Raw genomic sequence first — 135,232 nt, 5'->3', positions numbered from 1 at the left:
AAGAAACAGGCCAAACTCATAGTTTAATAGTGGCATATGCTACTGATTGTGTTGTTGTAGCCTACTAGTAATAATATACAGGGCTTAGCCTAACTATGGCCATTTAACATATTGTTTATATAATTATCCTAATGTAATATTCAATAGCACTCATTAGGACACATTTATGTTATTCATAGCCTATAGGTTATTCAGCATAATTTGTTAAATGTAATAGCACCCCCATGTGGTTGGGGGATACCAGCACTTGCAGATAATGTATTTGCTTGGACCTACGCAGGATAAAAAAAATGCCAGATACACAGAATATTTACACCAAAGATGGGCATCATGTGCCTTGGACTGCTGAGTCTGCAGACTCTACCTGCTGTCACCACATGCTGGCACTCCATACTTAAACAATCACATTATTTGGTTACCAAAGGCACAAGAGCAACCCTAAACTCCCCATCTATACAGGCTAACCCTAAACCCCATTTAAATGGTATCAAAAAGTGAATGGAATTGGGCGCCTGGTTAGCTCACCTGGTGGAGCGGGCACCCATGTGTAGAGATTTACTCCTCGACGTGGCGGCCGGGTTCGGACCTGCGGCCCTTTGCTGCATGTCATTCCTCCTCTCTCTCCCCTTTCATGTCTAAGCTGTCCTATAGAAATAAAGGCCTAAAATGCCAAAAAAAAAAAATAAAAAATAAAAAAGGGAATGGAATAAGTCTTTTTAGGGGTTAAAAAATATTGAAATGTTGTTTATTTTGTCCCAAATTCAAGCATTGATTTTGTCCAGACTGATTTAGTTTTGGAACCATCATTGCTGTAGAATGACATCATAGCCTGCCAGTTGTTGCCTTAAACAAAGTGCGTTCAGTGCTACAGTCATGCTGTGACCTTGGCGTTACAACCAGTCATTGCTTTATACCCGCAAGCAAGGTCCAACCACATACTTATAGCGATGATGTTTTTATTTCAACTCGGTATCAGAGGTACATATTTACTGATTTCACACAAATGATACCAGGCTACATGTATGTTCTTCACACGGTAGCACGACACGGAGAACACTTACATCAACATGACAAAAAGACATGCACAAACGAGGCAGCGGTGGTAAACACTGTTGGCAAACTGCACCGACTGACCGTTGGCCAGAACACAAGGAAGCAACCGATCACAATGGGTGATATCACTGACTTTGACAATGTGTAGGGGTGAGGAGAGGATGAGGGGAGACAGAGGAGGAGGAGGAGGAGGAGGAGGGAGAGGAGGAGGAGGAACAGATAAGGGACAGGAGAATAAGAAGAAAGGAGAAGGGCTAATACCTAAAATATTAAGACAAATCGTAACACTGAGTACCATAACAAACCTAAATAATATTTTCAGTATTGACAATAAATATCTCATAAGTTATCTCATAAATAACGTTATTATCCCTTTGTAATAACATATATCCTTAAATCTGATATGGCCTGCACACTTTCCCATCAAATAGTGTATAATTTACCTTACTGCAGTGGACACAGACACAAACACACACACACACACACACACACACACACACACACACACACACACACACACACACACACACACACACACACACACACACACACACACACACACACACCTTTTATTTCTTTCTCTTTAAGTACAATTCTGTCCAGTGTTACGGAAGCAATACTGTAAGACAAGGGACACAGGGTCATCTAAAGGGGGTTTAAAGGTAATGCTTAGATATTTTGGGGTCACATGCAAACTGATATGTACAAGTGTAAACTCCCTCAGTCCCACCCTCCCTCCCTTTTACCCCCCTTCGTATGTCCGTCTCTCTGCCTCTCTTGTTATAGACCTTTCTTCCACCAAAACACATCTTTACACTGCCCGTCATTCTCCCTTCCTTTCATTTAGTTACTAATTTCGTTACTATCCTGATAATTCTTCTCTCTTTAACCCCCTCCCTTTCCCTTGTCTCGCCCTGACTCCCCAATCTGTAAACATGTCTATTTCAGGTCCCCGGCGTCTCCCTGGATGGTCTTTTTGATGCGCAGCAGCATCGTGGTCAACCACTGGTCCAGACGAGACACAGAGTCAAACTCCTTAACGGCCTCCGTGAACGCCTCGCTGTTCTGCTCCTCGTGGGCATCTAGGAGTTTCTGTGGCAACACAACACGAGACTTTTCTAACACCGAGGGATAGTGAGCGATAGTGTGTGAACAGAAAAATGCAAATACTGAGTTTTAAACCCTCATGACTTAGCCATATTTTTGCAAATCACTTAGATGACCTCCAATTTAGCTATGACATGGAAGTTCTCAAATGTTTAATCGAATATAATTTACTTAGATTTTGTCAGACCAGTTGTCTATATCATTGTTAATGTATAACTAATAATTACAACTTTAATGAGCATGGGCTGCAGATACAATAGCAAACATGACCTTAAATACGATATTTATGGACACTCAGAAGGTCATGAGGAAAAAAATTTATCTTTTTAATGGCATAATAAAAACTCTTAATGAGTATTTGACTAATCAAAACCCTATTTTAATGAGAATTATGTACTCGGCATGTTTACTTTCATAAAATAACAGAAATGAAGAGAAAGAGATGAAAAAAAAGAAAATTAAAGAAATATACCTTTAAGAGTTTGAGCTCTCTGGAGTCTGAGAAGGCTGGAAACATCTCCTCATACTTTTCTATGGCCAACTGCAACACACACACAAATAAATCATTGTGTGCGTGTATGTGTGTGTGTGTGTGTGTGTGTGTGTGTGTGTGTGTGTGTGTGTGTGTGTGTGTGTGTGTGTGTGTGTGTGTGTGTGCGTGTTTGCATGTACAGGTGTGTGTTACCTTGGCGTTCAGTTCATCCACTATGAAGTGACAGAGTGAAGCCTTGAAGAAATACTCTTTAGCATTGTACTTCAACAGAGGATTGTCCATGGTGTTCATAGCCACCTGAAAAACACACACACACACACACAAACAGCAGAAACACACTAAAGTATTGACTTTTAAGGAAGAATGTGATCAGATGGAACGTTAAAAAAAATCCTATGGACTTTCACCTGTTTAAATTTTTGTATTGTTGTTTTCATTGTTGATGTTTTACTTATGATTGCTGCTACCGTCTGAAAGTTTGTTTGAATGTTTATTTTTCATATTATGGAAGTTTTAACTATCCCACTACACCTCACAGTTGAATGCAATCAAATAAACAACATCACAAACTACAGTCCCTGACAACAAAAAAGTAATAAAAAACAGAACATTTTATTATTTTCCTATGTAAAATGTCATTTTCAATTGTTTAGAGCCATTTCACTTATTTCCTGGTCCTTGCATTTGGCTTGTTTTGTGTTTTCTTGGTTCACTGATTGATATTTTAATTACCGGTAAATTGTTTTTTATTTTTTTGGGGACCCTAGAAGACTAGCGACCACTATGTGCAAGCTAATGGGTATTTAAATGAACAATTTCCATCACCATATACATGTGTGCTGATCATTTTTTTTATATAAAGACTTCAGAAACTGTGTGTACTCAGCGGTTACCTGTTCATAGATTTCAATAGCTTTCGGGTACAGCTCCAGCTGAGCGCTGTAGTGTCCCACCTTCAGAAGACATTTGTTGGCTGAGCTGAAACACACAAAAACCCAGAGGAGTTAACGGCTAATGTGTATCACCATGGTTTCCACCAGGGGTGTAGTCTATGTGATACGCAGGTACACGCAGTATACTCAGTAAGAAAGCTCCAGGATTTATATATACCCACTTAAAAATGCACAATGACCCACAACAACATACTTTCCATTATATTTTTGACATATTTTAAATTGTCATCTGTGTTTTTTTTTTCTTTTCATATGCTAAATAAATGTATTTTAGCCGTGAATTGCTGCATAAAAGTTTATCAAAATTCAGGAAATGAAGTCTTTGATACTGAAAATTTCCCTTGGGGAAGGGCACCCAGACCCCAACCCCCCAAACATATACATATACAGTACAGTATACCCACCACAATACATTAGACTACCCCACTGGTTTCCACCATTATGCTCACAGCAAGTGGAAGTATAAGGAGTGAGATTTTCCAGGCCGAGCTTTTGTAGAGAAGTCTCATCTAGATGATGGATGATGTGTTGCCCTACTGTAAAGGCCACCGGGCTTCCCTGTAATAACTCTGTAGGAGTGGGAGTCAGCATCGTTCAAGGACCACCTCATCATATTGTTACAGGGCTGCACCTTTTATTGTGACTCACTGCCACACTGTCAACAACATTTAGTGCACTGTCATCGGCAAATTTCAACGCAAGACTGTTCTACGTATTCTATGTATGAACAAAAGTAAGCTACATAGTGAAAGTATTTATTCTAACACTCAAACTCAAACTTTTGCAATGAATCAGTTCAGATGACAAAAAAAAAGAAATCAAACGTTTAGAGATTATGCTGTTCTGTTTGTTTTGTATTTATAATCATCACTATAATTTATGGATTTGTTTTTTGTTTAAATGTTGTTTAAAACAAGATGGTGCAATTTAAAGAAGTTTATCCTCAAATTAAATCGCAAAATAAATCAGTCAATACTGAAAATACTTGTTAGCAATATTCCAAAAAACTACTAATAAACATTTCTTTTAGAAACAACATTGAAGGTGGTTATGAAAGAGTTATTTTGAAGAATATGCTGTAAATTAGTTTTTTTGCATGAGCCTATATTGTAAATACACATGTGAACATATACTGACATGTCTAGGGCTACAACTAATGATTCTATTTTCATTATCAATCTATTTTGCACATTCCATTGTCTTTGTTTTAAATAATGTACAACTCTTTTTTAATTTTAATTTTAAAAAACAAATGTTTTTGATTCCTTTTTGAGATTTTCTTATCGCAAATCTTTCTATTTTATATCCATGATTCTTGACTTTTGTAGAAGGCTACTTCTTCTTTTCTTTTATAGTGATGCACTGACCTACCAATGTAAATTCCTTGGCAATAAACCTGATTCTGACAATTATTTTCTCAATTATACAAACTTTTCCCGGAAAATCGGGAAAGATGAACTACACAATTTCCCAGAGTCCAAAAGAAAATCTCAAAATAGCTTTTTGTGTTCAATGTTCAAATGTTTTGCTAACAAATTGACTCACAAATGATAGCCTATATTATCAAAATAGTTGCAGAATGATGTTCTGTTGACATTGATTAATCCACTAAATGTTCCCGCTCCAGTCATGTGCGTGTTAATTTCAGCACATATACTGTACCTGTTAGATTCTTCTCCCTTGTAGTAGTCTGCTGCCTGCTCATAGTGGGCAATGGCCTGAAAACAAAAAACAAGCAGTTTAGCACAGAATATCATATTCTTGTTGAATATCGTATATTCAACAAAAACATAATGACAAACCTAAAAGAAACTGAAAATCATTATCCACCGTCACATACCTTCTCAATATCAACCAGCTCCGCCTCATAAACCTCCGCTATAGTGATGTGATGTTTGGCTGCGATGGTAAAACGACCCTGTAACCAACACACACACACACACACACACACACACACACACACACACACACACACACACACACACACACACACACACACACACACACACACACACACACACACACACACACACACACACACACACACACACACAAGGTATTACTCAAAGATAAGAGTGATTGTCACAGGGAGCTGTTCAATGGTTGAGGCACAGCTTACCATGTCAGTGTAGATGTCAATGGCCTGGTTTAGACAGTTGATGGCCTCTGGAAGGAGACAGATTAGAGCGAAAGAAGATATGTTATAAATACAAGGAAACTAGAAAGCGTCTGCTGAAGCCTTCTGAGCCTACTCAGTCAAATTAAAACTCCTTCAGTTTCCTCCCCCTGTGACTACCAACCTGCTAACCCATAGCATTTATTAAACTTATCACAAGAGGGCTGTTGCAGCATAACCCAGATATCAATTTTCCTAGAGCAACCCAGGGACCCAGTTTAATCCTCCAACAATACCACCTCAGGGTCCTGACTCCGACTGTGATACAGAGGCTTCCCCTTTCATCATGGCAAGTAGTAATACCTCAGTGTAGAAATACTCTGCTACAAGTAAAAGTCCTCGTTCAAAGTGGTTTTAAGTTAAAGTACCAAAGTATTAGCATCAAATTATACTTAAAGGAGACAATTTTCAGGTCCATATTTGTATTTTCTACTATAACATGTTTACATGCTTTAATGTTCAAAAAACACTTTATTTTATTATTATTGCCCACGGCTGCTGCACCTGTGTTCACCCTCTGCCTGAGAGCGCCTGTCTTTTTAACTCTTGTGTTGTCCTCGGGTCAAATTTGACCCGTTTTCATAGTTTTTTTATATCAGAAATATGGGTTTCTTACAACCAAATTGGCCCCAAATAGCTTAGATGCATGCATGTACGTTGTATGGAACCTATACAATATTCATCGCAAGTAAAATAAATGAATACTTCGATTGTATTTTTTATTTTCTTTATTCATTTTCATAGCAGTATCCTGACTCAACTTTGACATAAACCAGTGTGTGATTCACTCAACATCCTCTGATCGTATCTATAAGTCAAAATAATTCATAATTTTAGCTTTAATTTTTAAACTCAAAAAGTAAGTAGTATGTCATAGAAATTAGGTTTATTGACAATGAATTAAAACTTTTTTTTTTTTAAAGTGCTAAAACAAATTTAAGTGTCAAAAGCAGTTAAAATAAATAGTGCCAAAAAAAGTTCATTTTCAAATTTGACCCAGAAGGACAACACGTTTGTGGTCGACAGGAAGACAACACAAGGATTAAGCCCCCCTCCTGAAAAAGCCCAGTCTGCTCTGATTGGTCAACGTTTCCGGGTCTACGCATCTGTGCTCTGCCCATGGATGTATATTAAAAACTCGATATCGGTTCCCAAAATGGCTCCTCTTTTATTCAATGAATTTGCTCGCCCAGCGCGTATGCAAAAAAAAAAATCCCCCTGGGTTTCTCTCTTTTACAAAGGAGCTTGGTGGAAAATCCTTTTTGGGCCGCAGGTGGGGAATTTACGTTGCAATACCACAAGTGGCCACTGGAAACATCACATTAGAAGTAAAAAGTGAAGAAATGCTAGCCTGGGTAAACGCTGACGAACTTCCGGCAAATTTGAGATTTGCTCTGCAAGTCAGTCTGGCGAAGAGCCCATTCAAACCCATTTCCAATGTCCAAAATCGAGGCAGTTACAACTGAGAAGTGTCTGGGTCTGGTGTCAACCAGGCTACAGAAATGCAGTAGAAGTAGAAGAAGAAGAAAATAAAAATACTCAAGTACCTCAAAATTGTACTTTAGTACAGCATGTTAAAGCCCTCTGCTTTAAAACAGATGGAACGGCAAAAATGTGGCTTGAAAAGTGGATTAACACACCATCTGAGAGAAGAATCCTGTTTGTTACTACATCTGAGATTACTGTAAACAAAGAATTAAAACTGACGTTAGAGAAAGTGAAACAAATACTCATTAAAACTAAATCCACAGTGACTATGATCAGCATCCTTGATATGTTCTGGCATATATCCCGTGTTCACTCCACACTTTTCAGCCAACAATAGTTCCAGACCACAGAGCTCAAACCTCTCATATTCCTCAAAAATTATATGAAAACAAGACTGCCAAAGAATTTACATCTGACTTTAAGCATCGCCAAAGTTGGGAACAGGCCTGAAGACCACTGACAATTGCAAAGACCAACACAGCACACATAAAGAGGTTTTAGACCACAATTAGAGATGTGCTGAACACCAAATCCAGCAGGAAGAAACTAATTATTGCATGTGCTTGTACCAAATCAGATATGGGCATCCATTGACAAACACTTTGCCTTGTTTATCTATTCCATAATTTGTGAGAAAATGATGAAGACACTGAAGAAAAGAAAGCAAATTTGGGTGAAATGGTGGACGGAGAATTTGTATAATAAAAATGATCCTCCAGGAACCACTGGTCTGGATCGGAAGGCAAACTAATAAAACAACACACAAACATATTATTTTTGCTCCCAGATGATATGAATCTGCCAAGAACTCACAAAGTCCAGGTCTGATAAAATGTATCAGAATAATAAGCCCAATTATCCACTGATTAATATGCTTTAACACAAACTATTTGGGAAGGAAGAGAAGCAATATAAGATATATAGACTTTTACATCATAGATGAGACACTGTGTGTGTGTGTGTGTGTGTGTGTGTGAAGGACAGCAGTGCTCACCCTGTGGGTCTGCCTTCTTATAGGCGTTGCCGGCGTCGACAAAGCTGGTGGCGGAGTCCAGTTTGTTCTGCAGCTGCATGTGGAGCCGAGCGGCCTGACAGAAAGCATTCCCCGCAGCTAGACGCAAACACACACATACACACACACACACACACACACACACACACACACACACACACACACACACACACACACACACACACACACACACACACACACACACACACACACACACAGTCACAGTTTGAATGGGACACAAGTTGAGTTAATGCAAATGTAATCCAAATTCAGTTTCTAGTTTCACTAAACGTGCCTTTGACCAAATACTCCTCATTTTTTTATTTGAACTATGTCACTGTGTTACCGATTCTGTTTGCTTTCTTATGAAGATAAAGGTTTAACAGTATCTCTCCTATCTCTGCTCCTTTCTGACAAGACTGGTTACTCAACTATGAATCAAATTGAAAAGTAAAAGACTAAATTGGCTTAAAGATTTTGTTTTTTTATATTTTTATTTTGTGTTGTGGTTATTTATATCTTAGGTTTTCTGTAATCAGAGCAGAGTCTTTTAGAATGGAGCTCTGTAATTTCCATGATTTTATGGATGATTTATTGGAAGATTATTTTCTCAATTAATTGTTTGCAATGTCAGAAAAAGGTTAGAAAATGTCCCAAGGTGAGAGCTTCAGATATCTTGTTTTATCCCCCAACAACCCAACACTGACATAATGACATTAAACAAAGAAAAGCAACACAATAAAAGCTGTAAATGGGTAATGAATGAATGCAATTAAATTCAGTTTCTAGTTGCACTAAACATGCCTTTGACACTCCTCATTTATTAACTTCCACTGCGTGACTGTTTTTATGATTCACTCTGTCGACCCACATCAGGCAGCAGAACCATCTAAACACACATCTAAACAGCTAAATACTGCATGAGCTATTATCGGCACATCAGCTGTTCTTTCTAGGACACACACTGGTTTCTGCAGCCTGAAACCTCTCACTCATTTGTCCAAACTGTCCGAAAATTTCATATATGAATCCAATGTTTGTATGAAAGCTCTTATGTGGTAATATAACTCTCTTTGCAGGCTGTAGAATCATTTATATCCTGTTAAAATGTGTGTGTGAGCTTGTGTGGGGGTGTTTGGTGTGGGAGGTGGTTATTCATGCACACATTCATGTGATTTTTTGTTTTGTTTATTATGCTGTATGAGTATGTGACGTATATATATATATATATATATATATATATATATATATATATATATATATATATATGTGTATGTGTGTGTGTGTGTGTGTGTGTGTGTGTGTGTGTCACCTACCACTCCAGTTCTTTGCCATCTTAAACATGTTGGCTGCTCTGGCGTATATTTCACAGGCATCCTCCACCTTATGGTTCCCCCTATAACACACGCACACACGCACACACACACACACACACACACACACACACACACACACACACACACACACACACACAGGAAAGGCAAAGACAAACAAAATTAATCATTTACTTTTCTTTTTTTCTAATTTTATTTCAACTCCATGACTTGACTTTGTGTTGCATTTTAAATTACAGTATTTACTTTAATGTTGCAAACTGTCACTCTGACTTAGTCCTCCGATATGAAAGAGTATTTTAAACTAGCATGCAACGCTGTCCAGTTGAATAATAATACATTTTATTAATACTAAACTTTATTTATACAGCACAATTTATAACACATAGTGCTTAGCATTAAAACAATCATAACATTTATATAATATAATAAATAATAAAAACATCAAATTAAAAGGCAGAAAATGAGAGCAGAGCAGAATGACGTCATTGTGGAGGTCATTCACGCTGGCTCTCAAACTCTCTTAAATTTAATATTTTCTGGCATGAATCTGATTTTTTTTTTTAATGCAGTATGAACAGAAATAAAACTTAAATGGATTATGTCAGAAAAGGTTAATAAATGCCCCAAGGTTACATCTTCAAATATCTTCTTTTGTCCACCAACAACCCAATATTATTCTGTTACTAATCACATTAGACAAAGGAAAGCAAAACATTAAAAAGCTGTAAATGGGTACAGCTTGTTATATAAATGACTTAGGTGCTTAATAGTTGCCACTAGACCTTTTTCAAGGCAGACATATAGGAAAAGCACAGGTGTATTCAAACCCATTAAAGATGGCTGCATCCCACTTAGTAGAGGCCCTGGTATTGTGCATGCTGACTCAGTGGAATAGCTTACTGGGACACTTGATGGAATTGAGCCATCGTTAAGGTTATCAATTTTAGCTGTGCTTTTCCTACTATGACAAGTCAACATGTCTGCTGTGAAAAAGGTCCATTCTTTTTCTATAGATCGAGTAATCAGTTAAACAACTAATCACTTCAACTCTAAGTTGAGTTTTGAATCTTGTACTTTGGTACAGTTTTTAGAAACTGAATATTCCCTTTGTTATATCTACATTGTGCAACTTTTACATCCTCTAAATTTATATAAAACTGCTCTACATGCAACATTCAAAACACACTGACAATGTATAATATAACTGGCTTTAGTATATTTGAAACTACTAGACAATGATCAAATAGATGCACTCTCAATTCAATAATGTATCTCCCTATCTATCTATCTATCTATCTATCTATCTATCTATCTATCTATCTATCTATCTATCTATCTATCTATCTATCTATCTATTACATCATTTATATTCCAGTGTTTCTATTTGACATGTAAACATCCGCCCCTCCCATCCGCGCGCACACTCGGGCGCGCAAACACACACACACACACACACACACACACACACACACACACACACACACACACACACACACACACACACACACACACACACACACACACACACACACACACACTAAACAACCCCCGCATCACCACCGACTGACTCCTCGCACACCGTCCTGACTGCGCTGCTCTCACCGCCCTCCTGCGTCTCTTGCCCGGCCTCACGCTCCGTGCGATCCCGCTCACATCCCGCTGTAGCAGCAGCATCAGCATCGATGTGACACATTTACATTTCTCTCGCGTGACAGGCCACGTCACGCAGGCCACATTAGCTGCGATGACAGCTCATATTTTCGGCATGCAACAGCTGATAAAAAAAAGGCGCTATGACAATCTTTGGATACATCTTTCAGAAGGACACAATGTCACAGTGAGCATTACCAGCTCCTATAGGGATGTAAAGAGTAGGCCTAGATTATAGGAATAGCCTATACAAAAAAAATCAACAATAATAGGCTACGACAATAGGGTTGATTACGCCGTTAAAGCTGAGATGCACAGAGAAGCACTGGGGCTATTCTTAGAATATTAGAAGGATTTCTCCGTCAAGAAAAGCAGAGGCAATTAACAGGCTTTGATAGGCCCCGCGTGCAGAGATCTCTCCCCCATACCAAAACGAGAGAGAGGTAAACAGAGAATGAGAGCCTTTTTACCCGAACATCCCCCCGAGGAAGGATCCGGACGCTTTGACCTTCTTGTCGGCTTCAGCCATCAGCTGCATGGCCTCCTTCTCTTTGCCGGAGTTGTCCATGGCGAGCTGGGTCTGCCGCTGGCGGAGGGTTTGGAGGAGAACAGGCCGATGTTCCGCAGTGGATGAAGAGGAGGAGAGCACAGATCGGAGGAGGGAGACGTCTGGTGCTGATGCTGAGAGGCTGCAGCTCTTCTTTTACGGCGAGAGATAAAGGCCATTCGCGGCTCAGTCTCGCCATCTGCTGGACACAGTATGAACTGCAACTGTCTGGTTCACGTAGAAGTAGAAAACAAACAAATTACATTTATATTTTCTCACTTAGCCTACCTTTTTTTAACACAAAGTAAAGCAATATCACACTGTAGAAATACTCAACTTAATGCAGGACTTTGACTTAAGTCAAACTTTTACAAGCCTAAAAGTACAATAGCCTAAAACATATTTAGCCTATCAAAAGTAAAAGTAGGCCTACTCATTAAGCAGCAGAATGGCCGCTGTCGTAATGCTACTCCATCATATAAAGAATAATCCTTTTAAACTAGTACTTTAACTTTAGGTTAGTATTTATGTTTAACAATATTTCATTTGAGAAACTCATTACAGGTTTTTAAATTTTAATCTGAATAGTAACCAATGCAGTCAGATAATATAATAGTAGAATATAAGAGCTAAAATGGAAATACTCCTAAAAATAGATCTACCTTGTATTTAAGTATAGCACTTGAGTAAATGTACCCTACTTATGGCGTTTTTCCACTACATGGTACCTGCTCGACTCGCCTCGCCTCTACTCGCCATTTCTTGGTTTTTCATTATGAAAAAAAGGCCCTGGTACCTGCCAACAGGTGCTTTTTAGTATCACCTCCGTCGAGGTTCCAAGCGAGCTGAGGCGATACCAAAAGGTGACGTGAAAACCTGCAGACTCCTGATTGGTCGAAGAGAATCGTCACTAGTCATTGCGTCATCGTTGCTAGCGACAGACGGGGAGTGTCCAAGGGGGTAAGCTTCGCTTCAGAACTCGAACCTCCGATGGCGCCATTTTGTTGCTACAAAGCGATCACCTCCTGTTAGCATTCCACTGACCGCCATTTTTTTTTTATGTCACTTGACTGCGAATAACTTTACATCTGAAGCGTTTAAAGACTCTATTTGTCCATTGTTTATTTCTAAAGAAACACGACAATGTATAAAAGGCTCCATTACCTTGTATCTCACGTTATGGCTCTGTAGCAGACGTTTTTTGTAAAAATAGGCTAACGATTGTGTCATAACCACACGACTTACTGTCGCATAGTAGAGGAATTACCGTATAGTACAGGAGAAGCTCGAAAGGCAGTTTCAACTTACATTAGCTGTTTAGGTTTAATTACGATTGTTAACTAGCATGTTAGTTAGCAATAATTAGCCTGTGCTTATGTTATCTCCTTACATATACCTACACTCTCCGTCTCTGTAAGATTGGGAATGATTGAGATTTCTCTCGGCACAGCTACCAGAAGACTTACAACTTTCAGACACGTTGCTCACGTCACATTTACGTTGTCTCTGTCAGTTGGAGGCTGCGCAGTAAAGGAAGAGATCACCGGAAAAGTGCTTCTAATAGCCTTCACTGGTCTCCGTCCAGAGCAACGGGGTCTATTGCTCCATTATATATACGTCAAAGAGGGTGTCCTGAACAAACCCGCCATTTTTAAATAGTTTAGCCAGCAGTTTTTGTTTTTTTTGCTGCCTCCAGCTTCTATTGACAACAGCCACATGCTGAGAATAAAAAAAAAACACACATTCAACGTTCTGTGTGTGTGTCGCGTTAGGTCACGGCAGTTTCCTGCGGCGGCGCTATGACGACCAACCACGCTCGACCTCACACATGAGGGGGCACCGTGGTCGAGGCGAACTGAGCCGACCAGGTACCATGTAGTGGAAAAATGCCATTAGTTACTTTACACCTCTGGTATCTCATGCAGATGTTGATGATGTTTGTTTTTCTAGTTTCTATCTTTCCAGCTTGTGAGATATCCGACTCTTAGATTTAGCCTCCACTGAATGTCACCAACACCTCTTTCCAAAAACATTGCTCCAGTTACTCTGGGTTATCACAGACCTCATTATCAACAGGTTTATAACATGAACAATTTCTTCTGCATAAAGTTCTAAAAGTTTTCAAATTTCCTAAACTAACCTTTAAAAGCAAATAAGCTTGAACGTTTAAGCATACAATTTTAATCTATAAAATACCACTACTTTTTTATTTATTTATAAATCTCTGACATATCATCTTAAAGTAGCAAAATAAATTAGTGACAATGGATAACATGATTACTTGCATGTGAAAGGGGACGCTTGCATTGTTTTGGTTTTCTGGCCCGCAACTTTAATCTTTTGGTTCACTCTCACTCCTCATCATCAGCATCATTTTTAGTCACAGCAGGCAGCTGTTTTCAGTGACAAAGCTCTAAAAAGCCCACTGTACACGACCTGCTCTTCACCAAGCAGAAGACAGACACAGTTAGAGACTAGCTGGTGAAGAAAGTGAAACATCTAGCAGCTAAAGAGCCATATATTCCCCTAGGATTTAGTCCAAAAGACCAAAAAATTGAGCTAAAAGAGAGTAAATATTGGATTGATAATATGTCAGTGTTGTGTTTACAGCTTGTCTCTGCTGCCCCCAAGTGGCTGTTTGGTAATTTCATCAACCCTGTTCAACTGAAGCAGTAAAACCAAAACAATGAGCTAAAAGAGGCTGCAGAGGTGATGATAACATTCTGTGGGGATGAGGGAACCCTTTCACAGAGTCATTGATCCGTTGTTAAAGGAGCACTATGCAGTTATGGCCATTTCTTTGCTGTTTTCTCGCTTTTTGCTCACAGGTTTCTCTATTGAGCCCCCCCTACAGCTTCAGAATAGATATTTGGCAGCAGCTCCTATGTTTACTTGTGTGTCTGACTTCTTGCTCGGTCAGTCTGCCGTTTCCTCTTTCTTTGTTCCTCCGACAATGCTTTCCTAGCTTTTTGCTTCTTTTTTGCCGGCTCAGCCATGACTATAGTGTGAAAAACTCCATCGCTACCTTGTTAGCCGGTTCCTGAATGGCCGTATGTGTGCAGTGCCGTAAAGCAATTCGTTACATGGCGAGACCTGATATCATGCGATACTTCCTGACGCCGGCCGAAAGTTGCAAGTGTGTTTTTTACCTCTCACAGGCGCTAGGGCGGGAAAGAGACGACCACCATTAAACCCAAAAAAAGTCATATAACCATTCCAATGACTCAGAAGCTGTTCAGTTACAGTAAATTAAGCTAAAAAAACTGCATAGTTCCCCTTTAATGAGAAAAATATTGATTCCCGGATGCAATTTTCTATTGGCTGTACCGTCACATTAGATTTACAAAATTGCACAAAAAAGAGTTAATATGCCTAATTGTATAGCTTAACTTAACATAACATATCTGGTACCTTTGGAAACCTTGTGACCATGAGTAGAAATGAGCAAGTAAAATGGACTGTTTATAGAAAATATGAAAGAAGAAAGCAAATACCATGACAAAACAAAGGTAACATTGTGCAAGATTGATTGTACTGGCAAGATAAATACAAAGAAATAAGCCACCCATAAAAAGAAAGAAAGAAAATCGTAGATGGCATATATACATATAACGATTCATTAAATTTCCATACTGTCAGTGACGTCGACAGGCAGAAACTTCATCATTAAACAAAATAATGACAGACCATATCTCAGCTTGAAAACCCTCCTCCACGTTCCTCCCCCATGACACCTACAGTTCACTGCTTCTCTGTGAAAGCCCACATCATCATGCTCAAACACAAAATGATGGCAGAGTTTTGTGCGTTGCAGGGGGTTTGTCTTGATGTGGTTGACAACAGTAATTATACCTCCTCTCATTCGCCTCATCAGTGCATCTTCTCCAAAAGGTTAATACAGCTGCGATGTTGGACTATAACATTCGGAATATAAACTGATAACACCTCAGTTTTAGATCAAATATTTTTAATTTTCCATTGATCTTAAAATAGCATTCAGTAAAACCAAGAAACTATTAATCTGGTGGAGAAATCCAAGACAATAAAGCATGCTCAGTTTAATCAATAAAGCAAGGGTGCGTTCAACAAGGCGTTTTGTTGGTGAACCACTTTACATACTTTAAACATGTTTTAAACACATACTTTTAAGTGGTAACAGAATTGTGAGGTACTTTAATGTTTGCAGCTGAGTCTAAAATATTGCCATTAAAATTGCAGTGTAGGCTACCTTTACAAAGTCAAGTATAGGCTGTGGCCAAGATTGTTTAACCTTAAAGCTATAGTGCGTAGTTTCTGTCGCCCCCATGAGGAATTCTAAGTAATGACAACAAAACTGTCAGCGCGTCCACATGATACAAGCCTTCCGTGATCGCGCACCGCCCCCACCCCTCCTCCACGCAGTTGCTAGTAGCCAAGGAGGACACGGAGGATTAAAAAACATGATGGACTCTTCAGAAGACCTCATTATCTTCACTTGAGTTTCTGCACGGGAAAGTCGCCGGACAACACAATCTTCTGAACATAGCCATACTGAGAGATCCAGAGAGAGTTGTGTGGAGCTGATAGTCTTAATTAGCTTTGTAGCAACTCATTTGGCAATGGCTTGAATGTAACAGACGTTCATTAATATCAAAAAGTTACGCACTAAAGCTTTAATCAACAGTGGCTTAAATTTGAAGAAACGGTTCCCTGCAAAAAGTTTGTTGAACACAGCTGAAGCCTTAGCGCAGAGGAAAAGCAAAACATGGAAAGTGTTCCAACAAATATTTTTTGGGAGGATCACTGTATAAAGAGAGACAAGCTCCATTCATTTTACATTTTTTACAAATGGTTTATGTTCTTGATCCCTAATTATAATGAAAATAACAATAAATAAAGAAATAGCATATCAGAATGATAACTGTGCTAACACCACTTTCACATCAAATCAAATAAATCATGCAGCGGCAGTAGACTTCCACCTCTAACAGGACATCCAACTGTCAGTCGATTTGGGTAGCAGTCGGAGGGAACTGATGGGACGTTGCTGCTACTGCTCAGAAAACTCAGAAAATTATGTTTTTAAAGAAATAAAAAAAAAGTACTTATCCCGAAATGTTTCTGTGCAAATCCTCTTCCTTCGATGAAACATTATTAAAATAAAAGTCCATTGGTTCATAAATGTCTCAGGCTAACAGTCATGCTATGAACAGAAATTGCTATTGTGATTAATTCTTCTCCCAAAATGTCATGAATAAATAAATAAATAAGTAAGTAAGTAAGTCAATATATGCATAATCAAAGTATTTGAGGACTCAATGAATGATTGAGTGGTTGTCTAGGCATAAATCTTGTAAAATACAAAGTACAGATAGTCAGAGAGTCTTTTTCTTTATCAAATTAAACTAGTTCAGATGATTTACTCACTCAAAATTAAGGGTCGACATACTCATTAAAGAGATAGTTCAGATTTTTTGAAGTGTGGTTGTATGAGCTACTTCTCCATAGTCAGTGTGTTAAGGCGCTTAACACACCAACCCGATTGTCGGCCGTCGGATAGTCTGGCGAGGTTGGTGACTCAAGTCTGTTTGGTGTGTTCCGTGCTGTCGTCCGTCGGAGGGGCCGTCGATTTGACTTGTTGAATCGGCCAGTGGGCAGTCGGACTCAATGACAAATCACCGGAAATGAGGAGCAGGATGAGCGTGACGAACGCCTCTCAAAATCTGACGAAAATCTTTTAAACTGACCTTTGTCGATCTGAAATGAAGACAGATTCAGCAACTGCACGGCCTATGTCTCGCTTAAAATGTTTTCAGAAACACGTTTCGGTGAACTATTTTTCGTAAAATACGAGGTTGTATTCCGAACGAGCCCCCATTGTGGTCGGCTTTGAAATTCGGGGGAAGCCAGACCCACGTGACGCATTCGTCCAATCAGCTGCCGGTCTGTTACGGAGACGTGTTACGTCTCACGCAAGCGCAGAACGTACGCTGAAGTCGGCGTAGCTTCGTTGTGTTCCGAGGCACTTTTTTGACCGACTCGGGGAGACTGATCAGTCCGACTGCCTTTCCTGCCGACGGTTGGCCATCGGGCGGTGTGTCAGAGCCTTGAGCTACAGTAGATGGCGGCCAGCGCGCCCCCAGTTTGGAGAAGCAGGCAGGAGTACCGACACGGAAGCTAAGCTATGTCCTGCTGTGGACGGAGGCAGCAGCTAAACGTATTTTAGGCACCTAAAAATAATCTATATCAGTTTAAGTGTTCTGCTATATTTATGATGTTTTTTACATCTTTACCTTGCTGTCAGATAGCCCTTTCAGACAAGGGAACTGAAGCCGTTGTCTCTCTCTTCTTCTGCTCTCTTCAAAGCCACCGGACTCCGGCAGTTACCGCTGCCTCATTCGGTTAGGCCGTTTGTGTTATTGTGTGACTTTGATGTTTTAAAATGGTTAAATCTAACTACTAACTAACGTTTAGATGCCGCTGTAGATAATACACTGACAATTATCTGTAATCATCTGTAAAATAATCTAACTATTTATTTGCTTGCTTTGTTTTTATTGTCTTTGGAATATAATTTCTTTTAAATTGGTATTATTATCTCAAACTATTTATTTGGTTGTTTTTTGTGTGCATTATTTTTCTTTTACTTGTAATTTTAATGTTGCTTTAATGTTATATTCTTTATGTATTTTTCACCCCTGTAAAGCACCATGAATTGCTTCATGTGTGAATGGTGCCAGATAAATAAAACTGCCTTGCCTTGGCTAAGGATAAGTACCCTTACTTCAAAATATCCAAACTATCCCTTTAATATTCTGAATATGGGCTTCATCCCTGTTAAGGTCTTACTTGTAATGTGGATGAACAATCATCAACCCCAAAAAACTGCCACATAAAATGCACTTGAAATATTACATGACATTAGATGCAGTGAGATTGATGTAACATAAAATAACATTAAAATCGCTGTGTGTTTATTTTCCCATATCCTGAAAAGTATACAGTATTCACATCACACGATGGTATGGGTGTGTTATCTTGTGCTGCTGTGCACATCATCCTGGGTTGTTATAATAATAATACATCATTTCTAATCGCACTTAATTTTCTTGATTTTCAAGATATATCTGCATGGGGAAAAGTGAAAGAGAAGCATGCGCATCTCACTCATTACTATCACCAAAGTGCTCTTGAGCAAAGTAAAATAACCTCCAGGTGCTGTTTATAAGTGCATTATTATTGCAGTTTTTGATTCTGACCATTGTAAAAGTTGTCATGGCCATAGCTGCTTGGAATTGACTAAAAACACTGCTGAAGTGATTGTGTTATATTGTAAAACATCTCTCCATGTGCATATAAAATAGTATGTTCAATGCACAAACCGTCAGATAGATAGATAGATAGATAGATAGATAGACAACGAAGTGCATGCTTGAATGGAATTAAAAAATAAACCAATAAAGCATTCTTCCATTAAAAAGAAAAGTAACAGTCTAAATAAGACTCACTATCCTTTCCTCAACGTTTCCCTCTTACTTCCTCTACTTCCACTGATTCATCGACTCTTCTTCTTCATCACTCCTGGTCACATGTTGTTCTTCCTCAGTCCTCCTCTGACAGCGTTTCGTGTGGGGTCGATGGTCGGGACTTGCTGTGTCCTCTAACCTCCGTCTTCCTGTCCTGCAGGTATGCTTGAATCTCTCCGGGCAAACACTGGAACTTATCCTGAAACTCTGCCTCCACGGCCCCTTGCAGCTGCAGAAACACAGGAGAATTATAATTCACGTTGATTAGAGATTGCGTTCGGATTGATTCCTTCACCATGATTAGCCACTGCTGCAAACCAAACTGAGATTATGTAAACACAGAATCAGTGGGCGTCTGGATAGCTCAGTTGGGGTGAGTGGGCGCCCATATATAGAGGTTTACTCCTTGACGCAGTGGGCCATGGTTCGACTACAACCTGCGGCCCTTTGCTGCAAGTCATTCCCCCTCTCTCTCCCATTTCATTTCTTCAACTGTCCTGTCAATAAAGGCCTAAAAATGCCCCAAAAGATAATCTTTAAAAAAAACACAATCAGTGAATTCAAAAACAACACAGAAATATTCCTTGTTTATTTCGTAGTGTTGAGACAGATACAGGGTTGTATGTTAAAAATATGCCAACAGCTGTTTTCAGCCATTGCTGCTTAAAGTTGAGTAGCTCCAATATGGCTGCCAAAGGGCACTTTACATCACTCAAACGCCCCGCGTTGACGTCAGTACTGTTCCTAAATTGTGTGGGTTTGGAGCCACAGACAGCAGCAGCAGCTTGGAGAGCTTGGAGTCCCGTGAAGAAGACGTTTCTTGCTGTGTGGCGCATTCAAGCGTGAAGTAAACGAAGGGGTAGGAGGTGCATTACACTGAGGCAAGACAGGGACCCAAAGGGAGCTTCATAAGGAACGGAGAAAGACAATTTACATATTGTATTTTACCTTTGGTTTCTGGTCTTGTATCCCCTGCAGGAGCTCAGTGTGCTGTTCCACCAGCTGATCATGGCGCTTTGTCTGAGTCTCCTCAAGCTGGAGACAGAAAGATAGACAGTCAAAGAGTCTTATGAATCGCTGCATGACTGCAGAGAGACTGAGCAACAGCCAAGCAGAGAGTTAGTGTTGCAAACATAACATTTTCATCATCATCTCTGCAGGTTTTTAGACTACAGAAAACATTTAAAAAAATCCTGTAACCCAAATTCTTCATCCTCTGCTCACCCGTTTTATATTCTGGACGACTTCATTGACGTAGGACTTATTGATCTCATTCTTCTCCCTGGAAACACACGATGATGTCAGATGAGTTGGAGCTAAACATTGTTTCTCTTCTGACAAAACCAGCTGCATGGATCAGTGTATGAAATAGCTGAGGGAGCTACTGTATTGAGGGGGGTACAATAGATTAAAATGTGTGTGTGTGTGTGTGTGTGTGTGTCTGTTTTATGGATCGTACTCTTCAGCCAGATGTTTCTCTTTGGTCTTTGCTTGGTTGATCTTCTCTGTTCTCCTTCGATCCATCTGTCTCTTCAACTCTTTTTTCTCCCTATGGCAGCAGGAAAAACATTAGAGCTAAAAGTGGGAGGGTTCGGTGAAAAAAAAAAAACTGAAAAAGTGGTTCAAAATATAATTGATTCAATTGCTGTTTATTCTGATGTAACTGATTTATTATCCAGGTTAACGTATATCATTATCTTGTATAACAGCTGGGAGTGTGGGAGAGAGAGGGTGAGCAGCAAGCAGTCTGTATCTGTGTAGTGTAGTGTAGCTTATGTTTGTTATGTAATGCTGCTCTGTTTGTATGCGTTTTATAATTTTGAATAGAACCACCTTGAAAATGAGATGCTACTTCTCAAGGGGCTATCCTTTCAATAAATTCAAATACAAACATTTGGGGTTGAAAATGGTTGTTTCTGCAGCAGGCAGTGGTCTTAAAAAGTGGTAAATGATGCTCACTGGCTAAGATGTTTTACCAGGGATCGCCCCAAAATATCAAACGTAAAGCATCGTATTGAGCCACCTTTTGTAGTTAAAGCATACCAGATTATAGAAATGAATATGAATAGAAACTGACTACATAAACAAACTTTGATGGGAAAGTGACATTTCTGAAATCCTTTTCAATTTTCAAACATAATGTATTTGATTTGTTTCAGCTTTTTTCAGTATCATGGCATGTAATGTCTTAGTTGTACATACTGTGAGATCAAACTTGCCTGGAACATCTCCTCAAGCTACGTCTTTTATGAAAGCAGCTCGTAACAATCTAATTCTTTGTGTAATTCCCCATAGAGAATAAACACCCTAATGTGTGTCATTTAAGTCCCAGATTCAAGGGCGTAACTTTGGGTTCTACAATCAGATCACTGAAATTTTACACTTAATTTTCCTGCATTCTGGTGAATTTTTCTGCAACAATTTGTGCCTTTTCTGCATCAATTTCTGGTGTAAATTTCTTTAATTATGTTAAGGAAATTATAATTAGATATTTGGGGGGGGGGAGGGGGGTTGTTGCACTGGCCAGTTTTGATTATTTGTAAATTACGCCTATGTCCAGATTTGTAACTCACTTGTCACAGATGTCTTTGAGTTTCTTCATCTGGCTGTTGTGACTCTCCTCAGCCAGACTGCTCAGTCGCTCTGTCAGCTGGAGAAAACAGAAACACTGGTTCACATTTAAATTGTTCAAAGCATGCCTGGCCAACGTAACACAGGGCCTGGCCAACGTAGATCTATTTACTGCAGAACCTGGACCGTTGGTTTGGAACTTGACTATAAATCCTAAATGTACAACATACCATATAACCTAATTTGAGAGCACATAATCCATTTTTCTTTTATTTTGTTATTTGTATTGTTATATTGTGTTACGTCCACCATTCAAAGACACTTATTGTCTTTTTTTATTTCCTGTCTGCAACAGAAAGGGAGCTTTAAATTAGTTCATCCAAATATAGATAGATAGATAGATAGATAGATAGAACGAAAACTTTAGAGACATTGACTAGGGTTAGGGTCAGCAGTAGCAGTAAGTTTACCGTTTTAATATGTTCTCTCTGTAGATATTTCTGGCTGTAGTACTGTTCCTGCCTCAGAGCCAGAAGCTGCTGCTCTTGCTCATCTCTCAGCTGCTGGAGGCGCTCGTCTTTCTCACCGTCCGAACACGAAGCCCTAATGAACGTATACACATTTTTAAATGAATACCGATGTGCATTATACAAAACACAGAAAACATTCTTGACTACTGATAAGTTCTAGACTTTGACGTTACAATAATTAAGTATATTTCACTTCACACAGAACAAGAGAGGGGTAATGATAATTTTAGTTAGGCGACAATGAAATGATATGTTTGGCTCGATATTAAAGTAGTAAGATGAGAAGAGGACTTTATGTGTGTGTACCTGCTCTTGCTGCACTGTCTGGCCACCTTCTTGTGCTTGTTGTTGAACTCTCGGAGGAGCTCGGAGGTTTTCTTCTGGTGCCTCCTCACTAACTCCTTCAGCTCTTTAAACTGACGCCTCTGCTCCTTCTGGTAAACCTTTGACTGCTGAAGACTCTCTATGGTGCACACTTGAACATCTGTTACCACAAGGGATCACACAACATTGTTTAATAAAGCTTATTCTTTCTCTGGTGTATTTCTCTCTCTCTTGTTTGGTTTTGGTTTGGTTTATTTATGGATATAGAAAGACAACAAGGTTAAAGCTTTAGTGCGTAAGTTTTTGATATTAATGAACGTCCATTACATTCAAGCCATTGCCAAATGAGTTGCTAGAAAGCTAATTAAGACTATCAGCTCCACACAACTCTCTCTGTATCTCTCAGTATTAGAGATGTTCCTCCGATACTGTGCCTCCGATACTGCCTAAAACGCTGGTATCGGGAAGTACTGGAGTTTATGCACCGATCTGATACCACGTAATAAAGCCCTAAAGAAAATCTACGTTGAAGTAGTTTATTTATGTTCTTTTTCCGTTATAACTGACTGTCAAACTGGATAATGAAAGAAAGTTCTGTGGCATTCATTGTTTGTTTGTTCATGTTTCACAAAGAGTTTAACCTGAGCCAGACTGACAACAGATAGAGATAATATCACATCCATACAGGGATAGTAGTATACAGCTGTCAAAACTAACTCTGTATCGGCCGATACGCAAGTTCAGGTATCAGAATCGGTATCGGGAATCAATAAATGGTATCGAACCATCTATACTCAGTATGGCTATGTTTAGAAATTGGTGTCATCGGGTGACTTTCGCGCGCAGAAACTCAAGTGAAGATAATGACCTCTTCTGAAGAGTCCATCATGTTTTTTAATCCTCCGTGTCCTCCTTTACTACTAGCAACTGCGTAGGGGAGGGTTGAGGGTGAAGCGCGTTCACGGAAGGCTTGTATCATGCTACAAGCAGAATACTTGGATTTTTGATTACATAAATGGATTGTAACACTAGAACATATTAACTGTGTCCCACCGAGTGGGGCCACCAAATTATTGTTTGATAATTTCTTGACAGTTTTTTCTTTCTTCCAAAAGTTAAAATATGTCTGAAAATATAAACAAACCTGAATCCAACATATTATTAGCAAAGATAAATCTGCCCATTTGTGATTTTTTTATTATCATTATTTACACAACACTGATGATAGGCTTACTGGCCTGTAGGTAAGATCCACAAGCTTAAGTAGTCACTGTGCCACATGTATGTTTAACATGAAAACATGATACATAAATATATTAATATGTCAATAATTATTAATTTAGTATTTGTATGCACCATAAAAAGGTATGTGGATAGTTTTTTCCAAAAATGATTAGAAAGGAAGATACTGACCTATCAAAACACTTAAAACCAGATCTTCACTCTTTGCTGCTGGTTTGACTGCTTCTAAAATGCAGAAAAGACATAATCAACATCAATAACAACAATTATTCACACATTCTCTGAATGAGTGCCTTTGTTTGTAGGTGGATGCTACCTGTGGTAGCTGCTTGCTGATTGGCTGCGGAGGCTTTGGGCGTCATGGGGGCGTGGCCTGCAGGGCCAGGGGCGGGGCTGAGCCCGTTCTCCAGAGGAGCTGATTTCACATCGTTCTTACGTTCTGCACAGCTGTCCGCCTCATCCTAAAAAAACCACATCAACCAGAATTAGAGTTCTGCTTTCAAGACAGAAACATAAAAACAGCGGAAAGAGGACAGACCTCAGTATGTGTGTCCTCCTCCACGTCCTCCAGAGTCAGAGCCGCCAGCTGTTTGGACCGCTGCTCCAGGAGGTTGACGTATCGAATAGGGTTGGACAAAGCCTCTATAACATCTACAGAGGAAATATATAGAAACAGATAAATACAGAGTTGCCAGTTGTGCTTCAGAGGGTCAGAAGACATAGCTAGTCTCGTGGACTTACTGACAAACAGTAGATAGATAGGCTAGGCTACATACATTTGTACAAGTTGTAGTGCATGCAGAAGTTGAACTGTTTGTAGATGGTAGCTAAAAAACTGAGAGACTGAAAGTATAAAGTCTGAAGTAGTGGTAAAAGGTAACTGAGTACCACACTTAAAGGTGCACTATGAGTTCCTGCATGACGTCACATCTGTTGACGTTCCAAGTTAATTCCAAACAAAACAGAGCAAGCTCAACCCTCCCCCCATGTTTCCGTAACTGTCATGACTAATGGCGCTTTTCCATTACATGGTACCTGCTCGCCTCGCCTCGACTCTACTCGACTTTTTTGGTTTTCCATTACGAAAAAAAGTACCTGGTACCTGCTAACAGATACTTTTTTTAGTACCTCCTCAGTCGAGGTTCCAAGCGAGCTGAGGCGAGCCGAGAAGGTGACGTGAAACCCTGCAGGCTGCTGATTGGTCGGAAAGAATCGTCACTGATCACTGCGTTGCTAGCGACAGACGACATTTTTAAATAGTTTAGCCAGCGGTGTTTTTTTGCTGCCGGCGGCTCCACGCGGAGCTTTCTCCGTAGCATACAAGTGGCCTGATGGTTATACTGGTGCGCTGGTGTGTGCATGTGTGATGTGTGTGTGTGTCGAGTCTCCGTATGTGTGTGTGTGGGGAGCTAGTGAGCGAGGGAGAAGTGAGAAAGTGACGGTGATTATCTCCGCAGCGAGTAGCGACTCTAGAGTCATATATATGTGACCACGGTGGGAAACCTGAAGCAGTAAACGTTAACTATCTCTTTGATATCATGTTGTTTACGGAGACGGAGAACCAGGAAATGAGTCGGGGATATGCGGGGATATGTCAATGGGAAAAGCAAGCTACTAAGCCACGCCCACGGCAGTCGCTATGACGACCAGTCACGCTGAGGCGATACTAAAATCTGCAATGGAAAACGGAAGCACAGCGAGTCGAGGCGAGTAGAGTCGAGTAGAGTTGAGGCGAGTCGAGCAGGTACCATGTAATGGAAAAACGCCATAACTGACTGTCACTAACCCCCACCCCTTTTTCACAGTGTATTCAGGGGACAGGCAGCTAGCAGATCAAGGAGAGATGGAGAGATTTCTACGATTTGAGACAAATATGAAATTGCGCTGAAACCATGCAGGAACTCATAGTGCACCTTAAAATGCAATTTTGAGGTACTTGTACTTTACTTAATTTTCTGCTACTTTATCCTTCTACTTCACTACATTTCAGAGGCAAATATTGTCCTTTTTACGCCACCACATTTATTTGATAACCTTAGTTACTTAGCAGATTGAATTAAAGTGATGGTTTGGAGTAATTTACCCTAGGGTCCTTTGCACCATGACCTCGAGCCAAACATCCCCCCAGAAGCTTTTTTCACCTGGGTCTAACATTGGGCGAGTTAGCGTAGAGTAGCGTTAGCTGCTGAATAGCTTAGCGCAGGGGCTAATGGACCCACATTTGTATCTCGTAAGTTACCCCACTAATAATGCCCGAAATGATACCAAAGGTCTACACTAGTACAAATAGGTTATGCACTCATAAAACGATGGATTGGAAAGTTTGTAAGTACACCAGAAGTTTATGAACACTTGCCTGCTCTCTTCTGCTCTCTGTTGCTGCAGCTGCTGCTGCTACCTGCAGTTAGACGAGTGCTTAGGGACGTCTACAAATTACTACACCGAAAAGAGATACAACAAAAATATTTATTAATTTAATGATTAAATAAGGTAATGTCTCCAAACTTACCTCAATTATTACTTGTCTCCTGCTAGTTATATTACAGCACTTACTTTAAAAAATAACTTCAATTAAAAAATATTTTTGTTGCATCTCTTTTCGGTGTTGTAATTTGTAGACAGCCCTAAGCACTCGTCTCACAGCAACAACAACAACAGCAGAGAGCAGAAGCCAGCAGGCAAGTGTTATTTACATACACTTCTGGTGTACTTACAAACTTTCCAATCCATCGTTTTATGAGTGCATAACCTATATATACTAGTGTAGACCTTTGGTATAATTTCGGGCATTATTAGTGGGGTCATTTAAGAGATACAAACGTGGGTCCATTAGCCCCTGCGCTAAGCTATTCAGCGGCTAACGCTACTCTACGCTAACTCGCCCAATGTTAGACCCAGGTGAAAAAAGCTTCTGGGGGGGTGTTTGGCTCGAGGTCATGGTGCAAAGGACCCTAGGGTAAATTACTCCGAACCATCACTTTAATAATACAGAATATAATCTACAAATAAATATAAAAGATAAGGTAAAACATTAAACTTCACAAGCCACCCAGCAGTATATAAAGTCATTAAATGATCTCCACCTTTACCAGCTGCAACATTAAAGTTATGAACACATTAACACATTATTATCCAGTAATATAACATATTTTTTTCTAAAATGGGCCATTCTGCATAACAACTACTTTTAGTTTTGGGACTTAATGTATATTTTGATGCTAATACTTTTGTACTTTTACTCAAGTAGAATGTTGAATGCAGGGCTTTTACTTGTAACAAAGATTTAAGTACTTCTTTCACCACGGGTCTAAAGTCTCCCTTGATGCTGATATCTAGGATAGAGTCATCAAAATCAGGAAAAGTGTGTTCTATTGAGATCATAAATGTGCCCAGGATACCTATTAGAATTCTGTGTATACGTCACGGTCCAAACAGGTGACCTAAACGCTCAGGAAACCTGTGAGAAGTCTATCTTCTGTGCATTGTTATTCCTCCTGTGGTGGGGGAGCTGGGGAGCATGAATGTGCTCAATACATTTCACAGCAACCTGCACATTTGACATTTAGATTTCTTTTGGCGATGCTGCAACATCATCCTGCAAAAAATCATACTTACATGAATCTGCAGCAAATCTCTTGGAGGCTTTAAATGTCCTTTTTTCACATTATTTAATGTCTTAACTGTTTACGTCGCACCATGTTTTGTTTTGTTTGAATAAAGACAATTTTAAATCACGGAAAGGGGCCATTAAAGACCGAAGTGTTGGGAGAAAGTGGGGAGAAGTGTGACTTGACAGAAAGTCGTACCGGCAAAGGTGTCTGGGACGTAATCTTTGACCTCGATGTAGACGAACACAGCTGGTAGAATCAGAGACTGGTTTTTCTCATTCCTCAAGCTGATGTAACGATAACCTAAAGGAAACATTTACCAACACAGAGTCGAATATTACATCATTTGAGTTATTTAGGGTGAACAATAATGTAGGAATCTGGCAAGAAAGTTAGAAAATAGAGAGATGTGCAGTTGAGTTCACACCAAACATCAGTCATGAACATTCATGTAAGGACAAAATCACAAGACAAAGAATATCATTCTAAGTGGTGAATGACATTTTTCAAACCAGCAGCATGTCTCTGCAAACTGTTTTAAATGGGTTTTAAAACAGTGGGAGCCAGAAGGTAAGGTAAGTAGGAAGGACCGGCAGTTTCTGAATAATGTTACAAATACATTAGTGGATTTACAGTCTACGCAGCCATTAAAGGCAAAAGAAAATGAAGTTTGCATGTAATAATCTTTCAAGTTGGAGGAATTTGCATTTAAAGACATTTCCATTGTGCTACTCAATACTTCTTTTTTGACATAATACAATAGTACTTTATCATAATTTCAGTTCAGGAAAGTTTTTAAACAATCATTTTCTGGCATAGTGCTGCATTTACACAAGAAAAGGCCAATTATTTTTAATAAATAGAGAAAAAATGAAGACACCACACTGACTGGATCTCCGGGATACGACAGCAGCAAGCCATTTGCACTAAAGATATCAAAAAAACCAAAACCAACATCTGACAGATGACCAATTCAAAGTTTCACAGTAGACAGAGAAAAAGTTAAGGATACACGTGACTAAAGTAACTACCTGGTCTTATGGCAGACACTGGAATAATCCGATGACCAATAAACTTCCCTCCTTCCTCAAAAGCAGCGATTCTCAGAGAGGCCAGAGTTGGAAGAATCACCTGTCAGAGATGAAGTCCCACCATTAACAGACAGCTTGGACAGAGGTGGTACAGGATTACAGTCCGTCCCTCCTGTCTCTCTGCCGCGTCTCACCTTTTTGAAGACAATCGGCTCTTCGTCCCACACTGGGTTGATGGCGTTGTTGTTCTGGGAGGTTTTGGTCTTCAGCGCTTTCCTCCTGGTGTCTGCAGGAAGTCCAAACATGTCCACCTCCACATACACACCCACCCGCCGCTCAGTCAGGAACTGGCCTGAAATCACCTACCGAGCGCGGAGACATAAACAGACAGATTCAAACATGTGTCAGGGAACATTGCTATAAAGCAATGCGTATCTACAGTACATATATATGTAGAGGCTTTAATAAAAAAGAAAGTACTGCAGTTGTACCTTCACAGAGAGGGTGTTGGCTACGATGCCATCCACCGTGTTTTCTGTGAAAGGGTCAAAGTGTTTGTCCGGCCGTCTCATGAACTCCGGCTTCAGTCTGTAGCCACTCCGACCGTTGTACTCGAACATGAAGAGATTCAGCTGCATGGACAAATCTGAAACAAACAGCTCATATTATGTTTAGGGCAACAAAGTACAAACATTTCAGTTTAGTTTATTTGCACATAGATATACAAAGTACATGTACACAAAAAAGTAATTTCAGTGCAGGAGAGGAATGCAGCCTAAAAGTCCTCCCAGGATTCTTGGTCCTCCCTGGAAGTCTTTTGCCATATCACCTTACAATCTATAGAGCTTTGAAGCTTTGAATTAATGACATATATTCTCAGCTTCAATCAATTAACTTTGAGATTTTGGATGCATTTTGGGTCTATCTAACTAACTATGTTAGCTTTGTTAACTACTATGTGTTTATAATATATTATAATATAAATATGTATAACCACTGGCCAGAATATAACACTTTTAGCATTGAATCATCCATGAGAGTCTTGTGTTCCTATTTTGAGGACAACAGAGGTAACATTAAAATGCCCCCTGCATTACTCTGTTAGGTGACACGTTGATAAGCTTTCTTTTAATATTACCGGTGATAGCGAAAATACTCACCACTATATCCTCTGGTATCTGTATAGCTTTAAAGCCCTGGTCGGAAAATTACCATCATATATTAAATCTGTGTTGCACTGGAACCATGGTCCACTTTTAACTCGCTCCAGTGACCGGCTGGTTCTTCAGGTGCCTCGTGCCAAGTCTGAACTTGGAAAGACTGCTTTTAGTAAGTGTAAGTGCAGCAGACTCATTAAATCTCTTGCAACTTGACCTAAAAGGGAATACTTTCATATCACTTGCACGCTTTAAGACAGTACTTAATAACGTCCACTATCGGCCTGTAACTGTTTACTGAGTGTATTTTTAATTGAACTGGTTTGCTTATTGATTGTTTGTCTGATGTCTTGGCATCATTGAAAATGATGTACTCCCTTGATTGATTACCCCAGTCTTAAATGAAGGTTTGAAATGAAATGCAAATGTGTCTTCTTTTCTTGTGAGTTAGTGGATCATTTTAGATATGTATCCCTCTACAACTGATCAAATAAACCAATCTGTGAAGGGAGAATCACACTGTGGTTACAATCTAGAGATACATGCAACCTTTAAGAAGCTTTGATTTAAAGGGTCACAAGCCAAAACAGGTTGAGCATCACGTCTCTGTTGCATAAAATGTTGACATTCCCACTCACCTATAGTTTGGTAGTTGAGAGCCACGAGTTGACAGCCAGCGTTCCAAAAGAGTTGAGGCATGAAGTTGGATGAGTCGACTCTGGTTCCTTTCGGATAGATACGACTCAACTGAGATTTATTATATCTGGTTAATGTAAGGTTAAGAACAATTATGTTGTGCTCAACATTTGCCGAAACACTGCTGTATTTCAAAGATAAAAAATACAGCAAGACATCTTCCAGTCGCACGTGTACAAAACCAAAAGACCATAACTCAAAAAAACAAAATATATAAAAATATGTTTTTGTATAGATATTACTGCAACTGCTACGACTACGGCGCCTCTAATTACAACTACTAATACACTTGTTACTACACTTATTACATCATCATATATTTTCAAGTAAAATGTATTATACCTAGGGTTGGGTATCGTTTGGGCTTTTTCCAATACTGGTGTTAAAATTATACTTTAAAAACAGTGCCTAAACGAACCGATACTTACAAAAAAGAAGAGCACCAGACGACAGTCGGTGACTAAAGAACGGCTTGTTAATTGCTAAGGCCAGTCAATTTTTTTTAAACAACAGAAAGAATAACCAATAGATGGCAGAATGGTATTTTAAAACAGCAGCTAGAGATTCTCGAGGTGCACTTAAATGCACCATGAGATTACAAGGTGCACTTAAATTCATCATTTCTGACAACAACAGTGGCCAAAGTGTCTCAAAAAGTGCAGCCAGTCTACTCTGTGTCTTTAGCTGCAGACTCTTAATCATCCCAGTGTTTGAATCTTTGTCAGTGAAATACAGCCACACGTTAGATCGTTTAATTTTCAGCATTTTAACCGTGTTTAAGCCAGCTACTAGCTAATGGTAGGCTAAAGTAACCTGCTGCCAAGTGTAGTGTTAACTTCCGTCACGTGCAGTGAGGCTTCTGTTGTCTGTAACGTCTGTTTCTGAGCACCAGGGAGCAGCACATGGCATTTAAGTGGCACCACTCAGGAAAACAAACCGCTATTCAAAGTCCTTTATTCCGTCTGTTATCCGACTTTTACATCTAGACAATAGTCTCTGGAACGAGCATCCTGTTTTGTTTTCCTGAGGTGTCTTCAACTTGTTTGGTCATTTCTCGCCTCAAACAGGGCGGTGTACACTCGCTGCTCGTCCCTTGTATTTTGTTTCTGACAATCTGCTGTCTGTTGTGTATGCGTTTATGTGTAGATGTTTTTGTTCTTGGGTTCTGAAGACTGCTGGAAATGGAATTTCCCTTTTGGGATAAATAAAGTAGTTTGAATTGAATTGAAATCTGCGTTTGTCATTCGGTCCGGTAGATACCGGTCATTTAGGAACCGGTGCCAATGTGGGCAGTATGGGTTTCGGAACCCAATTCTAATTAAACCTGGTGCACACTGGTTTATATAGAGAGATACAGGTAAGACAGTAACTTACTGTAGAGACTAAGACAGATGTTTGAAGGTTTATACAAACAAAGCATCAAAAAGAGGAAGTGGGACACAAAGAATAGATGCAGTTGCCATGGTGGGGGGTAGCTGCAGTAACTGTTGCCAAGGATACTCCACAAACTCCACTGGTGACTTTGTGAGATGCTCCAAAGCTTTGGTCTCCACAAAAGACGACATGTGGTAACAGCGGGCTGCCTCTACAAACAGACATTTTTCAGCAATTAAATTGGTTTCAACATGATTCTCACATCATCTTCAGATAATAATTCCGATAACTTTCTACATTTCAGTCTTTTTTATGCTTCTGTGGACCCAAACTTTGTGTTATAACATGATAAACGTCAAAATTACACTTCAGATTAGATCAGAGCGCATTTGTTATTTCAAGAAACAAAGAGATTCATCACAGAGAATTTTTTTATCAGAGATTATCCTCAAGACATGAAATGTTAATCCTTGTGCAGATAGAGCTGAGGCATGAAATGAAATTGAAGGATTTGGGGGAGTACTGTTCCAAGAACTGTCTTACAGAGAGAGAGAAATATATAAAACAATGAGAGTGTGTATCAGAATGTCAACGTGTTGGGTTTGGAGCTGCTTTTCTTACTCTTGGAGGCTTCAAAGGAGTTGAACTTGGTTGGCTGGACATAGTTGACCAGAGTTGACATTTCCTCTGTAGCCACTGCCTCTCGCTCTGCTGAGCCCTGAATGAAATGACAACGGGAATAAAGTTTTAGAGGAAAGATTCACATATTGAAATCAGTGGTGTTAAGGTCTGACGGCAGCATGAAATGGGGAAATGCTGGGAGGGAACAGGTTCAACGGATGCACAGTTGTTATTGTTCCAATCCTGTACTCTAAAGGCCTTTTTTCAGTAGCCGCAGCCGAGCTGGCGCGTGCAAATGTGACCTCATGAGAGCTCCATAACTGTTTATGCTCGTGCGCGGTGGTCGCAGTAAAACAAACGTAACAACAAGAGTAAACAGCAAACCAATTTCTACAAGACATCCATGTACACTTTTTTAAACAAATACACACACACACGTGCAAACACACTAACCTCTCATAACTGACCTCACAGCAGGCCTAGTTTTCTTGTTATTGTTTGCATTTTTTTTTGTTCATTCTTCTCTTCAGTTCTCTATAGCGAATTGTGTTTCAACATTTTTATCAGGAGTTTGCTTATTTGTTTTACCAGATTGTGTTTCTTCTTGTTCCCCCAAATGTTTGTGAAGATAAACGTAAAGGTCCAGTGTGTAACGTGTTTAGTTGTTCATTATCAAAATCTGTGTTGCCCGTTCACAAACTTGTCCTTTTTTGTGAATATTTACCACCAGCATCAATTCCAAGTATTCCTCTTGGCTTGAAATTTTACATTTGCATTTGCATGAACTGGGGTAGACGCTCCATATTCATATGCCATCTGGAAATAGGTTAGCCGGTAAGGGACATACAAGACATACTGCTCCGCCTTTCACGTTTTTGCTGTCACGTGATAAACTCACAGGTGCTGCTAATGCTGCTAATGGGTATCGTAGCTTCCCGGCCCCGGCAAGTTTGAAGAAGGAAAAAGAAAAATTATAAAAAGAGCAAGAGACCGGCGTCATCAGAAAAAAGCGTGAAGGCTACCGTAGCTGTAATACGTAGTTTGAACTGCGTGGCGTGAAAGAGTTGATTGTGATATATGATCTCAACGCTAGATGGGAGATATTCCCACACATTGGACCTTTAAAGGGGAACTCTGCCTGTTTTACACATGAAGATCTGTTTTTGTGGAGGTCTGTAGTTGGGAAAATAAATTGTATAAAGCCTTTTGTGTCTTCAGAGGCAGCTGCACATAATCTGATAAATTAAGACTGTCCTCCCCTGAAAAACACTCACATAAGTCGTTTGTTTAAGCAGCAATTACAGCTTCAGCGTGTAACTTTTTGATATTAATGGACGTCCGTTACATTCAAGCGATTGCCAAATAACTTGCTAATTAAGACTATCAGCTCCACAAAACTCTCTGTATTTCTCAGTATGGCTATGTTCAGAAACTGCTGTCGTTTGGCGACTTTAGAGCGCAGAAAATCGAGGAAAGATAATTACCTCTCCTGAAGAGTCCATCATGTATTTTTAATCCTCCGTGTCCTCCTTGGTTACTAGCAACTGTGTGGAGGAGGGGAAGGCTTGTATCATGTGGATGTGCCGACAGTGTTGTTGTCATTACTTAGAATTCCTCAAGGGGGAGACAGAAACTGTGCACTATAGCTTTAAGACTCATATTTACATGTATAGCGGCGCTAACCTCTAGTTGCCATAGTAATTATGACAGGAGCAAAGTAGGAAGTAAGGCGACAAAGTGTAAAGCCGCCTACACATGATCCGCGGTAAAACCGAAAGGTAGGGCGCAGAGCAGGTATACGTTCTGGAATTGGTTCTTTTTAATTGGTCTTGAAAGGTCAGCGGCAACGTCAAAGTTGGAATAATTTGAACTTTGAGCGCAGCGCTCAGTGGTAATTCCCCGTAGGAAAACTAATGGAACGGCCAGCGCAGAGAACACTACTGTGGTGTATTTCCTGCCACCGCTAGAGGCGGCAATTTATGAAATGCTCCTACTGGTCATTTTAGAGGGTAGGAATAAATGAGTTATATTGTTGTATGGAGGACTTGTTGGATAAATTGCCTCAGGTGTCACTTGAGCCAGCGTCGGTGGGGCTGGAGACTTTGAATAATGAAATAAATCTGGGGGTGTGGAGTTAGAAAGAAGTAAGCTTACCTCAGACCTCTGTGCCCGCTCATCAGCTTTAAATTGCTTGAAGGTACATTAGCCCCTACTAGCATAATAACGCAACCGAACCTCCGACCTAACTGTCTGCGGTCAAGTTGCATTGTGGGTAATGTAGGCTACAGGTATTGACAAGGAAGAAGAATGCACAGAATAAAAAAAGACGATATCTGCAGCAATTTATCACGAGTGTGACAATTATATAGGAGAGCAATGATTGCTGGAGTATTGTTTAATAAAACCAGTAAACAGTTAGCCTTCATTGCTTGTATGGCTACAGCCTCTGACCACTAAGGATAAGAAAACAGCAAAAGCAACAACAGTACACATTCAGAATAAACAATGACAGCACAAACGACAAAAAAAAGCAACGTTAACAACAGTAACATTTAGATTATGTAACAAGATAAACAAAGACAATGGCATAAATAATAAACAACAAAACAATGGGAAAAAACAACACTTGTAAACGTTAACAAATGGCGACAGCAGTGAGGGCGACCGCCCCTCAGCTTTGTGTGATGTCACCACTGACCTTTTTACCATCATCATCTTCATCATCATCATCTTCCTCACTCTCAGCCTCCATCTCTGTTAAAATTAAAGTTAAACAAGTCTTCATCCTCATCGTCTCTTCACTCCTTCTTCCTCTTTTTTCTTCCAAATATCAAACACCAGTATAAAACGTGACCCTGTGTGTTCAGCTGACACTGTGTACGCGACGTAACTGATTACACGTCGGATTACAAGGTTTGTATTCTCACGTCACATACAACACCGTCATACAAACACTTCAGTTTAATGAGAGTAACCTTAACGCTGGTGACAAGTCCTGAATCTGGGTTGGAAAAAAAAAAAACATTCTATGGGGGAAATGGACCAACAGATCCCGTTGCTCTGGACGGAGACCAGTGAAGGATATTAGAAGCAGTTTTCCGGTGAGCGCTGAGAGTTACTGCGCAGCCTCCAACAGAGAGAGACGATGTAGATGTGACGTTTGCAACCTGACTGAAAGTTGTAAGTCTTCTGGTAGCTGTGCCAAGAGAAATCTTGGCACAGCTACGATTTTCTGCGCTCTAAAGTCGCTACAGTCATTCCCAGTCTTACAGAGACGGAGAGCGTAGGTATATGTAAGGAGATAACATAAGCACAGGCTAATTATTGCTAACTAACATGCTAGTTAACATTAGTAATTAAACTTAAACAGCTCATGTAAGTCCAAACTGCCTGCGAGCTTCTCCTGTACTATACGGTAATTCCTCTACTATGCGACAGTTAGTCGTGTGGTTATGACACAATCGTTAGCCTATTTTTACAAAAACGTCTGCTACGGAGCCATAACGTGAGATACAAGGTAATGGAGCCTTTTATACATTATCGTGTTTCTTTAGAAATAAAAAATGGACAAATAGAGTCTTTAAACGCTTCAGATGTAACGTTATTCGCTGTCCAAGTGACATCAAAATGAATGGGAGTCAATGGAATGGAACGGTGGGTGAGTGCTTGTTAGCATCAAAATGGCGCCATAGGAGCTACGCTTGCCAGACGCTCGCTTACCCCCTTGGAAAATAACTGGTTGATCCCTTGTTTTCAAGTGTCCTTTGTAGAAATGTATGACACTTTCAATCTGTCAGTATGCAAGAATGACATAGTTTTGCTTTTGGCATACATTACAATCAAACCAAAAATAAATTACCCACCACAAATATTGGAGTAATGCACGACAAACTAGGCACAAAATCTGTGCTACGATTTCAAGTAGAAAACACACAAAATATCAGATTATAAACCAAACAGATGCCTGTAGATTTGTAAACAACTTCTCTGCAGGTGATTATTCAGCCCACTCAGGCATTCACTGACTAAAGGTTCACGGCCAGCGTATGAGTATGTACTTCAGCACGGCTACTTTCTTTGTGTACGTCTGGGCTCTCAGTCCCAGAGCTGTTTTCAGGATTTGCACATCAGACGTGTCAATACAGCTCTCTGATTTCCCCTTGCACTGGTGTTTAATTGCTGTTCTGAGCTTCTGAGCTCTTCTGGGATGTCCTGCTCATTACATCCCTGAGACATCCCTGATGAGGTGCAGAAAAAAAACCCAAAGACCCCAGTGTGAGGAGGAGCAGATTTGTCCCTTTGGCCAAAGTCGTGATGAAAATGTTTTTTTTTTTTTAAACAATGTGTAGTGTCCTCTGACGAAGGGGCTTTTAAGGAGACTCTGAATCCAGTAAATATGAACAGAATTTTGTGCGATAACTATCACGTTTTGACTTCAATTGAACACACATTTGTATAAGCTACAAGTCATATAAACTCTGTAACAGCCATGTTCATGCAAACTATTTAAAATAAACTTGTGATATTTGTCACATTTTGCCCTCTTTTCTCCAAATCCGTTTTGTCTTTTTCTCCTTGCGGTTTGTTCAATAAATATGTAAAAATAAACTTGGCTGTTTGAATCTCTATAAACCAATCATCGGTGGCAGCGCTGGAGCTACAGCGCCATCATTGTACCTTTTTTCAAACTGAAGCTAATTTGGTGGTGACTCATATTTGTGAGGACATATGTCTGCAGCATTTGGAAACAGTACCAACAAAAATCTTGACATCAGTGCTACTAAATTAAAGCCTGAATACTCTTTGGTATTAATATTCTCCAGCCATATGCAGATATTGTAGCCTGAGAAAGCAACGGTCATTACAGGCTGTTTTGTGTTTTGATAAAAAAAAAAAAAGACTGTCAGTGTGTCACAGCTGAACACATTTCACATGGATTTCTAGGCTGAAAAAAAGTCCTTTTGTCTTTGTGTCTTACCTCCTGTGTTGTTGCTAGGAGACACTGGGTCGTTGCTCTGATTGGCAGGTTGGTCTGCCAGTCTTTTGGTGTCTGTGTTATTGGAGGGTTTGTGGGATTTCTTGTTCTTGATGAGAATTTTTCCCATCAGCTCCTGAGGACTGGGCAGGGGGACACCCGCCTCCAGCTACAAACACACACACAATGGAGATCACAGCACAATTGTGGGGTGTGTGTGTGTGTGTGTGTGTGTGTGTGTGTGTGTGTGTGTGTGTGTGTGTGTGTGTGTGTGTGTGTGTGTGTGTGTGTGTGTGTGTGTGTGTGTGTGTGTGTGCGTTAGCCTACTTACAGGGTATTTTTCCAGAGGGTCAATCAACAGCGCTTCTCCAAAAATAGATTGACAATATTCAGCCATTTTCGCCTGCTGCTTCAAACTGATAGATAGAAAGATATATATACATATATATAGATAGATAGATAGATAGATAGATAGATAGATAGATAGATAGATAGATAGATAAACATCTACATTATAAACCATCCATACAGATCAATCAACACATAAATCAACAAATAAATAATGACAGAGGTTCTCACGAGTCAACGTGGTTTTCAAAGGAGAGTATGACGGGGAAAGGTGAGGTCTTGAAGGCGCACTCTGCAATAGCTTCAATCACTTCCTGGGAAATAAAAAAAAAAAAATGACATCGGTACCAAGAAAAGTAGTAAGCAAGGGAAAGCCAAGCAAAGCATATTCCACACACAAAAAAACCCCACAGAACTAATCAAATCTCCAGGAGAAAAGGAGTGTTTTCAGTCTGCCTTTAAACAATACTCATTTGTGAGCACATCCAATACAAAGTGGCCCTGGGAACAATTAGAAGACCTGTGCCAGATGCCCTACGAGGTTTGTAGACAATAAGTCATTTTTGTAATGTTTTGTTTAGGGCAGTTTATTAGAATTGACAGGAGAGACCAAGATCCCTGGAGCCTTAAATCCATAGGGCCCCAGAGTGCCCCTCTTAGCTCCCTTAGTACAACCACCGATCATATGACAAGTTTAGAGTAGAAATCACTCTTTGGTGGAACTGCTAACGAGTCATAGGCAACTGAAATGTGATAAATGGGTCCCAACTTCCCTGCTTTGTTGTGAGAGATTAAATAGGCAAAAAGGTTAGAAACCACTGGCTGTTGGTACACTGTCTAGCTACCCTATGACTACATATTAACAGGAAGCTTAACTACAACGTGCACACTCACCTTAAAAGGGATTTCCGATGTCATGGTGAACCCGTGTGTGATGACAGGTTCCTCCTCAGCAGTTCGTCCTTTCCACACATCTAACTCCACACAGCGGCATCCAGCCAGAAGAACCTGCCGGTACATCTCCACCGAGGAGCTCCCCGCCAGCTGGCCCGCTGAAACACAAGTTAGACATTATGTCAGATTCAACTACAGCGATTAAGCACTTTAATGCATCAGGATTTTTTGGGAATGATTGTATGCTTTTAGTTGATAGTAAAGAGAGGCAGGTGATGTGTGTGTGTGAAAAGAGAGTAGGGGAATGTCATGCAGCAAAGGGTCCGTCGAGCCAGGAATTGAACTGGGGACTCACTGCTCAGGACATCTGCGCCCTAAGCACTCAGCTATCAGGTCGCACCAGAAAGACTCCCTTTCTAACTGCTACAAATGCCCATCAGGTGTTTAGTGGAGGTGATTTTCTGAGATGTTGAGTTCAGTGTCACTCTGAAGAACTATAATGGCTGACAGAGTGGAGCCTTATGTTCCCTCTGCTTTAGGCCGCTTACACACTGCCTGCGTAGTGTGAGTGTGGCTTTTCAGTTGTGTGTCAGTTGCGTGGCGGCTGCGTGGATTTTTTGATCCTTTCACACCAGAAACGTGTCTGACGTGGCGCTGCTGCTGCTAGCCTTGTCTGTACACATGTATGTTTCCCATTGATAAACTGCACTCAAGCAGTAGTATACTTCTTGTTAAGCATAAATATATATTGATTTAATTACAGCAAAGACAACGTTGGCAGTATTGACGGCAAAATAGGCTACAGAATATTTCGTTCTGTTTTTGACAGGTGCAATATTTCAAAATCGATAGTTATTTATTATTACTTTTTTAAATTACATTTATATCTGCATTTATGTCAAAACCTAGAGACTTTCAAACATCAAAATGTCATTTATCAATACGTATTCATGTCAAAATGACATATAAACATCTTTTCCTATTCTATTTTGAATGGAAAAGCTTTCAACACGCTTGCGTGTTGCGTGAAAAATAGCCGTTGGTTCTATTTCTAGCAGGCACACGTTTTCACGCCTGAGACGTGCGTGTCAAGCAGGCAGTGTCCAAGCTCGGACCTGTTAACATGGGAGCCGAAATAAAAACGGACGCGCCACGCAGCCAGTGTGAAAGAGCTCTAGAATTCAATTCATCTTGTTTGGAGATTTTTAGATTTGTTGGTGTGAGTCACAACAAATAAAACATTCTAAACGTTTAAAATGTACTAAATTAATTAATAGCTAAGCACTAACATCACAATCCAGACTGCGTTTTTGTTGCCCAAAGTTCATTTTCTTGGATGGATGTCAACAACCATCCCCTCACACCTTTACATCCTTGAGTTTGTTGTTGTGTCCTGACAGCCATTGACTGCATCAATGTTTTAATGCACAGTAATGATTCACTACTGGTAGTGTGTGTGTGTGTATGTTTGTGCGTGCGTGTGTGCATGCGTACCTGTCAGGTATGTATTATGGGATGAGTTGATGATGTAGTGAGACAGGGGGAAGCTCATGTCTTCAGACTGATCCAGTTTTTCTGGTGGGATGATTCCGTTCTCGTCACTGGAGATATAACTGGAGAACGCCTGGAGAGAGATAACTCCTACGCAACACACACACACACACACACACACACACACACACACACACACACACACACACACACACACACACACAGATATATTTAAGGACATAAAAGTGAGAAACACATTTCTTCATTATAAATATTTGATGCACCCTGCAGTGTCTCTTTAAGACTCTATCTTAACATCTTCTTGGTTTCTAATATTTTAGATCTGAAAATGTAGCCTATTACGCTTGACAGAAAAGTTCAGCCATACCCAACATGTCCTAATATCTAAAAAAACATTTCCTTCTAAATCCACCTTTATGACTATATTACATAAACCCACTTGGTACATATTAGAGATAAAAAACGTACTTCCTGCTGTTTGAACAAATGAGAAATGATGTGGATTTTCTGCACACTCTTTATGCCTAACATTTTCATCAACGCTTGTCCTTTTTTTTGACAGTGAAATCATATTGGGGAGATTTACTGAAAAGCAGTGAATCTTGACACGCCATTTTACTGTCTAAATTAAAACTAAATGGCATTTCCGAAACCAGATTTGTCGCAAGACAGTTTGCCTAAAAATAACAGCTTGATTTTGACTTCATACTGTATGTATGCACAAATCTCTCTACTCTATCTCACAGATCATGCAAGAGGTGGTGCTGGATTTGATGAAGGTGCCAGATTTTCTTCAAGCAGAATCCAGACAAATGTGAACACATCAAGTGCTTAATTTAGCAGTTTAAACTCTGTGGATATGTGGGTGGGTAGGAAGAGTATTTTGGTAACCACCCATGCGCACATACAAAAGTACATGTTGTTAACAAATGCAGCTGACTAGCTAACGGCATCTTAAGCTATTTAGGAACGCAGTGGAAAAATACCAAATATCCTCCAGTGTGTGTGTGTGTGTGTGTGTGTGTGTGTGTGTGTGCGTACCTTGCTTCAACTGTGTCTGGTCATATTGGTACCGCTCCATCAGAGAGTGTGTCTGTGCAGGACGGAGAGGCGGGTAGAGGATTTCATTCAGCCTCGGGTCTCTCTGCTTGTTGTTAATGAACTCGGTCATCTGATCGAGTGACAGCATGTTGTCATCCCATCCTCTGCAGAACAGAACGGGGTCAGGACGGACGTTACAGGGCACTACAGGATGTCTGCACATCCTCAAAACATCTCACACGATCCTTAAAAAGTGGTGAAATATATCAGGTCCAATACAGTTGCAATATGTCCACGTTATATTCACATAACTGTGTCTACTCTACTAAAGTACATGAACTCAAATTGAGTTTAAAGTTAAGTAAAATGAAGCTGATACACGTGTTTCAATAAATTAAAAAACCTATTTCATTACCCTAGAGAAAAAATTCTGATTGAATTAAAAACAATCTTCAATCTACAATTATTTGCAGGACTTGCAGTTTTTCAAAAAATCTCAGTTTTTTTTAACTGTTGTTCAGACAAAATGATGGAAGATGGAGTGGAAGATGAAGATTTAGCTCATGAAAACATATTTTCTGACTTATTTTTTAAGATTATGTTTTTGGGGCTTTTCCCTTTATTGTGTAGTGACAGCGGATAGACCGCAAAGGGGGAGAGAGATAGAGGAGGACATGCAGCAAAGGGCAGCAGGCCAGATTCAAACCTGCGCCGCTGCAAAGGACTCAGCCTACATGGGGCGAACACTCTTACTCATAGGCGTCGATTTCGGTGGGGACGGTGGGTACGCGGTAGAGATGGTCCGATACCAGTATCGGTATCAGCTCCGATACTGCCTTAAACGCTTGTATCGGTATCGGGAAGTACTGGAGTTTATGCACCGATCCGATACCACGTAATAAAGCCCTAAAGAAAATCTACGTTAAAGTAGTTTATTTAGGTTCTTTTTCCATTATAACTGACTGTCAAACTAGATAGTAAAAGAATGTTCTGTTTTTGTTCATGTTTCACAAAGAGTTTAACCTGAGTCAGACCGACAACAAAGATAGAAATCATATCACATCAATACAGAGATAGTAGTATACAGCTGTTAAAACATAATAAAATATATGACACACTGGTATCGGATCGGTACTCGGTATTGGCTGATACGCAAGTTCAGGTATCGGAATCGGTATTCGGGAGGCAAAAAATGGTATCGGGCCATCTCTAGTACGCGTACCTATCAGATTTCGTCATGAGTTATTTTGTACTCACCATTTTTTTTGAAAACCTCAAGCTCAATTGAGTTTAAATAAAAATAAAGTTCATAATTCTTGATGCCAACAAATCCACAAAAATCTCTATCCCCACAGGGCGGGCTTGTTCCGCTGCTGCGCTGGCTACACGCTTCTCTGTTCACAACACTGCAACAACTGTAACAATGGGATACATTCTAGGTTGGGGGAGGAGCGGGTGTATACATTTTTATTCATTTATATTAGTAAGCTACAGGACAGCGTCTTTCAAAACATGACCTGCGAGAAAGAGAGAAAAAAAAATCAATGCGTCATTGTGCCCAGCACTTCTGAAAATGCACCTCCGAATGCGTCTCTGTCCCAAGCGCATTTCAAACCAAACTGACGCCCATGCTCTTACTGGGTGAGCTAGAGGCCGGCCCATTTTCTGACATTTTATAGACAAGTGAATGGGAATTAAACGACTGATTAATCAATAATGACAATAATTCGCTGAACACAATAAGAGCTAATACTGTGATTAACACTCCAAAGTTAAAGACACAGCCTCTCTCTTTAATCCCCCTCTGTGTACAAGTGGGACAGGAGATGAATCATTATTCATCATCCTTCCCATATCAAAGAAATTGGCCTGAAAGAAATGAGAACACACTTAAAAAGTAGAGAAGCTTGTTTAACATTAACAAGTCTTTGAGCTGATCAGGGGTCAGCGACTGTAGCTGTATATCAGGAGATGTTCTAAATACTTACTGTAGTTTAAAGATGTTGCTGAGCTCAGGACGGGGACACAGAAAGTCCAAAAAGCTCCTGTACACTTCAAGTGTGAAGTCCTCCAGTTTGATACTGTCACCCTGTCAGATATATAGGACATGGTGATGAATTAGCAAACAGCGGAACTGTTGGTGTCAAAAACACTGTATCAGCTTCCAGCACCTCCCTGTGTTTTATCCTCTTCCTACTTACTGAAAGAGAGTTTTTTTTTTTTTTTAAACCTTGTAAATAATCAAACATTTCCTCCTCATCTTTGATTTATTTCCCCAACTCTTCTCCATTAAAAAGACGCTTTCTGTGCTCACAGGAATATTAAATGTGAGATTCAGTGTGAACAGGGACTTTACTTCTTTTCACTGGTTGCTTTCGAAACTTGATGACCCAGATATTTGAGCTCATTCCAAGCCCTCCGTGCACTGTGAGTAATTCTGGACAAAAAGCATCAGATAAAAGCCTCAACAGAAAAATAGAAAACGGAGGGGGAAAAAAGAGGGATAAAGTTGAAAAAAAAGAATGTGTGTGTCTTATATATACTGTAGTTATCCAAAAGGGAAGGCCACAGTTTTTCAAAGCATGTATTCATGACACATGTAAACTATAAACTCTCATGTACGTCTACTATTCACTGCCACTTAGAATAACCCAAACTTCTGTGCAGCGTTTACCCGTCCGTAGGGCAGTCTGCAGTTCTCCAGGGCAGTCTCTACTCTCTTCCTGTCTGATGAAAACAGTCGAACAAAGCTGAAAAAGACAATGACATCACAGCATTATCACCTCACTCTTAACCACAACATGTCACCAACTCGAAAAACCTACATTTTGACTTCTTAAAATATCTCCTCCCTCTAATGAACTACCCCAAATTCACTCCTCTAACTCCCCCAAATGTCCTCTCGTCTTACTCCACCAAACTTACTTTACCTTCCACGAACCTCCTGGTCTCCCAAAATGTCACTTAAACTAATTCTACCCTGACAACATGACTGTAAGAGCCAGGAATAGTCTATTATTGTTGAACACCTACTTGGTCACTTACGGTAAGTGGGTCATGTGAAGTCTTATTTTTTGCTGGCTGCTTTTTAACGCTGTTTATCGTATGGCTTTCGGAAAGCTTTTGTACGCCTTTGAAATACTTATGGAATGTCTTTTATACACAACCTTATTTGTTTCTCCTGCAAATAAACATACACAAGTCCGTCACTGGATCCGTGAGTCATTGCATCAACTGCGTCAGGCAGGCCAGTTTCCCCTCTGCGTTTCTTCTTAGTTTCAAATTGTCGCCTATAATGACCTTGCAGGGTTTCCCCCAAAAAAGCTGTTTAGCCCGGTGGCAAGTGTCTTTTTTTGTGACGAGGGCCCGGCTGGGGGCCATTCACAGACAGATGGCAACACAGATTCCATCAGTGCATCAAGTCAGTGCTAAAAGCTAACTGGACATTTGGAAAATATGACTATGTCTACGTTCCCAACCGAGCCGTGAAAAAAAAAGTAGTTTTAATAAACGTCTTAAAATACTTTCAAAAATAATTCCCAGTGGCTTAGGCCTGGTGGGGGGCAACTTAGGCCAAGTGGGCCACCAGGCTTGCGATACACTGGGGGAAACACTGCCTTCCTTCTCAACATCCCCCAAACTCGCTCCTTCAACTCCCCAAACTTTCAAACAATCCTTATAACTTCACCTCTCCGCCATTGACTTCAAAGATATATCAACTGACCCTAATTCTGCTCTTACTTTGCTTCTAAAAGACAGCTTTCTTTCATAACTGTATTATCCCATCTCATGCTCTGGCAGTGGTTGATTACCAGGTCAGTGCTGAATTAGGCACCTTCATGAATCCTGTCCCTGTTTTTGCTTTCCCAAGTGCACATGGAATTAAGTTTATTTTTGGAAGCAAGGGACAGGAAAGAGCAAAGTTTTGCGTGTCTCTACAGATTTCGGCGGGCTATTTTCTCACATCCTCTACACCATCTACCGTAACACATGTCTCAAAGTTAACACAGAATCATTGATTAAAGATTAGGAAGGTAATAATAATCAGGAGCATACTTCTTGACAGGAATTCTCCCCTCGGCGTTCGGCTGGAGAGTTAATTTGACATACCTGAAACAAAGAGAGTACAAACGTTTAGAGCTGAGTATTACAAGTTTTTTTCCCTTGATCAAAGGGAGTACCAAGCAAAATGATCGTGAACACCAACTTCAATGATTCTCCTTCGATCTCCCCACCTACTGTTCAGACAGACAGCGACGTTTGTCGGAGGTCTTGAGCAAAAAAGCTCACTTCGAAAATTGGAGGTCTGTGGGTTAAGACATTCTTTTGGTGTCCACTAGTTTAGTCAGTACTTTAAGCTAACTTTTCCTCCAGTGTATTCCTTACTTTTAGCTGCCTGTTTAAACTTGTTAGTTTTACTAGTTTTCAGGCACTCTTACATAACTGCAACATGTAGCTGATATATTCTTTTAATCAAATCATGATTTAATTTTTTTGAAATTAGTTAAGCTGCTCCACAATGTTTCCACGTACCACCCTGGTAACAGCAAAAGTACCCCTGGGGTACAAGGCTACACCTGATTGGGTATCACTGCTCTATGTCACAGAGGAAGAATATATATCAGGTATGTGGTGTGTGCGTGTCTGTGTGTGTGTGTTGTTAGTGTGTGTGTGTGTGTGCGTGTGTGTGTGTACACTCACGCTTTCAACAGACTCTGGTCTCTGTTGAGATTGTGGCTCAACAGGTTGGAAGACAGAGAAAACAGTTCCACACACCACACCTACCAAAATCAGACACTCCATCATCATCATCATCATCATCATCATCATCATCATCAGTGACATCAGCACTGTGAGTGATATTTCCGTACCTTAGCTTCCTCCTCCTGTGAGGCGATGAAGTTGAGCTGGTTGACGTTCACAAGGTCTGAAGCCGTAACTACGGTAACCATGCGATTCTCAAGCCGGCCGACCAGGTTTCCTACTTCCATCAGCTCGCGTAGCTTGGCCTCCTATTAAGAAATATTAAGTGAAATATTAAGAGGTTAAACATATATCACGTTTTGTAAATAGGCTTTGAAGGTCTTTTTATATGCTGTGCTGCTGTGTATTTGGGTCTTTTAAGACAGGACAATTGTTTTTTTCTTCCCATTTTCAACTCAGCCATGTCAAGGCATCTAAGACAGGGGTCCTCAACGTTTATAGGCCAAGGACCCATTAGCTAAAAGAGACAGAGCTGGGACCCCCTACTACATACATTGTATCAAACTCAGCTGCATATTAAACTGGGTGGATGGATGGATATGCACAATGGTAAACATACATGGGAAAGGCACAGCGTTTCATGTTAATGTATATTTTCAGACATTTTAATAAAAAAAGAACTTTCATAAAATTTACAATCATTTGGGGGCCACCCTGGAGTAACTCTGAGGACCCCCTAAGGGTCGCGGTCCCCCTGTTGTAGATCTCTGGTCTAAGAGATATGTGTTAAATATGTTGTTTACCATGCTAATGGTACACAGGGTACTTTGCTTCTCGCCTGAAAAAGGTGTCACTTTAAGTTGGCACAAGTGGCATGTGCCATTTCATGTGGAAAATCTGCTGAGCCCGTGTAAACGTCAATGTGTTGGATTTTGGAGCGCGCATAGGATTGGCTCTGCACCATCCATTATGCTCAATACACAACATGTATTTAGTCATGAATGTAGAAAACAAACAAACAAAGCACCTTTGATCCAATAATACATCATACAATGTAATCAAAATAAAGTGTAATGGAACAAATTCCCCAAATATCATCATGAAAGAACAATGAATAAAAGTTTAAATTAGCCTTAATTTGTCATATTCTAAGCCTGCCTTTGTATATCACTTTTAGTATTGAACCTAATTCCAATTAATTTGACTGTTTTTATTCAGTACTGAAGTTAAGACAGACCCCCACTTATGTACACACAGTAATCCATCCCAAGTGTCTGGCTTCACCTCATCTTATGCGGTTTTCTTAATGTATTTCTTTATGAATTTGGGTGCGATCACAAGTTTAATTCCTTCCCTGCCCAAACTGAAAAGACTTAGTGTGCAGGAATCCACCAGCTTTTAAGGAGCTTTTCGTCTGCTACAGCAAACAACGTTATAATATGAACATCAATTTCTGGATGACAAAATAAATGCGGAGGTAGTGAAAGGAACAGAGAGAGGAGATAATTGGAAATTTGTGAAGCAGCCACTGTAATCATGATTTAAAATCATTCGAGAACCCCACTCAGTGGTGTTAATAATGGCTACCACTGAACAATATATATCATATCTTGGTTATTCACACAGTGCTTTTAAAGCAACATACACAAAAAGCTTTCCAGAAGAAGGAAGATAAAAGACAACAAAAGGACGTTTAAAGCATTAAATACAACATATCATCGTAGAAAATATAGATATAAATAAAAATAGAAAATCTCATATAAAACAGAATAAAACATACATATAAGAGAGGGTATAGCTGTAGAGAATTGCCAAACGCACTATAAAAGAATAACAAAAAAAAAGAGATTAATACTGGAAACTGAATGATTAAAATAGTTGATCAGCGATGGTACCTTGGGAGTTTTGGTGCTTCTCCCTGTTCGGACATCTTTTACGAGGGTCAGGTCCAACAACTCTGTATCCTAAGGAAAACACACACGCGCATACGCACACGCACACGCACACGCACACACACACACACACACACACACACACACACACACACACACACACACACACACACACACACACACACACACACACACACACACACACACACACACACACACACACACACACACACACACACACACACACAGTCAGCTGGAGCTAAATGCTTCATCCTGTTTCCTGCTAAGTATTTAAGCCCACCTGGAGAAAGTGTGTGTGTGTGTGTGTGTGACAATTACTGATCTCATGCTGTTTATTTGCTTTTGCAACCTTGCATTGTGGTATATCTGTACAGCTCTTATACAAATATATCTATAGTAATACTGTATATAATAGTAGTACTATAATATAATACTACATTTGTTTCTCGTCACCTGGCTCATTAACAATATAAGTGTACAGGTATAGAGGCGATTCAAGACAGTGTATGCGTCCTAACCTTATTTTGGTCGGTCCAGTAGAGGTAAAATCCATGTGGGTCCACGTGTAGAATCACTGGAGTCACCGTAGACAGATCCTGAAGAGAAAGACCAGAGACCACAATGAAATAAGCCTCGGTGAGTTTTAATGTTGGCCTAATTACTGCTGTGCGGTGTTAAATGTGTGTTTTTTTTAAATCATTAAATAAATTTTAAAATCAAGTCAAAGACAGGCGGACACGGTGAAGAAACGGATAAGAAACAGATGCTTTTTGGATGCTTTTATATAAGCCTCAGTGGTCCCCTAATACTGTATCTGAAGTCTCTTTTATATAGGCCTTAGTGGTCCCCTAATACTGTATCTGAAGTTTCTTTTATATAGACCTTAGTGGTCCCCTAATACTGTATCTGAAGTCTCTTTTATATAGACCTTAGTGGTCCCCTAATACTGTATTGAAGTCTCTTTTATATAGGCCTTAGTGGTCCCCTAATACTGTATCTGAAGTCTCTTTTATATAGACCTTAGTGGTCCCCTAATACTGTATCTGAAGTCTCTTTTATATAGACCTTTATTGGTCCCCTAATACTGTATCTGAAGTCTCTTTTATATAGACCTTAGTTGTCCCCTAATACTGTATCTGAAGTCTCTTTTCCAAAATTCAGCCTTGGTGCAGAATTACAGCCACTAGAGCCAGTCCCACAATGAGCTTTCCTTAGGATGTGTCATTTCTGTGTCTGTAGCTATTGAGGAGGAGAGAGAGGGGGGGGGGCAAGGTGGAGGGTGGGGGTGTGGCCTTGACCAACTGCCACTTTGCTCGTTTGAAAGCCATGATGTCTCTCTCTCTCTCACGGGTGGGCCAAATTCTCTGGGCGGGCAAAGCAGAGAAAGGGGAGGTAACCTTGCTCCTTATGACCTCATAAGGAGAAGATTCCAGATCGTCCCATCTGAGCTTTCATTTTCTCAAAGGCAGAGCAGGATACCCAGGGCTCGGTTGTCTATCACCATTTCTAGCCACTGGGGGACCATAGGCAGGCTGGGGGAACGCATATTAATGTTAAAAAAAACCTCATAAAGTGAAATTTTCATGCCATTGGACCTTTAAAAAAAAAATCTAAATAATATAGTCCGCTCAGTTATTTTATGACTAAAGACCATTGGGTAATGAATGCACACAAGGTATTAGATGAAGTATTAACTGGGGTTAAACTGCGTGATCCCTAAAATGATTTAATTAAAGGGATAGTTTGGATATTTTGAAGTGGTGTGTGGTACTTCTCCATAGTCAGTGTATTACCTACAGTAGATGGCGGTCGGCACTCCCCCCACGGAAGCTTAGCTCAAAAATGTAAAAGTAGAAATAACTTTCAATGTGTTAAAACTAAATCAAAGGTGATGAGGTATCGTGGGTCATATTTGTGAAGCATATGCTTTTGTAACTGACAAATCTGATCACCATTTAGCGATATATGTATTTTTGTTGAATTACACACCAGCATATGGATGGATGGATGGATGGATACAATCTTCTTCTTATCTAAATAACAAAATAAATAATTTCTAGTGCATAATTCTGATCCTCTGAGTTTAAGGTTAAGTACTGGGAGAATACATTGATTGACTAAAGTCAGGGGAAGATAATTGTCATGATTAATAACTGTTAAGGTATAGTTAAGGTTTTCCAACTAACACACTTGGTAAAGGTTACTGAAGGGAGAAGGAATGGGAGCCCAGGTCTCTTTGGATAACCACCACTTTATTTTTCACTGTGCAATAAGACTCTACTTTCCATTTCAGCACCAATTATATACATGTTTCAACGTTTTAAGCTGATGGAACAATTAATCAACCCTGTCATATTTCTGGAGGGGACAGTGTCAGGTTTAGAGAAGAGAGTTCCACGTAAAATTCAGTTTCTACTCTGGAAAAGAAAATTGAGTTTTCAATTAGTAAAAAGCACATGACAGAGTGTACATTTGGTGACCAGCTTTAGGCAGGATCTCTTCTAGAGAAACAGTCTGCTAAAATATGTTAGAGCTTACAAAGTTCTGTATATTTCTTTGCATGTTTTTTTTAAAAGCTCGTGGATTCTGCTGTCGGAGCTGCTTTCCTCACAAATAGTGCAGCCTACATTCAAAAGAAGAAAAAGCTCAGAAGATGGTTTACTAGATCCCTGGTTGTCACACGTTGGCATGGCAACCAATTCTATTTTTCATAAAGCCCAGCTCTACTCTACGGATATTCAAATACAACAAAACACACACACACACACACAGTTCAACCATGGTGAATAGATTTAAGAGTCTATTGGATTATTTGTTCCGTAAGTATGATTCACGATATTATATGGCTCAATGCATCGATTTACAAACACACACACACACACACACACACACAAACATACACACACACACAGCAATTCTTTCTCAAACATATCAGATCTGTTTAGGTGGTGGTAGCCATGCCAGTTACCATGGTAACCGGACAGCACGTTTCTCATTGTCAGGGTTCTGTACTTCAGCATACCAACACACACGTGCACACATGTGCACCTGTGCAAGCACTTGGCTGTGCAAATGACAGCCTTTGAGGAGATCTGCATGTGTGTTTTAACACACACACACACAAACACACACACACACACACACACACACACACACACACACACACACACACACACACACACACACACACACACAGTAAATTCACAATATCACAATAATGGCTTTCATACCAACAGGTGGTAATAAAAAAAGCTGACCACAATTGTGCTTCACACACACACACACACACACACACACACACACACACACACACACACACACACACACACACACACTTCTGTCTGTCTTGCTGGCGTGTAATCCACAGGTACTTACTGCCAAAGCTCAATCAACAAATGAATAGTAAACACATCTGACAACATGGCACATTTCCTCCTTTTCCTCCTCCTCTTCGCTCACTCCAATTCAATTCAACTTGGTTCGATGATTCAGGTGGGCACAATAAGGATAATATTCTGACACTGCCAAAATCTATGTAGGCTACATGTTACAAAAATAAAGATAAACCCCCAAATGTAAGCAGAAAATAATAAAGATCTTTGGCTTGCGCTTCTGTATTTATGTACTTAAGGTGAATCAGTGTCCTTACCTCATCCCATTTAATGAAGTTGCTTCCGTTCCTCAGTGTTTGAGAGACGGAGGGAGGCTGGAGTTTTAATGCATGGACCCCTGGCTGAGCACTCGCCATGGCTTCACACACATCAACACACACACACACACAAACTGGAAGATACTCAGGCTCAGACACTTGGATGCTGCATCTCCGTCATGTCCGAGCCCAAACTCCTCAGAAGTCAGGCTGAGACGCTCAGCTGTAGTAGCATCCTCTCCTCTTCCGATTGTGTCCTGTCTTACCTGCACTCTTCACTCTTTTAAAAAACAAAACAATTTCAGTCCTTCTCTCTCCTCTTTCTCTCTGCTCAGTGTCTCCTTGCTCTCTCCTCTCTTTTTCTTATCCCTCCCTCTTCTTTTCTTCCTCCCTTCCTCTGTTGGTCTCCCCCCCTCTCCTCTGTTGGTGCTGCATCTCACAGAGAGACAGACTGAAACAGATGCCTTCGTGGGAGACAGGATACGCGTGCGTGTGTCTGTGTGTGTGTGCCTGCGTGCACAGCCTCCACAAATTGACTCATCGGCGACATGCGCACAGCGGCAGCTTCCCACAGATGGGGGAGGGACAAGAGAGGGAGAGCAAGAGCGACAGGGAGGGAGGGATAAAGAGAAAGAGAAAGAAAGAAGAGAGTGGGAGAGATGGAGAGAAATGAAGAGAGAAGAAGTGGAAGGAGGGTAAAGAAGAGGAGAGAGAGAGAGCTAGTGGGAGAAAAGGGAAAGCGAGTGGGCGATTTAGAGGTGGTTGAATCAAACCAAAGTAGGACTACAGTCAAATGAGGCCACTCTTGAATATACACTACATTGCCAAAACGTATGTGGACACCGAACATTACACCCATATGTGAGTCTCATTCCTGAACCACGGGCATCAGTCTGCTGCTATAACATCCTCCACTCTCCTGGTTACAGACTTTCATTCAGATTTTGGGAGGTGGCTGCAGGGGTTTGCTCCCGGCCAGCATTAGTGAGATTTGGCACAGATATTGGCTGATAAAGCCTGGCCTGCTGTCAGCGTTGGTGTTAGGGGGGTGAGGAGGGGGGGCGGTTGAGATCAAGGCTCTGTGCTGGCCAGTGAAGTTCTTCCACACTGAACTAGGAAAATGTTTTTTTATCTCTTTAGGGTTGTTGGGATGATACTAATTAAGCTAAACCTCGTTTTGGGTATCGATACTAGCATCAGGATCTGTACCCAAAAAAAGAGATCAATCCCATGTTAGATCAGTCGTGCTCTCTTTGCTTCGGTTGCCTTGTTAGTTCAGAAAAATCACACAACAAACATCTGCTACTAAAAACTGCCTTGTGTTTCAAAATGCATCCAATTAAGTGATTTACAGAGAATAGTAAAATGGAATATTTGGTTTCCAAATCATTCAGTGGTGATGAAAATATATTCAGAAATATTAAAACAGACACTTTTGATAATAAAACATACCAACATTGGCATTGATAATATTGGTTCTGGCCCTGGTATTACTTTGTTTTGGATCAAAACCAAATATTGTGATACTGCCCACCCCTTCTTTATGGACCTGGCTTGTCTAAAACATAATCTTATGCTGCAACATGATAACATGATGACTATCCTTGATTGGAATTAGGAGGCCTAGCCCAAGCCATAAAGAAACAACCGAAAGAAATATGCACAAGGGTGTCCACATACTTTTGGCGATATAGCGCATTTAAAAATAAAAATTGGAATTAGATTTGTAGATGTTTACAAAAACAACTAATTATAACAGAGGAAGGAGCAGAGTGGGCGAGACAGTGGACATGAAATAACTGAGTATTGGAACAGTATTGTATAAAAAAAACAGTCAATGACAACCAGGCAGAAAGCAGTAACAATGTGTCTCTGCCTCGGAATACAAAATCTGAAATCGGCAGTTTTAGTGCATGAAGAGTCCAGTGAATAAGAGAGCATGGGTTTAGAGTGTGAGTATGATTCAGAGGATATAAGGACATTTTAGGACACCACCCTGTGAACGTCTGTAATATCTGCCCCTGTGTGTTGGGTTTAACAATCAGCTCTGGATTCAAATCCAGTCATGTCGTCTGTAAAACAATCTCAGTAAAACATGTCAAGTGTTTGCAGAGCAGCAGACAGCATAGATACATAAACGCAAAATAAAACGCTCAGAAAAAATGCCTCCTCAGTGATGTCACAGCCACAGGGACGTCTTTGGCAAAAAATAAATAAATAAATAAAGCGTCAGCTGGCGCATTTATCTCTCTTTGCAGGGATGAAACTAATGATTATTCACAGACTGCAGTTTTCATTGGAATTATTGTTTCTGTAGAAAGTAGTTCTGATGAAAACTGTTGGCAGTCTGTGGATTATCCAGATTAACAGAGACAATACCGCTTATTGAAGCCCATTTCTGCCAGAAAAGTTAAGAATGACAAAAAAAAACAAGTTTACTATCTCGTAATTTTGATTTAGCAAGTCTGAAATGACATAGTTTTCACATTTTGTTGAATTTTTAAATTGTGATTTTTCAAATTAAATTCCATTCATCTCCACAAGTGGATGCAGAAATCTGAAGATATAAAAAAAAGAAAACCCAAACTAATCAGCAAAATCTGCATGGTAGTGGGAAATTAGAGATACTGTTTTCTATCTGATGATATGGTTTTACAATGAATTGGTTAATCGTTATGTCAATGAAAAATAAAATTGCAATGTTCAAATTGCTCATTCTGTCCGGCCAGCATTTCCACAACCCAAAGATATGTCATTTTCAGTGATATAAAACAGGGAAAAAATGCAAATCCTCTTAAGCAAAAACCTGGAACCTTTTTTGCTTGATAAATGACTTAACTGATTATTATACTACATAAATTGTCAGTGACTTTTCTACCAGTTGAATAGCTGAATATTTTGAGTCATCTCTACTGTCTCGTTCTATAGTCAAACATAACAGCAATGAAATGTGCTACTTTTCCTTTTCTTCCACTCACCTTACGTGATTGATCAAAGCATCCTTTATCACACACCACTGCTAACCAACCACATACAGTAGCTGTCTGCCTTAACACACGTGCTAACACACATCTGCATACAGGAAAATGTTGATTACCACATATAGTACACTTTATAGGACACAAGAACATACAGCATTCTGCCAATGCCACAGTATGACCCTGTAACATACACACTGCCCTACACACAAATAGAATACATCACATTTTTGATATACACTCTTACAAGGCCAACTTTACAGTTTTTTTTCCAACTGCTTACACAAAATCTTTTCATGTCACACGATTTTTGAAACATCTCACTCATAGTGCAAAACTACACACCAAATCTCCAGAACCATGAGCTATTTCTCAGCCTTTCACTCAGTTTTCAATTGCAAAAAACACTTTTTTCAAAACACTACATACAATTCTCTACCTAAGACACAAAATCTAACAGGACGTGACTTGCTTTCCTTTTCCAAACACAACCAATCAAATAATTTACCAGGGCGCGCGCGCGCACACACGCGCGCACACACACACACACACACACACACACACACACACACACACACACACACACACACACACACACACACACACACACACACACACACACACACACACACACACTCCTCACATGTGAAAACACATTATACTTAACTGACTAACCAATTACTGCTTTAGTATAGGCCTATACATAGGTCAAAGGTCAGATTACCTGTTTTGAACAATGGATGCCAACAATAGACAGAGAGCAAGGGGAGGGGGAGGGAGAGACAGGGGACAACAACGAGGAGGAGGAGGAGGAGGAGGAGGAGGGAAGAAGAGAAAGAAAGAGCGCCATCTCTGATGAGATCAGGGCCACATTTATTCATCATGTCATCGACCACGGATTGACCAATGAGAGAAGCCCATCTTGAGTAGCTTTACAGTGGCGTCCACACTTCAAACCTTTAGAAATGAGAACAGGCATGCAACTATCTAATGACTATTTCAGCATTTTAAATCAATCAGACTTTGTTTTCCATACAATACCACGTTTCTGGTAAAGACAAAGAAAGATCCACGCAGCTGCCACGCAACAGAAACGCCACGCTCACGCCACGCAGGCAGTGTGTAACTGGTCTAAGCAGTTGGAAGAAACTGTAACAGCCTGCAGCCTCCTACACACACACACTTTAATGCATAAAAAGTCATGTGCAGACTCATGTTGCCATGACACTGTTCAGACCTGTTACTCAGTGCCAGAGCCAAATTTATCCGCATATATCCCAAATTCATGTGCTCTTTAATAGAACCTTGGTACTACACCAAAAGATGAATGTATGGAAAAGAAAAGGTACAGATCCATCATTATAGGACAAACAGGATTTTGCATTTAAAGAACAAAAAGAGTACAAATGCTGTTTGGTCCAGATAACAATCCAGTATTGTTCACACAAACAAAGCGAGCGCTTTGCTTCAGTAAACACAGAGGAAGCATTGAACAGTTTTACGGCTGTCAGCACAAAAGAGCAGTTTAAGGTGCTCTTTGTTGCACCTCGGTGAGATAAGACAAAAGAGCTCGCAAAGAAGGGGTGGGAGGTTTTGTCTCGGATGGATTTAGTTCAGGATCTTCCTGCTCAATGTGTATACAGAAAGTCCAAAGAATGGGGTAAACATACACTATGTTTATAGTAATTTTGGGGGTAGGGATTCCACCTGTGGATTCCTTTTCTACGTTCATAATTTAAGACTGAATATCACGATTGGGTCTTATGTATATTGGGATAAGCAACACAAGCTTTTAGACAAGACAGGTCATTCATTTCCCAGTTTGGACGGATCATTCGTTTTAGCTTTTGCTAACAGGAAAAAAAAATTAGCAGATTGTTTAAAACTGATTTTTATTTGGTTTTTATTTCCTCACACATTCATCATGTGTTGTGTTTCTTGCTGCAAGAAGACATAATAGATTACAATATGCAATGACCTTCTGCAACAGAGACAGCTGGTAACACAAAGGGAGAAATGGGGAGAAAATGCGAACTGCTGTACTGCAAATAGTATTTTCTTTCCATCTGGAGCTTGATTATTTTATCTCTGAACTCTGAAAATCATGAGCCTTATTGTCATTTATTTTATATGTCCAAATCATCATGCAAAATTGTGCACTTTGATTTTGCAGTCTGGATTTCACCCGCAAAACTTGCTGTAGTTGAGTTTTTAAATGTAATGGACAACATTTCTTTTCAATTCCTTTTCCATAACAGTCCTAAGAACCGGATTTGTTTACAACCTGTATCACTGTCTGACTGAATGTGTTGCCAACCCTGACAGACTGCATTCTGATGATGTCACACTATCTCAGCGGCACCATGACAGACGATCGCCGCAACTACAAAAACAAGACTGTTGAATAAAAACTGCAATTTGTTGTTTAAATTGCCGCACACTGCATTACCATCACAAACCCACTGACAGAAACACACACAAATGCCTCCAAACACATATTCTTACACACTCAAGACACTCCTACTGCCCACACACTGGCACTCACACAGACAGAGGCGCACACATGAACTAACACACACACACACACACACACACTTACACACACCCCAGTCTTCACCAGCAGATCTCCGTGCTGGGAGCTTATATAAGGGAGAGTGGGAGGCTGAGAGCTATTTCAGGACCAGAAAAAGACGCAAGTGTGCATGTGTGTGAGCGTGTGTTTGTGTGTGTATCCCATATGGATTTGTATTGGTGCAGCTGTGTGTGTATGTGTGTGTATATGTGTGTGTGTGTGTGTGTGTGTGTGTGTGTGTGTGTGTGTGTAGGCCTGCTGTAAGGACCATAAGAACTCTGATTCAGTGGGTTTCATAACCAGTTAAGTTTGAAGTGAAGTTTGGCTCACAACCTCTGGCAGCTCAGAGAGTCTCTGTGCCTACGATGCGTTCAGTCCCACCCCGGAGCTGCCTGCACACACATTTAAGAGGCAACGAACCCACGGAGCTGCATTGTAACTGGAAAATGCCTACATGTTTACTTGTTGTAGCCACAGACATGTCAAGTGCACCCGGATGTTGTGGCAGCAGCATCCTTTCCCTCACAGCTCTGATAAGAGCCTTTCCAAAAGCCTTCTTTTAATTGCAGTCTTCTCCCCAAAAAGCCCCTCTGAATTGCCTGAGATCTCTGGGAAACATTTTAAAGGGTGCAGTACTTTCTAGTGAGGAAAAAGTCCCTTTAAAACGGTCCATAGCATCTTTTGTGGAATACACAGAGTAAAGGGAAGGACGGTCTCTGAAAAGACATGTCGCTGCTGAGTTTTGTACATGTACCTGGTGAATGCGGTGAGCTCCATGAATAATTTGATGGTACTGGGGTGCAGTCAGAAATCTCAGTTATTCACTATCTCTGAACCTGATCAAATAAAACCAAAACTGCATGCGTGACTGCTGCAAAGCAATTTCCCTCGGGATAAATTAAGTTTTATCTGATCTTATGACTGTATACCTCTTGGGGTAAATATGAAATGGTTTTAAATTCTGACTCGCAACAAACCAAAAACTATAAATTAACTATTATTAAATGCATTCCTGTATGCCATGAAGTGTTTACAGATGTGCAGGACCAAACATTCTCACACAGACACAGACACACAGACACACAGACACACACACACATACATTGCGTTTCACTATCTTTGTGGGGACCCATTGACATAATGCATTCCCTAGCCCCTTACCCTAACCTTAACCCTTACCCTCATCCTAACTATAACCTAATTCTAACCCTAATCCTAAAACCAAGTCATTTTGGCCCCACAAAGCTGTCCAGACCCCACAAGTATACTGTATTCCCAGTTTTTGGACCCCACAAATATAGTTAAACAAGAACACACACACACACACACACACACACACACACACACACACACACACACGTAAGATGTCTTCAGACTGAAATGTTGTAAGGAGATAAAGTGACGAACAGTGTGCAGTGGTTTTCTCAAAGATTCTGACAGCAACAAGATAATTGGTTAACTAACTAATAACTAACAAGTTAACCGGGCAAACGCATAGACATCTTTTTCCGTTTTAAGTGAAAGGAAACGTTTTAATAAAAGAGCTTCATGTGTAACCATGTACAACAGGAAAATAAGGTGTTTTGGCATTTCCACGTCAAATTAATCTTATTTCCAGCTCAGTAAAATAAGTGGGATCCCAAAAAGTCTGTTGTTGAGCAGAGTTAAGCTTTCTTTAGCTCTGGACGAGACGAGATGTTCTCACTTGACGCAGGACTGACTGCAACAGTGAAAGGTAGCCGGAGGGCCGTGCTGATATAGGCGCGCAGCTCCAAAGTTTGTCCTTGTTAGTGTGATTCAGCCTGTCTGTGGGTTCTGGAGAGCTGGGCTGTGAAGTGTGAAGGCACATTTGGCTGCTCTCGCCTCCATCACTAAATCATCTGTATCACTGTTTTACTTTCAAACCTAGCCCGCATGTTCTCAAAACAAGTACAGTCTCTGGAGATCTAAATCTTCTTTTTCAAGTGTGAAAAAGTGGAAGCACAAATATGTTACGCAGTCCAACACAGGAGCAACATTCACTGAAAGATGAAGAGTAAGGTACGGAACAAAACAAAAAGCTATTGAACCAATTTATATAAAACTTATAAAACTAACTTTCTGTCATATTTGCTGAAACCGACCCTATGTTTGAGTAGAACTACATGAAGCAGGTAATAAAAAAAAAAAAAAAAAGATCCAGCTCCTCTGGCTCCACCTCCAGCCTGTAGTGCAATTTGGAAAAATCCCCCGCTCCCTGTTCAGATGCACCAATCAGGGCGGGGGGTGTCTAACTGCGTGTCAATCACGGCTCATGCACACGCATTAATTCTCCCTTTTGGGGGGAGGGGCTTAGGAGACTGTTTGGGCTTTAGCGGAAAGGGGGGAGGGACTGAGAAGTTGTCGATGTTCAAATTTTTTGGATAAGTCCTGGATCTTCCCTATCCTACCTACAGCACCTTTAACAGAAATGTAGGATTATATACGTCTCTGCAAAACTGTTTTAAACCTTCCACCATCAGCTTCTCCCCATTTGTTTAGCAGTCTCTTTGTGGTAAAGCCTGCGGCTTCTCTCCCTTAATTGCAGTATTGAATCATTTCAGTAAGTCAATAAAGCATGTTATGAAATATTGAATAATACCTTGACTGTTACTCTGAAACTGCCGTTAGCTGCTAATTTGGGCATATACTCAATACCTTTAAATATGAACATTTGTGTTTCACTTACAAATAAATTGTTTCCCTCTCATGGTGAACAAATCTCTGAACAGCATTTGGACGAAAACTCTTTGAGACAAATTATTATTATTAAATTATTTTAAAAGTTTGCTGCTTCCTTTTTTGAACGCATACATTTATCGGTTTATTTACAGACACACACAGTTTGATTTAATATTTAAGTCATAAAAAATGATCACTTTGTGTGCATCTCATTTAACCATTAATGAAAATCCTCAACAAATACTGCAGCATCAGAAACGTTCACGACTAAGAATTAGTTGTTGTCTACTATTAGTGGCTGTATTAAGAGACTTGTTAATCAATCTTGTGTTAAAAATGTTGGTTTTAAGAGTGCCGAGAAAATATTGTATAACAGGTTTTGCAGAGTGATTTTATGCAGCTGCGATCAGTAATGGAATATGACTGAAACAATGACGATGAGGTAACTGATGTGAAAGCATCTCAAGAGTTTCAATCTGGTTCTTCCATCTAGTGGTTGAGAAAGGCTTTACAGTGGCTAACTTAAGCCCTTCTCAGCAGGGTGAATGGGCACCGTGGGGGAACGAGACTGAATTCATGTTAAAGTGCAACTAGAGCTGGGCAATATATCGATATTATATCAATATCGTGATACGAGAGTAGATATCGTCTTTGGATATCGTAATATGGCATGATTGTTGTCTTTTCCTGGTTTTAAAGGCTGCATTACAGTAAAGTGAGGTCATTTTCTGAACTTACCAGACTGTTAGAACTGTTCTATTATTTGCCTTTACCCACTTAATCATTATATCCACATTACTGATGATTATTTATCAAAAATCTCATTGTGTAAATATTTTGTGAAAGCACCAATAGTCAACACTACAATATCGTTGCGGTATCAATATCGAGGTATTTGGTCAAAAATATCGCGATGTTCGATTTTCTCCATTTTGCCCAGCCCTAAGGGTAACTAGCATTTTTTTTTCAACCTGGACCCTATTTTCCTATGTTTTTGAGTGTAAGTGACTGATAGGAACAACAATCTTTGAAATTGTTACAGTATTAAGCGTGAACACTGTAAACCAGCAGCCACAGACCGGGCTGCAATCCAACCCTTTGGGGCAAATGTGCATCGTTAATTTGGTCCACTAAAAGTGCTTTATTTTGCCACTGACAGGCTACAGAGATAGGCCTTTTTAGAAACATATTTAAGACCTTTCTGTTGAATCAGAAACAGCTCTGAAGTCGCTGGCACTAAACCCACCAGACTCCATTTAAAAAAATCAATAGTTTTAGCGTGCATAGAGCAAACATATTTTCACATGTCAATCGGTAAACTATGTGTTTATTTCAACCAAAACTAGAACTGTGATGGTTGGAAAAGTGGAAAGACGACCCAAAACGGCTTTTATTATAGTTTCATTTTGTTTCTGTCGACTTTGAATGAAGTGTGTTTTACGATGCTAAAATTACTGTTTATTTACATGGAGTCTGGTGGGTTTAGTGAACGCAATTTCACGGATGTTTCCGTTTAAAAAAAAAAAAAGATCTTACTCTTTAACAGAAAGGTCGTCCTCCTTAGAAATCCTTTCCATAATGTTGTCAGACATAGACACAGGAAAATAGGGTCTAGGTTGAAAAAAGGTTCTGATACTTTATCTGCACCAGTCATGACAAGATTGTCTACATCACTTTTTGTTTTATTGCTGTTCAGTCAAGTGGAGCCAAATAATATAATTTTTTTCTAGAAAAAGTAATAACAGATATTTTAAAGTGTTTTTAAAGAAACTGCGAGTTTGATTGCCATTCCCTAATTCCCCAAATCCAATCACTATTACGCTGCAATTCCCTGTACTGCCAAAGCTGCATTCACACTTTAACCTAGTACAACCTGATAGGACAACCTGTAATCTTTATCTTTGAGTGATAAACAGCTACAGTTTTGGACCAGCAGATCCAAATCCTTCCATTTTACAGTCAATCTACTCACAGTTAATATCAAAAGGCGAGTGGAAGTCATTTCCTGAGATGAGGGCATACATTCTTTTTTAATATGACCAGACAAAAGCATTTATATGCACAGAGCAGTGTTATGCTAATGGACTCCTAATTGCAATAGCCTAATATGATTTTAAAGTATCTGAAGAGTGATTGATGACTTTCCAAAGCGAACAGAAGAGCAGAAAAACCATGAAATCACAGGTCAGATCTGCAGGCATTTAAGTTGGTGGCTGCTATATGTTTTGTTTACCGCTGAAACTTTTAACTTTCATTTTTAACTGAAATGTCCTACGAAGACTGAATCTTAGTAAAGTAGATTCATACATCAATCCTTTATAGTTTACTTTCCGACTAAATCGGACACTGAACCAAAATGAGAAAAAGCTGTCAATATATGTTAAGCATAACCACATGCAGCTCGGTAAAGTACAAGTTCACCACTGAGAGCTTGAGAAGAGTGGTCTGATTTATTTTAGGCTTTCATCTCTGAGGCACTACTAATTAAATAGCTTTCCTCTAACACTACATGAGAAGACTGTGAGGCATCATCCAGTACTCCCAAATTACACACTTCCAATCTGTGTTTTCAAATATGGATTTAAGTAACGATCCAATAAAAAGCACTAAAACTTCTTTAAAGTACTCATTTAATGAGCGTAGGTATCAATTTGTTCCCAGTGATGGATATCTCATTTTCGAATGAGACTTTTAAATGATTCAGCCTAGAGATAACGAGCAGACATCCCACACAAGGACACAAAAACATTTCGCAAAAGCCTGGCAGTCATTGGCACACGGTCAGTAATGAAACAGCATTACCCAAGAGTAAATAAGTGGGAGAGATGAAAGAGGTTACGCAGCCACGTTTCCCTCATCGCAAACATTTGCTCAAAAGGGGAAAATCCGCAGCGGAGTCAGATAATCGCCAGAGGAGTTCAGAGAAAAAAGCTCCAGTAGTAGCTGTTGTCTCAAAATAACCTTCTGACTTATTGGGCTAATGGATCTTGCGACTGGAAGAACTTGGAGGGAGCATTGCGGCAATAATCATAACAGTGAGCAGGGGAATAAGCCGAGGATTCAAATATGAGTGCAGCTGCTCCTGAATAAGAGACGTTTACAGCAGAGCCAAAACGAAAAGAGAAATTTGCCAAAATAGGACTGGTTTATAGTATTTTATCAAGCACAAATGTCAAACATTCACTGGTTGTAGCTGGCTAGCTGGCTAAAAATATGACATTTTGCTGATTCTGTCCGTTTCATTATTTTGAATTCAATATCTTTAAAAGTTTGAACAAAATAAGAAATTTTAAGAGGTTACCTTTGACTTTTTCGGAGATTACGTTTGCCTTTTGTTTGATAGAACAGGTGTCAATAGACAGGAAAGGGGGAAGAGAGAGAGTCGGATGACATGTAGCAAAGGGCTGAAGGGCTGGAATCGAGCCCGGGCCGCTGCAGTGAGGGCTCAGTCTTTGTACATGGAGCGCACACGCTAGAGGCAGAAAATATTATTTAACATCAATGTGATGCAAACGTGCCAGATTTACTGTAGCCTCAAAGCCTTTACATCCCCAGGAAAGTCGGTGTTACAAGGAACTCGTGATTGGCATGTTTGACTACTTTCTGACAATTCATCAATATGAAATACAAATTAAAAATGTGAGACTAATCAATAATAAGGCTGCATCTTTTATAAAACAATTATTTTCACTATTGATTAATCTGTGGGTTCTATTCTTGTTTAGTCTATAAAATGTAAAATGATCCTCAGTTTCCCAGAACCCCAAGGTGAGGACTTTCAATATCCAAACAACAGTCCAAAACACGAAGATATTGGATATTTACAGGAACACGGAAAAGCAGCAAACGCTCACACCGAAGGCGCTGGAAACAAATACATTTTAGGCATTTCTTACAAGAAAAATGCTTCAGAGGATTCTCAAAATTACACAATGCTAAAACTCCTACGACTTGAATTCATGAATAGCATAATTGCGTCTGCTCCACTGAACAAGGATAATAATTTGCAGCTGTAGTTTGAAGATTATACTCAGGACCACCAAATGGATCAGCACCAACAGGGTGTGCTGGTCCTATTAAACACTGGTACAGTGTAGCACGTCATTGGATTTTTAATCCTCCGATTTAAAAATGGATAAACTGTCAGATTTGTGTCTCATAAGATTAAACATGTTTTGTTCGTTTTTTTTACTGAAGAAAAACCAGCCTTGCAGTCACGTACACACACAGACAAACCAAAGCAAATTTTTTGTTTTACTCATAAGTCATTGGTTTACAAAACTGACAATTGTGTGGACATTGCAACCTCTTGATTGAAAAACTACCCAAAAAATAGAAGCTCTTGCCAGATCACTTAACATATACTGTACTTGACATGTATGTGTATATGAGTATATATGTGCGAGTGTGTGGGTGGATGGTCTATATTTGGGTTTGCAGTTTCTATCTGTGTGCGTGTGTCTCTAGTCCACAGCCAGTCCAGTGGCAGAGTTGCCGTTAGGCGTTTCTGTAGCGTTTGCAGTTAAACCATCTGCGGCCTCGGTTGGTTTCCGTGTGTCATTGCCATGGCGACTCATAAATGGCTGTCACAGCTACTTGGTTTTTAGAGCTCCTGGCGATTATCCAACTGTCCGACTTTTGCCACGGCTGATCAGTGTCCCTGACGCGGCTGTTCACTACATTTGCTCTGCTTTCTGGACGTTTCCTGGCGTGGTTGTCATTGTGATCTGGTGTTTAGCACCTGGACAGTCTTGCGGCCGTAGTGCCAGTAGCTATAGCCTGACGCCGCTGTAGTCACCGCTGTAACATACCTGCAATATAATATAACAAAAGGACATACACTGTAATTCAAACCACAGTTTTCATTCAGTTGATCGGTTGACCTGGTTTAACAAGTATCATTTTCCCGTTGTACAAAGTCTTTATTGTGTTATGGGAGGAACTATTAATCAGTGACGAGTCATAGTTAATTAATTGGTACATTTAAAAAAAAAAAACAATGTATCAAATGACTTTTAATTAAATTCTGTGTTTTTTTGTGTGCAGTGGTAGCTTCAAGAAAGACATTTTGGCAGAAGCAATGCACACTATTAAATGAAAAAAGTAAAATATAAAGTGTTTTGAAACATCACTTATTTTTTTAAATGTCATTGAATTTATCCACAATTAGACAAAATACAATTACAAAACATTATCTATTGGTACATGTAATGATGAATTTACTTGTTTTTTGTAACTGCGTCATATAGAAATGTAATTAAAACATTTATGAATTGTGTTTTAGATGTATAAATTATGTAATCTTTATATTAACTACTGAAAAGGCTTTACTTATTTCAATAGCTCCAATTCACTTGTAGGTAGAAACTTAAGTGTAATTAAAGTAGATGTTAATGCTACAAGTTGGTTACAGAGACTTTACAGTTTTAGTCAGGGAAAATAAAAGAAGCAGGCTGAAAATTAAGTCTGAGCAAGACAAACAGATGCCTGTTGTGTAAATTAGTTCAACATTCTGTTGAACTCGTAGAAAATTGTAGGTTACTGGGACACTAAAATGTTTGTCCTGAGTCGGCTCCCTACGCCAACCCACTCAGAGTTGTAGATTGAAATGAGTCAGCGCACTTAACCTGAACACTGTCGGAACAAACGTGCTTAACAGAGATGAAACCATTTGCATTAAAAAACTCTTTGGACAATAAACATTTATTGTTGTAATTACTACACTAAAAAGTAAAGGACATGATGGATATTAGAAGTCAAGTGGATAAGTCCTGCGTGTGTATGCATGTGTTATACAATGCGTGGGGTTTACCATAAGCCCTGCAGCAGGATATGGTCTGTATACTGAAAGACTGGGGCAGCCAGAGAAGATGCAACCAGAAGGAGCTGGATGGCTGTGTTCACCTAACAAAAAAAAAAAATGCACACACAAAGTCAGAATAACATTATAAAAAGGCCCCAAAACATTTCACATTCACAGACTACCGGCTTCTCCAACAAATGAAGTTTGGCTCATTATTTCTGAGAAAACCTGATGCACATGTGGCTGGTTCCAAGAACAAAACGACACTTTTTGGCAGGTAAAAAAAAAAATAATACTCCTGCCAGACCCTTTTCTTTTCCAGGTATCAAAATAAATGATGCAGTATTTGTAGTGGAGCCGTAAAGGAGCATTTTGACAGTGAATTTTAATGTGTTTGAATGTGCACAACAGATTTCTCCATCCATCCAAGTATTGTGGACTCAAATTAAAAATGATGGATGAATGATCCGCACTGTGCCAGGTTTTCAGTTTCTGCATCTGGTGACATGCACATTTCATAAAGAGCCATAATAATAGAATAAAATAACCACACATTCTCATTATATCCTGTTATTTAAGCCTCCATTGTTGCTGAATATCTACTTTAGTACAGCAATGTACAAAATGTTCAAAGTCTGGTGTACAGTAAGAGTGGGTGGTTGTGTCTGGGTGTCACCTTGCTGAAGAGTGTGGGCTTGAGCTGTGCTGTGGTGTAGCAGGGGTTAAAAAACTTGCTAAGGGTCACCTGGAGGAAAAAGAGGAAGAGATCGCAAAGTGCATTCAATTTCTTTCCTCGACTGAAGCGGCCATTGTAATCCACAGTACATTAATATCACTTTCTACTTCTAGCAGATCTTGCACCCAATGCTGTATTTTTTATTTGTCAAAGTGCGCTTGTTTAGAGTGAAATGCGATGTGTCTCACCGGTGGAGGTACAGTCTTGTATCTAACCCAGAAGACAGCGGCTATCAAACCAATGTCTCTGGAAATCACTAGAGCTGTCAGCAGAGCTGTAACAGAATAAACACCACAATACAAAAATCACATGAAACGCAATAAGATGGAAAAACAACACGAAGAAATGCAGCTTTGTAATTCCACTGTGACTGATCATTCTCTCAAATACTGAAAATAAGAGTATATAAAGAGATAGCTAAAAGAAGAAATGCAAAAAGTCCAATACCTGGTATGAGTTCAGCATAGGTGAGACTGACATACAAAATACTGATAAGAATCTTGTCAGCCAATGGGTCGAGAGCGCTGCCCAACGCCGACTTTTGACTTGGCCACGTTCTGGCAATGTAGCCATCCAACTGAGTAGAGAAAGAGGTAGAAAGAGAAGAAGACATTGTAATAGATGCCTTTTTAAAAAGGTCTAAATGAGCAAATGCAGCAAGCTGAAAGATGTATTTAAAAAAGGTGACTGCAATGAAGTTCATGCCAATAATAACCTATCTGACAATAATAATGGCTTGAAGTCAAGGCCACCATCCCCTTCTTCATTACCACCTTGATCTGCTGACCATGTCTGCGATGTCCTGGTGATTAACAAACATGTTAAATTAACATTAAAGTGCAGATGTCTTGTTTTGTGTCTGGTTAAACGAGTCGATGATTCACAAATAGCAAGACAGAAATTAAATCCTGTGACAAAATGTTGTCCAGTTTTAGGATTCCACGTCAATTCAGATTGCGAGACAAATATTAGTGCAAAATTAGTCCTATTGTTAAAATGGAAACTGTCCGGATGTACGTATGTGTCTTGATAGAATTTACTTGACAATATTACTAATTACTGCTAATGGGAGACCAATAAGTTTTTTAATAAAGTCCATAGTTTAGTTAGTTTCCATCCTGAAGTCCAAAACCAGTTTTTTTTTTTTGTGAAAGTGTGTGTATCTGCATTACCAGGTCAGTTGCTCCAGCCAGTGTGAACAGAGCGAGACTGAGGTGAAAGTGCTGCTGGATGATCAGATGACCCAAGTATGGAGCCAGCAAAATCCGACACACGCACAAGAAGTTGGGGATTGTCCACGGGTTCTCATACTGCAGAAAAACAGAGTAGTTACATACAGTGTTACTTCACACATCAACACTGGGTTAACAAGTCAGAGGCAGATAATAGCATGGGCATAGCACAGCAGGTAAATCAGCCTAAACCTATTCCAGCAGCAATTCTATGAATGAAGATTTACAAAGAATTCACAATCTTGCTGGGTTAAAAACCACTGTAAAAAGATAGGAAAAAAGAAATATTGTATTAATAAAAAACAACAATTGACTGTTTTTGTTGTTGCTAGAATGCTGGAGGCCGATACCAATATTGATATTCCTGGGTTACAAAATTTTGCTGACACAAAATACACACACGTTTTTACAGTTGAAAAATAAGCTTGCCTGTGCCCTCTGGTGGACAAACTATAACAGCAACAGTTTCTATATTTGTATCTCTTTCAGATTTCTGTACTGTCTGCAACTTATCTTTACTTGCAATAGGCTAATATTGAATGATAGATCAGCCCATCCCATCAGTCTAGCTCTTTTGTACAACTTGAGTATAACCATCTTATGCTATTTTATACTTCCAAGGGCCCCCAAGAGCCCCCAAGAGCGCTTGAAATGTCCCACAATAGAGCTCATACCAGAGCCGGTCTATTTAAAGATAGTGTTGGTGCTAATAGGTCTCACATTAGTATTTAAATGCGTATTTGTACATTATGAGTGCTTAAACTAATATTTAAAATACACAAGTTGGTTAAGTGCCAAGTGCAGTGGCATCATGTTACAATGTGGAGAGTCCCCAAACCGAATCCTGCTTAAGGCCCCCAAAAGTCTAGGGCCGGCCCTGCTAAACGCATTGTTATACATACATCTTTCCAGCTCTTTCTCGACCAACAACATCACACTGAGTAGCCTAGGCTACATTCAGCTGAGAACATTAGAATGCGAGGCTTTCGCTTGTAAACGGTGTAACGACTTCGATCACTGTTGGTTTGTTTCTATCTGAACACACTTCAAACACTTTACATTCCTACAGTTAACTGTCAGGACAGTTCTGTAAGCTACTCACCAGCTCTTTGAACTTGAAGAGGCCCTCTCCCGGTACCGGACTGGCTTCATTCCGGTCCGCTGCGGGGGAGCTGTCCGTTGTCTCCTTGGTCTTCCCGCTGCAAAGCCCACGAGCTTGAGGGGACAGCAGAGATTGGAAGCTGGTCACCGACCTCTCGTGACCTCCCCGGTGCAGAAGCACGGTTCCTTGCGCGTGCCAGGGTGTCGCCTTCACCTGTTGGAGTATCCCACTCCAGCACGCAACGCGGCTGTCCGTCCCACTGACTCTAAAGACCCACGAGCCGCTAACCGGAGACTGTTTTAACCTCGCGCAGTCGGCGACAGGTGTGTGTCTGTGCCGCCATGACGCAGGCTCGAGCCGACACACACCCGCACACTGCGCAGACAACAGACAGCGAACATTTGCCGCGTTGCGACACAACGGCGGGGAAAGCCTCCGAAAACACATCATTATCATCATCTTCACGAGGCTTCCGTTACCGACCTGCTGCTATCGTGCGGTTCGTACCCGTTTTCATGTTTAAGTTTCAGACGGCCAGAGCCAAGAGAATCTCAGCTCTGGGGGGTAAACGCTAGATCGCACCTGGTACACGTGTCAACGCCTGCGCAGTGTCTTCGTGATGACGTCGACACGTGTATTGGGTGTGCGATGATCATACATTCTATGGGTGCGATCTAGCGTCTGGGCTACCCAAAGCTCCAGCCGGCCATGACTTCAGCCAGCAGGCTGCCATGTTGCCGTAAACTGACACCGCAAAGAGCGTCGCAAAATCGTCAATGACGCTTTTGTTGACAAGGCTTTTATTTAGAGAGAAAAAATGATGTTGTGACAAGTCACAAAGTTAATATCAGCAAAACAAAGTAATCAGAGTGAAGTATTTGTAAAAACGACACCATAATCAACAGTTTTAGAGCTTTGCTGATTGTATTGTCCAATTTTATTTCAAAGTTAAAGCATGTTTTAATCACTGTCAAATCATTTTCTGTAATCCTTAAAAAAAAAAAAAAAAAAAAATGCTGAGATTTACAGGAAATTAAATAACTTAATGTTTAAAGTAAACTAATAAAGTGCATACCATACGAGAAATAAACCAGAAACGGTAGACAATACAGAACGTTTGAGATACATAGAACAGGACACGGACACACCCCCACCCACCCACCCACACACACACACACACGTAATTCAAAAGTCTATATTTTAGAAAACAATATGTTGCCAGCTTAATACCACATCGTAGGAAACAATTACCATCTTTATTTAGCTACTAAACATACGATTTTTATTTTTTATAGTGACATAGAGATAACAGTAACTTCTAAAATATAATTTTAACTGTATTCAAAAAAGTCTCTCTACAACAAAGTCATCTGTGTGGAAAAATAAAACACTCAACAGTGAGGTAGTATAGTCACCTATTAGGTATTTATCGAATATAAGTACATCAGCACTTCTCTCAGACGTTTAGTGCGCCAAAGACCGAGCTTACTTTGAAAAAAAGAATTTCAACTACAACTGTTGTTTGAAACAGTCACCATGTACTGTAAAATGATGTACATTGAAAGGAAAGTGTACCCGACTTTAAGGATTTTTTAGTTCTGAAAAAAAGATGTTATATCTTTATTAAGATAATGGCATCTGTGAGACATCACATCATTGAACCAACAGGTGGGGAACTAAATTACATTTTCTTGAAGCCTTGAGTAATGTCTGAAGCCTCACTTAACTGATGCAATTACAGCCAAGTCACACCATACCACGTTTAGTTTGCACCTTTTTTGTGTGTAGTTAAATGCAGATTAGTTCAGCAGAGATGTGGTGTGTCTAATGGAGTCGGTTCCTCTTTTTAGCAGGAAGTTGGTGGTCGTGGGGAAAACTGTGGTCGCTGTAAGGTTGTGGAGAGATGCCCTCTGTAAGGTTTTAGTAAGTTAGATGATCTGTCCCGTGTTTGTCGGTTGCTGTGGTTGTTATAGTCTCTTCAAAAGGTTTCACAGCAGTCTGTTGGGTGGAGGTTTGGTGAAAGTGGTCTGGATAATGAACTCCCCATCAAGTTCCTTTCCCCCTCTTACACAGAAAGAGACCCAGTTCAGTTATGCTGAACACTGACCTTTTAGCGAGGTCTGCAGGATGAGGCAGGTACCCAGCTCTTAGTCTGTTGCAGTTGTCAGTGATCAGACAGTCTGCAGCTGGTACAGCTTAGCTCCTTTCTTCAGCAGGAAACCCTGCTCATTGAGGGAACTCACCAGACCTTCAAAATCCACCACCTGAAAGGAATTAACCAAAGTTTAGTGATAGTGTTTTCTGTGTTAGGAACAGGATTTACTGCATGTATTCAACACTCACTCATGGCCTGAATTACTGAGAATTACTGTCTTTCTGTAATTCCATCTCTTTTTCATAGGAGTTTGTTCAATGGCTCTGACTGTATTTATGAGTAGTAAGCATCGGAATGCAACCTTGAGTAATGGTGTGTTTTAGCTTAACCAGTATTTCTATTTCAGCATTTTAATTTTGATGTGTCGTTCTTAAGCAAGTTGATAACTCAATTTTCGATAAAGGAGCTCTACCGTATTTGCAAAATTTGGATGACAGTCCCAGTCACAGATTAGATTAGTCAGAATAACATGGGGGTGTTTGTGCCTTTCATTTGGTACTGTTCATCTAGTGCATGTGTATTTCAGTTTCACCTTTATGTTCAGTTTGTTGGCGATGGATCGAAGCATCTGTAGGTCAAACTGCTTCTGATTGGTCCTCTGAGCATGCATGTGCAGTGCGTTGACCAGTCTTTTTGCAACGCTACGCTGACTCATGCCTGATCCAAGCTGCGAGCGCTCAAAGTCCAGGTTGCCCAGCCCATCTGAATATGTATCAGCCAGACTGCAAAACAAAAATACACACACAATTTAGTGAAAATCACTTTGTTACTTGACATGACCACAGTTATCAGTTCTGTAATGGGTATTCTGCTATGTGCACAAGTTTTAAAAACAAATTCTATATATTGTGCAGCAAATGAATATCAAGAACACAGGTGGGAGCAACTTGTGGAAAACTGTTACCTCTGCAAATCCAAGATCCTCTCCTTAAATCTTTAAATGTAAGGAAAGTGACAAATACACAGCATAGCTGAAACAATTAAGACGGCAATCTGTTGACAGAAAAATGCTAAATATTCTCTGGTTTGAGCTTCTGAAATGAGAGGATTTTCTGCTTTTCTTTGTCTTAATAAACTGAATATCTTTATGTTTTGGAGAGTTGGTCGGACAAAACAAGCAATTTAACAACATCACCTTGGGTTTTAGAAAATTGTGATGACAATTTGTCTCTCTTTTGTTGGATGCAGCCCTAATATACACAAAGCCCCCTGTAGTGTCACCTGTGTTTCATGATTTCCACAACATCTTCAGCATCACTGCGGGTAGCCGTCTCTCTGAGCTCCAGCCTGGCTCTTGCCTGCAACAAAAACACAGTTAACCACATAAGTACTGGGGCACAACTGGGAAAATGGTTCCTTTTGTTAGACACATAAAAGTGTTGAGCCTGAAACTATAGCAGAAAACCAAAAGATTTTATGTAGTATCTTAATCCATTCCATGTTGCTTTTGGGTGAACACACTGAACACACCAAACATACAGAAACCTACCTCAGTTAGTCTAATTAAAGACTCAAGTTGTCGTGTGGTGATGGGTGTGGAATCAGAGGAGTGTGCCTGAGATCTCAGTGACAGGTAGAAGTCCTGAAGTATCTTTGCTGCTTCAGGAGAGAGCGAGGGATGGACATACTGGCGAGCGTAGCTGATATACTTCCTTAACAAACATACTGGAATGGGGTCTACAGTTTCACCTGCAGGGATCTTGACACAGAAACAAACATATTGCATGAATACAAATGATTTTTGACAGTGGGACAATAAAGTTAATCTTGAATAGCACTGTACTCCTTCAGTATGGTCCACTGTATTTACCTGCAAACGTTCAGACAGCGGCATGTCTGAGTGTTCTAGCAGGATGGAGGTCTCTAAATCACTGCTAGCCCTGGTAACTATGGCGCTGCTGGTTCTGCCTTTTCCTGCCCTGTTTGCCATGACGTGTTCTGACAAGTGCCGGTCATGTGACTCATCTGGGATGTCCAGGAGGAGGAAGACGACGTCAAATCGAGAGAGAAGTGCTGAACCCATTCTGAAGACAAGAATGCAGTGCTGTAAATATAACTTAACCACTTGTATATTTACACAGATATACAGTAATATCCGACAGCAGTCACTAAAAAACACAATCAATGTACCGTGAGCTGACTTACTTCAGATTTTCAGAAACAGTCTTGCCTCTGTTGTAATGTCCTCCAATGGGGTTCGCAGCAGCTACGACTGACGTCCTTGCAGGCAGAGAGGAAACTATTCCAGCCTTAGCCAGACTCACAGACTGCTGCTCCATGGCTTCTAGCAGAGCCTGCTGCTGGTTGCCCAACTTATCAAACTCATCAATGCAACACAGGCCTAAAGGGAACAGACAGAGAAAGAGGATGAAAAGAGAACGAGGCCAGTAGAAGAAGACAATAAGGAAGAGAAAAAAGAAAAGAAACAAGCAGGAATGACAGATGGACGAAAAAGCCCAACATGTTTTCTATGCAGTTTTGCATGCTTGCAGCCCCAACAGGTAGAGAGATAACAATGTGTGGATCTCCAATTCTGTTGATTACCCCAGTTGTTGTTTTTTTAAATTCCTATGCAAGGTGAGGAGTTTGTCTGACACCTTGAGCCTTTTTTTAAAACCTGGGGAACAAAGATGCAGTGCTGCACTGAATGAAAGGACTAATAAATCAATTTACATTATCTATACACAACACAGGTATAAATACACTTTTTTAAAGCAATGTTTCCAATTTATTTCCTACCTTGGTCAGCCAGCACCAAGGCTCCGGCCTCTAGAGCAAAATCCCCCGTTCCAGCGTCTCGACATAAACTCACAGTTAGTCCTAAAAAAATAAAAATAAAAAATATTTAATTCCCAACTTGATTATGTTGCAACAGACCTGGAAAACTGCCCAGAGAGTAATCACCACCTTAGCTTAAGGAGAGTAGTACTTTTAAGACAATTTACCTGTGGTGCTTGTGCTGTTGCCACATACATAGATTCCTCTGGGAGCCACATTACACACTGCCTACACACACAGCACACATAAATATATATGAAGTTTACGTTTACACACTGAAACTGGTTTCATATATTACAGCTTCAGGAAGTAAATGTAAATTACAACCTCAGGTAAAGAGTAACAAAATTACAATTTTTACTGTTTTCACTTTATCTTTGCCAGACATTACTGCTCTATTAAAGTATGTTTTCTGTGTTACCTGCAACATCTGACTCTTCCCCAGTCCAGGGTCTCCCACCATCAGGATGTGTGGGTCTCCTCTAACTGGGACGCTGTTCTTGCCAGTGTGTTTCTGTCTGCCTCCAAACAACACCAAGGCTAGAGCAGCTTTCACCAGCTTTGGACACACAAGAACACATGATCTTAGCCTTGACAAATCAAGATGACAGAAAATGATGTTTGCGAGGTGTGAATGACATGTTGTTTTCAACCAAGTCATCCCTTTGTAACCTCTGATGAAAATGCTGTTGGTTTTCTTGATCGCACAACTCACCAGGTGGCCGTAGATGACAGGACACAAAGACCTGAAAGAGGCGAGAAGATCAGAGTGTTACATATCTTGGTTTGAGTTATAGCACAGTGTTTAAACAGTACTAAAAAGGACTAAACGCCTACACACACAGTAGCAGCCATGTGTGGCTGAAATGCATAACACTAACCAGAAGTGTATGATTAATGAAAAACAGCAAGACAAATTCCAAGATCCCTAAGACTAGTTGGGGCAAGAAGTCATTTTGTTAGCTACATCATAAGGTTTGATCATCTAGACAGTGGCCATTTTGGCCAAATAGGAATACAAAAAATGATTTAATACGTTGTTACTATACTCAAAGTGCAATCAATCGCAGTCTTTCATGATGCGGTATTGTGCAAGTTGACATCAGGAGGACAATGAATAAACAATAAATGATGCAGCCCTAGAAAAGAAAAGAAAGTAAATTCTCCCACAACGCCCATGTTGTTCAAACTCTGTGGTTTGGGATGTATGAAAACTACAAGCCCCCCCGCGATCCCATATCTGTCTTCGCGAAAGGGATTAAAAGGCTCACAGGAAACTAAAAACTAAAAAAAATATACGACCCCGCCAAATTACAGACATGGCTGATTCGCACGAGATTAACAACACAGACAACCTCCGTAACTATTACAAACGACTAGAAGTCACCAGGTAATACTAATCCCGTGTGAACAGGGCTATATTGTAGGTAATAAATATCTTACTGTACTATAAGTCTCAGAAGGTCAGGCTGTGACTGGATCTCCTGGATGGCATACAACTCCTTCAGACTGAACTCCTCCCCCCCAGAACGATCTTCAAGTGATCCCTGACCTGACTTGGACTGCTTACCTACACATTAAAAGCAAAAAAAAAAAAAAAACCTTATTGCTCTGTTGTATTACATTAAGTGCTCCGCATAATTTTTGTACAAATATACAAGCTTCAGTACCTTTAGTATTGCTGACTGAAATAGCTTCAAGGTAGAGGAGGAACATGCACTGATCCTTATTCCCCCGGGAACTACCTGCATAGAAAAAATAATAAGAGTGTTCTGTGTGTGCTTCCAGAATTATGGTACCTAAATATGGTACTAGGCTTATAGAGTGTGTGTGTGTGTGTGTGTGTGTGTGTGTATATGTATATGTGTGTGTGTGTGTGTGTGTGTGTGTGTGTGTGTGTGTGTGTGTTTGTGTGTGTGTGTGTAGATATACTAATATAGTTAATACATTTAAGTAAGTACCAGTAAAAGGCAAAAACTTACTCCAAACTTCACCTCCCACCCTGGTTAGAATGTGTATGTGTGTGTGTGTGTGTGTGTGTGTGTGTGTGTACCATCGCTGGTAACTCTAACTATCCCTGTCACAGTGACTGTGTCTCCAGGGACGCAGCTGTCACAGAGGTCGGATGTCAGTTGACACTCCACGGTGCGCGGGATCCTTCCAGTCTCCCTCTGCTCTCCGCCCATCAACTCCTGCACCCTGAAGTAGCACAAAAAAAAAAAAAAAAAAAAAAAAAAAAATCATTTCAAATGCAGTATGTAAATGGTGACTCAGGGTTGGAGATGCACTACTTTTTTGGCATTAGAAGATTTTATGAGAAAAGCTGGGACCTTCTCACAATATTTGCTCATTTTAGCAGAGATAACATGCAACAACATTGTGTGCCACTGAGGATAAAGTTTAGATTTTTGCAGTTTTCAGGTAAGCAGCCTTCCTAAATTGAAATAGTGCCTCCTCTTTCTTATCATCAGAAAGCATAAGTTCAAAACCTCTTTCCAAGACCACTGCTGGAGCCAATACATTACATTCTTTAACCAACAACTGCAACAAGGATTTCAGTTCACCATGAGTGGTTTTTCACTGCTGATCGTTCAATTGTATAAATAGGCACATGATATACTTACTTAATGATCTGCCAGTCTACAGTATGAGTAAAAGGGGAATTCCTGCTGGGGGCGAAGGTACGACTGCGGCAGTCCGGCTGGATACACTACGTGATAAAAGAAGAGAGTATACACACACATTAAAAGTGCCAAATGAATCAGTAAATCTAAATAATGATGTCAAAGACGGTTATATGTGTATGCTGAAGGAATATTGTGTGCGTATATATATATATATATATATATATATATATATATACATACTTGTGAAAACAAAGTTGTGGAAAGAGTAAGGAAAAACGTGTGCATACCTTGGTAGGTGTAGCGTATTTCCCATGCTGCAGTGGCAGTGACTGTGTGTGCATGCAGCCCAGGCACCTGAAGGCCATCCTGGTACACAGAGGTCTGATGTTGCTCACTCTGACCACTGTTCCCCTTACACACACCAGCCGTCCAAACACACTGGCACGTAACGTCCGCAACGCAGTCAGCGGTTCATAGTTATACAGCCTGTTGATGATTCACACAAATAAAGCAATCTTCCTTCATGGTTGGCAGTTGTACAGGTGTCAAGCATACAACTGATTGTGCCTCACTGTGTGCATTACCTGGCGTTAATGTGGGGGATGTTGATGATTGGTGTAGCGACAGGAAGCTCTTCCTCTTGCAGCTCAGCAGCTTGTTTCTCCAAATCTATAGTCAACACCTAGGAAACACACGTAACATGTACTATTCATTTATTAAAAGGATTAAGAGTACTTTAGAGTAGTATAAATTACGTAACTTGCAAATGACATCATATGTGTTTAGTAGCGACTGTGTGTTTGTACCTGGTGAATGGCCACTCCCAAACAGTTGAGTATCACCTCTGGCTGCTCCTTCAGCTCTGTGGTCAGATCAGGAAGCGCTTCACGTACGGTTTTGTCTCCAGTCAAGTCTGCATAATCTACAAGAACACTGCCCTGACGCTCAATCTCATCCTGTGCACAAACAGTAAATCGCCTTTTAACTGACATAGCAAACATTTATAAAGCACAACAAAAAGTGGAAACTTTTTTTTTTGAAAAATGGTTTTCCCTGCAAAAAAAATGCATATAATAGATAGATAGATAGATAGATAGATAGATAGATAGAGTATATTGAGAAATGTTAACCCTAATGGTCAGTTTATTAAACAGAAAGTTACACAAGCAGACAGACTGACCTTGTCATACAGTTCAATCTTGGAAGTGAAATATTTCTCAAACACTTTGATCTTCTCCACACTAGGTGAGCTCTCTATAAAGCCTGCACATGAAAAGACATAGTAAGACATGTATATCACAGACACAGAAAAGGTTACATGATCATGACCATTATATGCGTCTACAACATGCATTATCATCATGTGACACAGAGCTTTAAAAAACACACATACCTTCCGTGAAGTAGAGGGACCATCCTTTGTACGGACACGATATATCTAGAGTAGCCTGACAAAGGACTTAAGAGGCAGACAGGCGGTTTTTGTAAAGTAGGATTGTACATTATGACACAGCTTTTCATGCACAATTTCATTTTAAAAAACATTAGATGCTAGAATTGAATTTGTCTTCTGCTCATTTTGTGTTTTTCTCCCAAATCTTCTTATTATGCAGCAAACTAGAACACCTTGTTTAATACTCTACAAAAAAGGAATTTATTTTTGCAGATTTCTATATATATATATAAAAATACATTATAACCCTAAAAGGTAATTACTAAATATGTTAAATGGAAAAATGAAAAATCAAACTCACCTCTCTGGCTGCTGAGGGGATTGTTTCCTGATCCTCCTCCTCCCCTACCTCCTCCACCTGCTGATCCTCCTCTCCATGGTCTACTTCTCCATCCTCCTCCTCCTCCCCTCCCACCTTCTCTCCATCCTCCTCCACCACCACCACCATAACCACTTCCTCCTCCCCTCCCAGCTCCTCTCCATCCTCCTCCACCACCACCACCACCACCACCACCACTTCCTCCTCCTCCCCTCCATCCACTACTACTACCGCCTCCTCGTCCCCTCCATCCTCCGCTCCCACCCCTCCATGAGCCTCTCCTGGATTCCTCTCCGCTCATTTCTTTCCTAAAACAAAGCAAGGAGGAACAGAGCAAGAATTAGTGAGGGTGACAGCAAGGTAGTTTGTTTTCTTTGGGTTGTTTCAGTCAAACATTTGACAAGCATGCAGGTGTTTTGTAGGTATAAGTAGATAGAAATTAGAAAAATTTCTTCTCCTCCTGTCCAATCATCACCAAAATAAATTATTGAATATGTATTTTCAATGCACTACATATGGCATAACATTTGAATTAAACAATATTTTCTTCCCAAATAAACTGTGGTGGTGCAACTTTATCGCCGTTTCGTTTTCACCACTTCAAACTCCATTTGTCGGCATACAAATGGTCTACTAAGCAGTACTTTGTATTGCAAATTCCCAACGTCTATAATCCAACCGTCAGAGTTGACGTTAGCTACTAAGGTTAACAGTAAGCTAGCTAACGTTACGGGTAACGTTAATATGTAACGTAGCTAACTCTTTACTTACGTTACCACCCATTAAAGTTACACTGGAATAGAAGAAAAACTACGCCTATTGAAACTGCTTTGTGTGCTGAAAAATTAGCTAGTGCCTAGCTAGCTAATTTTCCAACTATTCTACACCCATGTATGATGTCTTAAACTGTGCGGTTTGTTTTGACATTTTAGCTACGTCCTAACTAACTTAGCTAGCTACATGTTCCGTTAAAACACTGACAGTGACAGTAGCTAGGTTACAAACCTTTCGTTTTGCCTTGTGAAATAGTCGGTCGAATGAATAACGTCGACAATATGCTACATTAACTCAAAACGTTACGAACTGCTGGTTGTTTACACTTCATGCTTAAAAAAAAAGTTCCCTCCACTCACATTGAAGCTTCTTCTTCTCTTTAGCTACATGTGTAACAGAGTATGTTCGTAGGCCCTTACCTGCCGTCCAGAGGACATCAAAGGTACTACATTTAAGAATTCCATACTATAACAAATACTTTGTATTACACATAAGTTCATATTCTCTTGCGTGTTGCTCTGGCGTTGATGGAAAACGGCTTTACTGGTCAATTCATGGACCAGCAAAAAAGTATAAAATAGGCGTAATAGAAAATAAAATGTATTTTTACTATCATCCAGGACTTTGAGGAGGAAGGCATGGGTCTTTAAATGCATTGATAATAGATATCATATATAACCCAACATGTAATGATATTGAAAGCATATTCGCTGTGTTCTACATAATGATGATGACCTTGACTGAAAAACACTTTACACAGTCCTCTGCCGTCATCTTGTGGAAATTTCGTGTCATTACAGTTTAGTTTATATTTCTTTTTCACACACATTCATGCCATCAAATACATAGGCTACGTGTCCTCCATGTCTCTTTGTCTGCAACCCTCTATCTTTCCCCACTTCCTCACCCTCTTTCTCTCTCTTTTACTCTTTATCTCTCGAGCTCTTTAAACACACCACACACCTATAGCAGTTCTTGTCATTTAAATGCCATTTTAACACAACAATAATGTGTACATTGACTTCATACACACATATTAATAACAAATAACTTTGATATAGCGCCCTTCACACAACCCAAGGACATATTAAGGAGTGATTATAACACCAGGTGAATTCTGAATCCACACAAACACTCAACAAAAGTAAGATTACTGACTAAAAGTGTCATTTTTGTTAGTTGTTGGCAGTGCAACAGTTAGACAATGCAGTCATACGAGTGCAATCACGCATGCGCTTTCTATACAGGGTGAGGACCCTCATTGACATAACTGGACTTGAAATTAACTTTATTGTTATTGCACAAAGTAGGTGCCGGTCAGCGGCGATTCTAGGATCAGACCGCTATGGGGGCTCAGCCCCTAATGAGAATGTGACACGGATAAAGTGCCTTGCAAAAGTGTTAACCCCCCTGCTAAATCAGTAATTTCATTAGCCGATAATCTCGCTACTAATAAGATAGCTACTGAACAACAACGTCAGCAAACATTTTTTGACACTATTAACACGTACAATGAAACTAAACCTGACACTTTATAAAAGTCAATAACGACCAATTTGACACAATGTTCTAACATTCAGCAATTTTAGTTGCTTACGTTTCAATTTGGATTCTAATCTGCGCCATGAAATGACCAACTTCTTCTCTGGGGACTACCAACGTTAAACTTTACAACCGTCTCCTGCTCTCCCTCTGACAGATCAGATAGAGACTCAGCCAAAGGCGGGAGTCTGGCACAACCTCCTCCGTTTGGCCATCACTACCTTTCTGTTAACCCCTCAATGGGTTACAGGTGCATAGCATTGGCTACAGTGACACAAGATATTAAACCTGTTTCAAGCCCTTTGAACCTATAATTGTGTGTCCTCTATCACTGACAGAGAAGTTGGCAAACTCTCACTTGAAGCACCAAAATTGATAAAAAAAAAAAATATATATATATATATATATATTATAATATTATAATTTTTAGGGGGGCTGAGATGAAATAAAAAGAGACTCTAAAAAGAGTCTAAAATCACCCATGGTGCCAGTTTAAAACAAAATGCAGTGTAGCATCTAACTAGAAAACTCTCTAAAAGTGAAATTGATCCACCACAAAGATCAAATGTACGAGAGCACACACACTCTCAAGGGAGCGGTTTGGACGGGACGGAAAGACCGAACGAACGAGGAGAACGATCAATACCTGAACTATATGTGGCCTGGATTAGTTAGTGGTAATAGCAGAGGACTGAGAGGATGGATGCGCGCACACACACACACACACACACACACACACACACACACACACACACACACACACACACACACACACACACACACACACACACCGTGTGTTGGTAAGGTCAAAAACAGCTCTTATGAGGAAAGCAGACAAAGAAATAAAAACAGAGTGAGAGATATGTCTCTTACTGTAATTCTCCCCTATCATTATGTTCATTACACTGAGAAATAAAATGACCTCTTCTACTGTGTGTGTGTGTGTGTGTGTGTGTGTGTGTGTGTGTGTGTGTGTGTGTGTGTGTGTGTGCGTGTGTGCGTGTGCGTGTGCATGTGCGTGTGTGTCCTGTTCTATATATCTCATCACACTGAGCTGTCTTAGGGCTCTGACCTTTGTGATGATAATGGATGTTTTGTGGAGAGAGATGGAGAAACTGAGGGGCTAGAAGAGAGCCGCGGAGAGATGGGAGTGGAGACAACGGGACGCTGTGCCACTCAGCGAGGCGTTTAATCTCTACTTGATCAGTCAACGGCAGACGTCTCACAAAATCAATGCGAATTCTAGGCTATTTCGCAAACAAGGAGAGATCGTTTTTCAATACGGTTTGCTTTTCAGGAAGAGTTTGCGACCCCAAAGTTAAGTAGGTGAGTCACTGCTGCTGGGTTGTGACATGACAAGAGTATTGATATGTTTTAAATGAGTCTAAATGACAGGGTAAGAGACTTCATTACTTGTGTGTGTGTTTGCGTGTGTGTGTGTGTGTGTGTGTGTGTGTGTGTGTGTGTGTGGGGGGAGAGAGTTTGTACAGTAAGTAAGTCAAACTGAATTATTTTCACAGCAGCAATCCTCTATTTTGGATGCTCTGCTTCTTTCTTGAACAGTTTGGAGCTGCTTCCTCTCAATGATTCAATCAGTTTCTCACCTGGAGTTTGAGTTTGTGAAAGTGCTAACCCACAGAGTTACCATAAATTTGTTTTTCTTGTTTCATAATGCCCCCACTGACTTAGAGATGCATGATTTATATCAGATGTGCTAAATGTCTCACTCTCACACCGGCTCTGTCTGCAAGCATCAGGTCAGCAATACAAGACAATAAAATATACTTTCTCTGGACTCGTCCTGCAGTGTCTACTCAGTTTCTAGCAGAAAACAAATCAAACCTGTTCTGGAACAATTGGCAGAATTGGCAAAAGAGTGGTTTCATCATCTTAAATACACATTCCATTTATTCTTCTGATCGTGCACTTTTATGGAATTATGGTTGAGAAACAAAACAAAACACTGAAAAGCATTAGAATGTGGAGTACAATATCCGAGCAATGGGATGGCTTCCCACAAATATTGAATTTGCAGAGTGATCATTTGTGGCTGCAGGAGACCAGCACAGGTCCGCAAGTGCAGGCAGCCGTCAAACTGTTTGCTGCAAAGACAAATTGAGCTGTCAAACCTTTTTTCTTCATTGTTTTTAACATCCTTCTCGGTGGCAAACAGCATTTGTGGAAACGTTCTGGAGAAGGTGCTGGAGATTATACATAAAATCCCTGCCAGAGTTTAACTTCTGCAGTAATACTGGGTCCACATTAATATTTGTAGCTAGCAGGCTATTTACCAACACTTTAAAGTGGTGACAGAGCATTGTTTTAGCGTCTTTTAATGTATGATTTTGGTTTTACGGCCTGCAACTTCCCTGTTTTGGTCCATTTATTCCACACTCTATAACACTGCTCAACCAACTGAAAAGAAGAGCGAGGAGGTGATCATAAAACAAGGAAACGTTTTGTTAATACCTCTAGATTGCGCCAACGTTTGGAGTTGTGTAGCGCCCTTTATATAGAGAGTGTGGCCAACTCAAATCATGGGCGCCATATTGGATACCCACGTCAGATGACTCTACAGTGTAGCCCTATGGGTCGAATATGCTATCTTGAAATAAATCGCTTATTTTCACCATAAACAGGCAAATACATGTTATTGTCAACATTTGTCAATATGTAAAAGGCCCTTACTGAAATATTCCAGTGTCGGCTTAGCGTTAGCTAGCTGTCTAAACTTGTGAAAAGCAACAACATCCCAGTCCAAGCTGTGTTTCACTTTCCCTCCAATATTATTAGGGTGAGGCTATTTGCACCCCTGGTACAATTAGCAGTAAGCTATTTGTACCCTGGTGCAATTAGAAGTGTAATCTATTTGCACCCCTGGTACAATTAGCAGTGTATGCTATTTGTACCCTGGTGCAATTAGAAATGAATGCTATTAGTACCCCGCCGGTGCACACAGCAATGTGTTCTATTAATACCCTGTCTGGTACAAATATCAATGTATGCTATTTGCACCCCTGTGCATTTACAGTACATTGGCATATATTTACACACAGTTATCCATACTACTCATGTATTACACCTTTTTGGAATATTATCGCCCTGACATTCTTACCCTAACCATAACCAATCCCACTCCTCTTGCCTAAACCTAACCAACCCAACCAGAGCAGGCATATTCATGAGTCTTCCCCTACCACCCTTATTATATAACTATGGCAAGATCACAAACATTTAGGTACATGGAGTGCTAGCAAAAAAGCTAACGCTAGCATAAGGCTAACTTCAAACTTCATTCATTTCTAAAGCAGTGTTAGAACTTTTTTGACAGCATGGTACACATTAACAATGGTATTACTATATTTGTCCTATGTAATTAGTTATCATATCGAAGAGAGAAATTGACATTTACCTCACACAATAATGAACAGCTCCCATACTTTTCACCTTTTTGGTTCACGGGGGGGACTTGTGAAATATTTTGTCGCTTCCCTGTCTTTCATTGCAGCCAAACGTGCAACAGTTGGGCATTTTTTCAGTGATTTATGTCATTTTTTAAATAATTTATTACATTTTTTCACTATTCCCTGCACTATGTCAATGGGTATCAGATGAATGTTGGTATCCAACATGGAGTCCACGAAACACGTGACCACCACAGAACCAATCGCATAAAGGGATAGCTCAGAACATTTGATTCCCTAGAAGGCCAAACTCTCTATATAAAGGGCGCTAGAGTTGTGCCTTTTGACAGAGCTAAGGCTAAGCTAGCATTTTTTTTCTTTTCTTTATTTAGCACATCAAAATAATTTGTACACAGTAACCAATCCATCATATAACAACATGTGCAAGGCAGACAAGAAACCTCAAGGGGCTTATCAAGTGTCTCCCTTTGACATAGAGTATGATTACAGATTAATATAAAACAACAAAGTAAAAGACAAAAGAAAAACCTAATAACAGAACAATATATACACATCAATAAATGTATATGTAGAAAAAAATAAATAAATAATTAAACCAACAATAAAAGAATAAAGAAAAGAAATATACTAGTCTACTCAACACTGCTATCTTACACAACAAATGTAAACACACACACACACACACACACACACACACACACACACACACACACACACACACACACACACACACAAATCCTATATCCCAATCCGTCACACACGTGTTAATATGTTTGTGCACCTACTCAAGCAATTACACTAACAACAAAATCTTGTCAGTCCTGTATAAACAATGCCATCACATTGTTTGCACCTAACTGACAAAATAACACAACCCATCTCATCATTACTGACACCTTTTTATGATTTAATTATAGATAACACACACACACACACACACACACACACACACACACACACACACACACACACACACACACACACACACACAATTTTATGTGAAATAACCACTAAATAAACCCAAACACACTCTCTAGAAGCACACACAACAGTGAAAATATTAACCACACGCACAATTTGGAAAAAGCTGCTCTGGCAATTTGCTGTCGAGCCCTGCTGACATTTCTGTCTTCTCTGCAGGCCCCCAGACTACAATTGCAGATGGAGGCATTCCAGCTGTTATCTGAGAGCAACATTTGCATGTAGACAGCAGCAGTGACTTTGAAACACAGAAACCTGCCTCCTCTGCGAGCAGCAGCTCTTTTCTTGGCTTCACTCTGATGGGAATGTCAAGGATCGCACACTTTTTTTCCCCCCTTTCCCTCCAGCTCTCTGCAATTTAATCAGAATTATTCTGATGACTCTTCTTTGCTCTCTGCCTTTCTTTTAATACCTGTGTTTAAAGGAGAGGCGCATAATCATCTCTTCTTTTTGCTCAGAGGAGTGAAAAAGAGCAATTAATTACTTCTGTGACCTCTCTCCTCTCTCCACCTCCTGTCTCTCTTCCTGTCTCTCGGCAATGCAAAAGGCCAAAGAACATCTGTCAAATTTGTTTTCCCTCTCTTATTTTGCATTTTTTCCTTTCAGCATCCTTTATTACTCTGTGGGACACACAGTTACACACACATACAAATGCAGACTGCACAAACTCACACACACATATGCATCCAAAACATATACTGTCATCCTACAGACACACATATACAAACAAACACACACAGAGAAGCGCTCAAGAAAGAAAAGTAAATGTTCCATATTGCTGTGCAAAGACTCAGTTATATGTCAATTAAACGTCTTTATTGACACACTCTATGAGAGTGTGTGTCTCTGTGTGTGCGTTATGACTGCATATTAACTCTGAACCCCAGTGGGTCTGTTTCTACATCTCAACTAATTTGTGGTTTTACTGCACACTAATAGACTATTATGAAACACAGACACACACATAAAGTCGTAGTGTGTGCGTGTGCGTGTGAGTGTGTGTGTGTGTGTGTGTGTGTGTGTGTGTGTGTGTGTGTGTCAACTTAGCAAAAGAGTTTCTCTCAAATCATCAGTTTCCAGCGGTGAGGATAGATTGGTTTTAACTGAATATGTGAAATGAGCCCCTTCTAAACTCATTCAATTAGATTTTTACATTTCCCAATAGGCAACAATTAGCTCACAACAAGTGCTACTTTACAAGACCCAGACTCATATTGCAGGGATGGAATGAAATGTTCAATTAGCATTACATTGTGTAGATTTTGGAAGAAAATGTAAACATGTTACACACGGTAATCAGCGCTTCTAATTGAATGCTTTGTCAGAAAAACAGCTTCGCTAGACAATGTTACAAACCACACTGTGATAAAACGGGAACAAGAGACGTATTGATCTTGCAGAAAGAAAGCACAGAAAGCCCAGATCGGATTATCAAACTTTGAAGCTGAGGTCGCTCAAAGATGTTTTATGCTAAATGATGTGTTCCTGTCGAAGAGTCTCAGAAACCAGTGAAATTACATAATGGAGCATTTTCTTTTCACGTAGTTTCTGTAGCTGCCACGGTTACACGGCAAGCCAAAAAAAGTTCAACAATCATCAACTCAGACTACTGCTGGAAATGTGGGAGCAACCTGTGTGAAAGCAGCTTTTAAGATACTTTAAGGCGCTGGCACACCAACCCGATTATCGGATTATCTGGCGAGGTTGGTGGCTCGAGTCTGTTCCGTGTGTCCCGTGCCGTCGTCCGGCCTTCATTTTGGCCGACCTGACGTGTTCAGTCAGAGGCAGGGCAGTCGGGACTCACCTGGAAATGGCGAGCGGAATGAGGTGACTAGAGTCACTCAAAATCTGACGAAAATCTTTTAAACCTTTGTTGAGCTGAAATGAAGACAGATTTAGCAACTGCTTGGCCTATTTCTCGCTTAAAATGTTTTCAGAAACATGTTTCAGTGAACTATTTTAGTACAATATGAGATTGTATTCTGAACGAGCCGCCATGACAGTCTGGCTTTGAATTTCCGGAGAAAACAAACCCACGTGACGCGTTTGTCCAATCAGCTGCCGATTTAAATTTTTTGGGCAACAATACAGATTAGCGCCGCCTGCTGTTATGCAGACAAATTATGTCTTGTCTCTTCGGTGTGTTCTGAGGCACTTTTTGGACCAACTCGGGGAGACTGATCAGTCCAACTGGCTTTTCTGCCGATGGTCGGCCATCTGGTTGGTTTGTAACCGCCTTTAGGGTAACTAAAAGGGGAACAACAACTGAATGTAAAGGGTTGAATAAAAAAAAAAAAAGTTAAGTCGAGAAATGTGAACAAGAGTCTTACCAGCAAATAGTGTTGTTTTGAAGAAACAAACCTAATTCTCTCTCCCTGTCTGAGCTCATTATGGGGGCATGAATGTGAGAGTTTGTACGGTTTCAGGGATTATTCTTTCCTTTCCCCCCGTGGGTTTCAGGTGACTGGTAATAAGCAGAGCATTATTTAATCTACACTGATGTGAGAAAGCTCAACATGGGCCCTGGGTAAATAATGATGAGACAGAAACTTTTATGAAAACAAATTAGCACTTCATGTTTGGTGGGATGGATTACTGAGCTCAGGCAATTTTCAATCTGTTGGGAGTTGTTTTTAACATTTTACAAGAATAAATGACTTTCTCCTGAAGCTAGAAGACATGAATCTTGATTTCCCCGTCTGCACTGACGGTGTACAGACAACAACAGAGAGAATTTTTCTATTCTCCCTGTTGTTTGAAAAGGGAGGAAAGGGGCAACCTGGATGACTAGCACAAACTTGAAATCACTTAACCAAAGTCACAACATCACACATAAAATAAAATAACAATCAAATTCACTTGTTATTTCACTTGCGTCTTCCTAACAGGATCAATTTTAAAAATCTCAAACTGATCAAAAATGGTCATCATATTACGAAGCTGTAATGTCAGTAACACCAGTTTCATCAGAGTTATGCTACTGATAAGAAAAATTAAAAGACGGACGATGAGAGACGAAGACCTAAAATGTATTACATGGATTAAGTTTGAGAATGTGTCTAAATGTGTTTGTCTGTCACATGTATTCATCACACTGTGGCGACAAAATGTCGTCAATTTCTCTGCCGCCACCCCATCAAAGACGAATGGGATTTTGTTTTTGCCGCTCAAAAGATGAAAATGACAGCAAAAGTGTCTCGGTTACTCCATATGCCCTCAAACTTTGCTTTGAACATTTATTTGTTTTGTAGGAAGTAGTCTCTGTGACCCTATATGAAAATGTGGGTTAATTAACCCGTTAAAACATATACCGCAGTCAATATTTTGTCCTTCCATTTAATGGTAAATGTTTGTATGTGTGTTTTATTATATTCTGTTTCATGTAAAAAGGTAGCCTGGAAATCCAGACCCAAATCCGAAAGATTAAGCGTCTGGCAATGAGTACCGTATTTTCCGGACTATAAGTCGCACTTTTTTTCCTACTTTGGCTGGTCCTGCGACTTATAGTCAGATGCGACTTATATATCAAAATATATATAATTTAACATGTTTTTACATGTTATTTTATACTGAAAACATTGCCGCTACAGTCAGCGAGAGGGCGCTAGGGCTTGTGACAACCAGAACGCTCCTCCTAAAGACAACTGAGAAAGAAAAGAGATAACAAACTGCAGGTAGTAAAATATGCAGCCGAAAACGGTAATCGAGCAGCAGAAAGAGAGTTTGAAATGAGGGAGAAACTTATGAGGGAGACTGGCGAAAAGGTGACTCTTACTGCAATGAAGAAAACAAAGAAAGCTAATCGGCTAATCGTGGGCTGAAAGCTAGATGGCCAGAGCTGGAGGAACGAGTCGGGAGGGGCTCGTTCACGGTGCAGCTACGTCTCCACGCCTTTTAATACATCCATGCTCCACGCCCTGGGAGCTAGTTGTTCTGTGTGCTATTGTATAGTTCAATAACTGTTAATGTGTTACGTTAACATACCGGACACCTACCGTATTCAGCGTATTGTTCTGTGTGCTATTGTGTAGTTGAATGACTCTTGTATTTATAATCTAAATAAATGCGACTTATAGTCCGGTGCGACTTATATATGTTTTTTTTCTCTTCATGACGCATTTTTTGACTGATGCGACTTATACTCCGGAGCAACTTATAGTCCGAAAAATACGGTAATGAAAATGGCCCAACTCGAAAATCTCACTGCACGCAACTGGATAACACTACGGCCGATTACAACAATACGGGTGACGTATCCAGAGACCCATACGCTTAGCTACCAGCGTAGCTAACTGGTAGATTAAACTCTTGCTGTATTCTGTTGGCAAAACAGCAAAAACGTTCTTCTTGCAAAGGAACAATTTGAGCGCCGTCTGCTGTTCTTCTTTTAGATAAAAAGCCAAGTCTAACTCGTTCATTGTAGCGGCCAAAGCCGTTTCAAACAACTGGTGTTCATCCGTAGCCATCTTGCAATGTTTACTAATGACTTTGACGTCGCAGCGCTGTCGTCATCTGTTTAGCTCGCCTCTGGCCCGCCTATATCAGATACACCGCTGTGATTGGTGCAGCTCGGCTACAAGGGCATAGTTAATGAGCATCATTACTTAATGTCAGAGTGACTCGCTGAGCAAATTCAAATTGTGCACTCGCGAGAACTCTGGATTTCCAGGGTAGTAAAAAGGACCCAAAGGCCAAGAAACTGAAACTCAAAACATGTCACCTGTGTTCGAACCCTGACTTCAACTATAACACAAAGAAACAACAAACCACAATGACAGATTGTTTGAACTTACTAAGAAAAATCAGACAGCATCAAGATAAAGCTATGAGCCAGAAAGTAAGAAACACACCCAAGAGGAGTGTAGGGAAGAGGACAAAAAGGTGATTGTTCGTCTGTTCATACGCTCTCTGAGTCCAACATACTATTCAGTCCATCAGTCAGACCTCTCAAGCTTTTACCAAATGACCCTTTCAATCACATACCACATATGCTCACTGAGTACATGAAAGTGAAAACTCAGATTTTCCGAGGTCAAAGTCGGAAACACGCCCACTGACCTTGGATTTACAAGCTCGTAACTCGGACAACTTCACAGTAGCCCGAGTTCAAGATTCAACATGGCTTCCCCCTGTATCAACAGTTGTGAAAGCTGCAGTAACATAAAGTTATAAGCACTTCTGTCTCATTTGTGTTTCACTAAATCAGTTGTTCACACAGGCATGTTCAACTTCTATCTGTGGACATCTGTTGTTACGCTGTTTATATGCACAAAAAAATGGCAAAATGCATTGTTATCAATTGGTATTGCTAACAGTGGCTAACCTGGCTAGAGCTAATAAAAAACAATGAAAATCCGACTTGTAAATGGAACGCATTCAACTCGGGGTGTGACGTCATTGCCAGCTCCTGCTTCCGGGTTCCGAGGTAAATGGAACGCACTACAAGCCAAAAAAAGTCACCTAAGAACATGATTTAATAACACTGAAGATACATACAGTCCAAACACTATAAAGTATCATTAAAAGGTTGGTCGTGCAAGTTTAAGTTATGGCTAAATAACCTCACCAAGTTGTTTAATGTTCTGTATCGTTTTAGAGATAATCACTTTTGCCATTTTATATATATAGGCTTACAGGTAGACCGTGACTTGGTTTGTGTAATATCACAGTGATATATTTTTTAAATGATCTTTCTAGCAAATAGTCCTCCAAACTTAAGGGACAAAACATGTACCATTACCTTATGACATGACTTGTCATCTGTCAATTACAAAAAGATCAGCATTTTATATTATTTTATTTAAATCTTTCACTGTTATGGTGAAGCTTTGGTTATTTTTTTAGGCACATAAAAAGGGAGTGAATAAATACTTGGTTTAGGTGAGGGAACCTTCATAGTCATGATTAAAAGAAGAAAGGGAATGGAGCCATGCTACGTCACCCCAACATCCTGGGTTCATTTCCAGCCTTGGGACCTATGTTGCATGTCGTACCCCTCTCTCTCTTTCACTGTTTCCACTCTGCCTCTACTCTGACAATTAAAGGCGAAAATGCCCCCAAAAATAATATTGAAAAGAAGAAAGGGAATGAAGTAGGGCTGGGTAACGAATTCAATACTTTTAAGGCACCGACCGAATTGACTCTAAAGTATCGAAAAATGCCTCGTCATTCAATAACCAATTTCAATACCTAGTAAATTTCATCAGCGTCAGTGAGCCAATCGGCACGTAGCAAGTTTCTACCAAGCTCTAATAATGTTTGTGATTGGCTGTCTAACGTTACACGTCGTAGAGGCAGGCAGAAAAAAACGCAGTGACAGGGCTCATATAGTAGGAGCAGAAAATACATAAAAAGAGTTGTGCCATAATGTGTAATGTTGTAATTTCTTTTTGTTTTATAAAACTGGTATCAAAAAAAGTATCGTTTAAGAAACGGTATCAAATTCATGGTATTGGTATCGAAAAATGTTGAACGATACCCAGCCCTAAAATGAAGTAAATACATGTCTCCCGTGTTGGTGGACATGAAGACCGAAAATAGACCTGACTTAAAAATATTCAAGGAGAAGTGTTTGTCTTGTGTTAGGTCTTTTTCAGTGAGTATGTGTGGTTAAAGCCTGATTGACAGGGTAAGACTGACAGGTCACATGAGGGGGCGTGTTTGTGTGATGCTGATTTAGCCCAGGCCACTGGCAGATGGAAGAGATAAGATTGTTCCCAAAAGGAGGGAGACGGAAGCGAGATTGCTTACATTTTTAAAGACTGATTCTTATTGAAAAGAATGTTTACCTGAAGAGACATTTTCTCGTTTTCAATAACACAACTTTTTTGTAAATACACCTTTTGAAGCCTGAACAGAGCGGAGGTCGTCTCGACGTCAACACAGAACAAACCCCTCTAGAAGTAGGAGAGACATACGCTCATTCAGGCCAGTTTAGTCTCACTCTCATTGAAAAGGAGGTTTGAGAGGGATGTGTGGGTGGTATGTAGGTTATATGCATCACGTTAAACGCTAAGTTAGCTGTGTGTCCGTGTTATACTAGTCTATATCCACGATGTTCCACTTCCAGGATTGCTCCGGTGCCACCGGATGTCCCTCTTTTCGGCTGGATGTCCGTTACCTTCCGCACTCTTTGTGTTGGAAGTCTAGACTCCCGTGGATTTCCGAGGACTATGGTTAACTTCTCCTCAGATCTCTGCAGGGTAAATCCAGACAGCAAGCTAGACTATCTGTCCAATCTGAGTTTTCTGTTGCAAGACAAAAACAACTTTTGAACGTACACGTTCCACCAAAACAAGTTCCTTCCCGAGGCTATTTTAGAGAGGCACTGTGGCTCCGTCCGGCACTTAGCGCCGCCCAAGACGATTGTGATTGGTTTAAAGAAATGCCAATAAACCAGAGCACGTTTTTTCTCTCATCATGGAAAACTGTGTGGACTAGCCAGATCTTCCTTCGCAGCGCTGTGGAGGAAGGTCTGACAATGTGAGACTAGTGTTATACGAGCCTAGGTTAGCTTAGCATTGTAACACTTGTCTTTCCATGGAGTCATTTGTGTGTCTATACAAGTGAGTGAATATACCGTGTGTGTATTTGTGCCATGATTTCTAGAGGCCCTCTCCTACTTGACGGTCTACACTTGTCAGCTCCTGCACTTTGGCGATGAAAGCCTTTGTTAAAGCAAACACCAACTGCAAACTATTTCTGCCTCTGGAACCACACTGCCTGTTGGTTGAAAGTAAACACATTGTCAGTGTTTGAAACAAACAGCAGATTTGTCAGCTCAGGGCCTTGAAAGCGGCAGGATATTTTTTTTGTCTTGGTGACAGAGAAGCAGACATCTTTTTTGTTTGTATGTCGAGGGAATGGCAAGCACCAGCATTGTCACACTCAGTGACTGTCTCTGATGCCATGACTAACCTTCGTTGCTATTAACAAAGCTCTAATGGCCCTCCAGCTCACCAGGCGTGAGCCCTCGAGGGATCCGTATGTGTGTGCAAGTGTGAAAAGTCTCTGGGAATAGAGAATAACAGGGGCGCCACATTCAGGGAGCTTTTCCATTACAGCTAATAGAGCAAGATAAATGCTGGTTAATGAGCCTGTGGACCGGCTCCGATCCCCGGCCTTTACCCGAGACTCCTTTGTTGTCATCAGTGCTAACTGTGGTGAGAGACGTGACAGCGTGGCTCACTTTCCCAGCACAGATTTCACTTAAAGCGCCGAGCCATTAGTTTGGTAACGTGCTGTGGAGAGACAACTGTAAGTTGTCACATCTCTTGGACCGTAAATCAGAATTATTTTTTTTTTTATAGGTGTGATGATATTGGCTGGTCATGGCAAGGAGCAGAAATTATGTTTTTTTTTAAATGTCTTGAAACATTTTTTGGTGTTGTGCCTCTCTTTAGAGTGAAAGCAGTTTTTAGTCTGAAAATAATGTTTTCCACTTGGAATGTGGAAAAAATAATGCGGCAAATAATTTAAATACATATAGTTTTGGCTGTTGCAGCAAGACCTGAGTTTAAATGAGGACATGTTTAATTTAGTCTCTTTAGCAAAGATACCTCCTGATATTTGCATGAGAAAGATATATACCTGCCAACATGAGCAAAAGTTCTTAATCAGATTTTTTTTTTATTCCATTGTAATGTCCATTCTTAATGTTTGTGTACAAAAGAGTACCAAATCTGCACTATAATTGCATAAAGAGTTGAAAAACATAAATCATTTGCAGAGCTATTGCATCCATTATAACAAATGAAATGTGTTGTTGAAGAGAAATCTGAATATTCATAAAGTCACTGTAGAGCACATCTTCTCTCAGTAGTTGACAGTTGATCCTTCATAATAATGTTTTATATTCCAGACTTTGTCAGCAGCTAATAACTCTTCTGAGTTCAGTAACATTGAATCCACAAATCCATCAAAAGAATCACTCAACAGCTATGTTTTATTATAACTATGTCTTTTATGTATTTTGACTTGGGGGCCAAAAGCTACAGTCTGTTTTGTTTAAAAAATAGACAATATCACCAGAATATTTTTTTAAATACACTGACGAGGTTAATCCAGGTCAACATAAGAAACATATGAAAACCAGATTAGGGGACTAGAAGCAGAAGGAGTGTTCATCTTTATGACAAATAAGGATATGAAAATGATGCCTAAACTTAAAAGCTAAAGTGCGTAGTTTCTGTATGTTGGCGCGTCCACATGATACAAGCCTTACGTGATCACGCACCACCCCCACCCCTCCTCCACGCAGTTGCTAGTAGCCAAGGAGGACACGGAGGATTAAAAAAACATGATGGACTCTTCAGAAGAGGTCATTATCTTCACTCGAGGTTCTGCGCGGGGAAGTCACCGGACGCCACAATCTTCTGAACATAGCCATACTGAGAAATACAGAGAGAGTTGTGTGTAGCTGATAGTCTTAATTAGCTTTGTAGCAACTCATTTGGCAACGGCTTGAATGTAACGGACGTTCATTAACATCAAAAAGTCACGCACTAAAGCTTTAATATCACAAAGATGTTGATAACATTTTTCATGCAGCTTCTCACTGCCTAGATTCCTGTTTTCCTCTCTTAACGTCAGAGCGTAAACATCTGCAAAGCTGTAATCCTCCACTTTTCATCTGTCCTGGTTTTGTTCTGCAGGCTTCCCTCGTTTCTGCTGTGATGGAGCAGAGGCACAGCCGCTTGTTTCAGCTGCTCGGGGAATCATGAATGCTGACTAAGTCTCCTCGTGTTCCGCGTTAAGAGTGTCAGATAAATACATGTGCTAAATGCTACTTCAGTGTGATCCTAAGTGTGTGAAGCAGAGGAAGCGCGAACAGAGACGGATAGCAGTATGAATTATCCAAAATACATTGTGTGGTTCCATTCTGTTTGTTTGTGGTTATGGCTTTGAACTGTGCCGGGCTCCTACGGGTGCTTTCAGATACCACCAGTAATGTATTGTTTATGGCACAGGGCCTCAGGCAGACAGAATGATGGATTGAGCAGTTCTGTTTTCTTCTCACAATCCGTCTTCAAAGAAACAAATCGATCTGAAACAGAGAAGTAGGGGGAATGGGAAAAATTGCAAAAATAGACTTTTTATAGTCTCTTTATAGTGTTTTGATGCCATGATATGTTATTTTGTCAGGAGCGTTTTTAAGGCGAAATCAAAGTTTACCCTTCGGAGCAGAAAAGAGCACAGGCTTACGTATGGTTGAATTTTTAAATGTGTGTGAGTCATGTTGGGTTGGTGTATGTCTGTGTATCGTGGTGGGTAAGCAGCAGAAGGGAGCTATTAGCCACAATAGCAGTGGTGCATTCAGGGTCCTTTAACAAAGCTTTAAATCTATTCAAAGCTGTCAAATATTGTATTTGAAATATAAGAAACAGGCTGAGAAGATATTTAACAGTTTGTACCCTACTTTTCTGTATTAAGACTTATGTTTTGTCTTAAGGTGCTTTTTCATGCACAAGACAAATTCCTTTGAAGCCGTTTAAATTCACTTCTGCACTTCTTGTTTGGGGCTTTACACAATCATGTATGTTATCTATTTCTGTGAAATATGAGTTCTGTAGCTGCCAGCACGAGTGACAGCTGACATGAAATAGATGTGAAACCTTTGCACATTTCAATTTCACAGTAATTATGCAAACACACCCTCTGCATGCCCACAATGGTGGCTACAAAAGGTCTCTGTACAGCTGTGATAATCTGCAAAACCGGAATTTGGTAACATCTGTGGCTCTCAGCAGATGGTGCATTTTTCCCATAATACTTCCCAGAATTCACATTTCATTTTAACAGCGTGTCTACAACTGTGATATCTTTATTTATCCGTCTTTTATTTTCTGTTGATAATCTTTGCCTTTATACAACGCTGTTTTCTATATTTGTTCAGCCACAGTGGTTATATAACAGGCCAGTTCTCCCTCTGTTTATGTCCCTGACATTACAACACACCATTTAGTGTGTAGAAAGTGTATTGTATCGGTGTAGTAGGATCTTTATTTAGATTAAAATGTCTTAAATAACTGGATTTGTATCTAAGTTCCTCTGTGCAAGGCCTGTGACCTAAACATTATTTTTTAACCAATCGGTTGAATGTTACCGGGGGAGGAAGTGTGGTCTCTGACAAGTAAAACACATCATTTAGTGTGTATGTTCTACAAAACAGCAGATGGAAAGTTTTTTTGTTTTTTGTACAAAAGGGGTATGAGTATCGTATCGATGTTGCAGCATGTTTTATTCAGATTAAAATGTTTTAATTCCTCTGATAAAGGCGTGTGACCTAAACATTATGTCTTAATCAATACATTGAGAATTAGTGGGCAGAGAAAGTGTTGCACCTGGTTTGCCTGCTGAGGGATTTGTATCTTGACGTGTCTTTCTAGGAAATAATACTGTAAAAAAAGACTAGTGATCTGTTAATGTATATGCACTCAGGACTCAAGGCAACGGTAAATTGCAATATTAAATAGATAACAACACAGAATACAGACAGACAAAGAGATAAGAAATGTCAATATCAGAGAAGATGGAGTGGAACATATGAATTAGGACTAACACTAACGCTAAGTGTTAATTAGAGAGTAACTGAAAACAAAAAATGTATTATGCAACCATGGAAACATAGCAAACAATTATATACAAGCAGTATGAAACTAAAACTAAAAAAAAAAGAAATCTGAAACTAATGTCCAACAAGCAACCAACAGCCTATTAGCTCAATTAGCACACACACACACACACACACACACACACACACACACACAGCTGTTATAGACATTGTGGCAGAGCTGTTATAACACTCATCACCTCTTGAGGGCAGAATGACTCTGCAGTAAAGTAAAAGTAAAAAATATCTCCTTCACTTTCACTCCCTCTGATTTCTTCTTTTTACTCCCTACCTTCGACCTGCATCTTTCCTTCTCTGTTGACCTCTCTCCTTCTCGTTCTCCCCTCCCTCTCTCTCTCTCTCTCTCTCTCTCTCTCTCTCTCTCTCTCTCTCTCTCTCTCTCTCTCTCTCTGTCTCTCTCTGTGGTGTGCCAGCTAACAGTGTCACAGGCTCCACTGCTTTACCAATTCCATCAAAAAGCTATTTAACAAACCGCAGACCTGGGCAGCCGTGCCTGCAATGCCTCCACTATACCTTCATTTTTGTACCCTCCTCTCCTTTCCTCAGTATCCCCAGTTGCACCTATTTCTCTCCCCCCATCTCCACCTCTGTCGGCTCTACGCCTTTCTCCACCCTCCTCTCCTGCTCATTTCTACATCACTCTCTTTCTGTCAATTCAGGCAAGTTGAAAGAGGCCTTGAGAGGAAAAAAAGAACCTTGTTTTCTAATCATTATGGTCCACATAAGTTATCACGCATCGTCATGCTTTATGAACAGCACTAAAAGTGTAACTTGCATTTAATGTAATTTTAAATCAGATTTTATGATATCCCACAAAACAGTAACTCCACACGGGAGTATGCTCAACGTGCTTTGCATCTAAACCAAAAGTGGATAGAAAAAGGCATGTCCTGTCAGAAATAATAAAAAATGTTGTACAGTTTTTTCAGCTGAGAAACTTGCCTTACAAAGTAGATTATAGCCTCTTGAGATGAACCATCTTGTTATAAATGTTTCAGGATACGAGCCAACAAAACAACAAAAGAAGTTGTTATTTAAAAGTTGGGCATTTTGGGAAATATGCTCTTTTTCTTGCTGAGTTAGATACGACTCTTATGTCTGTATGTTAAGAAAAGAGCTAGAGCCAGGAGAGAATTAGCTTAGCATAAATACTGGAAGCGATAAACATGTTGTCTGGCTCTGACCAAAGTTTAAAAATACACAGACACACACAAGATAACTAATTAACACGCTAAGATCGCGCGACAGGTCGGGAACGACGACTGTAAAAAGGCCATTACACGCTGCAGCGCATAGTGCAGTCTTTATGCTAAGCTATGCTAATCAACTTCCGGCTGTAGCTTCATACGTAATGCACAAAGTGGTATCAATCTTCTCATCTAGCTAAAGAGATCAAAGTTTAGCTAATTTCTTCAACAATTTCTTTTTTGTGATTTAGTAGCATCCTGAAATATTATGTATAATATTATACATAATATTTCAGGATGCTACTAAATCACAAAAAAGAAATATTAATAATAATATTATACATTATAATCACATCAAGAGGTTTATCCTTACATTTTGAAATAAGCAATGACTAGTTTGTCTCTTACTGTATTCTACTTTTACAGCAAGTTTATGTGTGCGTTATCTTTTGCAGTAAGCATTCAAGAATAATACAGTAGTACTGCAAAAAAATAATCTTTTGATGGAAAATTACTTTTTTAATTCATTGTTTTTAGATGCAAAACAACACAAAGTCACTGTGTTGCTTGCTCACAGGTAGCTTATTTTTGCACAGCGGCCCTTAAAGGAAGACGCTGCTTCCCCCGTGTCTCCAGTCAGGACATTTTACAGTGTGTGTTTTTTTTGTGTGAGCCTGGCTTTTCCTCTCACTGCTGGCTGCGTGGTGCCAACATTTCCTTCTGCTTCATCGGTTGTTTTCTGATCCATTTTTCTCATCCAGAACTGCCAAAGGTAATGCAGCCAGCTCGAGTCCCCCTGGTCACTCTGGTTAGCAGTTCTTGCCTTTGTAGTAGTTACATGTAAGTCTTAATATGAGGCGGGCCAACAAAGAAAGAGAGTGACATGTAAAGAGCAATCATTTCTTTGCTTCTACATGTTACATGTTATTATTTACGTGAAACTTTTAGAGCATTTTTGCCTCTTGAAGTTTAAGCTCTGCAGTCCTCTTCCAACATAAGTAGTCAATTTTGTTTTCTACTTCCAACTGTTTCCTTATTTTCTTATTGCTGTGGGTGCAGTCTACGTTCACATTAATCTTAAGAGGAGTTCAATGGTGGGAGGTCACTCTCTAGGTAGCAGTCATTACTCAGCGGCGCTCTGTGGTGTGAACGTTTGGCCCCTGATAGCGCCAGGTGACACCACAATCGGTCAAGATCAGCTGATGATGCCAGGAGGCAGGGTGTGATTTGTGTTTTTTGATCATGCCCAACAAAACAAAACATGCAAGAATTAAATCCCCCTTGCAATACCTTGGATATAGAGCCACTCGGCCAGGCATGCCAAACACTTAAAAATGCACTTCAATATTCAATGGAATATACAGTGATTTCAACCCAGAGAGCGGAGTTCACTTCGCAGCGAAAACAAAATACTTTCACCCAGGAAACGCTCGTTTGTTCCTCTGGAATGTCTCAATCCAAACCCTATCTTTTTCCTAAACGTAACTAAGTTTAAAATACTTCTATTTTAGGTATATGATGGTCTATTGGTGAAGTAGCATTGATTACTTTGAATGGGGATACATTTTGCCACCACTGTGGATAAAAATAATTCAGCAGAGGCAGGGATATGTCAAGCAGAAAGGGGGAAATCCCACACACCCTCCCTGGCAAATCGCACCCTGCCAGGAGGTGTACCCAACACCTAACATGCAGCTGATGTCAGATGAATGATCGGCATTTAACTCCGGAGTCACGTGCTGAATAGGAAGATTACTGATGGTAGACGTGGATCATGTGACGTTGAAGGCAATATGTTTCAACAAGTAAAAAATAGGAAACCTATAGACTATGGACTTGCCAGCACTCGGCCATGCCACAAAAGCTCGGGAAAGTACAAATTCACTCACTGAAGACTGTGTGATATGGTTGAAAACCCCTGAACCGGTGAGTAAGGGGAACTGGAGTTGAGATTGTTTATTGAATTAAGCTTAATGTGATACAAAAAACACATAATCAACTCCATTTCAATTTTCATCAGCAGCCTGAGCTGCTCTGTGATCTGTTAAGGGTGTCACGATTCTCCAAATCCAAGATTCGATCTGACTTTGGATTTTAAGGTCACAATTCAATTCAATATTTATTTTTCAACAGGGACAACAATGCCACAATAAGAGCCATGATATGGCAGAAGGGTACTTAGCAACTTCTCAGAATTAACAAAGTGCAATTGAATGCCCCATTAGTTTAACAAGGTGACATGAACGCACCATGGAGTCCTAGTCAGAGCCCACGTACTTTACCTTGGTTGTTTGTTTACGGGGAAGGCTAGATGTTGCCACACCGGTGACTTCAGGGAAGCAGGAGGATTTTCCAGTTCCGTTGTTTCTGCAGTATCTCTGCCTCCTGCAGTGGCCATGGTGTCTGGAAAAGTCAAGCAACTGTATTGCCTTTAGCCACATGCTACCAGCCGGTAACAAAAGTCTGCTGTTGTTCTTCCAACATACAAAAGTAGGCGGGGGTGGAGAAGAGAAAAGAATACTGGGGTAATTGCTGATCCTGCTCTTGATTTTTATAGTCAAAATCAAAAACTTACTCCATCGATTTTCAAAATCGTGACACCCTTACTTCCCCTCCACATTGCCATAAAGCTTGAAAGTCCGTCTGCTGATAAAGACCCTGAGATACGGTGAAAGGCTATGGATCAGGCGAGGAAAGTGAACCTTGAGTTGATATTGTTTTGTTCGCTGTATTTTACAGGTAATATCACCACCTATCTATCTATCTAGATAAAAAAGAGAGTGACATGTAAAGAGCAATCATTTCTTTGCTTCTACATGTTACATGTTATCTATCTATCTATCTATCTATCTATCTATCTACACATGGTCTATATCCACAATGTTCCACTTCTGGGATTGGTCTGTTGCAGCTGGAAATTTTGCTGTATGACCTTCTGCTTTTTTTGTGTTGTAATTTTAAACTCCGGTGGATTTCTGAGGACTATGGTTAACTGCTCCTCAGATCTCTGCAGGGTAAATCCAGACAGCTAGCTAGACTATTTGTCCAATCTGACTTTTTTCTCGCACTACTAAAACGACCTTTGCACTTATTCCACCAAAACAAGTTCCTTCCCAAGGCTATTTTGCAGAGGCACCGTTGCTCCATCCGGCGCCTAGCGCCGCCCAAGATGATTGTGATTGGTTTAAAGGAATGCCAATAAACCAGAGCACGTTTTTTTTTCCTATCCCGGAGTGCTGTGCAGACTAGCCAGACCCTCCTCCGCGGCGCTGTGTAGGAAGGTCTGGCAATGCCAGACTAATCTACACACCACACTCTTTAGGTGTTTTAAGCCAATGATGGCTTGTCTTGATGTGACTCTGGAGGTCCTGGATGTTTTGCCCTTGGTGTGTATCTCTCCTCATGCTGTTGTGGGGATGTGTTTATTTGTGTGTGGAGGGGAGGGGGGGTGTTGTTCAGCAGGAGGCCTGAGATTGTGCTGAGACCAGGGGGACATGTCAGGGGCACAGACAGTCTGGACATCCTGGCTGGCAGCAGGGTGCTGTCTGTTTTTTGTCTCTTAGTGTACAGCATCTTCCTCTCTTATCCTCTCCTCCTTTCCATCCCTAATTCCCATCCTAACTCTATCATACCTACCTCATTCCCTTTTCTCTCCCCTCTCTCCCTCTTTTTTGTTTCTCTCCCTCTATTTCTCATCTCCTCACCTGCAGCGCTGGCCTGAACAAAGCAGCACTGGCAGTAATAGACATTGAATTACAATTAATCCTGCCTCGCTCGATTTGCCAATAGCCATCCTGCTGAGAGACGAGGAGGAAGAGAAGGAGGCGAAGGAGCATGAGAAAAAGGGAGATGAAAGTAGAGATGAGGGAAGGCAGGGAGGAATGAGGGAAAGAGATTTAAGCAGGAAGAAACAGAACAGAGAAGATGTAGAAACGTCTGTTATAGTGTTTTCAGTCAATATTTTACTGGATTAGTTTATTTGCTGCAGTTGGATCAGTCGGCATTGTGAAATGTACCTTTAGGAAATAATGTGTTGCCTACATGTAGATAGGAGAGAAGCAACGTCTATAGACAGCATCCTGCTATTTCTATAATTATTTGGGTGGCACACCTGTTTGAACGGATGCATTTGCTGAGCTCCTGTTAACTTTGCATCTCGACTCAAGTGTGAAGTTATAGTTACGCGTGGCCGCCGGTGTCAACTGCCAAATGACCAATGTCACATAGGCAACACTGTTTGGTTCTCTGGGAAGTGAGATCCCAAAACACACCTGCAATTTCTGCTTATCGCCAAAGGTGTCACCAACAAAACGGACATCTTCGAGATTGTAACTTCAACTTAGTGTGCTTGGAAATGAAATCAAAATCACAAACATTTTTTACGGTGTGTTCAGGGAACAGGCAGCTAGCGGATAGTGAGGAGATGTTTGCTGTATGTGACAAAACGTGTGACATCGCTTAGAGCACCTTTAAGTCTGTGTGTCAGGTAGCCTTACAACCAGGCTTGATGAGGTTGATGTGTATGTTAGTAATAAACGAGAGTTGTGGAAATCCAAGTACTAGAGTAGCTGGGAGTTTTAAGCTATCATCTCCTACTACACTCTCCAAACACGGACCCGAAATGTAATGTACATAGTCATATCGCAATAACGCTTATTCGAATTTGATGGAGAGGATAGAAAAAGAGAGGAAGAAGAGGAGAAGAGAGCAGGATGGGGAAACTGTGTGTGCGTGTGTGTGTAAGACACAAAACACAAAAACAGTTATTTGCTGAGACAATAGAGACAGAGGACATAAGATAAAATGACAGCAAGGTTTAGAAAGAAAAAGAAAGAAGGAAATAAAGATGTGGCGGCTTTCTCCCTTCAGCAAGCTGGACTCCCCCTGGCAAGGTGATGCGTAATTCCTTAAACCACGTCCAACCAGCTGTGCAATAAGAGCAGATCATGAAGAAAAGAAAAGAAAAAAAACATTGGCAGTTAGGAGGATAAGAAAGAAGAAGTGTAATCTGTTACCGCAGCGTGGGAGGCCTGATAGCTCGTCCTTGGTGATCAGTCTTTTCCACTGAGCCGGTGGGTTCCTGTGGAGAAAGGCTTTGGCTGGAGCAGGGAGGCAGAGCGCCCTGCTTGCGGATGTCGAATTTGCAGCGTTAAACAGGTGGCACATTACTAGCTGGCATTTGGAGAGCAGCGCTGCAGGGCAGCTTTCGCAGGCTTTTGCACTACCACACTGCAGGCATAGTTTCCTGGGATGGCGATGTTTTTTTTTTTTTTTTTTACTGGAAGCCGAGTTTTCGCCTTTCCTCTGTTGCTCTCTTCTGCTCTGGTCTGTTTTGTTCCAGAATAGAGAACAAACCGGGCTCTGTCCTCACTTTTATGATCCCTAGAGCCTAAAATCATGGGATATTTGTCAAATCATGCAGAAAGGAAAATAAGTTTGTTTTCCCTGCTCAGCCAAAAAAAGCCTCTTCTCTACAGAAAGGAGGTTTTATGGACTTACTTATTGTGCTTGTTTATGTGCTTTTCCAAGCAGTTATGTCCTCTATATGACTTGTTCTCAACCACGTGTCATCAAGAGTGCAGCAGCGGATTTCTCTGATCAGCACACCTTCAACCGGAGGAGGAAGTAAAGCTTGAAACATCTCATGTTTGCTTGTATTGAAAACCTGCGGTCTGTTGGGTCTTAATGATATACTTCTCTTATAGTCGGCCTGTGTTCTTGTAAAAATAAAAAAAATAGACCTGATCCAAAATGTGGTTGACCTTAATGGACTCAAAAACAGACTTATTTCAAAGTTGACAAAAGTTTGTATTAATATATCAAAGTGTTACTGGTCTCTTGTCATGGCTGACAGTTATCTTTTGTAACTTGTGTTCCTTTAATGGACAGAGCAGTCAAATGTCTGCATTAAGAAGATCAGCAAAAGTGTTTACGTCCCTTCCACTCCAAGGGGGTTAACACTTTTACAAGGCACTGTATCTGTATCATTCTCATTAGGGGCTGAGGCCCCCCTAAAGGTCTGATCCTAGAATCGTCCCTGCTCTGTAGATTTAAACATTTGTACAAGGTTTACAATGTAAAGTTAAACTGATGGAGAAAAGAAACCACACACTGTGCAAGCGAGGGCAGAAGTTGTACACATAAACAATATGACAGGCACCAGAAATTAGAATACAGTAAACTATAGTTTAGAGTGGTGGAATTTTGAGTATCTGGTTTCCTGCTCTCAAAGCTCAGCCTGCTGCTTCCTTTTCTTTCTGTTTCATTGTGTCCAACTATATTTAATTTGCTGTCTCCCAACATGTGTTCATAATTTCCTCTCCACTGAAGAAAAATGAAAATAGAAAATCATTATCTTGTCTTATTGTTCTCAGGAAACCATAAGATGTAGGGAAATGTACTGCAGTCGCACCACATATCATGGCAAAAATATCTGAATAAGACCTTGCTATATTTATGTGATGCAAGCGGTGGTTTTATATTAGCTAATTAAGTATGCATGTCCTCTTAACCCGCTCAATACCCATATAATCACAAAATAAATCTTTAAATAGCAATGAAGACAATGATTGCTTTTACTCTAATGGCTTTTTTAGTGTAAAAAAATGTATACTTTCATCCTTTTGCTGTAGTTTTTCTACAAATATATTTATCACATCCCTCAAACCAGCTTTAGCTCAAAGAATGCGGTGAATGCAGAGAAATTCAAGGTAAATCTCTCTGAATCACAGGCTTACATTCAGCCAAACAATGAACAGTTCACCTGATTAAATCTAACAGCATGTGTGACAGCGAACAAGAGACTTTTGAAACCAAACCTCTGCCTTCAGTACATCTGGAGCCCCTGTAGAGTAAACCAGGCGGTGGCTCAGCTTCTAATCCCACTGATGAAACCTGCTGTAAGGTTAGCTCATGTTGGGCATCTACCTCATTTATAAACCAGGCTGCTGAATATTCTTCTTTGCAGGGTGCAATTTTCCAGGGGGGAGGGGGAAGGGTGGGGATGCGCGGAATTACTCTTTTCTGGTCTACATATCCAGGCCTCTGCTTAATTATTTATTATCCCCGGTGGGGACAAAATGTATCCCCCCCTCCTCAAAGTGATCAATGCTACTTCACCAATAGACCATTATATACCTCAAACAGAAGTATTTTAAACTAAGTAAAGCGCTGTAACGTGAGCACATAGTGCCGTAGCACGATAAAATCAGAGCAGCAGTTGTTGGTTTTATTTAGCTGCTACAGAGCTCCGGGACGCCGGCTACTAGCGGCAGTTGTAGGTGAGTTCAGTTTAGGCACCAAAACGACTAGTTAAGTTTAGGAAAAATGTCGTGGTTTGGATTAAGACATTCTCGAGGAAAGAATGAGTGTTTCCTGGGTGAAAGTATTTTGTTTTCGCCGCGAAGTGAACTCCGTTCTCCGGCTTGAAAGCGCTGTGTTTACCATTGAATATTGAAGTGCATATTTAAGTGTTTGGCCTGGCCGAGTGGCACTATATCCATGGTATTGTAAGGGGGATTTAATACTTGCATGTTTTGTTTTGCCTGATCTCACCCCCCCCTCCCTCCCCTCCCCCCTTGCTTTTTTCACAAATCTCACCCAGGTTATTTGATAATGTAAGGATAAACTGGAGGATGAAATAGAAACAAGCAAAACGATGAATGAGTCATAAAAAAACAAAAAGTGTCCCCAACATTTACACATTTTGTTTTCTGAATAATGAAATGTCATCATTGACAGGAAATAATTATGGGTTCTTTAATGCACTTGAAGCATGAAGACAATTTTCTGTCTGTGTCAGCATGCTTCCTGCAAGACCAGTACCCCTCCCCTTCACTGGTGGATTTATACTTGCAGATTGTATCTGTTGGCACTTAAATAAAAGTCAAATGGATAAAGTTTGTGCAGGCCTGATCGAAAGCTGAAAGGCTTTGAAGAGCTGGCTCCTCAGATGAACAAAGCAGACATAGTAAGGAATATAAAGTGTAGATTAAAGTGACATAAAGTGAAGCCTTCACTCGTGGTTTGCAGCCAACGTTGTGCTCCCACAGTCCAAGGTCCTGTCTGATTTTACTATTCTCTGCTAAAAGGGTTCTTATACCATGGGTCAGTAAACAAAATGGGTTGTGGGCTGATAAATGGTCCCTACATGACAGGAGTGGGACTATTTTTTCCTTAAATTGCTCTGGGTGTTGGAGAAAAGAAGGTTACACTTCTCATTTAGTTGCTGAGTTTAAAAACTACTGAAGCTAAACTGAAACAGTCTGGAAACCTTTTTATGTGAGGAACCAAGTTTTTCCATCTCCACAATATTAAAAAACAGACGCAGCACTCACAGTGTCACAGGTTTCAAACTAAATCAAAGGGTTTTAGCTGCACGTGTGGCCAATGTGATTTCATCAAGTTAAAGTTGAGGAAGATTATGCTCAAAAGCTTTTTAACAGCTACTGAATGGACCTTGTAGTGAGACTGTTTTTTTTTTAATTGGCTTAACTAGTGTTGCCTATACTGTTACTAGGGTAATTATCTCGTTTTGCCAGACCTTCCTCCACAGCACTGCGAAAGAGGGTCTGGCTAGTCCACACAGCATTCCGGGATGGGAGAAAAACGTGCTCTGGTTTATTGGCATTTCTTTAAACCAATCAAAATCGTCATGGGCGGCGCTAAGCACTAAACTGAGCCCCGCTGCCGTTGGAAAATAGCCTCGGGAAGGAACTTGTTTGGTGGAATGTGTACGTTCAAAAGTTGTTTTTAGTCAACTCAGATTAGACAGATAGTCTAGCTAGCTGTCTGGATTTACCCTGCAGAGATCTGAGGAGCAGTTAACCGTAGTCCTCATGAATCCACAGGAGTTTAGAATTCCAACACAAAGAAAGCAGAAGGTAACGGACATCAGCCAACACAAATTGAAGAGTTAGGAAGCGTAAAAAAGGACATACGGTGGAATTTCCGCAGGCAACGGGGCAATCCCGGAAGTGGAAGGTGGTTGATATAGAATATTAGGGTAAACACTTGGATAAAGGAAGCAATAGGAACTCTTCTTACGTCGCATTACAATGATTTATAGAGAGTTTTGGCACACACTTGGCACAGAGTATCACATAACTGATAGAAGAGATGATAACTGTAAAATCAATCTCTGTAAGAGAACATCTCTGATTTGATATATCCCTCTTAAAAAAAGAAGCTCTTGAAAGAGAGAGTTTGGAATAGAAGTTTAAATCCTGCCTTACCTTCTACCTCTGCACAAAACCTCTGGTTTTACACCTCTGAAATGTGTGAGCTGGTCAGATTGTTAGTTTTGGAAAGTCGTAGAAATTGTTCAACGCAGCCTCGAAATTTTGATGTTGGAAAGGTGTGGGATGGAAAGGGTTTCTGATGCTGTTTGATGATGCAACAAGCACTTCATTGAAATACACCTTAGTAATAACCTTACACCTTAAAGGTACAATATGTAATATTGTATGTAATACTGGCAGCTAGCGGTTAAAATAGTTACTGCACTACCAATTCAAAATACTGGAGAGTTGTTTCCCCCGTCCCCTCCTGCCCAGACTCGAAGTTCACGGAGGTTGCCAGGCCGAGACCGCAGCATTCACAACAATGTTGCTAGACGCTTTTCTCACATAGTCAGACATTACTCCACAGCACAGCGGAGTAGCTAACGGTAGATGCTAGTCTCACATAGCCAGACATTACTCCACAGCACAGCGGAGTAGCTAACGGTAGATGCTAGCTATATTGACAGTCATAAAAGCCTGTGCTCACGCGGAGCTCTGTAACCAACTGACAGACACACTTTTGGCTTAAAATTACAGTATGAACCGCTAAAAACACAACAACCTCACTGTCCTCTCCACACGCCAGTCAGGCACACTTCCTTGGCTTAGAATTACAATACGAAACGCTAAAAATACCACTACCTTGCCGACGGAACACACTTCATTGGCTTAGAATTACGACAACAATCGCTAAACACACTGCAAACTCACAGTCCTCTCTTTCCGATTTACAGCCCCCCTCTCGTGGCTTAAAATAACTCACCGTTGTCGGCTCCAGCTGCTGAACTACACGTTGTAAACAGCCATGGGCTGCATGCCTGGTCCTCCCGGTAACGTTAGCAGGGTTAGCATGGCGGCGTTAGCCAGGACCAGTCGGGATCACTGTACTGGCTATGTCTCAATTGTTTTTGCGAGTAACCAACTCGGGTACTCTAGCTATATAATTCAATGTGAGTACACAAATGTTGAAATGACAAAAAATGCCCATCCCTAGGAGCTGTGATAAATTAGCCTGAAGCTAATGCTTACCTGTTCAGGAGAAAATAAGCCAACTCTGCGTCCTTTTGGGATCCAAGCTGTCTCCATCTTTCAAATACATCTCCAATATTTACCAGGGGGTTGTTACGTCTCTGGTCACGCAACTGTTAGAAACATGCTGTTTTCTTTTTTTTATGTCATGTAGAATCTATCTCCGTTGATCGTTTGTTTGCTGCTTTCATGGCTGTACTACCGTTACAGCTGTAGCGCACTGGGTTTACGTTTTTACAGGTATATTTGGCAACCCGGCCTGCCTGTTAAACTGGGCCGTTGATAACAACACACAGATCAAAACATAAACAGAAATTCTGTCACGGAATGTAAATTTCAAAAAGAAAAAATACTGACATTAGCATTGTTGTCAGAAAATCTAGAATTTCAGTTTAACATGTTTCCTTAATATCTGATGAGGCATTGGTGTCATTTTTGGATTTATTATAGTACAAATATTACATATTGGACCTTTAAGGTTAGAGTGAATTTTCAGGGAAAGAATATAAGTATGCGATGCCCTCTTTGTGTGTGTCTGCAGCTGCAGGGAGTTAAAAATCGGATTTTGGGGAACAAATGGGAAAGAAACAGCTGGTAAGATGGGACTGACTTTACATGAATTGACTTGAACAAAGCATCCCTTCAGTTTGGATTCTAGTATCGGCAAGAATCTGGTCCAGGAGGGAGAAGGTGCAGGAGAGGGCTCTTCCTCCTGCTGTTTCCTCTGACGTGTGGTAAATGAATGTAAGTCCAAGCTTGAGCAGATTTATGTTGTGTATGTGTTTTCATATCTGCAGTGAGAAGGAAACAACGTTTTTCTTCTCAAAGTCGACTAAATTTGCCCCTTGCTGCTTTTGGAGGAAAGTTTCTCCGTGGCTGCTGACGAGCGCCAGGGACCCGCTCTGTTTCATTTCTGTGGAAATCTATGGACAGAAACAAACGGACTGAACACACCGTAAGAAGGCTTACGTCTGGGCAGAGATAAGTAGTGTGTTTATTAATGAGCAAAGGGTTCGCTACCACTTGGTGCCATTAATGTGATCTGATTTAATCATGTACTGGTCCATATGTGATTATTAATCTGTTCTGTGAATGTATAACTGATCCCTATACTGTTTGATTTTAGTTGTGTTAAGTAGCTGGTTTAAAACCGTAAGCACTACCTGCTTAACCACTCCTTTGACGGAGTTTAGTTACTGTCTGCGAGACAATCGTGGAAATCAGCTGTTAGCCACTGAGCTGGCCGTTATAGATAAACTAAGATCAGAGTGTTTCTTTTGTTTTCCTCCTTTATTCTGTTCCTTTTACTAACACACACACGGACACAAGCTAGCCATGTAGCTCCCGAGCTAACGATGCTAGTTTAACCAAGTGGGGTTGCAAGGCAACCCCCCCTTTACCTGTTCAACCCCTCCTCGTTGCACCCAGCACCACTATCGCCCTCTTGAGGCTAAATAGTTTTGTATTAGAGTAGAGTAGCCATTTTGGGAGTTTGTTTTCGTGTTAGAACTACACTTCGACACCGCCCATCCCTTTTCACTCACTCTCTCTCACACACACACACTCACACACGGACACAGACATGTCCGCCCATGCTGCTTTGTTTTTTTTGCTTTATTTTTGGTTGTGATATTGTAAAAAGGTATATAAGTTTATTATTGAAGGATTATTGATTAGCTACTGATAATTGTGACGTTAATAAATCTTATTATACTTAATTAGCAGTTGCTTGTGATTATTTGTGTACTTTTTGTAATAATTGCTGGTCGATCAGGTCCGTGCTTGGATTCACCCCTTCCTTTATTTCCTTTTTAAAGGATTACCACAGAAATGAGACTGTTCCACAGTTTGATTATTGGTCCCTGACTTGCATGGTGGTGCCCCGTTTTGATTGTTTGTCGATTTGATAAAGTTATTAATAACCATATTCATAACTTTATTAATATTGATAAAACATCTTTGATAATTTGTCAATGATCAAATCTGTACCCTACGAGAATCCTACAATTAATACTAATGTGATGATGTTTTCTGGCTGCCTGACAAGTGTAAAGTAGAGGAAACATCCAAACTTGGACACATTCTCGGGTGAATAAATGCTGTTGTGATTTTTGATGTGATAGTAAAATAAGTAGTTGGACATTTTGAAAATAATACTCTCTGTCAATCTTGACTGTCTTGATGGTACAATTTATTTACATATATTTGTACACGCTTAAAGGGACAGTTCACCCTAAAATCTGAAATAGATCTTTTTCATTTTAGCTGTATTTCTATTTATTAATCTAGATTGTTTTGGTGTGAGTTGCCCAGAGTGGGAGATATCTGCTGTAGAGATGTCTGCCTTCTCTCCAATATAATAGAACTAGATGGCACTCAGCATGTGGTGCTCAAAACGGCAAAAAATACATTTTGAAAACTCAACAGCAATGTCTGTTTCCAAAATCATGACCCGGTTACTCAACATAATCCACAGGCCTCGTTGGGAGCAGTTTCATGTCGGAACTATTTTCTAGCGAACTACAACTGCCAACCGTATAACAAGGCAAAAATCCCTAGTGCTTCGACATTGCTAGCTTGTGGAGATTATAGTTTATAGCTAACAGATACTGCTAGCTCACCTGAGCTAGCTAACGTTAAAGCTCATCCAAAGAAAACGGCATTAAGGTTTACATCTCGCGCTGTCACAAGCACGTGCCTCTCGTCCAGGAGTACACTTTCTTCTGCGTGGTGATACGTTCCTGGGTGTAGTTCGGTAGAAAATGGAGGCACCTACAATTGTAAAATTTAAAATTGTATTTGCAATAAAAAATGATTCAAAACATTGTTCAAAATGATAAAATAGTTCCGACATGAAACTGCTTACAACCAGGTCCGTGGATTATCTTGAGTAACCGGGTCATTATTTCTGGAAACAGACATTGCTGTTGAGTTGACATTTTTTTTGGCACACAAAACAATCTAGATTGATAAACAGCACTGCAGGTAAGAGGGAAAACTTGTATTTTTGATACTGGGTTAAAGTGATGGTTCGGAGTAATTTCACCCTAGGGCCCTTTGCACCATGACCTCGAGCCAAACAACCCCCCCAAAAGCTTTTTTCACCTGGGTCGAACAATGGGAGAGTTAGTGTTATCAGCTGAATAGCTTAGTGCAGGCGCTAATGGATCTAAATATTTATTAATTTAATGATTAAATAAGGTAGTGTCTCCAAACTTACCTCAATTATAACTTGTATCCTGCTAGTTGTACTACAGCACTTTAAAAGAATAAGTTAAATTAATAAAATATTTGTTGTATCTGTTTTTGGTGTTGTAATTTGTAGACGTCCCTAAGCACTCGTCTTACTGCCGGTAAAGTGTTGAGTTGTCAAGTGTAAAGTCAAGTGTTATTTAAATAAACTCCTGGTGTACTTACAAACTTTCCAATCCATCGTTTTATGAGTACATAACCTATGTGTACTAGTGTAGAAGTTTGGTATCATTTCGGGCATTATTAGTGGGGTAATGTACAAGATACACTCTTGGATCCATTAGCGCCTCCACTAAGCTATTCAGCTGATAACGCTAACTCTCCCAATGTTTGACCCAGGAGAAAAAAGCTTCTGGGGGGGTTGTTTGGCTCGAGATCATGGTGCAAAGGACCCTAGGGTGAAATTACTCCGAACCATCACTTTAACTGTCCCTTAAAGACCTGGAAAGAGGAGAGATAATCATTTATTCCTTGGAAAGTGGCCCAAGTTTCCACCAGACTTATTTCAAATATGTTTGCTGTTATGATTTTTTTCAATTATCCTACTTAATGACAAACATAAAAAAATAAATGGGACCAAAAACATAACTTGGTTGGTGCTGTAACAGCTGTGAGCAGGGGAGGTGCCAACAAACATTAGAGAGCTTAGGGAACCATAGAAAGAATATTTTGTAGTAAACTGTGTTGCTTAAATTAATGTCAGATGAACTTTTCTGCTTCCTTTTCAAAATACTGCTCCTGAAACAGAATTTAATGCTTCGCCTTTTTAGCTCAGTAGTTTTTGCCTTTGCTACTTTGCATCTTACTGGTTGTGTATCTACTCTACGCAATCCACTAAAATACTAAATAGAATCCCAAATAAACACAATTAAACAATTTACATGACTTACCTTGGAAGAGAATCTGTTGGTGGACAAACTTTGTCAAATAAACTGCTGGTTTCTTTCCGCTCCCTGAGCCTGAAATCCTGCCAGCTTTTTGTTCTGCTTCATTGAATCTATAACTGTTGAACTATGTCGTGCTGATTGGTTTTAACAGTATTCATTCTGCATCGGTGGGAAGCCACAGCAAGTAAACTGGCGGCCCTGCTGGAACCTAATGGAGATGTAATATATCCGATGCAAAACACAAACAAGTCCAAATCAAAAGGTCAGAAAGAGAGTATTTGTACAATGGAATCAAACTGGGGCCAAAACAAAGAGAGATGTGGACTCCAAACCAAAACTACCAATCTGCTGTAGAAGAAAACTGCAGTGAGCAGTGGAATTGGCATCGGGTGTGGAAGCAGAGGTTTCTGGTGAGTAGCCAGCCTCCTGCCTGCCCGCTGTTTGGCCACAGCTCTCCACTTACACTGCTGTCAACAACCATCTCCTCTACAGTTAGAAAAAAGTGTAAAATATTGGGGTTATAAAGCCAACTGGCTAGCAACTGGCTAGTAACAGCAGTCATTAAAGTAGTAGTCGAGTAGTAAAAGATTTTCAATTTGGTTGTCACGGTTGTCCAAATGCACAAATTGATTTTTGATTTTAAAGAAATGAAGGCAGAAAGGTAGCTTCGTGAGACCGTCCTGATCTGGCGAGCTCCAGTTTTCTACTCGCAGACCAGTCTGGCATCTTGAGATAGAGAAAATTTGGAGCCATTTGCCAAACAACCGACAAATCAGCGTTGGTTTTGAGGCGGGTTTAAACAGACTAAAAAACAGACTAAAAAACAGTACTGGAGGCTTTTCTCTGAGGAGATGATGTTTTTGCTCTTCTCCCGACTGGTTTCGGCAAGAGTTTGATCTGATTGGTTGAGTTGGCCCGTCTATCGCCAACATAGGTGGTGATAGACAGATGGTTTATCCAATCAGCTAACCAGTATTTTTGCCCCTTCCCAAAAGTTCTCCAACGGAAAGTTCCCAGATGGATATGCCGAGCAAATGCGAAGCAATCCATCTGGGTCAGGTTAGCAGAAAGGTACTTTAAAACAGTTTGAGTTTTTATTTTTAAGTGCAAGTGAAAACACCATAAGTTTACCGAGTCCTGTCGGCGCCCATGTGCTTTACCTTTGTTGTTTGTTTACCTAACTCACTTACAGGGAAGGTAAAATGTTATCTGAATGTTATTGTGTTGTGTATATTGTGTAATGTTATTTGAAACTTAGACTGACATAAATGTATGTCAATAAATGGCTGTACAGTACATTTCATGGCAATCCATGTAATCTATATCAAGATATTTCACTAAAAGCCAAAAATGTCAACCTGCTGCTGGCGCTAGAGGAAAGGTCAGAGAATCACAGAAGTCATTAGGATTCATCCTCCGATGATCATTAATGTTCGTACGAAAGTTTGTGGCAATCCATCCAATAGTTGTTGAGATATTTCAGCCTGGACCCAAGTAGTAGAGTGGTGGACTGGCCGACAAAGCAGCATTGCCAACTCTAGAGTCAAGCTGCCAAAAAGAATTACTTCACAAATAAAAAAATTTAATAAACAACATATAAAAGCACCATCCCTGTGCACTTAATGTGTAAACATATCCCCAAATATTCATGTATCAATTGTTTATTTCACCTTACTACAGTTTTATCTCGTGCTTTAAGGACTCTACTTGGGATAATTGAACCTCCGCCAAAGAGAAACGCTTCAATAAATCGACTAAAAAATAAGAGCACAGAGCTTCAGTAACGACTGATATGAAGTGACAATCCCCTTTTTATACAAACGGGCCTGCTTATTGGCAAGAACACAAAGTGGAAGCTGCAGTAAGTGGCTCAAGTCGTAGTTACAACATCAAGTGAAAGGAAATGTATTTCACCTTAAAGGCTCGATGCGTAAGAGCAGTCCAACGTCTGCTGCGTCCTCAGGAGCCGGGTTTGTTAATGTTGTGATTTATAGCACTTGGGTTGTTTAAGGTATACAATATAATGTAACTGTTCCATGGTGCCATTCAATACCCTGTAATAGCACACAAACAAATTCAGTTTCTCTACCTTATCTTTCAATTTCTCTAATCCTCTCCCTCCCCACCTCTTCCTACTGTCTTCCTCCATCACTCTCACCCCTCCTCTGCTCTTCTCTTTTCATTCCACAGCCCTCTCTCCCCCCTGCTCTTCCTGGTTCTTGGCCATCCGTCTGCCTCTGTGCCTGAGGTGCCGCTTGCTATTTGGATGATTTAGTCCGAGAGGGAGACAGGGATTTCATTAGCTGTTTACCTGAGGGCCTCTGCTACCTGTGGTGCTATAAGGCTGCTTTATTAAAAAGAAGCTCACATTCAGCTGTGGAGGAGCGCAGAGGCCCAGCAGGTAAAGGTTCACCCTGTGCATCTGGCCATACGTGCCAGTCCTCGGAGTGGGTGTGCACCTTTGGGCCTGGGATACCTGCAGCGCTACGAGGATGCTTTAGTTATAATGAACACAGGGGCACAGATGTGCTGTGGGTTCGAGTCCTCTTGGTGGGTGTACTGTATGTATTCCTGTGGGCTTCGGGTAACCATGGTGCTATAACACCGGTTTATTAAAAATCTACACCACACTGGTGGGGAGTTTACTTCAGGTTGTGGCGCAGACTTTGAGGTTGATGTTGTGAGTTTGAGTCCAGAGCTATTTCATTAACTGTTTACCTCAGGGCCTATACTGCCCATGGCACTTCAAGCCTTCTTTATGAGTTGTGTTCCAGGTTATTAAAAGATTTTTTTCAGTATTTTAGTCACCATGCTTGTTGGTTATGATAGTTAATAGCTGGGAAAGTGTCAACGTCACTCTAACAAAGTCTTACAGAGAACGAAACATGAGCCTACCCTGTCTCCTAAAAATGACATTTTTATATATATTTTTTATATTAACATCTACATTTCATATCTTTTTTAGTCAACATAATAACAACAAATGTTATGAATATAGCGCAAAGTTGCAAAATGTCATGATTTCGCGTACAATGCCACATTCAATGTCACTTCAGGTTGTAGTGTGCCTTTTTTTGTCGTGCAGAGAAAAGTAAGGGTGTGGAAGATCTTTTTAGTACAAAAGTTCCACTTTTTCATACTATCTCTCTCCACTGCAGCTCAGAAAGTAAAAAAAAAAACATGTCTTTGGAGACACAAGAAGAACATTTGGTACTAAGAAGACTGTAACTTTGGAAGGTGACCATTTCATTTGACAACACAGACTGCTGGAGCCTCATATGGCTGAACTTTGGAATACATTTTTGTACAGAAATATGACTGTGGATTTGCGAGATATCGCTATACTGCTGTTTGAGTATGGACATGAGGAACAATTAATGACCAATAACTCTTTCAATGTGAGAGTTGTTTTTAACAGAGTACAAAAGTATATCCTTTCACCTTAACACACGCAAGATCCAGGATGCAAACCCCAACCTTCGGTAAAGTTCAGCGCTTCGTTCCCTCGCCATCCATCCCGACCATTTCCCTACAACGCCAATCTGCGGTACAATAAACTTACTTTAACTTTATTGACTAGAAAAATGTTGCCAGTGAACATAGTACACGAGGCAAATTTACATTAACACATCAACCTAAACAATTTAATATTATATAAATGCAATTTTAGGAGACAAGATTGCTATCAGACAAATTGTAAATATTCCAAAAGTTTATCCAGATTATCTTTACTACTTGATTAGGAGATTTTAAGGCGCATACACATGTGTGTGCTGGTGGTGAGTTTGAGCCTATCTAAAAAACAAAAGGAACTACATGGGGAGGTTTTACTCACTCACTGGTAATGTCAAAAGTTAAGGTTGATATGATGACTGTGATGCTGTTTTATCAGGAATCTACACCAGCAAAGCAAACACGGAGCGAAATTAGGAATTCCTTTTTCTGAGCCGAATTAATCAAACATGGATTGATGGTTTGAGAGTTCTCTCTCTTGGCAGCGTTTCATAATGAACCAGCAGTATTTGTTCGGCTGTCAACCTGTAGTAAGTGGCAGAATTAATCAAGCTTATCTTTGTACTGTCAGCTTTAATCAACACTGCTTGGCATGTTATGTGCCCTTTGACATCATTTGTATGCAGCAGTCAGCTCTCTGCTCTCAGAGACAGCTGTGGATATAATAGTCAAGTTATAATAGTTTGTCACACACAAACTCACACGCACACGCACACGCACACACACACACACACACTTGCACCTGCAGCACATATGAATATACAAATGCACAGATTACAAGTGCAAACATGTGTCCACACCCATGTGCACATAAATACTTAACAATCAGCTACACAGAGAGCTTACGTCGAGAAGTAAATACATAAATCCTCATCTAAACAAACACAAAGATGGAATAAGAAACAGGTAGCAACAGGAGAAGTAAAGTTAAAGAGAGCTGGAGTTCCCGGGGAAGAAACAAGAGTGCTGTTGTGACTGTGGTGCCCCTTTCTTTATCAGATCAGAATGTACACCCTAATAGTGGTAACCCTGCAAAAACACTGTAAACTAGCTGAATGTATTTAGTGTGAGGTGTCTTCCCCGGCAGTGGTATATAACATTCACAACTAAAACAATTATGCAAACAGAAATGTAAAACCCACAAAGATCATTTAAAAGTTTAAGAAGAACTCATTATATAATCGATAAACACCTAACCTTGCGAGTGATCAAAAATAGTAATAACTCATTCAAATAAGCATAAGTTATAACACATAATGCCCTTTGCAGCAGAGCACATGTGATTCAAAGACAAAAATTTGTCATCTAGTGATTGAACCTTTGGTAATAGTTAAAGAAGATAATCTTAAAATTGAAATGGACCTATTTTTTTTTTTTTCTTCAAATAGATCAAGAGCTTTGTGGCTTTGTGGATAGCACTGTTGGTTTGTTGTTAGGTCCACGCACCATTTTGGCAAAAACTGAAATATCTCAACCGCCAGATCTGTCTATTAAGATCTGAGACGTCCTGGTTTGCTTTGATGGGGCTCCAGAAATAAGAATAAGAAAGAAAGGAACACCTTTTATAGGCATCATGATTGCACCATGAAAGGAGCTCACTATTTCGGTGACTCTTCCTCTTGGCGCCAGTTGGAAGAGAGATAACGCTGAGTGACAGGCGGCGGGGTGGAAAGGTTGCTTTGGAGGCCCATCACTCTGGGAGAGGCCTCCGAGCTCTGCACCGCCTGAAAACCACCAGAGCTACAGTAGGGCAGGCATCCCGGGAGGCTTGCCTTCCTTCCTCTCTAATGCACCCTCGGTGCTCCCCAACACACACACACAAACTAGCTGAGGGGGAAACAGAGATCACAGGTGGTGAGCAGTGTCACAGCTGGAGCTGAACATCCCTCTTTCTTTTCCCTCTATCACTCTTGGTGTCATTGCTTACAGTTTGTCTCCCATCCGACAATTTTCTTTAACCTTTTCTTCTGACCTCCTGTAATCCTCCCACTTGCTACTCTTTCTCTCTCTGTGCCCTTCCCCTAAAGCCTGCTCCTATGTCGCTTCACCCTGTAGCCCCCTTCTGCCATTTCCTCCCTCCTTCACTCTCAATCCACACTTGTCACCGCCAAGCTTTTCGGTCACCTTTGCGTCTCCTCTGCTCCCTTGCTGCTTTCACCCCCCCCAAGTCCTTCTCTATAAGCCTCTCCCCTCCTCCATATAACCCCTCTCTTATAGCCATGAAAACCCCTGCCTGTCACTTCACCTCCCATCCTGTCTCTCATTTTTCTCTTCCCCCTCACCCCTCACCCCCGCCTGTCAATCCACCTTGTTACATGACCCACTTACAGTAAACCCTGCAAACCTTCCTGCTCTTTCCCCTCCCTCTCTCTTTTAGTCAGCCAGCATGTCCTGTCGTCCCTGACACACACACACACACACACACACACACACACACACACACACACACACACACACACACACACACACACACACACACACGACTCCTTGTTATTCTGCCTGACCTACTTCCACTACTACTACTTTCCCATCAAAACCGCTGGTTGAGTTGACTCGACCAGTTGGTTAGTTTCATTACTTCTTGGTTTACTTGCTGGGGTGAGCTGGAGGCCTAATTCTTTATTGGCAGGTCTTTGGAGTTTTTAGTGTAGACAGGAATACAAATAGCTAGGAGTTGACCTATGCATTTGAAAGTCAATTTCAAATATTTTAGGACAACCACAAAGATGTTTTAATAACTTAAGAATAATCAGCATGGGCGCCTGGGGAGCTCCTCTCTCATAACGCGCGCCCATATATAGAAGGTTTACTCCTCGACGCAGCGGCCGCGGGTTCAACTCCAACCTGTGTCCCTTTGCTGAATGTCATTCCTCCTCTCTGTCCCCTTCCATGTCTTCAGCTGTCCTATAAATAAAGGCCTGAAATGGCCAAAAATAAATAAATGAAAAAAAATAGGTAGGTAGGACTAGTAGATAGTCTTGAGGGAAGACAGAAGGCTGGCAGGTGCAGAAATACTGTAACTGCACCAACAACCAAATATATACAAACAAAATGTTGCATCTTTAGTGACAGAATATTCCAACCAGTAGCTCCTTTGCTGGTTGTGAACATGAACTCGCCATCCTAGCGTTTACTGTGGGTTGCTGGTACAAAATGTCACAATTTAAAATGGAAGATAGCATGCAATTATGCCAGATGAATGCTACCTGTTCCCCTCTTTTATACAGGTTAGGTAGTACTGTACAATTAAAAAAATGTTGTGATCGAATTTTGTTTACATTTTGGAAACTTTGAGATGTTCCTCATAACATCAAACATGAAACTAAAAGAAACATTCACAAATCCCCTGCACGTCAGCAGAAGAGTGGGATTTTAAAATAAGGATAAAGCTGTCATTCTTCTTCCAATTATATGAAAACAAATCTTTTGATCGTCCTTTTCTAAGCAAACTAGAGGACCGGAAAGCATCTCACAAAATTCTACAAAACCAGCAAAAACTTGTTTTTCAATGCGTCTCCACTTTGGTTTCAAAATCCCAAATGTTGTGCTGCACATATTGCAGCCTTTTCATGAGAAAACCAGAAAAAAGCACCTGGTAAAAGCACCTAGCCAGAGCCAGCGGTGTCTTTTTCACTGCAGAATTTCTCCCTTTTTCCTCGAGCCATTTCAACCTTTTCAACTCAAGTCAGCCCTTCTTCATTCACAGCCTTATTGTGCTGATGTGGGGAGAGGAGAAAAGAAACGTATTTGAGTGCTGATTCTCGTCTTTCGTCTGGCCTTTTGTGCAACTGCGACGGCAGAGAATAGGAAACGATGGAGAGGAGCTGGAGAGGTCATTAACTGCTTTCTTTCACTCAAGAGGAAGGAAAAGGAGGGATGATTATGACTGCTAGTGAATCTTTCACTTCATTCATTTAGAGGTACTGAAACCATTACAGCAACTTACAAAAACACTCTCTTCCATTTATAATATCATCAGAAAGGTATAAAGACACAAGTATTTTCTGTACTTACAGCAGCCTATGTGCTCTTGCTCACTATCAATGCTCCATGTGTGCTAATTAAAAAAAAAAACAGAGGTCTTCCTTCAATGAATAATGATGAATAATTAGGTAATTTGCAGACATAGTCTGGTCTCTACAGTCTGTTATGCATAATGTATGTATTTCATTACATTAATTTGGGTAAAAAACATATCTCAAGCTTACAATACACAGAGCAAAGACCCTCACTGACATTGATGATAAGATGTGTACATGACAGAAGGGTTGATGTATTCTTGTCATAGTTTCATATTTAATTGAGCGTGTGGTTGTGAGGTGACAACATCTAAATCAATTTCTATCACGGTTGATTGCATCTCGGTGCCTCCCCGTTTGTCACAACAATTTGCAGAAACTATGATGTGTAAAACATGCATTTTAAACAGAACATACTCAGAAAGTATTTTGATGTTAGATCCCAAGTATCGAACAACTGTAACAAAGTGACAGAACAACTCCCTCTTTGCTGACAGGTTTAACACAACTGTAGTTGCTATTTTAAATATTCTCAACACAGGATAGGGTAAAAAAGAAGAACTGAATAAAAACTGTATAAAAAGTTCACATTGGGCTTAATTTAAGCAGTCCTTTTTGACATGACCTTTTCAAGCTTTTCATAACAAGTGGATTTTCTTTCTTTTGCTGACACTTCTCGACAGCTAAAAATTAGTTGTTGCTGTATTTCAGTTGCATTGATTTCCCCCAGCTGCCTCTTAATTGGTCATTGCGTACACATCGCTCCATGCTCCATCCAAGTGAGCTCCTGCGTCATAAGTTTTTCACCTTATTAACTCACTCAATATATGTACATGAGTACATGCGTTTGTACCACCTCCTCCTCTGTCCATCTGTCTGGATAAGAGACACGTGTTTCATGAAATTTATCAAATCTTTATGTCCAGACACTTTTTTGCGTGTTCTTAAATGGCATGAAATGAAATAAAAATGTAAAAAAATATGCTTCAAAGCACTGAGATGTTATTTGAAATAGTACTGTATTGCAGATTGACATCACAAAAAAGTTCTTTAATTTTTTTTCTGCATGGGTAGGTCTGTCAAAAAATCTCCTGTTGCACAGGAAGTAGTCTATATCCATGATGTTCCACTGCCGGGATTGCTCCGGTGTTTGCTGTATTTGACTAAAAATGTTGTAGCCTAAAAAACGCGTCACATCACTTAGAGCACATTTAACGTTTTATGGTGTGGTTGTGCTTCGTTTCTGCGTTTGGAGAGGCATCACTGATTGTTGACTGTTTTAGTTCAATTTAAGTGTCGGGGCATTCCGCCAACCAATTGATTGGATTCAGTTAATTGGTATGTTAACAAAGCTGAGACTGTGACAGTGTTTAAGGAGAAAACAAAGTGACAGGCAGTTGAAACACAAGCTGTGCTGAAATTCCCTGCACTGTATGTCAAACAGCAGTGATGCTGCACTTTAGGCTCTGAAACATTGAGCATGTTTATGTAAATCTGAATTATATGTATATCATGATCATCATATTATTTAAGGTACAATTTAAATCACATTAACTCATCCCTTTTTGTAGTCAAAAATAATGTGTGTAACGTGTTTTTAGCTGCAACCTGGTCAGTCCAAGTAACAGATTTTGATATTGAATGTAAAGCACTTGGTTAACTTTAGGAAAAGATCCTGGTCTTGATTTCATACAGAAACAGTGACTTAAACAGACAAGTGTGTCAACACGTAACCAAAACCACGGCGTTCCCTAACCTTAAAGTGTTTTTGTTCCCTGAACTGAACCACATGGACTCCAGTCTCCGCTATCAAAGTCCGGCATTTTGTACACCCAGCAACAACTGGCAAAAAAAACTTTGCCCCCACAAACATAGGCAGCAATTATGTTTCCCATCAAATGTAATTGGGAAAAAAATTAGTATAAACCACTGCTATCACTGCTCAACTTGCCCAGTTCTTCTTCTCTGCTGCCTAAAATGTAAAACACATCACTTCCTGTGCACCAGGGGATTTTTGACAGACAGAAAATACTAAAGAACACAATAGCTGAAATCACTTTTTTGTAATGTCAGTCTACAATATAGTACTATTTAAAAAAACATCTCAATGATTTGAAGCATATTCAGTCCACACAAGTTTTCCCACCCTTTTTGCGGCCACAGTTTATGCCCTAGGAGGCGAGTGTTTGTGAGGTTGTGTGTGTGTGTGTGTAAATGCATAAATGCGTGGATGCATGCGCATACGTCGTCATAGCTATTGCAAATTTGCGCTTGTTGTAATGTACTGTTACAGGAAGGCAACATATCAGACATGCTCCTTTTCGTCTTAGCAGCTAGATGGGGTGTGTGTGTTTGATTGACAGCAGCTTGCAGTCCGATCTCTGGCAGGAAACGAGATAAAACATAAACAAACTTGTGCTGTAGCCTTAATGTCATGGGCAGACAGCATGTTGTTAGTGGTATTGAAGAGTAAAGCTGCTTACACACCAACTGATCAGTGGAAATGATCAGTCGCGTCCCGAGGTCCAAAAAACGGCCTCGGAACACACTGAGGCGACACCGACTTGAGAAACGTAATACAGAGTAGCGCAGCAGGCGGGCCTACGCTGTATTGTTGTCCAAGTAATGAAAACCGGCAGCTGATTGGACGAATGCGTCACATGGGTTTGTTTTCTCCGGAAATTCAAAGCCAGACTGTCATGGCGGCCGTTCAGAATACGATCTCATATTGTACTAAAATAGTTCACTGAAACATGTTTCTGAAAACATTTTAAGCGAGAAATAGGCCGTGCAGTTGCTGAATCTGTCTTCATTTCAGCTCAACAAAGGTCAGTTTAAAAGATTTTTGTCAGATTTTGAGAGACTCTAGTCACCTTATTCCGCTCGCCATTTCCGGGTGAGTCCCGACTGACCTGCCGCCGACTGAACATGTCAGGTTGATCAAAATGATTCGGCACGGGACACACCGAACGGGCTCGACCTTGCCAGACTGTCCAACAGCCGATAATCTCCTTGGTGTGTCAGCACATTAAGGACTACACCAACATGTACAACATATCCTCATACCTAAACAACATTATTGGTAGATTTCCAAAGTGACACAAACAACTGTTCTATTTACTTGCGCACAGTGGCGGTTTAATCATATGGCTATAGTCATGTGATTGTTCCATTTAAGGTAACGGTTTCCGTTTTAAACACGTAGTAAAAACAAAACAAGTTCCGACCTTTCCAGAAGGCCCAACCTGCCTCTGGAATTTGGCGCTCTTACACTTTGTCACATTACTACAGTCACTAGAGTTTGCCTCCTAACAAGAAACGTAATTGTCAATCTTTATGAGCGGCTTTTCACAATCAACCCATATGGTCGTTTTCTGGGTGAGGACGGCCTGGCATGTATCTGGACTGAAGTGGCATTTGCAGATACTGTATGTTTGCATTCTGTTTAATGTGCTTTAGCTGAGCAGCTAAATATCTGTTGCCTGCACTGACATTAGCAGTGCACTTTTCCCTGATGCATGTTTGGTGGCTCGTTCAACAAACTAAGGTGCAGGACAAGATGTGTGTTCATGCTTCTGAGTCAGATAACAAGGAGGCTTTGTCCTGAAAGCTAATTGTTGTAGATTGATGTTTAAATTCAGTGGCTTTGTGTTGTGTAGCAGGCTGCTGACAGGCTCAGAATTGGATTGGCTGTTAAAAATAAAGTCTCCATTTACATAGACGGATATTTGGAGACGGTGTTCTCGTCAAATTAATGCAAAACTGTCAAAGACGTTTTTCTCAATAGAGAACACGGGACAAGTGATTACAGATCAGATCAGGTAGCAAAGAAATAAAATAAAGCAATTTAATTTCAGGTGGACTTGAAAGCTTATCTGTCCACTTTTAAAATGAAACCAGTCTCTTTCTTTCCTTTCTCAGGTTTTTTTTTTGCCGAGTGTTTGTATGCAGCACCATGTTCCTGCTCGGTCTGTCCTGCTGTCTGCTGCTCTCTCTGCCTCAGTGACTCCCATTCCTCCTGGCTATATGTAAACTATCCAGCATATGCAAGGCCATTTCCATGCTCTAACTCTGTCTGTCTGTCTGTCTTGTCTGTCTGTCTCTCCCCCTTTGTGTTCATGCATAAGAACATGCATTTGTGTGCAACCATGTAGACAAACTACTTATGGAAATACCACTGCTCCCCTGTCACTCATTCTCTCCCTGTTTACTCTGTATGCGCACAGTTTTTTTTTCTATTTTAATGCAACCGTGTGTGCATTCATATTGCTCCTTCAATCTTTCCGTCTACCTCCACTTTATTACAGCTACCTGAATATCAACACCGTTCACAGTCAGAACATTGTATCTCAAACCAGGCCTTTGTTTCAGTGTAACCCTTGTGCATTTTTGAGTTTATCAAATGTAATTTAAAAAGCAGGCTGGAGTCAGGATTTTCACTTAATTCCGCAGTTCTATGGAACTTTTTTAAGCCTCTTTCAGCACATTGCATTGGTTTTACAGAACCTTTTATCGATGTTTCAGTGTCTCTTATCTCAAACCTGTTTCAAGCAGCCGCAAGCAGCTGTTTCCAGTGCAAGTACTCACTGCATGCCAAGCGCAAAAAGACAGACAGACAACGATAGCAACTAGCTGGTGAACCTGGTGGAGCATTTAGCAGTTAAAGGAACACGCCGACTTAGTGGGAATTTAGCTTATTCACCCTAACCCCCAGAGTTAGACAAGTCCATACATACCCTTCTCATCTCCGTGCGTGCTGTAAGGCTGTCTGACGGCTCCAGGGGCATCAGGCCAGCACAGATCCTGCAGGTGAATGGTTCCAGTAATCTTACTGCTCCGATTAAGTGACAAAATAACACCAACATGTTCCTATTTACATGTTGTGATTTATAGAGTCACAGCGTGTACAAAAAACAACGTAACATGAGACACAGTCGTCTTCTAACTGTAAACAAACCGGGAACTATATTCTCAGACGGAAGAATATAGTACTTGGGCGGAGTGATATGCTCGCAGCAAGCCTGTCTGAGAATATAGTTCCCAGTTTGTTTGCTGTTAGAAGATGGCTTTGTCTCATGTTACGTTGTTTTTTGTACACGCTGTGACTCTACAAATCACAACATATAAATAGGAACATGTTGGTGTTATTTTGTCACTTTTGTCACAATTCGGAGCAGAAGGCTAGTTGGAACCATTCACCTGCAGGATCTGAGCTAGGCTAAGCTAATGCTGGAGCCATCAGACAGCCTTACAGCACGCACAAAGATGAGAAGGGTATGTATGGACTTATCTTACTCTGGGGGATACGGTGAATAAGCTAATTTCCCAATAAGTTGGCGTGTTCCTTTAACCAACAGCGAATATTGGATTTTCATTCTTCAGTTGGCCAGAAACCTGACCCCAACTGAATGCTAATGTTGCCCCATGTCATGTTAGCCATAGTCTGGCATACCGGATGTACAGTGAGGTTATAAAGCCTGATGTCAGGCATTCTCCTCCCCTATTTTCCAAGGGCACCATTGCTACATCGGGGGCTTAGCGCCGCTCAAGAAGATTGTAATATGTTTAGAAAAATACAAACAAGCCAGGTCATTTTTTTCCCTATTCAAGAATGAGAAGCCGGTGTAGCCAGACAGGATAGGTCTGGTTATGCAAGACTATGTTAACCATAACAACAGTATGAGGAGATATGTCACAGCTGTGATTTGTTAAGTTTGTTTTAAATTTGCACTCTGCATTGATATATATATATTCAACTTTTAAAAAAAAGAAAAGGTTTCCTATCTCTGCCCACCCCCTCCCTCCATCTCTCCTTCTCCCTCCTCTGCTCTCAGGTGTGTTATTTATGAGTCAGCCTGCTGGCCTGTGAATGTCTCTTCCCCCATTTTATGTTACCTCAGAACTCATTAGACTGTGAAGGGCAATCTACCCGCCGCTGAAAGAGCGGGAAAGCGCCAATTTTTCCTCTTCTTTCCCCCCTTGCCTTACAGCCGTTCCATATATGGACGTCTGCTTTTAAAGGTGGGCTGTGTTGCTTTCAGCAGAGGCGGAGACGCTAGGACAAAATCCATTTGGATAACATAGCTGAGCGTTATAAGGAACAAAAGTAACAAGAAAAATACTGTTGAGAGTGCTGCTGACCCGGCCGGCTGAATTGTCTAAGGTGTTGGGTTTACCTTTCTTACTCTTCTTCTCACTTTTTTAAAATAAACATTTCAAGTGATACAGTCTCAGTGCAACAGAAGGCAGACGCCTGCATGGTACTTTAAAATATGTATTCTTTGATCAACTTAACACAGAACTGTTGTTTTTTTTAAGCATGACCACAACTGTTCCATAACCTTAACCATGTGTTTATTGGTGTAACCATGATGACAAAGCTCCCCTTACCTTAATAAAGTGGTCATTTTAAACCCCGCTGGAAGTTGCTAATGTGAAGTGTGTCCTTATTGAAGAAATAGTGCTGTTTTGGTTTTCATTTTATTTGGTTTCATAAAAAAATATATAATAATATTGGACTAAAGGTCTTCGTGGATACCCACAAACCCTAGGACCCGACCCAGGACCTGTAGTGGTTTGAATCCACGGTTTATACAATCAATCGGGTCCGGGTTGGGTCCCGTTCTATTACAGCTTTTATTTTAGAGTGTGAGTGTGAGAGTGAGAGTGAGAGTGTGAGTGTGTCTGTCTGTCTGTCTGAGTGTGTGTGTGTGTGTGTGTGAGAGAGTGTGTCTTCACTGTGCTGAGACAAGGGTCAACTTGTAAGGTGAGACTGAAGCCAGACAGAGGCAGACACAGAGAAAAAACACGGGGCAGCTTTTCTTGTGGCTCATGCCACAAAGCATTTTGGGATTGGATCTGACCCCTGACCCCTGTCACAGACCACAGTCTCTCCCTCCACACTATCAATGTCTTAACGGTACACTGACACAGGAAAGCTATACACACTCTGGACAGTCCAACCCAGTCTCACGGCAGTTCGTTGATTGCATCACGAAAAGAAATCTATTAGATCATGATACCATCACGATATTTTGAAGATTTTCGTGATGGGGGTCACGTGTTTTAAACTGATTGAAATGTATTTCAATGGGAAGCATCTTTCGTGATCACAGCACAATTCTTTCTGTCAGTCGGGCTGCAGCAGAGAAGCTGTATACAGCTTTGCTATTATTGGTATTTTTAGCCCAATAACCGCTGTTTTAATCAACATTTATTCACGAGATCTTCTCATAGTTTATATGTATTTCTTTTAATGTTGTTATTTCGGTCTTATTGCCACGGAAGCTGGATTGCTTCGTTGTTTATTGATATTTTTAAAACTATAACGCTAAGTTTTAAGTTATAACACATCTATCAATATTTATTTAGATGTTATCATGATATTCATTTCTTTATTTTAATAATATTATTTCGGTCATTATTTCGGTCTTATTACCGGTGAAATATCACAGTAAATAAGACAGAACAGTAGGCTACGATGTGAGCCGAGCTGGGCGCATTCAAAGCCAATGTCCCACAATGCAATGCGGGCATTCATATCAGAGAATCGGACAGCGATCAGCGGGTCTTTAACGCCAGCATTGCTTCAATGTACATATTTAATCAGTGGTTTTGTCACCAGCAACAACACGTTGCTCAGCTTTGTTCCAGTAAATTATACACCATAATAACGTTTAAAAATAAATCAGCTGAAGACTCCGGAAGCATTTTGTGACGTCTTATCTAGAAAGATGCTATATAAACGAGCCAAATTTAATTCCAATGGAGGATTTTATGAGGCCGGAGCTATAGACAGACACACCTTGAGTACCTTTTTGTCCACGGCAGGGACCCTTAGGGCATTTGTTTGTGAAGTTTTATAGATTGACAAACTGGTTAGTTTGAGTTATTAACGGTTTGTGGGCTTTTGTTTGGAACAAAAGTAATCTACCAGAAGGGGGAAAAAAACCACATTTCGTATGATGAGTTGAGTTCACTGCGTGGCTTGTGTGGACCCTGAGCCCATGACTAAAGGCCTGGTTAAGATAGAAATTGTTATTGTCAGTATTATCGTTTCCTCACGCGCGGCACTTAGAAGGTATCGCTGCTCATATGGTGTATCTCTATTAGTAGTTCAGTAAACAACTCTCTCCTCTTCTCCAGCTCCTCTTCTTGTATCCTAATGCCATTCTCTTCAGCTCTTCCTCATCTCTTTCTTTCTGCTACAGCTTTTTCTATTCCTTCCTTTTACTTTTATGTCCTCTTTCTCTTTCTATCTCCCCCTCTTCTCCTCTCCTTTTCATGTCTCTACATTTCTTCTCTCCTTCTCCCCATTTCATTCACTTACATTCCACCTCTTTCCTTGCTCCCTTTTTCTTCTCCTCCTCCTGTTTACTTTCCTTTCCCCCCTCTCTCTCCCTCTTCTCCTCTCCTTTTTAGATGTCTTTAATCTCTTCTACATTGCCTTCACTTTCACTCCTACCTTGCTCTCCACTTCTTGTTCTTCTTCTCCTGCTCCCCCTTTTTAATTTCCTTTCTCTCTCTCTCTCGTTCCTGTTACCTTGATATTTTTTTTTTCTCTCTTATCTTCCGTCAGGCAGGAAAACAGCCATTTGTGGTCCTGCCGACACCAATTTTCACCACCAGAGCGACACACACACACACACACACACACACACACACACACAGATTTCCCCTGCCATATAGCCAGCCACCCTGCTCTGTCTAATATAGCTCTCACACAATCTCACATCATCTTCTCATCCCTCCCTCTCTATCAACTGCAGATCCCAACGGCTTCTCTACTCTTGTATCGCTACCTTCCTTTCTCCCTTTCCTCCTTCCTTATCCATTTCTTTTCCTGTCGCTTCCTTCCCTTCATCTTCTCCCTCTTGTCTTTAGTTGCTATCCCCTCCTCCCCTCCCTCCATCTATCTATCCATCTGCAGTAATGGGAAAACAGGGACTGCTCAGCTGGCTTGTTTGTGTGTGTATGTGTGTGTGTGTGTGTTTATAAGACCATGGGAATTGCATTTCAGATGGGTTCATTTGCCTTGGCACAGCTCTGCTCTAGCTCATGTCGATCTGTGTGTATGTGTGTGTGTGTGTGGTCTCACCATCTCCTAGGTGATCTCTAATGTCACACACTTACAGCTTCCAACCTCTCATCCAATCAATCTTTGTCAGTGTATGTGTGTGTGTGTGTGTGTGTGTGTGTGTGTGCGTGCGTGCGCAGGTATCTCCTTGAGGAATTTTTGACTGACAACTAACAGACTTCATTGTTTGCGCGAGTCAGTCTAAGTAGGGTATACAAAGTGTGTGTGTGTGGGGCTGTTTAGGATGCCAGTGACAGCAGTCGTCTTACTTGTCCTGCTTGAGACAGATCTCAAATGAATCAGAGATCTGTGTGTGTGTGCGTGTGTGCGTGTGTCTGAACAGTCATCATCAGTGTATATTGTTAGCTCCCTTGTGTGTCAGAAGACCGCAAGACTGTTGCTTAAACTCTTCACCCTTATGTCAAATGACAGCTTCCAACCAGAGCCAACTGTGTGTGTGTGTGTGTGTGTGTGCGCCAAAGGACAAGCTGTGTTTAATGCCAACAGTCTTTAACTTTTGCTCTGTAACTCAGCTGACAGCCAGCAGCTAAAGGCTCACTATGAATGTGTGTGTGTGTGTGTGTGTGTGTGTGTGTGTGTGTGTGTGTGTGTGTGTGATGGAAACACTCCAATTCTTTATGCAAATAAATGTTTTAAATTCTCAGAAAGCTGATTCTATTTAGTCAATTTAAAACCTAGATTTTGAGTGTTAACACACTCTCACCTGTAGTCTTAAACATGGTTCTGAATAGCAAAAAGCAACTACTCACATATTGTAAGTGGGTGACATGTAAATAACTAACAACTACCTACAAATGGAAGCAGTGTGTTTAGACCGAGTTAAACATAGCCACAAATGGACAGAGAAGTTAAATATCTTCAGGAAATGTTTGGTAGTTTCTCTTGATACTTTTTTTAAAGGTCCCATGGCATGAAAATTTCACTTTATGAGGTTTTGAAACATTAATATGAGTTCCCCCAGCCTGCCTATGGTCCCCCAGTGGCTAAAAATGGTGATAGGTGTAAATCGAGCCCTGGGTATCCTGCTCTGCCTTTGAGAAAATGAAAGCTCAGATGGGACGATCTGGAATCTTCTCCTTATGAGGTCATCAGGAGGAAGGTTACCTCCCCTTTCTCTGCTTTGCCCGCCCGGAGAATTTGGCCCACCCATGAGAGAGAGAGAGACATCATGGCTTTCAAACGAGCAAAGTGGCAGTTGGTCAAGGCCACACCCCACCCTCCACCTTGCCCCCCACCCTCTCCTCATCAATAGCTTCAGACACAGAAATGGCACATTCTAAGGAAAGTTCATTGTGGGCCTGGCTCTAGTGGCTGTGAATTTTGGGAAAGAGACTTCAGATACAGTATTAGGGGACCACTAAGGTCTATATAAAAGAGACTTCAGATACAGTATTAGGGGACCACTAAGGTCTATAAAAAAGAGACTTCAGATACAGTATTAGGGGACCACTAAGGTCTATATATAAGAGACTTCAGATACAGTATTAGGGGACCACTAAGGTCTATATAAAAGAGACTTCAGATACAGTATTAGGGGACCACTAAGGTCTATATAAAAGAGACTTCAGATACAGTATTAGGGGACCACTAAGGTCTATATAAAAGAGACTTCAGATACAGTATTAGGGGACCTCTAAGGTCTATATAAAAGAGACTTCAGATACAGTATTAGGGGACCTCTAAGGTCTATATAAAAGCATCCAAAGAGCACCATGTCATGGGACCTTTAATGATTTTTTTAAAATGATCGCCTCGTCAAAACTGTAACTGCCATGATTCAAAACTGACTGCAGGATTACTCCGCTGGTAATATTACTATTCTGTTAAAATGATAAATGGTCTGAACCCAGATGCCTTGCCACACTCAGCGGTGATGTCTTCGTGTACTGACCACACCTTGAAGTACACTTCCACATCACTGCAGCAAGGTAAGAAGTTTAACCTCTGGATGTCAGCAAAGACACCATTTTAGGATGTTAAATAGCTCTTCAGGAAGCACAAGAATGCAACCTGTAAAGACTAAAGGATAAATTATGAAATTAAATAGTGTGACATCAACTGATAACTCATCAAGAGTATCTCTGACTGACATGGGTTTGGATTCACTCTCTCTGTCTCACTCACACAAGGACGGCTTGAAAGGATGAACAAGTTCAACCCTGTGAGTGTTATTGTGAAAAGCTTTTAGCTACTCCGCCTCAGACATGAGAGGATTACGGTTAATATTTAACTTATCTGCCCATTAAAATCTCAGTCTGGCATGGTTTTAAATATTTGAGTCATCCATACGGATATCAAAAATAAAATGACCATGGTACAATCAGCTCTATCCAAAGGTTTTATATTTCACCAAGGTGAGTTTTATGAACAACACAGGTAAACATGCAAATGACACTTTCTTCCGAGGAGGCTGTTTCATACAAATAATAATACAGTTTGTAGTTTGTAGTTTGCTATTTGTTGTACACCAAGCACAAAAACTAAGGTTGTTTAATTTGTACATTTGCGCAACCAAACTTGACATTTCATTTCATGGTTATGGTTTATGGCTTTTTACTGTTATTTCGCTTACAATTTACTTGAAGTTTTCTACATAAGAGTGACATGACACTGTCATGAACGTGTCATAAAACATTATAAACAAGTCATAAACGTTGATGACATAACGCTTTTTTAGTAAGTGTCATTCGGTTTTGTCATGACAAGTTATGGTTATGGTTAGAGTTAGGGTTAGAGTTAGGGTTAGGGTTCATGTCACTGTCACTGTGTCATGACAGTGTCATGTGAGTATCATGTGTTCATGACAGTGACATGTCACTCTTATGAAAACTATGAGAAAACTTCCAAATTAAGTGTTACCATTATTTTTTACTCTACTGTCTACCGACCCACTGAGCAGACCCGGCCACCCGTTATTTCTTTAAACAGAAAAATAACTATTCTAACCGTACATTGCTGGCAGAAATCAGCCTGCGATTGTGGATGAAGGTTGTGCCGAAACACTCCCACTGGACTCTGTTTCATCTAACTAGAGTGGGAGGACAGGGAGGGTACATGCATCCGGCTGTAGAGGAGAGAAGGCATGTGATGTGACTTTGACAATGATTGTGAATGACAAGTTTGTAGGACACAAAAGGCAAACAGGAATTTAAAGGTGAGTGGAGGGGGGCCAGGGGGACTGCAAAAGTTGCGCAAATCAAGGAGACGATAAAGGTTATTTTTGCAAAATTGTGTAGGGCTGTGGGGAAAATAGATCGCTGGTGAGAGAGTCTCTCACAGCTACAACGTGTGGGGGTGTTTGGTTAGCTGTTAGCATTAAGATGCAACATGAAGCAAATAAAACAAAAGGGCTGCAACTAACGATTGCTTTTTATTGTTGAAAATCTGTCAATTACTTTCTCGATTCATCTATTAATGTGGTCTATAAAATGTCAGAAAATTGTAAAAAAAAAACTTGATGAGTGAGGACATCCTCAAATGTCTTGTTTTGTCCACAACTCAAAGATATTCTGTTTACTGTCACAGAGGAGAGAAGAAACTAAAATATATTTACATTTTTAGAAGCTGGAATCAGAGAATTTTCACTCAAACCAAATAATCGATTATCGAAATATTTGGCGATTATGGTAAAAGTAAACTAAATCGATTAATCTTAGCACCTCTAAAGCAAAATATAGATTTGGCACAAGCGCATACAATGTCAATGTATGTTCCAGTGCAGGGATCTTCAACAGGGGGGTCCGGGACCCCCTAGAGTTAGAGCCAATGCAGGAGCTTTATTGTTATTTTTTGAAAGTTTTTTATAAAAAATAAAAAGTCTTTACATAAGTCCAACATAATATTAGCAAATATAAATCCCCACTGCTTACTGGCCAAAATTCACACGTAGGGTGTCAAAAAAGGGCTGAAAATGTGGAATGTATGTTCTATTCACCTACAGAGAGTTTGCTGATGAAAAGAAACAAAAGAGAAAAAGAGAATTGCTATTGTAATTTATCAGGCTTTGGAGTGTCATTTACACACACACACGCACACACACACACACACACACACACACACACACACACACACACACACACACACACACACACACACACACACACACACACACACCAGTTGGCACAGAGAGGAGCATCTCTGTCTCAGAGAAACTGGTTAGATGATCTATATCCTTGACGTTCCACTTCCGGGATTGCAGCAGGAAATTCAGCCGGATGTATGTATTTTCCGTTTCCTTCCGCTTTCTTTGTGTTGCTGTGTGGACTAGCCAGACCCTCCTCCGCTCTGCAGCTTGGGGATGGTCTGGCAAAGCGAGACTAGATGGAAACAAACACCAGTGAAGGGTTTTGTTTGTCTGGTCCGTTCATTGTCAACTGTAATTGACTTCACTCACAATTGCAGAATGGAGGGAAGGAAGTAGGAAAAAAAAGAAAGAAAAAAAACAATTTCTTATAGAACCCTCCAAAGGAAAAAGATTGTTGGTGGTCTCAAATCCTGTACAAATTACAGCTGGAAATTAAGTATGTGTGTATGTGTATATGTGTGTGTGTGTGTGTGTGTGTGTGTGTGTGTGTGACACCAGCATTCAGTGCATCAGCCACCTCTAGCAAATCAATACACACTTACACACTCAGGATTGATTAATGAAAAGTACTGGGGTCGTACTGATGAAGCACAGAGTGAATGCTGCAGGCAGGGAGAATTGAAATGTGATTATTTACTTCAATAGATGGTATTGTAAACACATTACATCACAGTCTAGGCTAAACATACCTATTCCTATGTGTAGTTCCTAACAATGCAAGTGAAGGATGTGAAGAACGTGTTTGCTGTGTCCTCCAAACGTAGTATATCTAAAAATGTTAGGTAAAAAGAAATGGATTTGCTGTTTTAATCTTGAAAGGTCTCCAGGGAAACAGCATGCCTGGTTACATTCAGATATCCTCTCACTTCACAGACATATCCAGAGTTTGACATTTCTTGGCTACATTTGGAGGCCCATTTCCAAAGAAAAAAAGATACTAACTGATAATGATGATGAATATGACATACTACTACATGTCTTGAGAAAGATCCTTGTGTTTGAAACGTCGACCAAATACTGTATACCAATACAGAGGTGACTGGAATTTTCTTTTTTCTGTGGAAATAGATTGTCTTGAACTCAAAAGCAGACTCAAGAAAGGCAAGTTAAAGCGTAACTCTCGCCAAAATGCAACCTAGGGTGTTTTTGTGAATGTACCTGAGTCAAACTTTCGTTTAAAAGCAAATTTAGGACGGAAGCGCCACTTTTAAGATTTACCGTATTTTCGTTTTCGGTCAAATGTCCTTTTGAATGGGAGTGCTAGGTGCACTACTACGATCGCATCAAAATTGCTATTTTTAAAACACTATGCTTTTAAATGAAAGTTTGACTCAGGTACATTCACAAAAACACCCTAGGTTGCATTTTGGCGAGAGTTACGCTTTAACTTGCCTTTCTTAAGTCTGCTTTTGAGTTCCCATCCTTCTTAAAAGAGTGTTGCAACCTCTCAAGTCCAAGTTTTGAGAACAAATAATGATAAAAATACATTGTATCCCCTGACAATCTATTTCCACAGAAAAAACAAAATTCTTGTCACCTCTGCATTGGTATATTTGGTCGACGTTTCAATCACAAGGACCTTTCTTTAAAATAGTTTTGATTTAGGGGCCGCTATCCTGTCTAGACTATTCACACCAAGCAAACAACTCCAAGGTTTGGCTGAAGTCTGAAGAACAAGCAAAAAGGGGCAAACTAGGCCGACAAGCAGAAGACAGGATGGCATGCTAACCACAAGGAAACAAAGACAACCAAAATGTAAAGGGCAAGTTAGGTATTAGCCTATATACTTCGGGCTTAATGCAGCTTAATTCTTTCCAAAGCCTATAAAGTAAACCACACCTCTATATTATCATAAAAAAAAAAAATTCTTATTGTATCCCCCCTTGTTATTTCTGTTGCGATGAACGTGTACAGGGTCAAGTGCCAAAAACTAACAATTTAAATAATAATAAAAAGATATTGTCCGACCAATAATCACCGGGCCGGTTCTAGCCCTTTGGTTGCCCTAGGCGAGATTGAGTTCCCCCCACCTCCCCCCCTAGTCTCACATTGCCAGATCTCCACAGCGCTGTGTCAGCGATAGAGTAGCAATGTATGTTCATTTTAGTTTCTAGCTTCCATGTAAGTTAGATGGCACCAACATTTGGTCTAATCATAACTGGTCTGGCAACCCAAAGGCCAATGTTTTGTTTCCAGATTTGTGTGCATGGTGACTTATGATGGGGTGGGGTCTGAACATTTTGAGCATTAAATACTTCATTTCCTGCATTCTGATGAATTTTTATGCACTTTTTTTTTTTCCTTTTTCTGAATCAATTTATGCTGGAAATATCTTTATCTAAAGGGAAACATAGATTACAATCCAAAAATAAAAACATAATGGAATATATTGCAGTAAGGCTCTCAGGCATTCTGTATTGCTTTAAACTATTTACTGTATTCTCCTTTGGATCGAGCACACATGTAGCCTAGCATCATTTACTCTTCCCACTTTTTCTTCTTTTGTTGAGGAAATAACCACCTTAAATGTGCATATTAAAATTATTCACCTGAATGATATATT

The 135,232-nt window shown here is 40.4% G+C and overlaps 4 protein-coding genes across 4 annotated transcripts; all 4 read right to left on the bottom strand.

Moving 5' to 3' along the window:
• Window positions 1-1,810: 1,810 nt before the first annotated feature.
• On the bottom strand, window positions 1,811-11,941 carry napba (N-ethylmaleimide-sensitive factor attachment protein, beta a). Its single transcript, XM_028603782.1, has 10 exons — window positions 11,740-11,941; window positions 9,599-9,678; window positions 8,265-8,381; window positions 5,726-5,772; window positions 5,447-5,524; window positions 5,269-5,324; window positions 3,547-3,631; window positions 2,846-2,950; window positions 2,633-2,701; window positions 1,811-2,145 (listed from the first exon to the last, which is right to left on the bottom strand). Exons 1-10 carry the CDS (start codon window positions 11,835-11,837, stop codon window positions 1,993-1,995), a joined length of 888 nt encoding a protein of 295 aa, XP_028459583.1. The 5' UTR covers window positions 11,838-11,941; the 3' UTR covers window positions 1,811-1,992.
• Window positions 11,942-19,279: 7,338 nt separating this feature from the next.
• On the bottom strand, window positions 19,280-51,610 carry plcb1 (phospholipase C beta 1). The gene is given in 32 exon segments (XM_028603184.1): window positions 19,280-19,550; window positions 20,270-20,356; window positions 20,546-20,603; window positions 20,781-20,870; window positions 21,895-21,971; window positions 22,363-22,495; window positions 22,729-22,906; window positions 24,160-24,213; window positions 24,305-24,449; window positions 24,527-24,639; window positions 27,795-27,899; window positions 28,628-28,727; window positions 28,822-28,989; window positions 29,119-29,273; window positions 30,423-30,547; window positions 31,981-32,065; window positions 32,476-32,572; window positions 35,174-35,279; window positions 37,408-37,619; window positions 37,782-37,866; window positions 38,030-38,112; window positions 38,693-38,850; window positions 40,187-40,333; window positions 41,246-41,409; window positions 43,234-43,334; window positions 43,920-43,995; window positions 45,302-45,355; window positions 45,947-46,026; window positions 46,117-46,257; window positions 47,845-47,913; window positions 48,381-48,458; window positions 51,512-51,610. Coding segments are annotated over 32 exon segments (3,576 nt in total). The 3' UTR covers window positions 19,280-19,397.
• A 12,386-nt stretch (window positions 51,611-63,996) lies between these two features.
• Window positions 63,997-69,400, bottom strand: crls1 (cardiolipin synthase 1). The gene is made up of 7 exons (XM_028604154.1): window positions 68,635-69,400; window positions 67,473-67,610; window positions 66,748-66,877; window positions 66,489-66,574; window positions 66,241-66,309; window positions 65,574-65,665; window positions 63,997-64,572 (listed from the first exon to the last, which is right to left on the bottom strand). The coding sequence occupies exons 1-7, from the start codon at window positions 69,091-69,093 to the stop codon at window positions 64,479-64,481; spliced, it is 1,068 nt and encodes a 355-aa protein (XP_028459955.1). The 5' UTR covers window positions 69,094-69,400; the 3' UTR covers window positions 63,997-64,478.
• A 405-nt stretch (window positions 69,401-69,805) lies between these two features.
• On the bottom strand, window positions 69,806-78,033 carry mcm8 (minichromosome maintenance 8 homologous recombination repair factor; the record flags this gene model as incomplete). The annotated part of the gene is made up of 20 exons (XM_028603147.1): window positions 69,806-70,898; window positions 71,322-71,511; window positions 72,011-72,087; window positions 72,279-72,488; window positions 72,600-72,813; window positions 72,935-73,130; window positions 73,529-73,609; window positions 73,735-73,795; window positions 73,989-74,126; window positions 74,283-74,313; window positions 75,011-75,137; window positions 75,238-75,312; window positions 75,621-75,766; window positions 76,192-76,277; window positions 76,482-76,680; window positions 76,779-76,876; window positions 77,001-77,150; window positions 77,375-77,457; window positions 77,588-77,653; window positions 77,949-78,033. Coding segments are annotated over 20 exons (2,406 nt in total), but the record flags the coding sequence as incomplete, so codon positions are not given.
• Window positions 78,034-135,232: the final 57,199 nt, after the last annotated feature.

Source organism: Perca flavescens, chromosome 17 (genome assembly GCF_004354835.1).
Source record: "Perca flavescens isolate YP-PL-M2 chromosome 17, PFLA_1.0, whole genome shotgun sequence".
NCBI classification, from domain to species: domain Eukaryota; kingdom Metazoa; phylum Chordata; class Actinopteri; order Perciformes; family Percidae; genus Perca; species Perca flavescens.
Note: the sequence above shows the minus strand (reverse complement) of the source record. Positions and strands in the feature narration are given on the sequence as shown.

Coding starts and splice junctions, on each gene's coding strand:
- napba (XM_028603782.1), bottom strand. CDS start 11,837: ATGGACAACTCCGGCAAAGAGAAGGAGGCCATGCAGCTGATGGCTGAA. Junction 2,951..3,546: donor CTATTGAAATCTATGAACAG/GTAACCGCTGAG, acceptor TGTGTTTTTCAG/GTGGCTATGAACACCATGGA. Junction 2,146..2,632: donor GAGAGCTCAAACTCTTAAAG/GTATATTTCTTT, acceptor GTGTTGCCACAG/AAACTCCTAGATGCCCACGA.
- crls1 (XM_028604154.1), bottom strand. CDS start 69,093: ATGATGATAATGATGTGTTTTCGGAGGCTTTCCCCGCCGTTGTGTCGC. Junction 67,611..68,634: donor TCTTCAAGTTCAAAGAGCTG/GTGAGTAGCTTA, acceptor GTTTTTCTGCAG/TATGAGAACCCGTGGACAAT. Junction 66,310..66,488: donor ACAAGACTGTACCTCCACCG/GTGAGACACATC, acceptor TTTTTCCTCCAG/GTGACCCTTAGCAAGTTTTT.